At 50.3% G+C, this 122,719-nt stretch overlaps 16 protein-coding genes across 39 annotated transcripts; 10 read left to right on the forward strand and 6 right to left on the reverse strand.

The window, feature by feature from the left end:
• Nucleotides 1-2,840: 2,840 nt before the first annotated feature.
• RABGGTA (Rab geranylgeranyltransferase subunit alpha) lies at nt 2,841-8,858 on the forward strand. Of its 3 annotated transcripts, none has more exons than XM_077127093.1 (17): nt 2,841-2,988; nt 3,226-3,364; nt 3,514-3,624; nt 3,992-4,116; nt 4,304-4,491; nt 4,740-4,943; nt 5,272-5,355; nt 5,446-5,528; nt 5,616-5,717; nt 5,823-5,928; nt 6,023-6,074; nt 6,240-6,328; nt 6,481-6,569; nt 6,666-6,782; nt 7,607-7,720; nt 7,943-8,030; nt 8,646-8,858. In XM_077127093.1, the coding sequence occupies exons 2-17, from the start codon at nt 3,362-3,364 to the stop codon at nt 8,792-8,794; spliced, it is 1,704 nt and encodes a 567-aa protein (XP_076983208.1). In that variant the 5' UTR covers nt 2,841-2,988; nt 3,226-3,361; the 3' UTR covers nt 8,795-8,858. The 3 variants fall into 3 exon arrangements, with proteins under 3 accessions (XP_076983208.1, XP_076983209.1, XP_076983207.1); XM_077127094.1 differs by having other exon boundaries at nt 3,309-3,364; XM_077127092.1 differs by lacking the exon at nt 2,841-2,988 and having other exon boundaries at nt 3,021-3,364.
• Nucleotides 8,859-11,337: 2,479 nt separating this feature from the next.
• TGM1 (transglutaminase 1) lies at nt 11,338-25,213 on the forward strand. The gene is made up of 15 exons (XM_077127095.1): nt 11,338-11,439; nt 12,105-12,452; nt 12,601-12,789; nt 13,770-14,018; nt 14,371-14,489; nt 14,617-14,724; nt 15,095-15,269; nt 15,617-15,755; nt 15,855-15,958; nt 18,157-18,245; nt 18,673-18,826; nt 18,916-19,197; nt 19,319-19,479; nt 19,832-19,968; nt 24,810-25,213. Exons 2-15 carry the CDS (start codon nt 12,113-12,115, stop codon nt 25,030-25,032), a joined length of 2,469 nt encoding a protein of 822 aa, XP_076983210.1. The 5' UTR covers nt 11,338-11,439; nt 12,105-12,112; the 3' UTR covers nt 25,033-25,213.
• A 9,615-nt stretch (nt 25,214-34,828) lies between these two features.
• Nucleotides 34,829-38,107, forward strand: TINF2 (TERF1 interacting nuclear factor 2). 3 transcript variants are annotated; one of them, XM_077127118.1, is made up of 9 exons: nt 34,829-35,309; nt 35,452-35,556; nt 35,731-35,778; nt 35,865-35,972; nt 36,062-36,158; nt 36,321-36,780; nt 36,871-36,938; nt 37,039-37,130; nt 37,267-38,107. In XM_077127118.1, exons 1-9 carry the CDS (start codon nt 35,118-35,120, stop codon nt 37,399-37,401), a joined length of 1,305 nt encoding a protein of 434 aa, XP_076983233.1. In that variant the 5' UTR covers nt 34,829-35,117; the 3' UTR covers nt 37,402-38,107. The 3 variants fall into 3 exon arrangements, with proteins under 3 accessions (XP_076983233.1, XP_076983232.1, XP_076983234.1); XM_077127117.1 differs by having other exon boundaries at nt 35,677-35,778; nt 37,267-38,021; XM_077127119.1 differs by lacking the exon at nt 36,871-36,938 and having other exon boundaries at nt 35,677-35,778; nt 37,267-37,393.
• Nucleotides 37,795-44,613, reverse strand: GMPR2 (guanosine monophosphate reductase 2). 3 transcript variants are annotated; one of them, XM_077127122.1, is made up of 10 exons: nt 44,509-44,613; nt 43,900-44,020; nt 43,639-43,758; nt 40,999-41,082; nt 40,660-40,833; nt 40,015-40,096; nt 39,816-39,922; nt 39,589-39,631; nt 38,766-38,925; nt 37,802-38,583 (listed from the first exon to the last, which is right to left on the reverse strand). In XM_077127122.1, the coding sequence occupies exons 2-10, from the start codon at nt 43,984-43,986 to the stop codon at nt 38,394-38,396; spliced, it is 1,047 nt and encodes a 348-aa protein (XP_076983237.1). In that variant the 5' UTR covers nt 43,987-44,020; nt 44,509-44,613; the 3' UTR covers nt 37,802-38,393. The 3 variants fall into 3 exon arrangements, with proteins under 3 accessions (XP_076983238.1, XP_076983237.1, XP_076983236.1); XM_077127121.1 differs by having other exon boundaries at nt 37,806-38,583; nt 44,398-44,602; XM_077127123.1 differs by lacking the exons at nt 43,639-43,758; nt 43,900-44,020; nt 44,509-44,613 and adding an exon at nt 43,014-43,506 and having other exon boundaries at nt 37,795-38,583.
• Nucleotides 44,614-44,839: 226 nt separating this feature from the next.
• Nucleotides 44,840-55,035, forward strand: NEDD8 (NEDD8 ubiquitin like modifier). Of its 2 annotated transcripts, none has more exons than XM_077127140.1 (4): nt 44,840-44,969; nt 53,775-53,822; nt 53,990-54,072; nt 54,667-55,035. In XM_077127140.1, the coding sequence occupies exons 1-4, from the start codon at nt 44,958-44,960 to the stop codon at nt 54,761-54,763; spliced, it is 240 nt and encodes a 79-aa protein (XP_076983255.1). In that variant the 5' UTR covers nt 44,840-44,957; the 3' UTR covers nt 54,764-55,035. The 2 variants fall into 2 exon arrangements, with proteins under 2 accessions (XP_076983255.1, XP_076983254.1); XM_077127139.1 differs by having other exon boundaries at nt 44,841-44,975.
• Nucleotides 55,036-56,438: 1,403 nt separating this feature from the next.
• On the forward strand, nt 56,439-57,911 carry MDP1 (magnesium dependent phosphatase 1). The gene is made up of 6 exons (XM_077127138.1): nt 56,439-56,555; nt 56,660-56,720; nt 56,793-56,903; nt 57,246-57,353; nt 57,452-57,537; nt 57,701-57,911. Exons 1-6 carry the CDS (start codon nt 56,519-56,521, stop codon nt 57,790-57,792), a joined length of 495 nt encoding a protein of 164 aa, XP_076983253.1. The 5' UTR covers nt 56,439-56,518; the 3' UTR covers nt 57,793-57,911.
• A 228-nt stretch (nt 57,912-58,139) lies between these two features.
• On the forward strand, nt 58,140-61,763 carry CHMP4A (charged multivesicular body protein 4A). 2 transcript variants are annotated; one of them, XM_077127135.1, is made up of 6 exons: nt 58,140-58,508; nt 59,785-59,934; nt 60,021-60,198; nt 60,613-60,727; nt 60,899-61,034; nt 61,430-61,763. In XM_077127135.1, exons 1-6 carry the CDS (start codon nt 58,430-58,432, stop codon nt 61,483-61,485), a joined length of 714 nt encoding a protein of 237 aa, XP_076983250.1. In that variant the 5' UTR covers nt 58,140-58,429; the 3' UTR covers nt 61,486-61,763. The 2 variants fall into 2 exon arrangements, with proteins under 2 accessions (XP_076983250.1, XP_076983249.1); XM_077127134.1 differs by having other exon boundaries at nt 58,140-58,460.
• A 951-nt stretch (nt 61,764-62,714) lies between these two features.
• Nucleotides 62,715-65,571, reverse strand: TSSK4 (testis specific serine kinase 4). 5 transcript variants are annotated; one of them, XM_077127127.1, is made up of 4 exons: nt 64,806-65,571; nt 64,229-64,443; nt 63,439-63,802; nt 62,715-63,068 (listed from the first exon to the last, which is right to left on the reverse strand). In XM_077127127.1, exons 1-4 carry the CDS (start codon nt 65,025-65,027, stop codon nt 62,904-62,906), a joined length of 966 nt encoding a protein of 321 aa, XP_076983242.1. In that variant the 5' UTR covers nt 65,028-65,571; the 3' UTR covers nt 62,715-62,903. The 5 variants fall into 5 exon arrangements, with proteins under 5 accessions (XP_076983242.1, XP_076983240.1, XP_076983241.1 ...); XM_077127125.1 differs by having other exon boundaries at nt 63,439-63,832; nt 64,806-65,570; XM_077127126.1 differs by having other exon boundaries at nt 62,715-62,995; nt 64,806-65,537.
• Nucleotides 65,356-74,670, forward strand: TM9SF1 (transmembrane 9 superfamily member 1). 4 transcript variants are annotated; one of them, XM_077127103.1, is made up of 6 exons: nt 65,356-65,402; nt 70,025-70,386; nt 71,167-71,788; nt 72,066-72,251; nt 73,138-73,411; nt 74,000-74,670. In XM_077127103.1, exons 2-6 carry the CDS (start codon nt 70,042-70,044, stop codon nt 74,391-74,393), a joined length of 1,821 nt encoding a protein of 606 aa, XP_076983218.1. In that variant the 5' UTR covers nt 65,356-65,402; nt 70,025-70,041; the 3' UTR covers nt 74,394-74,670. The 4 variants fall into 4 exon arrangements, with proteins under 4 accessions (XP_076983218.1, XP_076983220.1, XP_076983219.1 ...); XM_077127105.1 differs by lacking the exon at nt 65,356-65,402 and adding an exon at nt 68,803-69,353; XM_077127104.1 differs by lacking the exon at nt 65,356-65,402 and adding an exon at nt 69,456-69,695.
• A 264-nt stretch (nt 74,671-74,934) lies between these two features.
• Nucleotides 74,935-83,626, forward strand: IPO4 (importin 4). Of its 3 annotated transcripts, XM_077127096.1 has the most exons (30): nt 74,935-75,067; nt 75,148-75,234; nt 75,369-75,448; nt 75,546-75,587; nt 75,997-76,126; nt 76,215-76,394; nt 76,653-76,718; nt 76,830-76,931; nt 77,019-77,102; nt 77,336-77,500; nt 77,600-77,653; nt 77,796-77,905; nt 78,208-78,316; nt 78,482-78,611; nt 78,813-78,926; nt 79,022-79,135; nt 79,395-79,515; nt 79,690-79,801; nt 79,917-80,032; nt 80,146-80,223; nt 80,299-80,356; nt 80,450-80,555; nt 80,658-80,851; nt 81,010-81,051; nt 81,448-81,573; nt 81,715-81,923; nt 82,028-82,160; nt 82,249-82,353; nt 83,079-83,148; nt 83,257-83,626. In XM_077127096.1, the coding sequence occupies exons 1-30, from the start codon at nt 74,999-75,001 to the stop codon at nt 83,385-83,387; spliced, it is 3,237 nt and encodes a 1,078-aa protein (XP_076983211.1). In that variant the 5' UTR covers nt 74,935-74,998; the 3' UTR covers nt 83,388-83,626. The 3 variants fall into 3 exon arrangements, with proteins under 3 accessions (XP_076983211.1, XP_076983214.1, XP_076983213.1); XM_077127099.1 differs by lacking the exon at nt 82,249-82,353; XM_077127098.1 differs by lacking the exon at nt 75,546-75,587.
• A 46-nt stretch (nt 83,627-83,672) lies between these two features.
• On the reverse strand, nt 83,673-90,019 carry REC8 (REC8 meiotic recombination protein). 3 transcript variants are annotated; one of them, XM_077127108.1, is made up of 20 exons: nt 89,866-90,019; nt 89,373-89,547; nt 89,208-89,276; nt 88,938-89,080; nt 88,765-88,840; nt 88,568-88,688; nt 87,498-87,582; nt 87,102-87,181; nt 86,752-86,851; nt 86,565-86,637; nt 86,395-86,483; nt 86,211-86,260; nt 85,750-85,893; nt 85,300-85,366; nt 85,050-85,198; nt 84,743-84,791; nt 84,410-84,476; nt 84,141-84,272; nt 83,962-84,068; nt 83,673-83,819 (listed from the first exon to the last, which is right to left on the reverse strand). In XM_077127108.1, the coding sequence occupies exons 2-20, from the start codon at nt 89,426-89,428 to the stop codon at nt 83,728-83,730; spliced, it is 1,749 nt and encodes a 582-aa protein (XP_076983223.1). In that variant the 5' UTR covers nt 89,429-89,547; nt 89,866-90,019; the 3' UTR covers nt 83,673-83,727. The 3 variants fall into 3 exon arrangements, with proteins under 3 accessions (XP_076983223.1, XP_076983221.1, XP_076983222.1); XM_077127106.1 differs by having other exon boundaries at nt 89,836-90,019; XM_077127107.1 differs by having other exon boundaries at nt 89,720-90,019.
• Nucleotides 90,020-93,720: 3,701 nt separating this feature from the next.
• IRF9 (interferon regulatory factor 9) lies at nt 93,721-100,097 on the reverse strand. The gene is made up of 9 exons (XM_077127120.1): nt 99,969-100,097; nt 98,485-98,665; nt 98,000-98,183; nt 97,604-97,734; nt 97,437-97,512; nt 97,252-97,323; nt 96,207-96,548; nt 95,223-95,338; nt 93,721-95,039 (listed from the first exon to the last, which is right to left on the reverse strand). Exons 2-9 carry the CDS (start codon nt 98,662-98,664, stop codon nt 94,911-94,913), a joined length of 1,230 nt encoding a protein of 409 aa, XP_076983235.1. The 5' UTR covers nt 98,665; nt 99,969-100,097; the 3' UTR covers nt 93,721-94,910.
• A 456-nt stretch (nt 100,098-100,553) lies between these two features.
• RNF31 (ring finger protein 31) lies at nt 100,554-109,958 on the reverse strand. 2 transcript variants are annotated; one of them, XM_077127101.1, is made up of 21 exons: nt 109,656-109,958; nt 109,420-109,566; nt 109,109-109,264; nt 108,821-108,880; nt 108,638-108,713; nt 108,243-108,420; nt 107,388-107,775; nt 106,950-107,237; nt 106,461-106,709; nt 106,163-106,348; nt 105,827-106,033; nt 104,405-104,578; nt 104,230-104,328; nt 104,053-104,142; nt 102,852-102,966; nt 102,622-102,740; nt 102,242-102,355; nt 102,030-102,087; nt 101,388-101,484; nt 100,915-101,083; nt 100,554-100,804 (listed from the first exon to the last, which is right to left on the reverse strand). In XM_077127101.1, exons 1-21 carry the CDS (start codon nt 109,845-109,847, stop codon nt 100,751-100,753), a joined length of 3,216 nt encoding a protein of 1,071 aa, XP_076983216.1. In that variant the 5' UTR covers nt 109,848-109,958; the 3' UTR covers nt 100,554-100,750. The 2 variants fall into 2 exon arrangements, with proteins under 2 accessions (XP_076983216.1, XP_076983215.1); XM_077127100.1 differs by having other exon boundaries at nt 106,950-107,240.
• Nucleotides 109,959-110,116: 158 nt separating this feature from the next.
• PSME2 (proteasome activator subunit 2) lies at nt 110,117-114,072 on the forward strand. 3 transcript variants are annotated; one of them, XM_077127131.1, is made up of 12 exons: nt 110,117-110,310; nt 110,709-110,927; nt 111,252-111,284; nt 111,703-111,765; nt 112,016-112,102; nt 112,209-112,239; nt 112,325-112,455; nt 112,984-113,052; nt 113,187-113,254; nt 113,404-113,458; nt 113,768-113,854; nt 113,947-114,072. In XM_077127131.1, exons 2-12 carry the CDS (start codon nt 110,880-110,882, stop codon nt 114,025-114,027), a joined length of 753 nt encoding a protein of 250 aa, XP_076983246.1. In that variant the 5' UTR covers nt 110,117-110,310; nt 110,709-110,879; the 3' UTR covers nt 114,028-114,072. The 3 variants fall into 3 exon arrangements, with proteins under 3 accessions (XP_076983246.1, XP_076983245.1, XP_076983247.1); XM_077127130.1 differs by having other exon boundaries at nt 110,117-110,927; XM_077127132.1 differs by having other exon boundaries at nt 110,122-110,927; nt 112,325-112,422.
• Nucleotides 114,073-115,344: 1,272 nt separating this feature from the next.
• Nucleotides 115,345-117,611, forward strand: EMC9 (ER membrane protein complex subunit 9). Its single transcript, XM_077127137.1, has 6 exons — nt 115,345-115,515; nt 115,654-115,867; nt 116,001-116,077; nt 116,960-117,029; nt 117,118-117,212; nt 117,380-117,611. The coding sequence occupies exons 2-6, from the start codon at nt 115,670-115,672 to the stop codon at nt 117,558-117,560; spliced, it is 621 nt and encodes a 206-aa protein (XP_076983252.1). The 5' UTR covers nt 115,345-115,515; nt 115,654-115,669; the 3' UTR covers nt 117,561-117,611.
• On the reverse strand, nt 117,603-120,581 carry PSME1 (proteasome activator subunit 1). Of its 2 annotated transcripts, none has more exons than XR_013162239.1 (11): nt 120,289-120,581; nt 119,553-119,585; nt 119,390-119,452; nt 119,166-119,276; nt 119,031-119,076; nt 118,801-118,898; nt 118,478-118,546; nt 118,325-118,392; nt 118,149-118,207; nt 117,985-118,071; nt 117,603-117,801 (listed from the first exon to the last, which is right to left on the reverse strand). XR_013162239.1 is itself a non-coding variant. In XM_077127133.1 (11 exons), exons 1-11 carry the CDS (start codon nt 120,325-120,327, stop codon nt 117,721-117,723), a joined length of 750 nt encoding a protein of 249 aa, XP_076983248.1. In that variant the 5' UTR covers nt 120,328-120,578; the 3' UTR covers nt 117,603-117,720. The 2 variants fall into 2 exon arrangements, 1 of the variants encoding a protein (XP_076983248.1); XM_077127133.1 differs by having other exon boundaries at nt 118,153-118,207; nt 120,289-120,578.
• Between the last annotated feature and the right edge of the window lie 2,138 nt (nt 120,582-122,719).

The following is a 122,719-nucleotide window of genomic DNA, read 5'->3' on the forward strand; positions in this document are numbered from 1 at the left end:
AGATTTTGGCCCTAAAATCTGCATAGTTCCCACTTATCCCACACAGGAGGCCAAATATAACTCCTCACAGCTTCTTTTGCCTTTATGTAAGAGGTTTGTCATCAGTTTCACTGCTGTTATCTCCAAAAACACCTGGTTCAGTTTCTGTCTGCCAGCCAAATTAGTCTGTTTGGCTTTATCTCCCACCTCTTCACGTCATATTACATGCCCGAAATACCCTTCTGAGCCCCTCTTCCTGAAACCCAGGCCTACCCTCTCAGAGACAGATTTTTCATGAGACTCACTTCCTCTCTTAAGCCTGCTTGACTCAAACTTCCCAATTTCAAGATTACTAATCATTCAACAATATTTTATACCTACTTCAGCCTTAATCCACCCCCCTTTCTTCCTCTCTTAGTGACTATGATGTAAGACTGTACCTGGCAGATCTGCACCTGGGCGTCTGTTTCCCTGTGGAAACATACATGTGGGTGTGTATAGAGCTGGTTGCACGAGCAGGTGGTAACCAAAAAAAAAAAAGAAGTGATGAGGTGGCAGAATCAGGCAGCCAAGGGTCTCATTTAGCCACCTACTACATGGGTGGCCCTCAGCAAGTTACTTAGTCTTTCTGAGCCTCAGTTTCCTTCAACGTGTGACATAAAGATTAGGAACCATCATCATCATCATTATTATCACTCTTTTCTGAGCCCTTACTCAGTGATCAGCACTATTCTAAGTGCTTTATATAGATTATATTTTATTTGTTTCCCTTCAACGCTACCAGGTAGGTCATATTATTTTTCCTGTATTAACGTCAAAGAAACTGAGACACCAGAGGCTGAGTTACTTACCCCAGACCACACAGTTAGTAAGCGGCAAAGCCAAGGTTTGCACCCAAGCGGTCTGGTTCCAGGGTCAGTGTTCTTAACCCCTCTGCTTACTTCCTCCCAGGTGGGAGCCTGTGTGTGGACACACCGCATTTCTGTGAAGCTCTTGGCACAGGGCCCAACCCAAAGCTGACAACCAATGAACTGCGCAACTGTTTCCACGCTGAGACTGCAAGTTCACAAGGCTTTCCTCTGTAACTTGTTACAGGGCCTAGGAAAAGACATAGTACATGATGGCCACTTCACACACTTTTCCACAAGCTCAGAGAGGTGTAGAGGAAATACAAATATTTAAAGCCAACTTTCTTACCCAGATGTGAGTTACAAGCATATATGTGTGATGTGGGTACACACTTCTCACAAAGACATCACAGACACACACACACACTGACAGGCATGACTCTTATGAAAGTTCCCCCCAGAAGCCTTCCTTAGCTGGTCTAGGCCATATGGATCTTTCCCATTCCTGAACACTAACAGCCAAGCCAGCCCTCATTATGTGTTGTCTGTTCATTCATTCAATAACTACTGATAACTACCAAGAACTAGGGCTAGATATTGGGGAGGCAAGACCAAAAAACTATAGTTCCTGTCCTTCAGAAATTTTCAATCTAATAGGAGATGCTGGCACACAAACCAAGGCTTACAGAGGGTTCAGGAAAAAAAAAAAAAAACACTTTCTTTAACAGCATGGGTGTAAAGCAATCAAATCAGACTGGGGTATTTTGGAGAATTTCCTGGAGGTGACTGCTGATTTAAATCTTAAAGACAAATAGGAGCTATCCTGGCAAAGGAGTGTGGAGGATGGAGAATAAGAAAAGGGAATAAGTTGACACACTTTTGGGAAACTGCAAGTAGTTCTATGGGACCCAGATGAAGGGTTTTTAACAGGGTCAGCCAAAGGGTGGGCAAGAACCAACTGACAAAAGACCTGATATGCTAAATTGAGAGATTCACACTCTCTCCTGAAAAAGCTGTCAGGAGCCACAGAAGCTTAGATGATGTGACGACTGAATTTGCATTTAAGAAAAACTGATCCAGCAGCATTTCGAAGAATACATTGATAACAGAGGGGACAGGGTGCAGATGGGGGACCACTGAGAAAACTTCCAACAATCTGGAGAAGAAATGAGGAGTCTGAACTCTTCTTAGTGGCAGAAGGAATGGAGAGGGTATATAAGAGATATTAAGGAGAAGTGGGAGAGAATAATGCTACAGCAGGGAATATAAAAGGCCAAAGTTTAGGTGGGAGGGAGGAGGCAAGATGACATCTTTTTGACCTTTGAAATTTCAGTTGTTTCTGGGAAACCCAGGTGATCACGAATTAGATACTGGGTATGTGCACATAGATTCTTTATTTTTCAAGCTTACAAGATATCTGGGTTGGAGATATAAACTTCGGTTTCCTTAGCTCAGAGGTAGTCATTAAAACCCTGAATGTGGAGGAAGTTACCCAGAGAAAGTGTGGGGCCAAACGCCCTGTGGACCAAGCACAATACCGGGGAGCTCCAAGCTGCTGTAGGCTTGGATTTGTTAACATTCCACCGGGGACATTGTGTGAAGTGAGACGGGATTGAGGAAAGAGCTCTGGAGATTACCAACACTTAGGACAAGAGGTGAAGAGATGACAAGAGAGGCAAAAATTTAAGAGGAAAAGCCAGAATAGGGGTGTCAAATAGAAGGAAGTCAGAAACGTCAAATGTGCAGAGATCAAGGAGGTACAGGAAACTCTAGCCGCTAGATTTGGCAATTAGGAAGTGGCCACTAAGGCCACAACAAGGTCAATAGAGCGGTGGGGGGCTGTGTCCCCCCGGTTGCTGGAGATTGCAGTTTGAGTAGCGGACTGAAATTGCTGCCCCTGGGACGGCTTCTACGAGGCTCCCGGATTTAACGAGCGCGCTACAGCCACGCATGCGCACTCTTACTCCCTAGAAGGGCCAAGGACTCGGCATTTGTGCGCATGCGCATGCGCCCTTCGAGCCCGCAGACTCCCCCACCGGCCTCTGAGAGCTGGAGAGGGCGCTAGCCTCAGAGGACCGTAGCGTGACGCCGCTCTAGCTCGCGCCCGGGCTCGGTGGCGGGCGCCGCAGCTCGGCGTTCCGCACGCTTCCTCTTAGCGCAGGTGGGTTCGCCCGCGGGGGCAGGGGGCGTCTGGGAGCTGCGGGGTGGGTGGGTGCTGCAGCCTCCCGGGAGCGGAGTGGTCCCCATCGCCTAAGTGCCGCGGCTCGGGCTCCGATCCCGGCGAATCATACCGAAGGCGGAGCCGCCCGGCTGGAAATTCGGCTCGGGTGGGCGCCTCCTCCTGGATGAGCTATGCCTGTCCCAGGACCCCTTTACGGGCTGGGGGGTCTCCACCCAGGCCCGCGTGCAGCTTCCGGGGACCAGCTGGAGGCGGAGCTAGTGGGGGCGGGGCTCCCGTGATTGACACGCCCTCTCCCGAAGCTTCACGGCGACCACGGGACACCTCCAAGGTCCTGAACACCTGAGCCGGCACCATGGTGAGAATCCTGAGCCCAGCCCCTGACCTCCACATGCCTGTGGCCTTGCCTCGGTCCCCTTGTATGAACCCGGGGCTCCCCAGTGGAAGACTCAGCGGGTTTGCCCCTAAAAGGGCAGCCTGCACCCTTCCAACATGTCCTTCCATTAGCACGGGCGCCTGAAGGTGAAGACGTCGGAAGAGCAGGCCGAAGCCAAAAGGCTAGAGCGGGAGCAGAAGCTGAAGCTGTACCTGTCAGCCACCCAGGCTGTCTTCCAGAAGGTGGGGCCCTGAGACATACTGCCCTTCCCCCCCCCTCCCCCAGACGCTCGCTTAGCAAAGCCCCAAGCCCAACACCTGGTCTCCAGAGTCAGAATGCCTGGATCCACCATATAGTAGCTACGTGACTTTGGACAAGTTACTAAATCTCTTTGAACCTCAGTTTGCTCTTCTGTAAAATGGGGTTAATAAGTGTACTCACTGCATAAGGCTGTTAATGAAGATTAAATGGGAGAATATGCGTAAAGCACTTTGCATATTACGTGCTGTAGAGTGCGGGCTCACAGTATATACTATAGTTCCATTTATGTTACTTTGTCCTGGAGTGGGAGAATGACATGACCCTTGAACCTACTACCTTCCTTCTCAGCGCCAGGCTGGTGAGCTGGATGAGTCAGTGCTGGAACTGACAAGCCAGATTCTGGGAGCCAACCCTGACTTTGCCACCCTCTGGAACTGCCGCCGGGAGGTGCTGCAGCAGTTGGAGGTGCAGAAGTGCGTGCTGGTTCAGGGCCACAGCAAGTCCTCCCCACCCTGACGCTGGCCCTGGCCCTGCCCTGCCCTGTCTGGGTCCAGGGATGGAGGAGGAATAGGGAACCAGGGTGGGCATAGACACTCAGGAGTGAGCTGAATTTGTTGTATGGAAAGGCTCTGACCTCCCACCCCTCTCTGCACAACGCAGGTCCCCTGAGGAGTTTGCCACTCTGGTGAAGGCAGAGCTCGGCTTTCTGGAGAGCTGCCTGCGGGTGAACCCCAAGTCTTACGGCACGTGGCACCATCGCTGCTGGCTGTTGGGCCGCCTCCCTGAGCCCAACTGGGCCCGGGAGCTGGAGCTGTGTGCCCGTTTCCTCGAGGTGGATGAGCGGAACTGTACGTGCCTACAGATTCTGTCCCTACCCTGTCACCTGCCACCCCCATCCTTGTACTGGGACCTCAGTAAGGCCCAGAGTGGGGAGGATATCCAGAATGGGCCCACTGAGCTGATGGCAAAAGGAATGAAAGAGCTTAAATGCCTCCTCCATGGAGTGTGTAGCGGTGTATCTGGGGTTGCCAGCCAGGGAATTCCTCTTGCCCTACTTCTGAGGTGTGTTTCCCTCTCCCACCCCCACCCCCACAAGTTCATTGCTGGGACTACCGGCGATTTGTGGCTGCACAGGCAACTGTGCCCCCTGCGGAGGAGCTAGCCTTCACTGACAGCCTCATTACCCGAAACTTCTCCAACTACTCCTCCTGGCACTATCGCTCCTGCCTTCTGCCTCAGCTGCACCCCCATCCAGACTCGGGGTCACGGGGGCGCCTCCCAGAGGATGTGCTGCTGAAAGGTAAGCAGGGTTTAGGGGGTTCTGGAAAGTACCACAGCAGTCTGTAGGGCCCTTCCGGCTCTGACGTCTGGCCCTGTTCTCGAACCTCTCAGTCGGGTTTATTGTTGCCCACTTCGTGCTGGGCCTGGGGTTCATAAAACTGAGCCTAAAGTATCAGATGGGCAAGATAAAACTTGAATGTAGCCCCTGTGTCAGGCCAGCATAGAATCCCAAACTGAGGGCTGGGGGTACCTAAGGAGAGGGCATGTAGGGTGGGAGCGTTGGAGCCCCGGGGATCCTGCTGGGTCCTGACAGCTCCCATGCCCCCATGTTCCCTTGGCCCCCGCAGAACTGGAGCTGGTGCAGAATGCCTTCTTTACGGACCCGAATGATCAGAGTGCCTGGTTCTATCACCGCTGGCTTCTGGGCCGAGGTGAGTCATGGAGGAAGAGGCTGGGTGTGGGGGGGGCTTGGAAGGAGTGGAACAGGATTTAAGGAGACCTGAGGCTGTGTCTGCCCCCAGCTGACCCCCAGGATGCCCTACACTGCCTGCACGTGAGCCGGGACGAGGCCTGTTTGATCGTCTCCTTCTCGCGGCCCCTCCTGGTGAGTCCTGCTGCTTGTGCGGGGGAGCGTCAGGATGGTGGGCCTGGCGCTCTTGGGACAACTGGGTCACTCTTTGTCCCCAACCAGGTGGACTCCAGGATGGAGACCTTGCTGCTCATGGTTGATGAGTCACCCCTAGCTGTGGAGTGGAGGACCCCAGATGGAAGGAACCGGCCCAGCCATGTCTGGGTATCCAAGGATTGGTGGAAGCAGAAGTGGGAGCTGGGGTGGGGCTAGGGTGGGACAACCAGAAAAGTGATGAGGCAGGACATTTCCTTGACCCATTGCTCCCAGCTCTGTGACCTGCCCACTGCCTCCCTCAACGACCAGTTACCCCAACATACGTTTCGTGTCATTTGGAGGGCAGGTGATGCCCAGAAGGAATGTGTGCTTTTAAAAGGTGATGCAACTTGCAGCTTCCACCACTTAAGCAGCCCCTCATCCCGCTCTTCCTCTCATGAGGGTCCCCTCCTGCCACTTGTACTTTCCCTCAGGCCATCAGGAGGGCTGGTGCCGGGACTCGGCCACAGATGAGCAGCTATTCAGGTAAAGATGGAAACACAGACAAGGAGAGGGGCTCTAGACTCTGGGCTCTAAGCCACTGAGGCAGGAGGGTTGGGGCTGGGAGATGGTCTCAGACTGCATACTGAGGGCTCCCAGTATTCCGAGGCTGTGGACCTCACCTCTCCCCGCAACCCCACTTGCCCTCAGGTGCGAGCTGTCAGCCGAGAAGTCCACAGTGCTCCAGTCGGAGCTCCAGTCCTGTAAGGAGCTGCAGGAGTTGGAACCTGAGAACAAATGTGAGGCCCCAATCCCTGGGAGCCTGCTCCCCAGATCCCTCGAAGGAGGTCACCTTCCAGGGTGGCCCCTTGGGTGGAGCAGGAAGGGTCTAAAGAGGTTGGGGAGCAGAGGAGGAGCCAGGAGAGAGTGTGTTCTCCCTGTCCTCTCTCAGGGTGCCTGCTCACCATCATCCTGCTGATGCGGGCCCTGGACCCCCTCTTGTATGAGAAGGAGATGCTGCAGTACTTCCAGACCCTCAGGGCAAGTTGGGCCTGGAAGAACAGGAGAGGGGGACGGCCCCGTGCGCAGGGAGGAAGGCAGCTGACACGCGTACCCTGACTGCCCACTCCCCATTAGGCCGTGGACCCCATGCGGGCGGCATACCTGGACGACCTGCGCAGCAAGTTCCTGCTGGAGAACAGCGTGCTCAGGATGGAGTACGCTGAGGTGCGCGTGCTGCATCTGGCTCACAAGGTACCGACTGCTGCCCTCGGCCCCACGGGCCAGCCCTGATACCTCCTCTCTGGGCTCCAGCGGGGACACGCTCTGCCCGGCCTCACCACGCCCCTGGCTCTGCCTTCAGTCTCAGGTGCCTTCCTGGACATTTCTTCTCAACAGAGACTGAACTCACCACATCCTCCTTCAAGCCTCTTCCTCTTCCAGGCCTTGCTGTCCGAACCTTGCCTCATCATTCTTCCTCTCACCCACTTTCAGGGCCTGAGTCATCGGGGCCTCCTCTTGCTGTCCCTTCTACCTGGCCAGTCACGGGTTCATCCCTCCTTCAGCGTGACCGCTCACCCAGGCCTCCCACTCCCCAGGCCTTTTACTCTGGAGCAGACGCCGCAACACTTAAAGCCCACATAATTCCCAGAGAGTTCTGAGATGCTTTCCGGATTTCTTTTTTCCACTGTTTCTCGTCCTTCCCTATCAGCCTCCCTGACACACTTTCTTCCATTACTGCCACCTGCCTCTGCTTCCACCAAACTGATTCCCCTGACTCACCAGGTTTTGTTTATCCCTGTGCCCTCCACTGTCCTCTGTATCTGCCCCATTCCAAGCTGCTTCCACCCTGGCCTCCTGCACACCTGGCACTCACTGTCCCACATCCGTGACACCCAGCATGTGCCACTGTGGCTTATGCGAACTTCCCACCTGCTTCCGTCTTCTCCTCAGCTGGGGTCTGTAAGAACTGGGATCTCCAGGGGCCTGTGCCAGGCACAGGGAGTAAGTGCCAAATATGCGATGACTGAGGCCCTCCCCCAGGCCTTGTGGGGTATCTCATCCCCCTCTCCTCTCAGGACCTGACAGTGCTTTGCCATCTGGAACAGCTGCTCTTGGTCACACATCTCGACCTGTCTCACAACCATCTCCGAGCCCTGCCCCCTGCCCTGGCTGCCCTGCGCTGCCTGGAGGTAAAGCACTTGTCCATTTTCCCTTCCTACAAATAGCTGTCCAGGACCTCCCAGCACCTGCAGATAACTGGTTTCCTTGATCCCTCTTCATCAGCCCACCTGACTCCATATGCCCTACCATGCCTGTAACAGATCACCTTGGGCCCTGCAGTTGCTTGTACCAGTCCCAGGCTGCCTGCTGCCTGCCCTACCTCATGTACCCTGCCCTCCCTGCCCTGACAGGTGCTGCAGGCCAGTGATAATGCCCTAGAATCCCTGGATGGCATCACTAACCTGCCCCGGCTGCAGGAGCTCTTACTGTGCAACAACCGTATCCTTCCTTCTGGGTGTCTTTCGGACCGCAATGGAGGGTGTCCCATTGGGGAAGACAGCGAGTCGAAGGCATGCCACCCTGAGACAGGCGAGGGAGTGGGGGCTCTGGTGGCCTGAGAGGTGAGACCCTGGAGGCACCATTGACTTGCACTGAGTGGGTTTTTTGCACACACTCTGCCTGGCCTCACACCAGAGTTCACAAATGGGCAGCTTGCAGATATCCTTGGAACTACTATTAATATTTTAAAAATCATGAAGTTTCATATTATAAGAATTTTAGATTTCTGATTCCTCTGTTAAAAAATGGGAAGCTAAAGCAACCTTTGGCCTGCATTTCCACCAGGCAGCTTGGCCACAGCGGAATAGTGGGTGCCTCTTTAGAGTGCTTCCATTTTTCCCTTAGTCTCCACCCCTCCTTCTTGCACCACACCCAGCTGGCTTCATGTGCTCTCTACCTGGCTCCTGCTTGGAGCCCCTCCAGGGAAGCATGCCAGGTGCCCATCACACAGGTTTCCAGGAAGCAGGCTCCCAGCTCTCGAGGGAAAACAGGGATGGAAAAACAGGAGCTGACCTGGGGGACCCTGCCACGCTTTCCTTGACTCTCCTGCCCAAGGTCTCCATCAGCCAACAGCACTTCAGCCACTTGTCTCCTGCCCCAGGCTCGTCACCCTCGACCTGCAGGGCAACCCCCTGTGCCAAACAGTGGGCATCTCAGAGCACTTGGCCGAACTGCTGCCTTCAGTGGGCAGCATCCTCACCTAGGCTCTGCCCCCACCCTTGCCCTTTAACTTACTGAGACTGAATAAAGAATGGAGAGGCCCTCTTAGCCACCAGACTGCTGCTGCCGCCGCCACCGCCACATCAACACCACCACTACCACTGCCACTATTTCCACATATCCTGGGACAGGAAAGGGAAAGAGTCTGCTAACCTCTGCTCTCATTTATGCTCTCCATGTCTCTGTGCCCTATCATGGAAAACCAAAGCCTCAGTGTTTGGGGAAAAGTTCGGGTTGGTTAGGGCTGGATTTGAGTTCACCGTCCAGCTTGGACTGGGGCTGGGTTCAGGGTTCCAGGCTGGGATTTAGATTGGGCTTAGATTCCAGTTCACCTTTGAGTTTGGGGGTGGGGTTAGACAGCAGCCATCAGTCTCTCCAACTGAAAGGGATAACAAAAGGATCTCCCATAACCCCTGCCCCTTCCAGGTGCCCCGTTGGCCCTTGCTCTCAGACTTTGAGTTTCTTTCGCCACAGTTGAGAAGAAACAGGTGTTACATGTTTCCAGGAGGTGTGGGCCAGGGCTCCCTTGCCCCTTCCTGGTAGAACACCAGCGTCAGCCCCCTTGAATAGCATTCTGCAGTTGAAGAGCCCTTGAAAGTACTTGACCTCATCTGACCCTCACAGGCTCTCAGGGATGAGAACATGATTAAGCTCATTGTACTGATGAGAAAACTACTGTGAAGACTCACTCAAGGTTGCTGAACTATCAAGTGCTTGGGCCAAAGTCATCTTTACATCTTGTCTAGGAATTCGAGTCCCATGTTCTTGCTTTTGTATTCCTATGGAAGGGCTGGGCCAGAGGGCTGGCCTCAGCTCCCCTGGTAGTGAGCCAGGTTTCTGCTCCTGTGCCCCACTTGCCCCATCTCCTGGGATACACACACGTGAAGTCCTGACTTTGAAAGCCCAGGAAGTCCCACGGCCTCCTGGAGGAAGGACGGTGAAGAGCAGGGGTCAGGTCACGGAGCCACACCTGTCTGGGTGAGGGAAGAGAAAGCCTGAGTGAAACACAAGGATGAGAGAATGACAAAGGCATTTTCCTAGTTCTTTGGGAATGTCTAGACCCATGTAGCTCATGCACATTCTGCCCCTTCTATATCCATAGTGATGTACAAATACCTAGCCCCTCAAGGAAGTCCTTTGGCTGACCTGCCTCACATCTGCCCAGAACTTTTATTTCCACAGGTGTGTCCTCTGAGAGTACTGGGAGAATGGGCAGACCTCTTCCAGGTTCTGGAGCTTGGGTCTGGGCAGGAAAATGTAAGTGTGGTTATGGAGGGCTTCTTTCCAGGTGCTAGAGCCTCTCTTGTCCCCACTCCCTAAGACGCCACCCTGCCTTGATGCATCACCAAATCCAGCCTCTCCTTGGGTTGCTTCCTTGTCTCTTGCAACTCCTGTTTTCACTGACTCCTGTTCAGTGGCCCATCTAGGACACCAGTGGGGTGACAGGAAGAGGCCCTCGGCTCATGGGCCCAAGAACAGACCCCCAGCCTCCCTGAAGAACCCTCAGCAAAGCCTACTGAAAGATGCCTGCTTCCTCTCTGCCTCAGGGTTCTCTTGAAAGTTTCTCCCAATGCCAGGGGTGGAGTTGGGATGCTTACAAGGCAGGTGCCTGAAGCCTGTTGGACAGGATTTCCAGGAAGAATTCCAGAGTGAAGAAGAACTCCAGTGGGGCAGATACCTCTCAGTAAGGGAGGAGATACTCTGCAGCCTGGGGAGGGAGCCTCTTTCCACCCAAGCCTAAGGACAAAGGCCTAAGCCTCCCCATATCCCTACAAGAAAAGAGATTGTACCTGCCCTGACCTCCCTAATCCAAAATATGGAGGGACCCAGGCAGCCAGGGGTCGGCCCACCCATGCCAGGGGCTGTGGAGCAGCTGGAGGAAGAGGGTGGGGCAGACAGGCAGGAATCAGAGCATCTGGTAGAGCCGGCAGGTCAGGGGCCAGCTGGTGGAGCCAGTCTGAGGGCTCAGCTGCTGATGTCACCGCCTGCAGCTTGGGATCCTAGGACCTCCCTGGGTCAGATGAGTCCCAGGACCAGACCCATGGGTCAGTTTCACTGAGCTGAGCCTGGCCTGGCTGCAGGGGAGCTCAGCAGCTGGGGCCTGTGAAAGCAAAAGCAGGCAGGCTGAGATGGGAATACAGGGTCTGCTGGACAGGGGTGTAGGTGGAAGGGGGCTCCCTGCCCTGTTGTATTCAGGGTTTCCCCTCTGGCTCCCCACGTGTCCACTCTGCAAGCATCAGCCTGTGACAGGGTCCCTCAGGCAGGGACGTCCTACCCGTGCCTTAGGCTTTCACCCCAGCCTCCGTCAGAACAGACCCTCCCCTCCCTAACCCCGGCCTCACTCCTGCATCCTCTGGTTCCTCGAAAGGGAAAGGAGGTGGGCCAGGGCCCCATCTCCCCGCCCCTATCTCCAGGCCCAGCCCCAGGAAGCTTGGGGTGGGGGTGAGTTGGGAGGAAGATGGGATGGAGCAACCATACCGGGCTTCCCCTTCCCAGCAACACGGCCCCGCCCTCCCCCCCTCATAAACCACTCACGACCCGCCCTACACCTTCCACTCGCACGACGGCGTCCAGCACGTCGGTCCTGACCTGTCACACGCCGGCCGGCCCCTGTCGCCAACACCGCCAGGTGAGGGACTCCGACTGGCCCTGTGGTCAGGCCCCAGCAAAGTGGGGCTCTGGCAGCTGCCGCGGGGAGTGCGCGCGCCAGGATGGGCGCAGGTTCCCACACCTGCTGTGCCTGCCGCGCACCGCAGCCCCGCCGCCCCGCCGCCGGCTCTGACCCGATGTGGGGAACACTAAGGACTCCACGTCGCCCACATGTCTTGTGGGAAGCCTTGCGGGGAAGAGGCGGGGAAGTCTGCTGAGAAACGGGCGGTCCCAGAGGCCTCGTGGACCACCAGACGAAAGGGCTGGTTAGGACCCCCTAAAAGGAGTCAGCTGGGGCTGAGGGGGCAGGGCTGTGACCAATGCCCACGTAGGGAACTCTGAGCTTTTTCTATGATGGGCCCTTGAGTGGATTTCTGCACTAGGGTATCTGGTTTTCTGCCTTTGGTTTGTGGGTGTCTGTGAGGCTCTCCTCTGCAGTGTGAGAAGTTTCTCTCTCTGGGTGACTCCCCATAGAGTCTTTGGGGAGGGGGTCCTCTGAATTGGCGCTTGGGAAATCTCTGAGTCTAGATCATTTTCTCTTGATCAGGGATTGAATTAGCTGTCTGGATGGAGGGTCTCGGGTGGGCTGTCGCGGGGGTTGCTCTCTGACTGTGTGATGGCGCCTCCCCTGCCTCTTCCACACAGGCCCCGTGATGGACAGTCCTCGTTCCGACGTTGGCCGCTGGGGCGGGAGCCCTTGGCAGCCCCCTGCCACCCCTTCTCCAGAGCCAGAGCCGGGGCCGGAGGCAGACACGCGCTCCCGCCGTTCTTTCTGGGCTCGCTGCTGCAGCTGCTGCTCGTGCCGCAGCGGGGCAGATGATGACTGGGGGCCCGAGGCCCGCAGTGACCGAGGCCGAGGGACTGGCTCCGGGGGTCGAAGACCTGACTCCCGGGACTCGGACTCCCGCCGGCCTGGCTCCAGGAGCTCAGACTCCCGCCGGCCTGGCTCCCGGGCCAGCGGTGTGAATGCAGCGGGAGATGGCACTATCCGAGGTGAGGCTGGGCATATCCACCTTAGCTGAGAGCCAAAGAGCCTCAGTGGGGCTGAGACACACCCTAGCATTCCCAGGGAGCTAGACAGCGAAGGATGGGGCCTGGGCTCCAAGTGGGGGCTTCACTGACTGGAGCCCTGGCCTTGCAGAGGGCATGCTGGTGGTGACTGGCGTCGATTTGCTGAGTTCGCGTTCAGACCAGAATCGCCGAGAGCACCACACGGACGAATTCGAGTACAACGAGCTGATTGTGCGCCGTGGGCAGCCCTTCTGCCTAGTCCTCTTCCTGTCCCGGCCCTATTCGTCCTCCGATAGTGTCAACCTCGAGCTGATCATCGGTCAGTAGAGCCTGGAGGGGGCTTGGGGCCAGGGAAGGGTGAAGATCCCAGATCCTGTGGTGCCTCACCCTGCATTAAGGTCGGCGAGACATCATTTGTCTCCTCCCCTACCCCACTCCACACCTCCGCCAGATAAGACAGGTGCAGGTGGGAGTTTGTGTTCCTGGGTGTTTATCTCAGTTTGTGGAATGTAAGCTCTCCTGTCTCAAGCCTCCAGGGAGCATCTGTCTCAAAGAATTTCCTCTAAAGGTGCCTGCCTTGGCATCTTCTCCAGCACTGCTGCACCTGCGTCTCTCTTTCTAGATCTGCTCTTTCTCCAGGGTGTGGCTGGTTCTCTCTCGACTCTCTCTCTGTCTCTCTCTTTCTCTGTAGTTCTAGCCCCTGGCCCAGGGCAGGTACCTCCCTCACCGCATTGCTTGGTGGCCGTTGACTGCCCAGGCTGGTGATTATGCAGCTGCTGGAGGCAGGTGACTCCTCACACCCTTTGATTAGGGCCTAACCTTGCCCACCCCCGCCTCTCATGTCCCAGGTACCCCCACCACCTCCACCAGTATTGGCCCTGGGCTCTGGACACTGCAGCCTCAGGGAGCGGTCGGGGTTGGCCTTTGGGATCTGGACAGCCCTTTCATGCTGGGTGGCAGTATCTGGACCCAGCCAGAGTGGCTCTGCTCCTCCAGCCCCAGCACTGGGACAGTCAGGCAGGGAAGAGGGTGGCAGTGGCCCTGGTAACTTCCCCGTCCACCTCCAGGCTGTGTCAGGGGAACAGGTTTGGGATGTTGGATGAGGTCTCTGCCCCAGTGCATGGGCAAGTATCGGGTGGGGACAGAGCTGCTCTCAGAGAGAATGCAACAGGGCAGACTAAGGTGGTGGCTCAACTCAGGACACACACACATGCTGGGTGGGGCTGGGAGGGGTCCAGGCTCCGTGCCGTCTCCTCCTGGAAGCTTCACCAGCTAATCACCCACCTCTCCCCATTCTAGGCAACAACCCTGAGGTGGGCAAAGGCACTCGCGTGATCATCCCGGTGGGCAAGGGGGGCAGCGGCGGCTGGAAGGCCCAGGTAACCAAGGCTGATGAGCAGAATCTCCACCTGCGGGTGTACACCTCCCCCAACTCCATCATTGGCAAGTTCCAGTTCACAGTCCGCACGCACTCAGAGGCCGGCGAGTTCCAGTTGCCCTTTGACGCCCACAACGAAATCTACATCCTCTTCAACCCCTGGTGCTCAGGTGAGCCTGCTGGAGGGCAGGACAAGTGGAGGCAGCCTTTCCCAGGACCAAGCTGGGGGCCTGGCCACAGGAGAAACCAGCCTCACCCGGTCTGGCTGAGGGGACGTAGGTCCAGCTTAGGAAGCTGCCCAGCCCACACTCCCAGCGCCTGGCCTTTCCCGGTGTGGGGCCCTGGTCACCGCCGTGTCCTCCATGTGTTCCACTGTCTCTGTCCCTCCTGGGGGCATGCCTACTGGGCCAGGGGCTGCCCCTCTGTCCCTGTGTGGGTGTGGTCCTGCAGAACTGGCCCAGGGGGTGGGGGGCCTGGGGAGAGGGCCAGAAGGACTCGGACATGAGTGTTCTGGGGCTGCAGAGGACATCGTGTACGTGGAGCACGAGGACTGGCGGCAGGAGTATGTGCTCAATGAGTCTGGGAGAATATACTATGGGACCGAAGCACAGATCGGCGAGCGGACCTGGAACTACGGCCAGGTACGATGGCTGGGCCCCGGCACGTGAGAGAGCTAGAGGCCGGGGCGTGGGGTGGGGGTGGGGGTGCCGGCCTAGGGCTGTGCTTGGCCATGGCGGGCTGCAGCCCCTGTGCCCTCCCCCTGTTCAGTTTGACCACGGGGTGCTGGATGCCTGCCTGTACATCCTGGACCGGCGCGGGATGCCCTACGGAGGCCGCGGGGACCCGGTCAGCGTCTCCCGAGTGGTCTCTGCTATGGTGAGTCCTCTCTTGCCTCTGAGTTCTACTCTGCATCTGCCTGCGGCAACCCCTGCCGCCTGCTCCTGCCCTTTCTGGAGTCCTCCGGACCCCCCAGCCCTGTCCCTCACCCGCCTCCTACCCCACCTGCCCTGGCTCCTTTCCCAGCTCGTATGGAATGTACGGCCAAACCCCAAACTTGGCACACCCAGGAATCACATTCCTGTATCAGATCTGGGGGGGTGGGCAGGGCCTAGCGTGAGATCTAGATCCTGAGGCATTTGGGGGTGAGGGGTGGTGGCAGGGTCAAGGGCTGGGCTGAGGACCACATGACACATCCCAAGAGTCTCCCTCCGCCTCCCCCTCACCCCGTGTGTCCCGCCCTGGCCAGGTGAACTCCTTGGATGACAACGGGGTCCTGATTGGGAACTGGTCTGGTGATTACTCCCGGGGCACCAACCCGTCGGCGTGGGTTGGCAGCGTGGAAATCCTACTCAGCTACCTACGCACCGGCTATTCCGTCCCCTATGGCCAGTGCTGGGTCTTTGCTGGAGTGACCACCACAGGTAGTGGAGGGGCTGGGCGAGGCGCAGCTGCGGCCACAGTGCAGGGCACAGGCGGGGGCGGATGGCAGGCTGGCCTTCATTATCGTTAATTAGCGTTAACTACAGAGAGAGGCCTGGGGGAGAGGAGGGGGAGGGACAGGCCAGCACCGAGCCAGGCAGGCCGCCTGACTTCCCCTAACCCCCGGTGCTCCCTGACCTGCAAGGCTTCCTGACCCCAGCGACCCCCGACCCTGACATGCCAGGCTCGGCTCAGCTTTTTCCCTGCTATTCCTGACCCCATTGCCTCTGGCTCCTGCCCGGGTCCCCGGGTGCCCAGGCTCTGAACCCCAGCCCCGGTTCCTTTGCAGTTCTGCGCTGCCTGGGTCTGGCCACCCGCACAGTCACCAACTTCAACTCCGCACACGACACAGACACGTCCCTCACCATGGACATCTACTTTGATGAGAACATGAAGCCGCTCGAGCACCTGAACCATGACTCCGTCTGGTGAGGCCGGGGCGGGAGCTGGGCGGGGAGGGCTGGGCAGGGCCGGGGTGGGCCTTTGGCGGCGTGCTCAGACCCACCCTCCCTCGGTGTCCACCCCAGGAATTTTCATGTGTGGAATGACTGTTGGATGAAGAGGCCAGATTTACCGAAGGGCTTCAATGGGTGGCAGGTTGTGGATGCCACGCCCCAGGAGACCAGCAGTGGTGAGCCGGCCTCTTCCCAGCCCCTGGCCCCCAGCCTGGGCCCCTCCCCAGACCCCCTGCCTGAATAACAGGCTCTGGACTGCCAGCGTGGCTCTGGGCCTTAGCACCAAATTCTTCACACCCCATCTGGTTCCTAAAGCTGGCTTATCAACGGAATCACTGCACACCCGTTAGTTTATTTTCTCTATGTAACTATTTGCCTAAGTTTTATTGTATTTATAGTAGTTTTAAGATATTCAGATCAAAAAGCTCAAGAATGCTCAGTGAATGGTGTCCTCCCAACCACAAATCCACTCTTCCACTTTCTTTTTCACTTCTGTTATCTGGAGACAAGTAGCTGAAGGACCATTTATTTATATGTATTCTTTAAAGTTAAAGCAAATCCTTGTTAGAAGAAATAGATGCTTGGAAGAAGGGAGAAAGTGCACATTGAATAGCCTAAGTTATAAAATGTCCTGTTCTTTCTCGCTCAGGTGCTTTTTTTTCTGATTTTTTCAAAGTCAATTTCTAGGCCCCACCCCAATCCTGGCACATCACAGTTTCTAGGGACAGATTCTAAGAATCTACATTTTTTAATGTTTCCGCTGGTGATTCTGGAGATCAGCCAGGTTTGAGACCCACTCTAAGCCCCTCCCGGGACACATGGGAAACCAAGTCCACAGAGATAAATGGACTTTCTGTGGTGCCCAGAGCAGTAGGTCAGCAACAGAGAAAATCTGGCTCCTGACTCCCTCCCTCCCTTTTCCCCACTCTCTCCCGCTTTCACCATGTTCCTCTCTGGTCTGTCCCAGCACTCACCATGAGTCATATGTGCAGCATAGAAAAATCACAGGCTCAGATGGGTTTGAAGAAGAAAATAGCCCCTTTCACTCAACCCTAAGATGTGATCATTGTTGACATAACCTCCCGGTCTCCGTTCTGTGTTCACACAGGCATGTTTCTGCCTGCAGAACTGAATTCTCATGTACATCCTGTTCTCAAACAGTTCCCCAGCCCCCTCCCACCTCAGTACTCCAACTGCAAGCAGCCGGGCCTGCCCTCCTGCTACCTTCCTTCCCGGCTCTTCCTTCCCCACCAGGGTCACTTCGCCCTCACCGAGCCAACGTTCCTGCTCTGGTCTGCAGCCAGACCCCTCCTCATGATCATTTATGGGTGCAGTCACCCCTAAGTTGTGTAATTCTGTGGTGCTGAAACACCCTGGCCCAGGACCCTGGAGGGCAGGGGACTCCAGGGTCAGCCAGACCCAGGCTATGCCCTCCTTTTAGAGAGGGGGAAACTGAGGCTCAGTGAGGCAAAGCCCTGGAGGGCAGGGGACTCCAGGGAAAGACCCATTTGGTGGTGTTGTGTGTAATCTGGGGATAATATATATCTACCGGATGGTCAGGAGAATCACATGAGAAGTATCTCAGAGGGCCTTAGCAGCGTGCCTGGAGTATGCCAGCTACTCAGTAAACATCAGCTCCTTCCATTCTCTCTATATCCAGCTGTGCAGTGCTGAGATCCTGGCATCTACTTGGCCTTCCTGAGCCTGTTTCCCCCCCTCCCTCAAAGGAGGGTATAGCATTATGTGATGCCTAAGATTCTTTCCTATGGAAAGTTCTCACTTCCTGCTCTGTCCTCCTGTTGCCAGCCCATCTCCTCTAGGGAGGCCTCCAGAGCAGGGGAAGGACAGGACCTATTTCCCACCAGCTCCTCTCCCACCTACCTGTAGAGAGGACACGCAGTTGCTGCAGAGCAGAGGGATTGTAGGAGATCTCTCTGGAGTAGTGGTGGAGGTGTCATCGCCTGCCCGTGGGCCCTGGGTTGGTCCAGATAAGGAGTGGGGTCCTATCTTCTGGGATTCACAGACCCACAGGCAGTGGACATCCAGCCTCACTCAGCCTGTCAAGGCAGAACGTGCTGGTGACATGTCAAGGCAGGCTTGTTCACACACTTGTCGCCACCCCTACCCCGGGCTGAGGACGGCTGACTGAGAGCCAAATGGAGCTGCTCTCTTCTTTGTTTTCCCCATCTGGGTTGGACTGGCTGGCAGCGTTTGGCTGAGAGCTGGTGGCCTTGTTTCGCAGGCCACTGGGCAGTGGGCGCTGGGCCTGTCTGGGCGGGAGGTGGGGGACCGGGCCCCAAGTGGGCCTCTCCCCAGAACCTGAGGGTCCCATGTGCCTCTGTGGCTCTCAGCTCTGCCTGCCCCCACTGCCCAGGCATCTTCTGCTGTGGCCCCTGCTCCGTGGAGTCCATCAAGAATGGCCTGGTCTATATGAAGTACGACACGCCCTTCATTTTTGCTGAGGTGAGGGTGGGGCTCCCCTCTGGCCCTGCCTTCCCCACTGCCTGCTTAGCTCTGTGACTATGGGCCAGTCACTCATTCTATGAGTCTTAGTTTCCCCAGCGTGAAAAGGGGATAATAATGGCTGCCTCGCTCCTTGTACTCAGGATCAAAAGAGATAATGGGTATGAGACTGCTTTATACATCGTAAACCCAGCGAGCGAGCATGAAAGATTACAGTTATTAAAGCCCAAATCTGCTGCAGGGAGCCTCCCAGACCAGCTTCTTGCCCGCTCTCTGGCCTTGCCTGGCTCATCTTGGAAGGTCTCCCAGTCGGCCTTTGCTGGGAGGCCCCCCACCCCGTGGCCCCTGGGATTGTGGGGGGGCCCAGCCCCAGCCCCTCTGGCTTGCCTACCCCTGGCTCACACCCACCCCGCCGATCCCCCACCAGGTGAACAGCGACAAGGTATACTGGCAGCGGCAGGACGACGGCAGCTTCAAGATCGTGTATGTAGAGGAGAAGGCCATAGGCTCGCTCATCATCACGAAGGCCATCGGCTCCAACAGACGTGAGGACATCACCCACGTGTACAAGCACCCTGAAGGTACCCGCCCCTGCCGACCGCACGCTGCCCCCGTGCACTGCCCACGCCTGGCAGCAGCCATCACCTCACCCTCAACCCTCACCCCCCAGGCTCAGAGGCAGAGAGGAAGGCGGTGGAGACAGCCGCTGCCCATGGCAGCAAACCCAACGTGTACGCCACCCGGGACGCGGCTGAGGACGTGACCGTGCAGGTGGAGGCCCAGGACGCGGTGACAGGGCAGGACCTGATGGTCTCCGTGGTGCTGTCCAACCGCAGCAGCAGCAGCCGCACCGTGAAGCTGCACCTCTACCTCTCGGTGACCTTCTACACCGGCGTCACCGGGCCGGTCTTCAAGGAGAGCAAGAAGGAGGTGGCACTGGCTGCAGGCGCCTGTGAGTGCTCCAGCCCCGGGCCTGCCCCCTGGGTGGCCGGGAGCCCCGGGGCTGTGCCCAGGGAGAGCCCCCAGGAGCAGGGGCAGGGAAGCATCCTCGGTGACACCACATCTCTCCTCAGCGGAGCGCGTGACCATGCCCGTGACCTACAAGGAATACCAGCCCCACCTCGTGGACCAGGGGGCCATGCTGCTCAACGTCTCAGGCCACGTCAAGGAGAACGGGCAGGTGCTGGCCAAGCAGCATACCTTCCGTCTGCGCACTCCAGACCTCTCCCTCACTGTGAGCGCTGCTCGCTGGGGTGGTGAGGGTGGTCGGGGCCACGGGAAACCAAAGGAGAGAGGGAGCCGAACCAGGAGAGGCAAGGAAAGTCACCAACTGGTTCCAGGCTCCTGGGCCTGTTTCCTCATCTATAAAGTGGGGTCTTTATCCTTGATCCCATGGTGGCCTTGCTTGGGGACTGGGTTGGAGTTTTCTCCCTGGCTCTGGGGAGCAGATCAAACCTTCTCTCAGTAGCAGAAACCTCAGGGGAAGGTTTTGAGTCCTAAGAGTTTTCCCCGCCTGGTGCGGTCAGGGCCCCACGTATTAGGCCAGGGTCTCTGACATGGGGGGCGGGTCTCTTCTTCTCTCCCAGTTATTGGGAGCGGCAGTCGTTGGCCAAGAGTGTGAAGTACAGATCGTGTTCAAGAACCCCCTGCCTGTCACCCTCACCAATGTCGTCTTCCGGCTCGAGGGCTCCGGCTTGCAGAGACCCAAGATCCTCAATGTTGGGTGAGTCTGGCCTCTCGCCCATCTCCGCTGCCTGTCCAAGCTGCTCCTGGCCCCAGCTTGTCTTCCTTTCTGGCTCAGAACAGGTTTGTTCTGTGTGGACCCAACAAGGGAGCTTGGGATCAGCCCTCAATGCCTCCTTCCTGACTGAGTCCATTCTGACCAGAGTTCAAGGAGAACTGCTGTGTCTAGTGCCGGGCTCGCCGTCCCCGCCCTGCCGCACCATCCCGTTAGGGAGCTCAGACTTTTACGTAGGATCTCGTCACTAACACTCACCCAGCACTCAAGAGTTGACAAGGCGCTTCCAGGAACATTATCTCATTTGGAGATCACAAATGCCCCTTAAAGCATCAAGCATCGCCAACTTCATAGCAAAGCCAGGGAACCAAAAAGGCTTGGGTTTGAGTCCCAGCTCCATCATTCACGGCTGGGTTCCCGTGGGCAAGTGACTTTTCTTCTGTAAGGCTGAGTTTCTCTCCTGTGAAGTGGGGGTGAGCAGAACGCCTGCCTCCTGGAGCTGTGCTGAGCACTTGTGAGGTGGAAGCCTTTAGTAGTGCTTGGCACAGGTGAGCGGGACCTCGGTAGTTGTTATGTGCATCACCACCCCCACTCTAAGATGGGGGTGCTGTGCCCAGGGTCTCCCAGAGTCTCACAGCGTGAGGGGCAGGCTCTGATCTCCTCATTGTGGATGTCCCATGCACAGACTCCTGAGTTCTTTGTTTGCTTTGTGCCATATCATTGCGCTGTCGGTTGTGTAGAGGACAGGTTGTGTACTCTCCTGGGTAGAGAAGAGCATGGTGTGAAGGAGTTGGATCCCAGGGAAGGGGAAACTAAGTGAAGAGATGCTTCTGTCTGTGCAATATAAGACAGGTCCTCAGGGCCCAGGGACAAGCCTCTGTGCCTCGGGCCACCACCCAGCCTGCCTGTGCCTGAAGCTCAGCCCAGGAGGCGCTGTGCCCAATGGCCTGTGATTATCCTCTCTGACAGACTCACATAAACCACCATGACCCTCTGCAAGAAAAAGCACAGAGAGAAAGTAGAGAAGGCCAGAGGCTGACCATTTAGATCAGCTTTCTGAGGCCAGGAGTAGGTGTTTTCCTCTTTGGACAGAAAGTCCTGGAGGGAAAGCTCTAGCCTGAGTGGAGGGTATGGGTGGGGAGAAACAGAGGATCCCTGCCCACCCTCCCCATTTCCTCTGTCCACCCCACACACATACACACACCTGCACATATGCACACGCCAACAGTCTCCAGCTGGTGGTAGCTGCTTCCTTCCCCATCAGGCCAAAGCTGAGAAAGTGGCTATCGTGGTCCTTTGGCATTATCTATCACAAAGGAGCCATTTTTCTCTTGCCACTCTGCAAGGGTCTCTAGCAGCTTAGAGTGGAGCTCGAGACTCCCAGATAACCCACCCTGCTAGATGATGGAAGGAGGATTCCCCCATTCTAGGACCCCCTTGTTCTAGGAGCCCCGGATTCTCGCCCTCACTTGGGGGTAAGGAAAGGACACTGAGCTGTGCTTTGGGAGTCCCAGCCCCTCTCTCCAGCCATGGGGTTGCATGAGTCTTTTTCCATTTGAGATTCCCAAAGCAGCTAGCTCCTCCTTGGACTTTCTATGGCTCCTCAGTTGGTCCTCCAGGATGGTTTACTCTTGTTTGGAATATTCGGTTCCAAGATGGGTGTTTCTTTGCCTCTCGTTTGTACATCAAAGGCTGTGGAATGGAATCCCATTATACCACAAGAGGTGCCACCCAAGCAGGTACCTGGCCACTTAATAAACCTTCCAGAACTTCCTCCTCCCAACAGCTGTTGTCACCACCAAGGCAGCCACTATGGGAGGCCGGAAGTCTCTTCCAGACCCTGCCTGGGAATCTCCTCCGGGGCCTGAATCATACTCTGTAGAATGTCCTTACAGTGGCCAACCTCCCTTCTTGAGGGGTGGCTTTGCCTTTAGGGAAACAGCCTGTGGTCATTTATAACTGAGACCAATTGAGGTTAAGTGAGGACATCAGGCAATGATGACCTTTTCAATGAAAACTGAAGCGACTGTAAAGAAGGAACGGGCTGACTGACTGTGCAGGTGACTGTGTATGTGTTCTAGTTTGCAAGCTGCAGGAATGCAATATACCAGAAACGGAATGGCTTTTAAAAGGGGGGAATTTAGTAAGTTGCTAGTTTACCGTTCTAAGGCTGAGAAAATGATTGAATTAAAGCAAGTCTGTAGAAATGTCCAATCTAAGGCTTCCAGGGAAAGATACCTTGGTTTAAGAAGGCTGATGAAGTTCAGGGTTTCTCTCTCAAGTGAGAAGGCACGTGGCCAACACAGTCACGGTTTCTCTCTCAAGTGGGAGGGCACATGGCGAACATGGCATTACCTGCTAGCTTTCTCTCCTGGCTTCCGGTTTCATGAAGCTCCCCAGGAGGTGTTTTCCTTCCTCATCTCCAAAGGTCGCTGGCTAGTGGACTCTGCTTCATGGTGCTGCAGCATTCTCTGCTCTCTCCGAATCTCTCTTTCTCCAAAATGTTTCCTGTTTTATAGGATTCCAGTAAACTAATCAAGACCCACCCAAATGGGTGGAGACACGCCTCCACCTAATCCATTTTAACAACCACTCTTGATTAAATCACATCTCCAGGGAGATGATCTAAATACAGCTTCAAACATACAATACTGAATAGGGATTAGAAGAAACGGCTGCTTTTACAAAATGGGATTAGGATAAAAACATGGCTTTTCTAGGGTACATACATCATTTCAAACCAGCGCAGTGTGTGTGTGGTTTTCACAGGGGGTCTGAAAGAAAAATCCAAGAGGAATTTATTTTTTAAAGTTTCAAACACTGGCAGCACAGTTCAAACAAATTCATGACTGAGGAACAGCACTCATTTGAATGTCTAAATTCTGGTGTCATTTGTCAGAGAATTGGTTTCATGACTTCAGTTTCAGGCAGACTTGGGCCATCACAGCTGAATTGTACTCGGCTCACTGTCACAAACGGTGTGGCAAAGGTCTCCCCTGGTACTAAGACAGTGGCAGGGAAAGATCTTGCCATTCCTGTTTGGAACCTGGAAAGCAATTCTCTTGGCAGTAATATTATATATAAAGGTTAGGTTCTAAAATATGACGGTTCAATTATAATATGGGTTAAATACTTAAGTAACTTAACGTCAATGCTTAACTAACTTGACTTAACTGGTTAGACCCAAACCACCATTAATTTATCTTAAATAGGTTAAATGACTTTTGAAGGCTGGTTTGGGCCTAAACAACATTTAACATTATATCTATGGAAAAGTGCACACAAATTAAAAACTCAAATTTATGAGTTTATAACTTAACAGAGTATCTGTTAAGTTATAATCTTTATGTATAAACTTCCTATCATAACATAGCATTTTATTTTAGTGCAAAGGCTCTCATCTACCCCTGCTTCCCTCCTTCATGGTGCTCAAGGGTCTGATCCCACCCTTCATTTTACATTTTTGGGGACGAGAAAGTGAGGCTCAAAGAGGTTAGGTAACTTGTCCTCAACCACACAGCAAACAGGTAGTAGAAGGAGCCTGGAGCGGTCCAGGGAAGCAGTTCAAAAACAGACTCTGAGCCAGATGCCACGTTCCAAGAAGAGCCTGTCTCCGAAATTAGGGGTGTTGGCCTGTTCCCTTGGAGAACTGCAGGGTCTGCCCAGGGTCTGATGGCTCCAGACAGGGTTCCCAAGGCAGGCTTGGGTTGAGTTGGGGGCTGGAGGTAAGGATTTGGGCAGAGACAAGAAAGGACAGATGATAACAGGAGATGGGGGCATGAGCAGGTGAGAGAGAAATGCAATCCTGTTCGGGGTTTTTAAGTGCAATGTGCAGGTTGCTGGAGGAGCTCAGAGAAGGATGAGATCTGTTTTCTTGAGGTCAGGCAGTACTCACAGGTCTTACTGAGGGGATGGACGAGTAGGCCCTGGATGCTTTTACCAGGCAGCCCAGGGTAAGGAGGGAATGCTGGGAGCATAATCCGCACAAGGCAAGATTGCAGAGCATGAGAATGGAGGCGAGCTGGAGGAGGGGAAGAGAGTTTATGGGGCTGGTCGGTGAGAGCAGTGGGAGGGGATGATGAGTGCAGGCAGGGGCTGAGTCACTCGTGAGCCAGTATCAGGTTGGGGAGCTGGGATCTCATTCCTTTAGCACCAAGGACTCCAAGCTCTTGTAGCATTTAGTTCTCTTGTTGAGTGGTTAGGAGAACAGATTGGAAAATGAGATGGCAGGCAAGGAGGACAGTTAGAAGGGTAGTGGAATCGTGATTCCCAGATGAATGGTCTGGGAAGAGATTTTCAGAGATCCACAAGAAGGGGGATAATAAAGACCCTGTGTGTGTGTGTGTGTGTGTGTGTGTGTGTGTGTGTGTGTGTGTGTGTGTCTGCAGGCAAGTGTATGTCAATTTAAAATTGCTAACTGTCCATTCTTGGGAAGGATTTTTTTTTCTTTTTCTGAGATAGCATCCTTCCAATATTTGGGTGTACTTAAACGCTCTCTTCCATCACAATATGCTTGTAATAGAAGATAATTGAATGTCTTAAGCTTTCTTTGTTAGCAAAATGGAAAGTATTTGGCAATACTATGTTACCCAGGCAGATGTAGGAGGAGTTCCGGATGCCAAGGAGACTCCCAGCTCAGGCGGCTGATCTGGATATTTAGAGGCAGCCCTGGGTTCAGACTTTGCCTGGGCGTGGAGGTTCCAACTGAGCCTCAAAATGCCTGAATGGCTCCACCTCCTGCTCCCTCCCTCCTGGGTACCTCCCAGGTCGGATCCTGTGCCCTCCCCCAAGTCACTCCATGCCCAAGCTCCTGTCTCTGCTTACAGGGACATCGGCGGCCACGAGACGGTGACGCTGCGCCAGACGTTCCTGCCTGTGCGGCCCGGCCCCCGCCAGCTCATCGCCAGCTTGGACAGCCCCCAGCTTTCCCAGGTGCACGGCGTCATCCAGGTGGATGTGGCCCCAGCTGCCGGGGGTGTCTTCTCAGACCCTGGAGGTGACAGTCGCTCAGGGGAGACCATCCCTATGACATCTCGAGGTGGGGCTTAGCTCTGGGCCTGGAGCAATGGGACTGCAGTCAGATGAATGAGGACACTGCCCTGAGGCAGGGCCCACCGCAGCGTGGCTCCCCTGGGGCTCCAGGTAGGGGGAGGCCAGACCAGCCGGGAAGGGAACCAACCTTCACTTGCACTTGGTGACACAGATGCTAATAAACTGGTTTTTTTTTTAATGAAGTTGTTCTTCTGTCCATCTGTCAGGCCATGCCAAGGAGTGTGGGCTCATAGTCTGTCCTGGGGATGGACGTGGCATTTTTGACACCCCTGGTTCTGAGACACATGGCTGGCAGGTCCTGAAATAGGCCAGTCTCCAGCACGCCTGGGTCTGGTGCTGCCCAAAGCACCCCTGCACCCGTCCCCCTTCTGTGGCACCCACCGTGGAAGGGAACTACCCAAATTCCCTTTGTAGGCTTGTGCCCATGGCAGAAATAAGCTGGAGTAGCCAAGCCATCTTCCAGTGTTTATTTGCAAATATCCTTGCCTAAGAATTTTTACAAAAGTAATACTATATGTTCAATGGTGAAAATGAAAATACAGAAAATTGTAAAGAAGAAAAGAAAAATAACCCTTAACCAGTGCCATTAGAGAAAATACTTGTTAGCCTTGTGTTTCACACGCTGCTGTCTTCCCCACCCCACCCCACCCTGCCCTTAACCTGTGGTGAGCATTTTCCTACAGCATTAAATATGTCTTTGAAAGCATCATTTTTACTTTTATTTTTTGGCATGGGCGGCTCCGGGAATCGAACCCTGGTCTCCAGCATGGCAGGCAAGAATTCCGCCACCGCACCACCATTGCCTGCCCTAAAAGCATCATTTTTAAATGACTGGCTAGTGTCTAGACTTCCTGGCCACTGCTCTCCTGGTCCTCCTGAATCTCATTGTCCGTGGCTGTCACCTCCTTTCCTGTTCAAACTTGGGGTGTTGGAGCACCATACGGCTTGATCTTCATCTCTCTCTTATCCAGCCGCAGTCTGCCTAGGTGAGCTCATCTGGTTCCATGGTTGAAAGGACCACTGACTCCCAAAATTATATGTCCAGCCCAGTCCATTGCCTTGTGTATCTAACTTGAATATCCACTGCCTTCTCCACATCTCTACTGGATGTCTCATTGACCCCCAAGTGTAACAGGTCCAAAATCAAACTCTTGTAACCTCCCCCATCTCAGTCAGTGGCAACTCCATTTCTCCATTTCTAGGTCCCCACAACTTGGAGGCATTTCTCATATCCAATCTGCTGGCTCCATCTTCCATCCATATCTGTCCAGAATCTGACCACTACTCATTGCCTCAACCACTCCCACCCTGCCAGAGCTGCTGCCATTTCCCACCTGGATTATTCTTCCTGCTTCCACCCTTGTCCTTTTAGAGTCTACTCTTCATGTAGCATCTAGAGCCGTCAGCCCTCATGTTCCCTGGACCTCCCGCTTCACAACTATGGTCAGCTGTGTCCTCCACAGGCAAGTCCCTCCCCCAGCAGTGTCTGTGGCTCCGTTCCTACCTCCTCTAAAGTCTCTCCTTAAGTATCACTTTCCCATCTACTTTAAATTGCAACACCCCACACATTTCTTATCCCTCTTCTGTGCTTTATTTTCCTCCATAACACACATTGCCACTTGATATTCTTTTAAAAAAAATTTTTTTAAACATAACAAACACAAATATTCTTACCATATGATCATTCCATTCTACATATATAATCAGTAATTCAAAATATCATCACATAGTTGTATATTCGTCATCATGATCATTTCTTTGAACATTTGCATCAATTCAGAAAAAGAAATAAAAAGAAAACAGAAAAAAATTCATACATACCATACCCCTTACCCCTCCCTTGCATTGATCACTAGCATTTCAATCTACTAAATTTAACATTTGTTCCCCCTATTATTTATTTTTATTCCATATGTTTTACTCATCTGTCGAGAAGGTAGATAAAAGGAGCATCAGATAGAAGGTTTCAAAATCACACAGTCACACTGCGAAAGCTATATCATTCTACAATCATCTTCAAGAAACATGGCTACTGGAATACAGCTCTACATTTTCAGGCAGTTCCCTCCAGTCTCTCTGTTACACCTTAACTAAAAAGATGTTATCTATTTAATGTGTAAGAATAACCTCCAGGATAATCTCTTGACTCTGTTTGAAATCTGTCAGCCATTAACACTTTATTTTGTCTCATTTCGCTCTTGCCCCTTTTGGTCGAGAAGGTTTTCTCAATCCCTTGATACTGAGTCCCAGCTCATTCTAGGATTTCTGTCCCACATTGCCAGAAAGGTCCACACCCCTGGGAGTCATGTCCCAAGTAGAGAGAGGGAGGGCAGTGGGTTTGGTTGTCGTATTGGCTGAGAGAGGCCACATCTGAGCAATAAAAGAGGTTCTCTTGGGGGTGATCTTAGGCCTAATTTTAAGTAGGCTTAGCCTATCCTTTGCAGGGTTAAGTTTCATATGAATCATATGAATAAACCCCAAGACTGGGGGCTCAGCCTATTGCTTTGGTTGTCCCCACTGCTTATGAGAATATCAAGAATTCTCCACTTGGGGAAGTTGAATTTTCCCCCTTTCACACCATTCCCCCAAGGGGACTTTGCAAATCCTTTTTATTCACTGTTCAAATCCTTAAGGAATTTATCAGGGCATCACTCTGGACAAACCTACAAAATCTCATGTCCTATTTAAGGTTCCATGTACTTATGGTGTTCAATTAAGCTGTCCACATAAGTTATATTAGGAAATGCACTAGATAAAATATAAATTTTGTACCAAATAAATATTTTTTGCTTTAGTCTCACCCATAAGTTAAAATTTTAAAATATGTAATTACCATCTATTTTCAACACCCTGCAGTATTGACATTCCTTTGTTCTTCCTCATGCAAAAACATTTTTAAATTTGTACATTTAGTCACAACTCAATATTCCTTATAATTCTTCATGTCATTTGTTTATTATCAAATTCTCTCTACTTGCAACTGCCCCCACCTACTCCCAGCCAACATCCTCTCAATTGGATTAAAGCTCCAGCCTTCTCACCATCCTTCCTCCTTCCCAGTCTACTGTCAGTTTGGCAGTTAGCATAGCACTTTGAAGCATCAGATCATGTCACTTGAGTTTCCTAGGACTATGGTAACAAAATACCACAAATGGGGAGGCTCAATGCAATGCACACCTATTGTCTCTTGGTTCTGGAGGCCAGAAGTCTAAAATCAAGGTATCACCAGGCCATGTTTCCTCTGAAACCTGGAAAAGGAGTGTGATGGTTAGGTTCTGATGTCAGCTTAGCCAGGCGATGATGCCCCGTTGTCTGGACAGGCAAGAACTGGCCTAACCATTGCTGCAAGGATATATAAACCAGAAGGCTGGTTTATTAAATCATCAGTCAGCTGATTGCAGCTGTGGCTGATTACATCTATGCTCAGCTAAGGGCGTGTCTCCTACAACTGAGATAATCTAATCAGTTGAAACTTTTTAAGGGAGAGAGAAGACTTTTTCACTGCTTCTGCAGCGAGCAAGCCTCTCCTGTGGAGTTTGTCAAGACCCTTCATCGAGCTGCCAGCTTCACAGCCTGCCCTAGGCTTTTGGACTTTTCCATTCCCACGATTGCATGAGACACCTTTATAAATTTCACATTTACAGATATCACCTGTTGGTTCTATTTCTCTAGAGAACCCTGACTAATGCAGGGATGATCCTTCCTTACCGCTTCCTAGCTTCTGATGGTTTGTTGGCAATCATCTTGGTACCTTCTCTTGTGGCTGTCTAACTCTGAATCTCTGCTTCCATTGTTACTTGGTGTTCCCATGCATATGTGTCTTTTCTCCCTTCTTATAAGACACCAGTCATGTTGGATTAAGGCCCACCCTAATTCAATTTGGCCTCATCTTAATGAATAACATCTTCAAAAGTCCTATTTCCAAATAGGTCACATTCACAGGACTGGGGTTAAGACTGAACATTCCCTTTTGGGGGAAACAATTCAATCCATAACGTCACTGATTCACTCAAAACCCCAATGGTTCCTCAATCCCTGCAAAATAAAAGACGTAGTCCTCCCCTGGGCCAATGGGTCCAGTTCCATCTCAGGGCTTTTGCACTCACTGTCCCCCCATGTGGCACACTCTTCCCCAGGCAGCCACATGCCTGGCTTCTTCCCCTCCTTGGAAGTCTTTCCTCAAATATCATTATCTTAATTAGGCATCTTCTGGCCATTCTATTTTAAATTGCAACCTACTTCCCTCCTCACCACCACTTTTCCCAACTTTATTTTTCTGCATAACACTTATCTCTCTCTAACGTACCATATACTTTAACTATGCATTTGTTTATTGCCTCCTCTCCCCCATCTAGAATATAAACTCCATGAGAGCAGTGACTTTTTTTTCTGTTTTCTTCTCTGCTTTATTCTCAGAATTTGATACCTAGAAATGGTCAGTAAATAATTGTTGAATGAATAAGAATATAAGTGCTAGTCTACTTAAATACAATAATCATTTAATCTTCACAACAAACTTATTAGGCTGGCTGAATTATTATACCTGCTTGACAGATGAAGACACTGAAGTAAAGGGGCTGGTTAGGTAACGTGCCCCAGATCATACAGCAATCTAGAATAGAACTGGAGCTCAGGTAGTCTGGTTCCACAGCTGATAACCTATCTCAAATTGAATGTGGGCCCATGGAGCTCTTAATTCCACTCAAATTGCTCTTTCCCTAGTTTTTCCCATCTCAGTGTTACCCCAATGACCCTAGTGCTCACGCCAAAAACCTGTGGCACCCCTGATTCCTGACCCCTCCCAATATTCAATCTATCAGAAAGTCTTATCTACTTTATCTCCAACATATATCTGAATCTGTCACTTTGTCCCTTTACACTGCCACCACAGTCTCTCCCTGCAGAACTGTATAGCCTCCTGAGTGGTTTCTTCTCCCGTCCCCGAATAATCTACTTGTCACATAGCCAATGATCTCTTAAAATTATAAATCAAATCCTGGGACTCTCCTGCTTAAAATATCCTAGTCTTTTCCATCATCCTTAGGATAATCCAGTCCTTCCCTGACCTACCTAGCTGCTCCCCTACCCGGCCCCTGCAGGACTCTCTGACCTCATCTCCGTCTGGCCCACTGGATCCCTCCACTTCAAACTCACCAACCTGCTACTGGGCTTCAGATTTCATCCCAGTTGTTCCTTCTGCTGTGTACACTCTTCCCCTAGGCTGCATGGCCAGTCTCTGCTGGAATGTCACCTCCTCAGGGACACCTTCCCTGACCATCTAATCTGATTAGTTTCTCTGTCCCCCAATCTCTTTTTTATCATACTGCCCCATTTTATTTTGTGTTCTACATAGCATGTGTTAAATGAAATCAGAAAGAAAGATAGATGATAAAGACTGAGCTGGTATACTCTAGGAATGCCTAGCGTGTATAATGATAGTGACTAAATGTACACATTTAAAACATGTTTTTGCGTGAGGAAGAACATAGGAATGTCATTACTGCAGGGTGCTGAAAATAGATGGTAATTAATATTTTAAAATTTTAACTTCTGTGTGGGACTAAAGCAAAAAAATGTTTATTTGGTACAATATGTATATTTTGACTAGTGCATTTCCTAATATAATTTATGTAGACAGCTTAATAAGTACATGGAACCTTGAGTAGGACGTGAGATTTTGTTGGTTTGTCCAGAGTGATGCCCCGATAAATCCCAGAGTGATTTGAACAGTGAATAAAAAAGTATTTGCAAAGTCCCCTTCGGGGAATGATGAGAAAGGGGGGAAATTCAACTTCCCCAAGCTGAATTCTTGATATTCTCACAAGCAGTGTGGACAACCAAAGCAATAGGCTGAGTCCCCCAATATTGGGGTTTGTTCACATGAAACTTAACCCCACAAAGGAGAGGTCAAGCCTACTTAAAATTAGGCCTAAGAGTCACCCCCAAGAGAACCTCTTTTGTTGCTCAGATGTGGCCTCTGTCCAGAGGACAAAACAAGCAAACTCACCACCCTGCCCCTGTCTACATGGGACATGACTCCCAGGGGTGTGGACCTTCCTGGCAACGTGGGGCAGAAATCCTGGAATGAGCTGAGACTCAGCATCAAGGGATTGAGAAAACCTTCTCGACCAAAAGGGGGAAGAGTGAAATGAGAGTTGTGTCAGTGGCTGAGAGATTTCAAACAGAGTCCAGAGGTTATCCTGGAGGTTATTCTTATGCATTAAGTAGATATCACCTTGTTATTCAAGATGTAATGGAGAGGCTGGAGGGAACTGCCTGAAAATGTAGAGCTGTGTTCCAGTAGCCATGTTTCTTGACAATTATCATTGTCTAATGATATAGCTTTCACAATGTGACTGTGTGATTGTGAAAACCTTGTGTCTGGTGCTCCTTTTATCTATCTTATCAACAGATGAGTAAAACATATGGAATAACAGACAAGTAAAACATATGGAATAAAGATGAATAATAGAGGGAAAATGTTAAAGTAAATTTGGAGTGATTTGCTAGTGATCAGTGACAGGGAGGGGTGGGGGGTATGGTATGTATGAATTTTTTTCTGTTTTCTTTTTATTTCTTTTTCTGAATAGATACAAATGTTCCAAGAAATGATCATGATGATGAATATGCAACTATGTGATGATATTGTGAATTACTGATTATATATGTAGAACAGAATGATCAAAAGTTACAAATGTTTGCATTTGTTTGGTGTTTAAAAAATTTTTTAATTAATTTAAAAAATGATCATGGTGATGAGTATGCAGCTATGTCATGATATGGTGGGCCATTAATTGTACACCTTGTATGGACTGTATATGTGTGAAGATTTCACAATAAAAATATTTTTAAAAAAAGATTCGTGTGTTCATTTTTTATTAAATTTGTCTCCTCCCTAGAAAACATAAGCTTCATAAGCACTGAGATCTTGTTTTTTTTTCAAATGAACAGACTCTTGTTTGTTTTGTTTGCACCTATGTGAACAGTGCCTAGCACATAGGTGCACAATAAATGTTTATCGATTACACATTTAAAGGTAATGATTTACAAAGTCTAACTGATCCTCACATGTATGGAGCAGACTCCAGTGGGTTGCATTTCATTTTTAATAACAAATGAGCAAATTGTCTCACAGATGTGACATGATTTATTTGTCTCACATTCTTGGAAATGTAAGTTTTCTCAGTTTCCTGCTAGTACAAATAAAGCTGTTATAAACATCCTTAAAGAAGCACATAAATCTTTGGGTTCATTTTTTGTTTGTTTTTTATTCTTATAAAGGTTTTTTTTTCGCACGGACTAGCACTGGGAATTGACCCCGGGTCTCCAGCATGGCAGGCGAGAACTCTGCCTACTGAGCCAGGGTGGCCCACTGGTGTTCTTTTTTGTTTGTTTATTTAACGTAACCCCCTAAAGTTACAAGCTTGGGTAAAGGAAATGAGCGTTAAAGGCTCTTGATACATTTGTAAAATAGTTTCCAATAAGACTGAACAGCAATGCAACATTCTCTCTTCCTTGAGCACCTGGGAGAAAACTGCTTTGTGAGAGCTTAAGGTTTCTAAAAACTTTGTAACTTTCTTCACATTTTTCATTTTACTCTGTTCCTCTAAATTTATTAGAGCTTACAAATTGTTGAAAACTTCAAAAAGAAAAGAACTGGAAGGCAATGTTGTACTCCAAACAGCTGTAAGGAAAGAAACAAACCATGTTGAGCCCCTATTATAGCTCAAGCTGTATATGGATCATCACCTTCGCTTCTCTTGGAGTGGACATTATAATCCCTGCTCTTCCAGGGTTAACCTTTTATGATTTTAGGCCTCTAGTTCTTCCACTATAATGAAAGGTCCTTGAGGGCAGGAACCTTATCTCGCTTATGGCTGGCCCAGACTGTGGCTTGTGCTAGGTACTCAATTATATTTGTTGAATGGAAGATGAACTGAATTGGAGGGTGATAAGGAGTTTGGAAGTTTGGGGAAGTAGTGGGTAGAATGCAAGACAAGACTCTACCTCAGAAAACTACTAGAGAAACCTATTTTCTGTGCCATTTATGTTTAATTGTCTAATTATTTCTTTTACATCATCCCTTATACAATAAAGTTATTTTTTATTCAAGGGATGTTCTTAATCTCGATTTTAAGAAAATTCACTGAAGTTGCCCTCTCAGTTGATGCTAATATGTAGTTACTGTCATTGTGTCCGAATTTTGGTGAGCTGTTTTTGTTCTTCTGAGACCCCTGGTATACAAAGCTGGTCATGAGGGAGGAAATAAGTGGAACCTTTGCATCAAAAGCCAGGATTCCTCGAGTGTGAAGAACCTTTATTCCCCTTCATTTCTTCTGCCCCGAATTAGGTGCTGCATTGGGTGCTGGTGATAAGGGGCAAAACAAGCCCTTCCCTCAAGGGGCTTCCATGTAATGGGGGTGACAGTCATGCAAACATTTAAAGTATGTAAGTGCTTATATAACACTTACTATGAGCCAGGCACTGTTCCAAGTGTTCTATATTTACTAACTTATTTAACCTCTACAACATGATCTATTTGGAAAAAGCAAATAGATAAGGACTGGCAGATAGGGCCATAATGAGGGCAAAGGAGCAAGAAATGTGGCTGAAGACCTAAGTTTGTTGTATTTAGGAGGTGGGACTTCCTTCCCAGCTTTCTGCTGGGAATTATGTGATCAGTTTTTCATCTCACAAGATTAGTAATGAGGGTGACCTGGAAAATAAATTAGAGAAGGGCTGAGTGGAGGTGGAGACTTCTCAAGACAAGAGACAGGAGGATCTGAAATAAGACAGAGGCAGTAGGAATGAAGAAAAAGGGGGTGGGCTTGAAGGTCATAAAGGAAATAGAACTGATTAGACTTGATGATGGGTTAGAGTTGGAGAGTCTAGAAGGGAGAGTTAGGGTGATGTCCTGGGTTTCTCACTCATGGATGGACAAGGGCGCCATGCAGAGAAACAGAATCCAGGAGGAGGGGCAGAACATAGAAAGGAAGCTCATTAGACTTTCACGCATGCCTAATTTGAGGTGCCTTTGGGACCTTCAACAAATGTCCTGTGGGCAGCTATGAGTGTGCATCAGCTCAAAAGGTCGATCTGGGGTAGACACAGAGATCTTGGAACTTATCTCTGGGAATGGAGGAGTTAGCCAAAAGAAAGGGTAGTCTCACTGAAGTCCTGTGAGGTCGGCGGGGCTGGTAATTAAGGCACAGTTACAGAACGTATCGTGCGCCAGGTCCTATGCTTGCTAATGGAGACGAGAGACACCAGGAAGGGTGACAAGGAGACAGGCAAGTAAACAGTCCATCACATTACGGGAAGGCGCGAGAAATCGCACAACAGAAATTTGAAAAAGATAACCATTTCACTTTACATTTATTTTAAACCCACACGATACAGAGAAGACATAAAATACAGAAAGGCACAAAAAACGTACCCACAGTGCCACATCCAGAGCCATCCAGAGCTAACAGTCTCAAACTTCGTACTTCATTTTTTAAAGGCGGACGCCCTCTTCTGTTTTGTCAAAGGAACAGCCGAATTCTTTAGACGCGGGTTTGAGGCCGGGATTTAGGGAAGCGGAAGTAGACCGAGCCTCGCTTTACAGACCAGGCAGTCGACCCCAGCGGCCGCCCGAGGTAGCGGGGAGCGAGGCCCGGGGGCGGCGAGCCGACGGCCGGGCGGGGGCGTGCTCTTGCGGCGGAACGTCACGTTCCCTCGGCCTGGCGGCCCATTGGTTCTCTGTTACTGCCTTTTCCGGGGCAAGGGAACCAGGAGCAAAGCCGGAAGTGACGTAACCTCAGGCTTCAAGAGTGCGGCGGCGTTAAAGGAAGAGCGGCCTAGTGCCATTAGAGCCGGCCGGCTTCTCCTTTCAGGCTCCAGCCCGAGCGAGAAGACCCCCGCCCCCCGCCCCCACCCCATCCCGAGTTCTGGATGTCTGCGGAAGGGGGCTGGGTCGGCTCGCGAAGCATCCGGCTCAGGCCTAAATATCGCAGTCACTGAGCGCCGCCTGGGAGGAGTCGGGCAGGCCCCCCTTGTGGGGGAAACGCGGAGGGACCGTCCCGGGGCGGAGACCGCTGGCCATGGCCACGCCCCCGGGAGCCGGTCCCGCCGCTCTGCGCTTCGCGGCTGCAGCCAGCTGGCAAGTCATGTGCCGACGTCGCGTGGAGTTTTTCCCGCGCGTACTGGAGTTTCTGCTATCCCTTCGCGCGGCTGCTCCCGGTCTGGTTCGCTTCCGGCACCATGAACGCCTATGTATGGGCCTAAAGGCCAAGGTATTGGAGCCAGTAGGACCTGGATGAGGAGCCGGGTGAGGGTCTGACGACGGGCGACAGCTTAGGAGTGGGACAGGTTGGAAAAGGGCAGCTTGCCCCCCGAGTAGGGATTCTGAACTCATTACCACACATATTTTCACAGTTGGTGGTGGAGCTGATTCTGCAGGGCCAGCCTTGGGCCCAGGTCCTGGATGCCCTGAATCATCACTTCCCGGAATCTGGACCTCTACTGCGGGATCCCAAAGCTGTGAGTAAACCCTCGACCTAGAAACCTAATCCCAGTTACACTTGGTGCAAAAAATTGCCACTCTTCTCAGCCATTGAACCCTGGGGCCCTAACTTGTTTGCCTTCCTTATCAATGAGCAGACAAAGCAGGATCTGATGAAGATCTTAGAGGCACAGGAAACCTTTTGCCAGCAGGTGAAGCAGCTGGCAGAGGCTCCTGTGGATCTGGCCTTGAAGCAACAGGTGAGACTGGCTGATTTGGAGGCAATTATGTGGCTCCTATCTTCTCTGGTCCTCTTCTGACCTGCTTCACTCATTCCTTCCTGCAGGAACTTGAACAAGAATATGGGGAACCCTTTATGGCTGCCATGGAAAAGCTGTTTTTTGAATACTTGTGTCAGCTGGAAAAAGCACTGCCTACACTGCAGGCACAGCAGGTTTTGTTGGGGCAAAACACTTTTAAGTGCAGAGTATGGGTTGGTTGTGTCAAGAACTGTGGTCTTTATACCTCTTTCTCTGCTCACAGCTTCAAGATATGCTGAGTTGGATGCAGCCTGGAGTTTCTATCACATCTTCTTTTGCCTTGAGCCAATATGTGGTGGACATGGGCTGGCCACTTGCAGGTACTAGGACCATCTGGGAAAACTAGGACTTGAGGGGTGGGGGTATAGTTTTGGGACAGCCTGTTATTAGAATAGTTGCCTAGGCTGGAGACAAAAGAAACCAGACTGTGTTGATTTGTTGCTATCTGTTCTCTTTATAAAGAGCCTCATTTTCTCTTCCAGAGTGCTCTATTAGTGATACAGTGAACATGACAGAGCCTACAGAGCAGAATCCTCCTCAGCAACCAAGCCTAAAGGAAACTCTTCTGCCAAAAGCCAAGCCTGATCCTTACTTTCCTCAGCAACCAGCCTCAAGGAAACTCCCAGAACCCTTGGCCGGCCACCACTTCAATCTGGCTCCTTTAGGCCAACGAAGAACCCAGTCCCAATGGATGTCCACTCGCGGAGGTCATAAAGAACGCCCCACAGTTATGCTGTTCCCCTTTAGAAACCTGGGCTCACCTGCCCAGGTCACATCTAACCCTGAGATCAGGGGGAAACATAGGACACACCCAGCAGATTCAACAAGTGCTGTGGACACAAGGACAGCCTACACTGGAAAGCCCAAGAGTCCATCCCAGACCCTGGGGGGAAAAGCTCTGAAGGAGAACCCAGTTGACTTATCTGCCTCAGAGCAAAAGGAGTGAGTGGAACAGAGTTGCTTCTCACTACCTGGCATATGTTCCTTGCCTGCTTTCTCTTACCCTTTCTTCTTTGCTTGCTCCCACTTCAGGAATTGCTTGGATTGCCCCCTAGACCCCCTGAGACTGTCATTGTCTCCTCCTAGGGCCAGGAATCCAGGTATATTTCCTGAATTAGGGTTGGCTCAAGCTGCCTCTTGGGGACTCTGAGGGCCTGTATTTACTAAAGGAATAGTTTGATTCTGATTTTCCTCCTACAGTCTGTCTTCCATCTCTGTGCAGCCCTGTCATTACCATAGGGGACTTGGTTTTGGATTCTGATGATGAAGAGAATGGCCAGAGGGATGGGAAGGTAAGTAGGAAGGAGCAGAAAGTTGGGGGAAGGGATGGGCAGAACATGATGAGAAATCCATATGCCCTAGAATATGGAGGACTTAGGAAATAATTTAGGATGATGATAGGACTTTCCTGCTCTCCCTTCTCTACAGGAGACTCTGGAAAACTACCAGAAGACGAAGTTTGACACTCTGATCCCCACTTTCTGTGAATACTTTTCCCATTCTGGCCCCAGTGCCATGCCTGTCCCTTCACACAACCATACGGACAGCCCTAGACCCATATAATAGGACTAAGAGTTGGTCTATGCTCTGCCTTTCTCCTTCCTCCTCAGCTCTACAAGCAGTTTAGTGGGAATGAAGTGGAAGCCCAGCTTGGGTTGCCTGACTACACTGCTACACTTGCTTTGTAATGCTTGCTAATTAAACTTTGGATTTATTAAAACATCATCTTGGTGTGAGGAAAGGGAATTAAAGCTACCATACGGTCAATGCAGGTCATTCCTTAGAGACAGAACTGGTCTCTCTCAAGGATTGGAAGAATCCCTTTGCCATTTTCCCTCCCTTGGAAAGTGTTATCCAGATGTGCCCAGAACGGTTACTGGGTTTGAAAGCTGGAAAGAGAAATGTTCTTTTGCTGTTCTGCAAATACGTATGTGTGTATGCGGGTCCTATTGCCAGAATATACTTTGTAAGTATATTTTGTAAGTTGTATGCTTTGTAAGTTGCCACGGGAAAAAATACACATTGTCCATAACCCCCAGGGCAGATGGCCAGTGCCCACTCTACCTCCCCTCACCAGCACCCAGATGCCAGCCTTGTACAGTGAGCCCTGGGGTCTTTTTAGTCATTGGGATTTCTCTCAAATACATTAACACTGTTTCTGTGCTTTTAAGATTCAGAGGTCTCATTTAATGGAGCTGATTAAGAAAACATGATTCTAAAAGCCTGCCTCTTCCAGGCCAAGACTATATAAGACACCTATGTATGAATCAGTGCCTCTTCCTTTGAATAATCTTCAGGATACTGATCCCCAGATTCCATTTGATTGCTTTACTTCATTTTCTCAGTCTGTCTTCCTTGCTTCTGCCCCAGCGAGTGTTGTGGGCATTTTATGTGTGAAGAGAATGGCGAGATACTGCAGAAGCCCTCGGAGTGAGATGACAGGAAATAACCAAAAAGTAAATAGCCACAGTAGCTGGAATCAGCAAGGGACCCACTTGAGGGGGCGGATTCTGTAGCGGGGTGCTCATGCCTTGGAAAGGCAGAACTGCTCAGGTCTAGTTGTCATCACTGAAGATTGGGTTCACCTGCTGGGTGACACGGATGAAGGTAGTTCTCCGGCTCAGCTCCTTCAGCTTAGCTGCTCCGACATAGGTACAAGTGGAGCGGATCCCTCCAAGGATGTCTCGGATGGTGTGTTCCACATTCCCTTTAAAGGGGACTTCCACTGTCTTTCCCTCTGAGGCCCTTGGTGTGTGGAAAAAATGTATTACCTTCTCCTGGATTCTTTAAACCCAATAACTCTTCCCAGTCTCTGGCATTTAGCCCCTGTTCCCCACCCTCTCCCACCCCAAGAACTCTACCATTCATCTCCCAATTTCCCAGCAAACATGAGTTCTCTCACCACCCTGCTTAGGTTCCACACGTACCTGTACTCAGCCACACCGCCAGCATACTTCTTCATGGCCATTTCAGAACTCATTCCGTAAAAGAGCTTGTACTTCTTGCCATCCCTCTCAATGAGCTCACCACCTGACTCACTGTGCCCAGCCAGCATGCCACCCAGCATCACAAAGTCAGCCCCTGCCCCTGTTAGCATCAAGGAGAGGGGAAAGTGTGAAACAGGCCCAGGTACCCACGTGCCCACCCTCAGAAGCAACTCACTAAATTCTCAGCCCTCACAATGATTGAAGCATCTTCCTGGGTCTGTTTCCTTGACTGGTCTAGAACCCACACAAACCTGCTTTCCTAAGTGGGTCTGATTTCCCCAAGAATTTAAAAAGAGCTGGAGATTTTCTAGCTAACCTCTGTTCTCTCTTTTATACTGCTTTCACCATCGTCTGGCCATTTTCTTTTTTACTGTGCCCAGCAGAACAAGACTCACTTTAAGTGCTCCAAGAGCCAGTCTCCAACTTTACTGAGTAAGGATCACCTGGGAAACCGTGAAACAATGCAGATTTGCAGGACCACTCCCCTGAGCCTGATTTTGTAGGTCTGGGGTGGGGCTCAGGAATCTACATTGTCCAACAATCCAGGAGGTGGATGGTCCTTGATACATACAGTACATATCAGGTGTCAGGGTTTGCCCTGCTGGCTTGCTTCAGGTGACCCCAAAGGTTTCTGCAATACCAATTCATATTATGAAGAAATCTGAAAGGCTTTCTGAAGCTCCTCCTAGCCTGATCCTGGACCCTTATTTGTGACTCATCCTCATTACAAAATCATCCTTTTGGGCCCTCCCAGCCCCCTTACCGAAAGCCTTGGCCACATCCCCAGGACAGCTGCAGCCTCCATCCTGCAAAGTGAGGAACGCTATAAGGGGACGTGGGTGATCCAAACATTCTCAGCAGTGTCTCAGTGGCCCACCTCAAAATTGGCAGAACCCAGGAGTTCTGATCCATCTCTTCCAGAACTTCTATAACCAGCAGAAAACCCCGATGTCTGACAACCTCACCCCCCACCCTGCCCGTGGGCCTTACTGAAATGATGTGGCCTTTGAGACCATGAGCAGCATCTGCACACTCCATTACTGCACTGAGCTGTGGATACCCCACTCCAGTTTTCTTCCGGGTGGTACACACAGAGCCTGGGAAGAATGTGACAAGGATGAGACTGAAGTGTGCCACAGGTGCTTTGCCACCAAAAGGGCAACAAATGGCCCCCGGTGAAGTAGATTACCTGGTCCAATTCCCACTTTGATGATGTCAGCCCCTGAGAGAATCAGTTCTTCCACCATCTCACCTGTTACCACATTCCCTGCCTGAAACAGAGTGACAGCATCCTTAAGAATCAGAAATAGAGAAGAGATTCTCTGGCTTCAGGGAAGGGGGAAGGCATGGTAATGTAAGCTAAATACCCATCTGTCCAGCTGTAATTACTTTTTGATCGGCAATACAAGGAGAGACCCCTCAATGCTTGAAGAAAATGAAGACTTTTCATCACTCCCCTAAGCTTGTAAAAAAAAAATTATTTCATGAGACCTCTTCTATACGATTGTAGTACATGTCCACTTCAGTGGTCAGATGTGTATCACAAGTATGTACAATGTGAAAACGTTCTATAACTTGGTGAATGATACCTGGAAACTGAACTTACAAAGGCTGTATGAGTCAAGGGGTCAGAAATATTGCATTGATCCATAAATACATATTTTTAAGCATAGAACCATGGATAAGTCACCCACTGACATGATTAGATGGAGTGGGAATACCATAATGTAGCAAGGGAGAAATTATCCAGTGTAACAAAATGGAGTACAGAGAAAACGCAGGAAGAATGGGAAAAGGTCAGGTATGTACCAATTACAGGGTAACAGAAACGTACCATGATGGTGTGTTGGGGGAAACGCTTCCGCACATCCTTTACACATTCAACAAAGTGTTCAGAGTAGCCATTTGCCACATCCAGGCATATATATTTCACCTGGGGAACAGCTTCCAGGATCTGCTCCAGCTGCTCAAAGTCAGAAGAACCTGTCCCTGAGCTGGCTGCCAAATGCTGTGAGAGAAATGGCCATTGGCACAGAAGACATTAAACTAGCCTGTAACATCAGATCTGGTAAGCATCAGCAGGGATGGGCAGGTGAGGGTTGGTCCCCAGGAAACCAAAAGAGACTCCTGGAAAACTGGGAAAAGGAAAGAAGCAGGGTAGGCCCAATGTTACCTCAAGACAGTCAGTATTCTGAACAGCAAACTCTTTCCATTGTTCAAGGCTGTAGTGCTTATGGACAGCAGTGAAGAGGGAGAACTGGGGAAAAGAAAGAATGCCATCAAAAAGAAGTGAATTTCATTATGGTCCCTTTTTTTCTAGAAACAGAACTTTATGCTATTTAATCTAAGGGAGGAGAGGACTGAAGTTTGGAAAGACACTTGATGAAGACAAGCTGGGATTTTAGTTCAACCATTATTCTTCCTACAAATCCCAATAGAACATTTCCCACCACAAAGTACAAGTCACCTGGATAGGAGTCACTTGCTGACACACACTTGGCTTCCAACTTAAAAGGTGACAAGGATAAGCTTATGGTGTACTAGAACAAACAGCAGACATGGAAGAAGCATGAAGAGGCTGAAGGAGCCAGTATCTACCTGTACTGATAAGCCTCTACACCTGCGGTAACCTAGAAGTAAACTAACCTATTTTTGGTATCTTCTGGTCCATTTATCAGCAGTAATTCCCTGAGTCTAGATATCCACAAAAGGTAAGGTCTTTTTTAAAAAATTTTTTTATTAATTAAAAAAACAACAAACAAACAAAAACATTAACATATCATTCCATTCTACATATATAATCAGTAATTCTTAATATCATCACATAGTTGCATATTCATCATTTCTTAGAACATTTGCATCGATTTAGAAAAAGAAATAAAAAGACAACAGAAAAAGAAATAAAACCATAACAGAAAAAAAAGATTATACATACCATACCCCTTACTCCTTGCTTTCATTTACCACTAGCATTTCAAACTAAATTTATTTTAACATTTGTTCCCCCTATTATTTATTTTTATTCCATATGTTCTACTCGTCTGTTGATATGGTAGATAAAAGGAGCATCAGACACAAGGTTTTCACAATCACAGAGTCACATTGTGAAAGCTATATCATTGTTCAATCATCCTCAAGAAACATGGCTACTGGAACACAGCTCTACATTTAAAAGGTAAAGTCTTAATTAACAGAGCTGATAAGGTGCTACCCAGTTGTTTCTCCATTTCCACTGCTGTAAAGGACAAATTTTGTTGGGACATGGACCAAACTGATAAGTCTCTCATCAGACTAATATTCCCTAGCTCAATAAATTGCAAACAATATTCCAGTACTTTGAGAAAGGCTCTCAGGCCTCTCTAAATGCCACTGTTTGTGCTTTAAAAGCACACAAATGCAAATAGACAACAGACAGTAGTTAGGTAAGAAAAATCTTGCAACTAACAAGGAACCTAAAGAAGTCATGCATCAGCCAACAACAGGAAGTGCTCTCTCTCCTCACTCAGAGATCATTAAGTAGCTAAAGCTGGTCTTGAATTCAGCTTTCTCAGCAACACTCTGCCCTCAACATGCTGACAGACTAAGAAAAATCACTCTAGGATGTCAGCAGACCTTCTTGGAGATACAGTGGCATAGTGTGGCATGATCACATCCAATTACATAGCAAGCTAGAGGTTTAGAAAAAGATGCTTACTGGCACCCAGCCAGTAGAACCATAGACTTGCTTCTATGTCTAAAATCTGATTTCCTTAGCACCCATTAGCAATACTGATTGCTAAAAAAATAAAACTTAATTTTTGTTGTTGTTGTTGTTGTTGAAAAGCCAATCTCAAAGCATCAAGACAGAGTTCCCATCAAGGTCCAGGTATTAGAGCATGCTGGCACTGAAGTCAGATTCCCCATTCCCCAACTCCACTGGATAAGGCAGGCAGATCACAGGCAACAACAGGATTTTTAAGCAATTAGTGAATCACAACAGGAATAAAGTCTATTAAAACTGCATAACTGTCAATCTTGGAGAAATGACAGCAGACATTCCACAAAGACTTACGCAATCAAAACAAAGAAATGTAGATGAAGTCCTTAAGGCTAACAGAGCCATAAATGGCAACACAATCCACCAACCAGGGCTACACAGATTAACCAGCCAAAGACAAGTGTTCTCAGAGTGCCCAGGTAACTATCTACCTTCTCAGCTACAAGAATAGAACCAGGTAATGATACTGAGAGGAGCAGCATCTTCCATTTTGAAAGTGAATAACAACCTGTATATGAGAAAAAACATTCCATTTTTGGCAAATCCCAGTAATACCCAGGAACCTAGGACTTAAAAAGAAAAAAAGAGTAAGGAAAAGTGGATAGTAGGCATACAAGGAAATGAATAAGCTTCTTCACTCTAGGATCTTCTAATGAGGATTTTTTTGAGTCCTCAAACAGTATGTAATTTCTAGACTAAAAGAGTGAATGCTCAGTGGTCTAACTGGAGGAATGCATGTGACTGGGAGGGCATGGCCTTGGAACTAGGGAAAATTGGCAGGGTATATAAACCATTGGATAGGAGAAAAGAGAACGTTCTGTTCATTTATCAGAAAAATGGGGGCAAAACAGCTTTAAACTCCCTAATTCAGATGGCCCTTTGAACTTGTCAGGTGAAGGGGCCTTAGCATTGGAGAAAGTAGTAAATAAGAGCATCCTGACTGCTAGTTGCCAGAGAGAGCTAACTTGGGGGAGGGTGGGGTGGGGATACAGACACCTCTGCAGTCAACTGGGGCAAGTGGACACCACTGAGGAAGGGTTATGAAGGAAATCCTACCTTACAGAGAACCTTCGCCATTTCAAAGGTGCCCACAGTATCCATATTGGCAGCAATGATAGGGATCCCTGAGTACTCTTGTTTTGAGTTCCGAAATGAAAAGTATCTTGTGAGATCCACCTGCAAGTATCAATAGGAAACTGAGCATTTCCTTCATCCAAGAAACGTGTATTACATGAGGACAAGAGCCAGGCACCTTTCTCCGTTCTAGCTCACTAGGGATTTGAAGTCCAGAAAGAACAACTAGAGAAGGAGGCTCACCTCACTTCGGGACTTAAGGGTGCTGCGTTTGGGCCTTAGCAAGACATCCTTGAAGTCCAATTTCACGTCATTGTCAATGTGAGGCATGGCGGGAGCCTCCGGGTAGCGACGAATCTGAGAGCTGTAAGGTAGGAAAAGTCAAGAGAGAGTTACCCAATCTTCCCCTTGCCCCTAAATGCCCTGTGAAGGCCGGAGTCAACAGCGTTCGTGTCCTAGCTTAAAGTTTAAGAAGGTCCGGGTAGAGGTCAAGAAGAGGTCCCTGAAGCCTGCCGCCTCTGATCTGTCCGCTGCTTGCGATTATCTTGGTATCTCCATCCCAGGTACTATTTGTTGGGGAGAATTGGTAAGGGATCAGCAGTGACCGTAAGGGTACATTCCCTGCCTGTTACTCTTCCTCTCCCGCCTCTGCAAAGAGTATCTTGGGGTAAGAGGCTGATTTGGGGGCGCGAAGGAATTGGGTCGGGGGACATAACCAGCTTCCGGAGTAGGGGTACCCACTTCCTGTTGCAGTGGCTGAGGTGGCAGTTGACCGCTGAGTCTCTGCCCTAGCAACCTGGCCTCGTGGGCTATGCCGTCAGGTTTCGCTAATAGCGGGCGAGAACTACTAACAGAGGAATTCCAGCTTCGGCAGCGGCTGGGCGAGGCCTTCTGGGTAACAGAGTCCGCACTCGGGGGTTGCTGTTGGACCTGAAGGGTGAGAGACTACAACTCCCAGCGTGGGGCGGGCGGAATTGCCTCTTGGCATGATGGGAGGTGTAGTTCACCCCGCCCCCACTTTCCGCTAGCGCGGGCTTGCGAAGGACTCTCAGAATCGCGGAGGCGTTTTCTGTTCTGTAACTAAGCTTTAAATATTTCAAATTTACCACGGCACTGAACGAAAGTCGGGAGAATTCCTGATCCTTTCGAGAACCTAGTGGAAAAGGGCGGGGGTGGGTGGGTGGAGCTAAGGGTGACCCGGAAGCAGAAGTGATTCCCACAGGCGGAGTGCTTAGGGCCGCGGTGATCGCAGCGGTGGAAGCAGCAAATTGTCCGTGTGCCTCCCCCAGACTGGGAAGAAGATGCTAATTAAAGTGAAGGTGGGAGCATCTCCAGCCTTGCAAAGTCAGAGGGAGTCTGGGTTGGTCGCTGTGCTTTACGGGAGAATCGGGGAAGGGAAACCACGCCTTTCCCGAGCGTGGAGGGCGCTGACAGCCTCAGGGTTCCCCGCGAGAGGTGATGGGAAACAGGGGGACCCTGGAGGGCTCTGAGAGCTGGGGCCGGTCCGGACATATGATTCCCGGGTCACTGACATCCTTGCTTTCATGCCAGGACGGTGCTATGTCCCAGAAGGTGGCTGCCTTTGTACGGGGTGATGGAGAAGGCCGAAGGGGCATCTCGGCTTCCATCTCTGTCGGATTCTTGGAATAAGCTTTGTTCTCCATTCTTCATTCCCAGGTTACCGGCTTCTCGCCTCTAACATAGGCTGCTTCCGAGCACAGCACAAAAACGTTAGCCTGGGGGAACCAGGGACCTCCCAGGTGCTAGACTGTGATCCTTCGCTGGTGGTGGTTTAGTATCTCAGTCATCCTTTCAGAAACCAAAGCTGGGAGTGTGTTCAGTCAGCACCTCTCTTTCTGAGCCGAGTACCCTGGACCAGCCTAAACTTCCTTGACTGAGGCAGGTTAGTCACAGGTGCCCTAATTTTTGGTACTGGTAGCTAACTTCAGTGTTTCTTTCACCTCCATCTCTTAATCTCTCCTGGTTCTTCATTTCCTTGTTCACCAATTCCTAACGCTCATTAATCCTGTCTGTTGTTTCCACTTTCGTACCTTCAGAGAGAGACAGAGACCAAAAACACGACTGATGCATTTTGGCCTGCGTCAGTATCAGTATGGCAATAAAAAAAGGCGATATTAGTATGGCCTTTTTATTGCTAAGTAAGTCCATCCTTATTATTTCATCGGTTTTTTAGTACATTTCCCATACATAATAGCTATTCTTAGCCTTCTCATTTTCGGTCGGTCCAAACCACCACTTAAGTAAGGATGTAGGCCAAGCAGCATGTTAAAGATCATTGTTTTTCAAATTTTGAATTGTGACCTATGAAAGGATCATGAAATCAATTTAATGGGTCGCTGGGTCCCAAGTAACATTTTAAAAATAATGGTAAAATAAAAAGTATCAGGGTTTACTGCTGGTAGTTTTACTGTTTTTAAAACATTTTTGTTTTCATTTTATATGTATATTACACACATATGTATGTGTTAGTGGATCATGTATTTCTCAGTGGGGGTTGCTGTCAAAAAAAGTTTGAGAATCACAGATGAATATTTTTATCTTCTCTTCCGTTCATATGGTTTCTCATGTCTTCATAGTCCTCTCTTACTCCAAAGGAGGGGTTATTACTGTACTTGCAGTCAGAATTTTTAAAATAATTTTTTTGCTCTCAACCCACACTAAGACATTTTACCTCATGACCCATATTATACAAAAAACTTATCCTTACTATGTGTGATATGCGCTAATATTTTCTAAGTTGATTTCATAACCCAGTAATGGGTTGAGACTGGGAAAATACTGTGTTCTAGAAGGTCTTCTCAGACTTTAAAGTTCATGAAAATCTTGGTAAAATTCTGATTCTGATCGTTGAATTTGAAATGGAGTCTGAAACTGTACATTTCTAACAAGCTTCTAGGTGATGCTCATGTTTTTTGTCCAGGGACTACAGCTTGAGTAGCAAAGTTCTGCACCTTGTCTCCGATCATAGAAACATTGAGTCTATTACTTTAAAATTGTCAGTTTTCTTTCTTGCAACACTCTGCCTTCACATGGGTCTCTCTGCCCACCTCCCATTTCTCTCTCTCTTTAGTTTGCTGCATTTGCTGTTGATTACTGTACCAATGATAGATTTTATTAGCACTGTTCCTTTGTAAATTATTCGTTCTTTGACTGTTGTCTCCTGTACCTTAGCCCTTCTGTATTTTTTTCTGTAATCCTTTACAACCAAATCCTTGCTGATTTAAATCTTCTCCTGCCACCTCAGTCTCTGTGGTTCTAAAATTAAATGCATCATATTCTATCTTAAGCCATCATCCCAATATCCACCTCACAGAGTGGCCCCATCAATCAGTTTACCATATATCTGGAACCCAGTTCTTCTGAGTCATCACTCTTTTATAGAACCTAATTTTTCCTTTCTTTTGTCTTTCTTCTTTATTTTTCTTTCCATTAACCTCATTCTCGTCCATTGTTCATCATTTTATTTCTCTGGCTACCTCCTACCGGATTTCCCTACCTTTGTATCCCCTCTAAACTTTAGGGTCTAAACCAAGACATAGTGTACAAAATTAGACAGATCTTCCTTAAACATCCTTTCATCGTATCACTCCCTTGTTTCCAGATCCTATATTGATTTCCTCACTGCAGATTACTTTTCTTAGTTGTTTTTTGTTTATGCTTTTTTAATGTACAATAAAATGCACTGTTCTTAAGGGTTTGATGGATTTTTAACAATAGCATGCACGCATGTAACCACCACAAAAATGAGATATAGCGCATTTCCACTGCTCCAGAAAGTTCCATTGGTTAATTTTGCTTGTTTTAGAACTTCATATAAATGGAATCATACAATATATGGTTTTTTGTGCCTGGCTTCTTTCACTCAGCATGTCTGTTGTTGTGTGTATCAGTAGTTTGTTCCTACTTATTTCTGAGAAGTATTCCATTGGATGACTTGCAGAATTTGTTTATCCATTCTCCTGTGATGACATCTGGGTTTTTCTATTTCTGGCTTGTATGAATAAGGCTGTTATGAACATTCTTATATAAGTCTTTCTGAGGAGATACATTATAATTTCTCTTGTATAAATACCAAGGAATAGAATTACTGGTCATGTGGTAGATAAAGTTTTAACTTTAAAAGAATGTGCCAAATGATTCTCCATGTACCACTCTACATTCTCACTAGCAGTTTAGGAGCATTTCAGTTGCCCTGTGCCCTGGCCAACTTTTGGTGGTATCTGTTGTTTTGATTTTAGCTATTCAAGTGGGTGTGCCATATTATCTCATTCAGTTTTGAATTAACATTGATTTTTCATTCACCTAAGCACTTTATTGTTGCGTCTTGTATTTTGACAACAGTGTTCAGTATGGCACTTCCTTATATAATGTTTCTATTAATTTTGTCTAATTGTTTCTTGGTTATAAACCTTTACTTGAAGTAAGATTGTTGGTATTGACAAAGACTGGGTCACTTATTTTTTTTATATCCCATCTAGTCCTTAGAGCAGTGTTCAGCCCAAGTTCATTAGATACTTGTTAAGTAGCATTGAGTGTATTGCCAGGTCACAATTGACAAATGTGAAGGGGAAACTCAGGTAGATATACTATATCAAGAATATCTTTTTAAATTGTTCAATTAACTTAAAACAACTTTAATTGTGGGAAATTTCATACAACTGCAGAGAGAAGGAAATAATGTACTCTTTTTTTTTTTTTTTTTTAAGGTTTCAAGGTTTATTAAAGTATTAGCAAGCAATATGCAAAAACAGAGTTAAGAGTTATGGCTTTCAACAGCACATTATAGCAAAAACTAATTTTTTCCCTAAGTATCAAAAAGACAACAGAATTGAAGTATGTTGCTATAATTTCACTTTCTACAACATAAATGGGCAGAACAAGTACAAATAAGCAGACTTATAGTGCAGCCATTGGTTTGGTCCTTATCATCTATGTATGAAATATCAGTATAATGTACTCTTAACTTCATAAATTACCTCATGGTCAATCTTAACTTTATTTATACCCACCAGTTCCCTCTACCTGGATTTTCTGAAGCAAATCCTGGATAACATAGCACGTTATTCATCTCTAAAAGAGAAGAATTTTCCTGGCATAACCTATAATTCTTACATCCTAAAAAGTTAACAGTGTTTTCCTACTATTATCAAATTTACCCTGTCTCAATTTGTGTTGTCTTTGTTTTTTACAGTTTCTTTGAATCTGAATCAAACAAAGATCCATACATTGCAATCGGTTGATATATATTTTAGGTCTCTTTTATAGTTTCCCCTTCTTCCCCATTTTCTTTTGTTGAGTACACTAGATTGTTTGTCCCACATAGAGTTTTCTACAGTTTGAATTTTGCAGATTACATCCCCCTGTGTTCTTCTTTCCTCTCTATTTTCTGTCAACTAGTAATAAGATCTAAAGATATGAATAGTCTTTTTGTGTGTTTTTGTGAGGATAGGTGGTGGTGTGATATCTACTGTCAGGTGTTTTTTTTTTTTCTTTGTAATATGAGTCATTGCCCAGATCCATTATTTCATTAGAGGTTACAAACTGGTGATGTTCCAGTTTTATCATTCCTTAATATGCTAGCTGGAATGCTTGAGAGGTACGTTGTCCAATATAGTAGCCACTAGCCACATGTGGGTATTGAATACTTGAAATGTGGTTAGTGTCTGAGGAATTAAAGTTTTAATTTTATTTAATTTTTATTAAAAACTGAAACTTGATTCAATCATTAGAAAACTTTTAAGTATGTTTGGAACAAGTTGAGTGTGTAAATCTTTTCTCAATTATAAATTTTATGAAATCTACAGATTAAGTATTTCAGATGAAAATTTAGCATCTGCGTTGAGATAAAATATACAAGTATAAAATATACAGAGGATTTTGAAGATTTAGTTCCCCCAAAAAGAAGTAAAATATATTAATTTTTATATTCATTACATGTTGAATTGATAATATTTTGGATATATTTGGGTTCAAAAATATTAAAATTAATTCCACCTTTAAAAATGTGATTATTAGTAAATTTTAAATTGTATAGTAACTTGCATTGTATTTCTATTAGACAGTAACTGCTTTAGAGAATTTTTCCTTATATCCTCATCAAGGACATCATTTAAAAAATATTTTTTTCTCATTACAACATATTCGTGGCATAAAAGTTAAAATACAGAAAATCCCAAATATGTTCACCACAACTCAAGATAAAAGCCTGGAATATGTATATAATTCCAAGCTTCTTTGAAAGGATATAAATGCACATGGTGGTGGTTTTGTTTTTTTTTTACAAAATTGAAATCATATTTTATATACTGTAGCTTACTTTCTTTTAAATATACTAGTATACTGTTAATATTTTCCAAGTAACTAGTTGTTCTAAACACATAGAATTGTGCAATTTTCCTTCTGTGGTTGCACCAGAATTTATTTAACTGTCAGTTGTTCGATCTTTAGATGACTGTTGTTGTAAGTATATTTTTGAACATATTCATGATTATTTTCCTAGAAGTATTGTTACTGGGACAACATATTGCCAGATTGCTCTCTAGGTATATTTATGGAACCCCGTGGTCAATTTCAGAAACAAAGGACTAGCCCCAGGGCCATCTAGACTTAGATTTTACAAACCAATAATTTTTTTTCCCCAATAATTTTTTAATGTCATAAAGCCCAAGCATCTTACTCTGAAGAGAGCAGCTGTAGGAATTCTCCTAGTCATTAAAAAATATTGTTAAATTTAAATGAATATTTGTTTATTAATATTCACGTAATAAAAGATATATATTTTGTTAAAGAGTGAGCTACTTTTTATCTATCCTTCCCTCAGTCCTACTCTGCTTCTCACAGGTGGTTACTGTGCCAAGAGGTCTGCATGCTTTTAATCCTTTTTTCTAGGCATGTATATATACATATGTACAGATCTTGATATAGGAAATGGAATGTAATTGTGTATTTTCTAAAGAATTATACAATTTTTAGATCTTTCCATGTTAGTGTATAAACTGTTTCATAACATACCACTCTATAGATGTATCACTGTTTAATAATTTATCAATGGCATTTAAGCTATTTTTAGCTTTTTTGCTTTTACCAACACTGCTGCATGTGCTAATTTGGATACATACCCCATTTTTTTCTCCCAAGTTGGTTACCTAAAAATGGAATACCTGGTTGAAAAGTCTTTTTATATTTAAAATATGAAGATCAAGAAAGTGAAATAATTTGTGGACAGTACAGAATTGCAAACGTTTTACTGTTTCAGGTGAAAAGCCTTAAAAATGACCATATTATTTAAAAAATTACCATATATTGTCACTGTCATTTCATAAAAGGACATTTTATTTGTTTAGCATTCTTTTTATTATAAAATATAACATTTATACAAAGCAATAATAGTCAAAGCACACATCAACAAGTGATTATAGAACAGATCCCAGAGTTTGTCATGGGCTACCATTCCACCATCTCAGATTTTTCCTTTTAGCTACTCCAAAACACTGGAGGCTAGAAAGAATATTAATATAGGGATTCAGTAGCCATTCTCGTTAGTTAAATCACATTTTCTCTGTTATACCCCCTCCTTTGCCTTTAATCCTTCTCCCAGTCTATAGGGATGATCTTTGGACAATGCCCGTTCTGACTTTTTCATGTTGAGAAGGAGTGTCCACGCTAAAGGATAGGAGAATGAAATTAATTGATAATTTTGGAGAGGGTGGGCCCTCTGAGTTTCAAGATTTATCTGACGTAGGAACCCTCCAGGAATTATGTGTTCCAGGAAGGCAAACCTACTGCCTAAAACGTTTATAGAGTCTCAGTTCGAGCCCTAGGTGTTCTTAAGAGTCAACGGAAGTGATGTTGAGTGGGGTTTAGCAGACCCTGGCAATGAGCACTATCGAAATGAAGCTCGCATAAGAGCAGCCTCCAGAATAGCCTCTTGACTGCATTTGATCTCTCTGGGCCACTAATGCCTTATTTTATTACACTTATAAAAAGGCATTTTAACACCTGAATCTATTTAACTATTTGAAACCTCACTATCGTCAGTATTTTTCTCATTTAGCAACAGACTGTTGAAAATTTTCACACAGACCAACTTGATTTGGGTTGGAAACTTACAGTTCATTCTTCTGTATCTAGGCAGATAAATCCGAAGGAGTTACTTCTGCATTTTTTGGAACATACTTAGTGCTAAACCATTCTCATTGTCAGGAACTGTCTAAAGACTTTCTCTATTGCTGGTCTGTGTGAATACTGTAAGTAGAAACCAATGTTATTTTTGTGAGTTACTACAGGAGTATTCATTGGGTCCCAAATATTAAACCAGCCAGACTCAGACAGTACAAGAACATGTAGCTAAAAATATGGCCTGGAGCCAGAGAATCTGTGTTTGGAGCCACATTTTCTATCTTTTACTTCACATGCATGCTTTTAAAAAATATATATATTTATTAATTTTAGTCTTTATTGTGGTAACATATATATAACATTTCCTATTTTAACCATTTTTAAGTGTACAATTCAATGGTATTAATTACATTCACAATGTTGTACTATCATCTGCACCATCTATTAACAAAATTTTCCCATCACTTCAAACATTAGCTCTGAAACTGGTGAACAGTGATTCCCCATTACCCTCTCCCCTCCAGCTCCTGCTAAATTCTAATGTACTTTCTGTCTCCACACATTTGCTTATTGTAGATCATGTAAGTGGGATCATACAATATGTGTCCTTTTGTATCTGGCTAATTTCACTCAGCATGCTTTCAGGATTTATCTGTATTGTAACGTATCAAAACATCCCTTTTTACAGCTGAATGATATTCCATTGTTCTGTATATTCCATATTTTGTTTATCCATTCATCTATTGAGGGACACATGGATTGTTTATACGTTGGGGCTCTTATCATGGCCATGCTTTTTAATCCATCCAAGCCCCCATTTTCCTCACCTATGAATTGAATATAGTAATAGCACATATCTCATAGGTATTCTCAAGGTTTAAATGTGTTGATGTGTGTAAAATGTTCAGCATAGTTTCTGACGCTTGAAAGGTGGTCAGTAATTTTGGCTGTGATCACACCCTAATGTGATCAGCTGGGTATTTAACCCACAAATATTTATTGATTGCTTTTATGTCAAACAATATGTTTTATGCTTGGATTAGAAAGATGAATAAAAGACTCTATCCTTTAGAAAGTTAGATTGTTAATTGTAGCATTTGACATGTAAACAACTAGTTGTAATCACTGTTGATGGAGGTATTATCTCAATTTGCTGGGATCAAGTCTTGGCATCATACAGGAGGAAATCATATTAGTGGGTCCTTGAAAGTTTGAGGAGGAATGGGGTAGGGCATTTCAACAAATAAAGCAATATAAGCAAAGAAATCCTCCTAAATTAGACCAGGCATGGCATTTTTGTGGTCTAGATCGCTGTAGAGTGGTATAGCTGGAACTTTAAGAGCAAGAGAAGGTAGAAGATTGTATTGGATAAAGTACAACAGTTAATGACTGTACAATCAATTAAATTACTGTTTGGACAATGGCATCCCTTAGCCTATGGGAGAGGTCAAGAAGTCCAGAGCTGTAATTTAGGATTTAGGTAGGAATCTCAAGAAGATATGGGGAGATGGAATGTTGAATTCTAATATTTCTTAAAAAGCTGGTCAGAGGTGATCTCAGGTGTTCTTCAAGATTCTTCATATGATCTGAATGTTAGTTTATAGTATTGATATTTATAATAGAGCAAGATCTTTCTGACATAAGGGAATACTTTCCTTAGAATACATTTCATTGTTGTCTCATCCAAAGGAAAGCCAGTATTAGTGATTTTAGTGAGGGAGTGGGGAGAGGGGACCTATGGAATTAAGAGGGTTAGATGGTTCACAGAATCTTGCTCTACCAAATTTCTCCACAGCCTAAAAATATCTGATGAATTCAGGTATTGTCAAAGCCATCTGATTCTTCAAAGCAGCTTGCTGGGAATGTGTATTTCACAGAAAATAATAGATCCCCCAGAGACCAGAGCAGGACGTTTTACCTAGAAGGCAAATTCTAAGTATGTTGGGCTGTAGGACTCGTGCAACTCTTTTCTCTTTCAGACGCTGACTGGAAAGGAGATTGAGATTGACATTGAACCCACAGACAAGGTGATGTATGCCCCATTTCTCTTCGTCCCCTTCTCCCTACCATGAACACTTATCTGGGTGTGCTTAGGAACTGGGTCCTTTCTCTCTCTCTTGCTGTCAGCATAGCCCTTGTTCTGTTTCCTTGCTCCTATCCCTGAGCAGCAACTGACTGCTTGTCCCCACTAAAGGTGGAACGAATCAAGGAGCGTGTGGAGGAGAAAGAAGGAATCCCCCCACAGCAACAGCGGCTCATCTACAGTGGCAAACAGATGTGAGTTTGGGGTGGAAATAAGGGCATGGAAGTCTTAATGTGAAGATGATTGGGTAAGGGCTGGAGAAGATCAGGCCTGCCTCTTTTATTTGGTGTATTGTACTTTGGTAGTTTGATGAAGCCTACAGATTTCATTCTCAGAATAAAATTTTTAAAGGCATAAAATAAAATACATAGATTACAGAGGACTCTAATTATATTGAAATAGACTTATTAAAATAATACTTTAAAAATCATAACGTAGTGATAGATGTGTTTCTCTGTTAATGCATTAAATAAGATCTAGTGGTGGGACTAATTACTATAGCTTTGAAATATATTTAAGATGCCTATGACAGTTGTAATATGATATGAAAATATCTCTTTTCTATTGGTAACAGGTTACCCATATTGCTAATATTACTGTCGTTTTTTTGCCTACATCCAAAATTAAAAGAAGTATTAAAATTTCAGTTAGGGCTTAGTAAAAATACACGTGTAATTTTTTCCCATTCAAATTTATGGTGTCCCTGCAAAGGGATCCCTGAATCCAGATTAATAACGACTGTTCTAGATGGCATTTCTAATGCTCTTTTTTGCTTCCTTTTCTTGCAGGAATGATGAGAAGACAGCAGCTGATTACAAGATCCTAGGCGGTTCAGTCCTCCACTTGGTGTTGGCCCTGAGAGGAGGACATGGCCATAGGCAGTGATGGATCCTCCCTCCATTTTTCCTCTTATTCGTGTCACTTATAATGAGGCATCATATATCCTCTCACTTTCTGGGACTCCAGAGCCACTTCCCCCTTCCCTGGATGCCCAGGCTTGTGTGTCTACTGGTGGGAGACTGTGAGGACCCCAGGATGCAGTGTTCCTAGCCCAAAGGGCCCTTGCTGGGTACTGGGTTTTAGTTTGCTATGTCCCATGTTCCCCTCTCATGGCTATGTCCCTGGTTGTCAATAAAACATTTACTTGCCTTCTGGAATCTTTCTTCTGTTGCACAAATGTGACTGAAATCAAAATGGATGCAGTGTAGAGCAAAATAAACCAACACAGAAAGACAAATATTGTATGAGCTTGTTTATATGAAATACCTAGAAGAACCAAACTTCATAGAGACAGATGTTTGTAGGTTACCAGGTATGAGGTGGGGGTGGAGGACAGGAAGAGGGAATTATAGCTTGGTGGATGAGTAGTTTCTGTTAGAGAAGATGAAAAAGGATGGGTAATAGATGTGGATGATAGCACATACTGTGAATATAATTCATACTCCTGAACTGTAAACTTGAATGTGGTAAAAATGGGAAATGTGTTCTGTATTGGTTACTGCAATAAAAAGAAAAACCAAATGGATCAGTGTGGGCCTTAATCCAGTATGACTGGTATCCTTATAAGGGGCAGGCAGGTGGAATTGGACATAGTAGGAAAGCAGAGAAAAGCCTGCCATGTGACAGGAAGCGACTGAAGTTATGCCTGGATTACTGGCAAACTATTGCCAGAACCCTACAGACTTCAAAGCAAGCATGACCCTGCAATACCTTGATTCAGATTTCTAGCCTCCAGAATTGTGAGACAGTATATTTCTGTTGTATTAAGAAAAAAAAAAAAAAAGACCCGTGATCACCCAGTTATATCAGGCTGAAGGAGTAGAACAGGGAAGGTATGGTCCTCTTAGAAGAGCTGTGGGACTCTAAAAAAGCCTCTTCTTGGGGTACCAGAGCCCAGTCTTAACTGGCTTACAAGGACCAATTATTGGCATCATTTCTGAATCCTTTAGTGACTTCATGTTGGTAGCCTGAAATTTGTCGTGGTGGGAGTAATAACACTACAAAGACTGGCAAACACGTCAGTTCCTCCCTCCAAGTTGGTTTTAAACTGACCAGCATACTACTGATGTGGATGGTAAAACCAGGAGAGTGAATTCTCTCCCACTGTAGATCCACTAAGTTTACAGGCTTGGTTGGAAAAAGGCCTCCAGGGCTCTGCAAAACTATTCTTTATGGCTGGAATATTGCTGAGGGCTCTAGGTTCTCCATGTACCCAGAGGCTGATGAGAAAAGTTGGAGAAGAATGACAAGCTGTAATGGGTCACTTCTGTCTCAACTGGCAAGACAAAATGAGAGATGGGTGCAGGGAAGGCCGTCCCTTCTCTGGGTTCTCTGGTATTACCTGCCAAAGGCTTCGTGGAGTTGAAAAATGAGGGAAGACTACCCCTTTGCCCGGTGCCTTGGAGAGGAGAGGACTACTGTACTTGGCTCCCAGAGCAGCTGCGCTGGTACTCGCAGCAGTCCGCCTTCAGCATCAGATGGCGCTCTTGCGCGGTCTCCAGTCTGACCGCACCAGTTCAGCGTGGCGGCGCTCTACGAGCTGTTTCTCTATGGCCAGGCGGGGATGACATCTAGCTCGCCGGAGCGCTGCCGGGCACTCTATGACCCTGGAGAAAACTTGCTTGCGGGCGGGCTCCAGCCATGGCACAGCTCCCGAAGCTCGCAGTGTTTGATTTGGGTGAGGGAAGGGGTGGGGCGCTTCCCTTTCCTAAGCCCCAGTTGCAGCTCTCCCTAGGCTCTCAGCACTCCAAAGCTGAACCTTATCTCTCCTTTCTCTCGCAGATTATACGCTCTGGCCTTTCTGGGTCGACACGCACGTAGATCCCCCATTCCACCGGAGCAGGTGAGGCCCGGCTAGGTAGGACATAGCCAGGCGGGGCGGGGCCAGAGCTGAGCGCATTCTCGCTCTCTGCAGTGATGGAACTGTACGAGATCGCCGGGGCCAGACCATCCGACTCTACCCAGATGTACCTGAGATCATGGTACGACTACAGGGCCTTGGGGTGCCCGTCGCAGCCGCTTCTCGGTAAGAAGAGTGACTGACAAAAACTGTCAGTCTAATACTGAGGAACGCATGTATGCATGCATGGAGAGACCTCTCATTTTACCCCTTGGCTACAAAAATCAAGGAGGAACAAATTTGCAAGTATTTGCATTTTTTTTCCCTAATGGCACACTCTTCTGTACTTTATTAAACATTGGCTCAGCACCTGCTGTCAGATAGAAAAGATATGGGGTTGAATTAAGGTCCGAGGATGTGTACCCATCCTGAAAAAAAAAAAAGCAATTGATTTTCCTCAAGTTATACTTAACCTCACTGGCAGTCCTGGCTTCACTCTTCTGATCCCATCTATTGTATCTTTTGCAGGACTGGTGAGATTGAAGGGGCCAACCAGCTACTGGAGCTCTTTGACCTTGTCAGATATTTTAGTTATAGGGAAATCTATCCAGGCTGCAAGGTCACACACTTTGAGAGGTATGCAAAAATAAGGGTAGGAGCAGGGAGAAATAATACCAGTGTAGCAGGGGGAGCCAAGATGCCAGCTCGGTTACTCCCTGCTCTATCTTGCACAGGTTGCAGAAGAAGACAGGAATTTCTTTCTCCCAGATGATCTTCTTTGACGATGAGAAGCGGAATATTGTGGATGTCAGCAAACTGGGTATTGAGTCCTGAGGACAGCCATTTGGGAAATGAGAAAAGGTCCCTAGGAGGAGTTAGGTAGACTTGTAGACAGTGGATAGTATGCATGACAGGTGACACTTACAAAAGGTAAGCATAATAATCCTGAAGGCCTGGTAAAATGTGGCTTCTTTTCCTTTTAGGCGTTACCTGCATTCATGTCCAGAAAGGAATGACTCTACCAACCCTAACGCAAGGGTTAGAGACATTTACAAAGGTCCAAGCCAGGCCTTGAGATCCAGCCCTGTAGATGAGCCTCATTTGAAGCATAAAATAGAAAAGAAAGCAGGAAGGCATTTTCAGGTGTATTTGTAAATGATTAAAGTGTATTTATGTTTGACAGACAAGATCTTACCCACAGTGTGGGCTGTTGCTATTTAAGCGCATTGGGATTGGCTGTCCTGAAGGCCAAGACCAGGGTGTGAAGCATTAGACTGCATCGGCTTGTGTCCCATAAAATTGTGGCATATCCAAGGTTTCCATTCCGTTGTGTTTGCTCCATCCCCGCCCCTCTTCCCTGAGCTCTGCCATGGTAAAGTGCACAGAGAAACTTCCATTGACTGTATACAGCAGGGTACCATTATGTGCACATTTCCTTCCAGTGACAAATGCTTATTTGGGGGTGGGCAGGCAGCCTTTTTGGAGTGGAAAATGGAGAGGCCACTTTAAAAGGAACCTATCAACTTGAGAAGGGTGACTCGGGTCACGTGGTGCAAGGGGCCTTTTTTGCGCCCGTGGATGATGTCGCCGCGATGTTCCAAGGAGGGATTGGCCAAAAGCCGGTCTCTGAGTGATGAGGCTGCGCTCTCCCGGGAGCAAGGCGGAAGCGTGGAGGACGCCGTGGGGTGGAGGCGGGACGGGCGAGCGGTGCGATGAGTGGTCTCGGCCGGCTCTTCGGGAGGGGTGAGTCCCAGCGCGACTGGCCTGCCGGGCGGTGCCGCGCGGCCGGAGGTGGGTGCGGAGGGAGGGGACCGCGCGGTCTCGGGCGCGCGGGGCGGCGGGAAACGGGCTACAGAGCCCGCCCCGCGCGGGGAAGGCGGAGGTACGCGGAGACCCGCTGCCCCAACATTCCCGGCTGACGGCGGTGTGAAGGGATCTGCGGTGCCAGGGCCCCCCGCCCCGCCCGGGAGCCGTGCCAGCGACCGCCCGCGGTCCCTCACTCCCTAAGGGAAGAGCTCGGGGTCGGGCAGGGAGCTGTAACTGGCTCCTCCTATACAGACGTGGGTAACAAGTCTCCGGCTGTCTTCATCCAGTCCTTTCCAAAACTTTGGATACTTATCCAAAGACCAGTTACTGTACTGGGCATTAAGGAGTCTGAGCTGAAGGAGCAAGACTCGTTTCTTGAAGCATATCTGATGGGGAAAGGCAGGCAAAACCAGGCATTTACTGTATGGTGTAGCAACTCCGTGGTTCCTGTAAAACCAAGTGAGTGCAGAAGCAGGCATGGGGGATGGTGATCCACAGAGATTCCCAGAAGGCTAGAAGTTTGTAGAAAATTGAGGTGTTCCAGGAAGAGTAACAGGTCCAAGACACAGGAGTAGGAGAGTATGGTATGTTCAGGGAAAAGAGTAGCCACCTGGCTGCAGTGTGTCCGATGAAGGGGAAAGCAGAGGACAGTGTGGATAGAGAGGTAAACAAAAGACAGATAAAAAGGACCTTGTATGTCTCACTAAAGGGTTTTGGATTTTATCTCAGAGGCAGTAGAGAGTATGGGAGGACTTTAAGCACACAAAGGACATCAGATTTTTATTTGACAAAATACTCTGTAAAGGTTTAGAAGATGAAGGGAAAAATTGAGATCAGATTTTTTTCCCTCTAGTCCCCCATACTTCATTTAGTTTAATCCTGTGGAGTCAGGATATTGGGCATCTCCTAAGACAGCAAGTGGAACAGTGATTATACAAAGTGACTGGAAATTACTTGAAAGGCAGCTTGGAATAGTGAAAAGAACACTCGCTTTGAAAGTCATACTGCCACATTTTTATTCCTGCCCAATCTCTTACTAGTTGTGATTTTGGACAAAAATAAAATTTGTTTTTTTGACATCTCTGAGGCTGTTTTCCCATTTGTAAAGTGAGGATAGTATATTCATGGTAGAGGGTCATCTAGGGATGAGCAGAAATCGTAAAGTGCCTCATGTAGTGCCTGGCACAGATCATGCACTCCCGGGTTGGTGGTACGAGCCTTTCCTTCACACACTGTGGGCCTGCTCCATTGGACTCCTCAGGGAAGAAGGAGAAGGGGCCAACCCCTGAAGAGGCAATACAGAAACTAAAGGAGACAGAGAAAATACTGATCAAGAAACAGGAGTTTCTGGAGCAGAAGATTCAACAGGAGCTACAAATAGCCAAGAAACATGGGACAAAGAATAAGAGAGGTAATGGGGGAAAGGAGTGGATGGGGAGGGGCCAGGAGGGAAGCAGGTGCCTCTGACTCAGATGTTCAGGGTCTGGGCTGGGTCAGCCGCCCTGCAGGCTTTGCGGAGGAAGAAAAGATTGGAACAGCAGCTGGCACAAACCGATGGGACGTTGTCTACCCTGGAATTTCAGCGTGAAGCCATTGAGAATGCCACCACCAATGCAGAAGTGCTTCGTACCATGGAGCTTGCTGCCCGAGGCATGAAGAAGGCCTACCAGGACATGTGGGTACAGGGGAGGGGAGGAAGGGGCTTAGGCACTGGGGAAAGTGGCTTGGTATTAAACCTTGAACCTTAAAGACACTCAGAATTTGAATTTACAGTATGTCAGGCTAGAAGCTTATGATGACTAGACCTCTGACTGCTTCTTTGCTTCCTGCAAGAAGATCCCTCTGCTGGCTAGGGCATCTAGAGAGGAAAGAAGGACCCTTAAATATCCTTCAGGGAAAAGAGTGTAACATAGCCTCCCCAATGTGGCCTTTTGCCATTTCTCAGCCCAGACTTGCTCTTTACAGTTTCCAAAGGTCTCTTCTACCTGGTAGCCATGGGCTCACCAGAGTCAAAGTCCGCAAAGGAGGAGGGGCTTTATCCGTGTGAGATGAGAGTGTCAGGGGTTGTTGCCTGATTTCTTGTTTTCAGGGACATTGACAAGGTAGATGAACTGATGGCTGACATCACGGAACAACAGGAGGTGGCCCAGCAGATCTCAGATGCCATATCTCGGCCTGTGGGCTTTGGAGATGATGTGGATGAGGTGATTAGGGGTGAGGGGTCAAGGAATCTTTGAGAAAGCCTTGGGACCAGTCAGAAAGAATGCCCGAGAGGTGCTTGGGGAATATTTGGGGGGAAACTCCAAAAGTGGTATGTTTTAAGAGGTAGAAATTTCCTTTCTTCAGGTTGAACAGTCTTATCTTTCCATACCCAGGATGAACTGTTGGAGGAGCTAGAGGAGCTGGAGCAGGAGGAATTAGCCCGAGAGTTGTTAAATATGGACGACAAGAAGGAAGAACCCTCAGTGGAACTGCCTAGTGTACCCTCTACCCGTCTGCCTGCAGAGCCAGGTACCTAGGGCTGTTCTGTTGTCTGGAGGACTTGAAGAGGGTAGGAGAGATACAGGGAAAGTCTTCCTCATCCATTCTGTCTCAAAGGAGCCAGACCATGAGGGCTGTACTACAGTTGTGCAGGTTTTTGACTGAAAAAGGTGTCTGGCTGACAGGAGAATGGAGACTGAAATCTGGCCTGTGCGCCACTCACCAAGTTATGCACCATGGTTTAGGGCTGGGAACACTGGGAAAAAGAGGCACCTTTTTCTGATTTGCACAAAGATGTTCTGGGGATAGCATCACATCTTTAAGTTCTCTGCTGGGGGTGAGGTTATTCAGCAGGCTCTGAGTGGTATTGCAGGGGATGACTGGAAGTTGCTGGGCCCTTACTCTGCGTGTCTTTGTCCCTACAGCTCCCAAAGCAGATGAAGATGAAGCACTAAAGCAGTTAACTGAGTGGGTATCATGATGAGTCTGGGCTTATCTTCTTAATGCTGTCTTCGTCGGTCCCTTTTCCTAAGTGCCAAGCGCTGAGCTAAAGGATATAGCTTTTTTAGGAGGTCCTGCTGACCCTGCCTGAGAAAGGGGTCTGTTGCCCACATCCCCTTCCCTGGCTCAACTCTGAAGGATCTTGGTGTGGGAAGAGCCCCTGGGCTCCCTTCTCTTTGACAGTAGTTACAGTGCTCTCATTCCCAATAAAATTGGGCAGATGGAACCCTAGTGTCTATACTGCCTTGTCTACTTGAACCTCTTCCTCTGGGCCTTTCAAGCAACAAATAATAATGGGTGGAATGAAGGGGGATTAGAAGGTAGAACAAATAGGCTTTCCCAATTTCTTAACCTACTATGTTCCAGGCAGGCACTGTTTCAAGTTGGTTTGTCCTGTAGGTGCCTAGTGCTAAGATTGAGAAAACTGCCATCTGTTAATGTATCTCAGAACCATGTGGCGTGCTCTGTGAGTCTTCCCTCCTCACTTCCTCAGTCATGTCTCTGCCAAAGCAGCCCTATGATTTACCACCCATTTTACTTTTGCAAACACATTTTTAAAGACAGAGAGAGAATATAGGGATGGAAGGGGCAAGTAGCTTTCCTTTATCCAGAACCTATAGTTTATAGCTTTACCACTAGAAGGCTTGGTTTGAACACTGCCACTCTGTGTCTGGGTAACCACTAGGGTGTAGATTGAACACTGCCACTCTGTGTCTGGGTAACCACTAGGGTGTAGATTGAACACTGCCACTCTGTGTCTGGGTAACCACTAGGGTGTAGATGGTGACACCCATGCCCAAGGTGTATTCACCAGCATTGTTTCAGGAGTAGTTAAAGTGACATTTGGAGAAGGGAGAAGGAGCCAAAGTACTTTTCATATCCTGATACCCATTTCTAAAAGAAAAAAATGCTGTCCTTTGGATTAGAATCAGAGGCAGAGCCATCGTCAAACCAGAACAACGAAGGCCTTTGCCCCACTGCTTGAACATTTGAAGAGCACAAATATATCTTAGGTGGCATGATAAAGCTTTCCCAAAATGAGTGTTAATCTGAACATCCCCTCCCCCATGAGACACATGAACCTGTAAGTGTTGACTTTCGGATGCCAAGATTACTGGCTACAGGATCTGGGAAGAAATACACCTCTTACCCACAGCAGTGTTCCCTGTAAGGTTCCCTTGAGGAAAGAATGTCCTTGCCCTTGTCTGATGAAACTAAATGAGAATTAGATTTATTTTTGGTATAAAAGATATTAGCTCCAGACCCTCCTGCTTTGCTCCTCTCTCCGCCCCCTCCCTCAGCCATTCTCAGGTCTTGATTTCCAAAGACTGGTGTCGAGTAGTGTTGGCAGGGGGCTGGCACATAGCCTCCAGCAGTCTGATCTCATGTGTGGGTTGCTCAGGCTGGAACTTGAGCACCCAGGGATCCTTGATGATGTCCAGGATGGTGGCACGCTTGGTGGCTTGGCATAACATCTGGAGAACCAGGTTCTAGGGCAGGGGAGAGAGAGATCTTGGCTGAGCTTGCCCGCCATTGTGCCACACAGACAATGAGTAGCTGGACCTAAGAAAGAAGGAGGATAGCCCTCACACCACTCTGGTGAAAGGGGGAATAGCCCTTATTTCATCCCGGAGAGCCAGGCTTCTGTACAATTAATACCCTGGAGGGGAAAAAGGAAAGAGTTCCTTGCAGTCCCTTGTATAATCCTCTGGCCTAAAGGGATAAAGACTAGAGCCAGCTAAGATTTGGAGCCCAGTGGTTGGTCCTTTAAGCCCTCCCCATTGTTAAAGGCAGGGACTATACTGTATGACGGCTCTGGTTTGGGAAAAGCCTTTCCCCAGGGTTGCACCCACATTTGTGAGGCCTAGATTAGGTATTCAGCCCTCCCTGTGGGTCATCCCTGAGGCCTCAGCCCTCCTGGGGAAGCCAGCACCTTGCACTCCTGGGAGATGGTGTAGTTAGATGGAAAAGTGACCTCCTTCTGAGTCTCTCTCAGTAGCTTCTTGAGATTGGTGTCATCAAAGGGCAGGCGGGCGACCACTAGGGTGTAGAGGATGACGCCCATACTCCAGGTGTCAGACAGGAAAGGATTGTAAGGCAAGCCTAGCAAGATCTCCGGGCAGGCATAAGCAAAACTGCCACAGTAGGTCTGGCTGAGGTGGGAAAAGCAGTTCATGTTGCGGTAAGAAGGACTATTACGCACAGGCTGGCTAGAAGGCACCATCTTGGCGAAGCCAAAGTCCGATATCTTCACGTTCTCCCCCTTGTCCAGCAACAGGTTCTCCAACTTTAAGTCCCTACCAGCAGCAGAAAGGCTGGGGGTCAGGCTGGGGAGAGGGCTTAGTATTAGACCGGGAGATGAAGGGCCAGGGGTCAAAGGATAGAGATGAGGCAAGTCAACATGGGAGAGAAATACCATTATGAGGGTATAGGTAGAAAGGAAGAAAAGCCCCAGAGTTGTGAGTAGAGTCCAAAGAGGAGAGGGAGACAAAGAATGGTCCCCAAGGACCACTGAGAGCTCACCATTGTATTTCACAAAGTGCTCTGCATAAGTGCGCACTTAGTAAATGTTCTCGAGCAGATGATTAAAATAGAGTGGATGAATGCACCTAGATACTGAGGAAGGGGGTCAAGGGAGGAAGAAAGAGGGCAGAAAATGGGAGATATGCATAAAACCCCCTTGAGAGCCCAAAGGCCCCGGGTCTGGGTGGCAGCGCCCTCACCGGTGCACGATGCCCTTGCTGTGCAGGTAGGCGATCCCCAGGGCCATCTGGGAGAACCACTTGCCAGCAAGGGGCTCAGAACAGGCCCCATAGCGCTGGATCCATTCCAGGACATCACCACCCTGAGCCAGCTCCAAAATGATGTACACTCGGGATGTGGTCTCAATGGCCTGATAGAAGTTGATGAGGTACTTGTGCCGCAGGACCTTCATTACCTGGCTCCGGAAGAAGGACCCATCAAACCAGGGAAGGGAGAACCCTAGCATTGCTCTCAGACCTCCCCTACTCTCCCACTCTACTTGCTTAGGACTTTGGGGACAGGATCAACCCATCTACCAGTGGCCTGTGAGCAAACCCTGTGTTAGTTATACTCACTCTTTAAAGTCCAGAAGTAAGTGGGTAGATGGGAAAGAAGTTAAATTTTGACATCAAGGAATTTTCCTAGCTACTCAGAGAAGGATTTAGTTCTGTTTCGGGCATTTTTGGTCCCACTCCTTCCTAGCCATACCTGTCCTGAGAGAAGCCTCAAGCGGCTTAGTACCAAACTCCAGTTCCCTGTTCCAGCCCCCTTTCTGACCTGTATTTCACGGGGCAGGAACTTGTTCAGATAGTCCTCAGAGGCCTTCTTCTTTGAGATGATCTTGACAGCCACCATGACCTTCTGTTTTGTGTAGTAAGCCTCATACACTGTCCCATAGGAGCCATTGCCAATGACCTTGCCCACCTCGTAACCATACTCCTCCATGACAGAGCGATAGGCAGAGTTTGGTGGTGCTTCCGAGGTGTCTCCCTTCCCCATGGCGTTGGACTTGCTGAGAACAGGGAGCTCTGCCAGTTGGAAGTCTTCTCTCTGCTCAGAGGCCAATATGTTAAGTCGTTGAGGGCTAAGGCACTGAAGTGAAATTAGTCTCCAAATGCTTGCCAATAGTCAAACAAGTCTGGGATGCTGGGCTCAGCTCTCCTCTAGGAACTTGGAGGGGGAAGGAAAGGAGAAGCAGCTCTTTTGTCTCCACTGGCTGTTGTTACTTCTTCTTCCTCCTGGTTACGGAACCCCCCGAAGACCCCACATTCTGCACACATCACAATCCACCTTCTAGACACCGTTAGCCACAAAGCTGGGGAATGAAGTGTGGTTTGGTACATACTCATTCCTCGAGGCACTATCTGCAATCTGGTGAGACTCCCCCAGTAGATCCGGTCTCTTCATTCATTCTTGTTTATTGAACACCTACTGTTGTACCAGGCAGTGTGCTGAGTACTGGGATGAAACAATCAATAAGGTCAATAGAAACCCCATGCTTCTAGAGTTTACAGTCCAGCATAAGAGACAGAACAGAGAGGTACAGAGAATTGCCAGATGTTATGGAAGCATGTTCTAAGGAATCTGATCTTGAAATGCATTCTTATCTTGGCTTCTATTACTCTGAAACATCTAGTTTTCATCCTTCTGGACCTTCCTCAGCCTCCACTGAAGGCTCATCATCCATCTATCCCTTAATCATATCCATAAGGGTTCAATCCCAGGTCTTTTCTCAGACCTTCACATCCTCTCTTAAGATCTCATCCTCTCTCAAGTCTTCAATTACCACATTTATATTCTCCATCTCTGTCCAGATAGCTCTAGAGTTTCAGATCCTGCATCCAGTTGCTCACTGGACATCATATGGACATGTCTCTCCTGGGCATCTTATACTCACCAAGTCTAAAACTAACTCCTATTTTCTTCCCCTTTCTGTAAATTCTATATTAGTTGCCCTCAATTTATTTAAACGTTCCCTCTACCTCGGACTCCAATTCCAATCTATCACCAAATTCTGGCTTGTCTACCTTCTAAGTATCTGCTTAATCATACATTCATGTTTCTCTAAGCTCACTGCCACTAACTTTGTTCAAGCCTCCATCATTTAACTGATTGCAAGCCTACTGCTTCCCTGTAGTCAGTTCACCCTGAAATCCAAGGGATAAATCTAATTTTATTACCATTTAAAACAATTCAACATCTCCCCACTTCCTCAGGATCAAGTCCAAATTCTTTGATTTGGTTTTAACATCTGATCCTGCCTACGTCTCTAATTTTATCTTTTATCACACATACAGTGCCCCAGCAAAACTGAATTGCTTTTCCTTTCGTTCGCTCTGACTGGTTTAGTCCCTCAGTTTTCCTGTCATACTCCTACTCATCCTTCAGGACTTAGCTTAGGTGCTGTTTCAAGGAAGACTTTTCTAAATGGTCATGCCCAAGTTAGGTGCTCCTCCCTCCTGGATACTCCCACAAGCCCCACTACTTTCTCTATTTTGGCACCTGACATAGTGTCTGTAATTGCTTTTCTTGGTTACATCACTCACCAGGCTATTAGGGGAGGTCAGCTGCCAGCAGAGGAGGGAGGGGGAGTCCAAGGTTTGAGAAGAACAGGTGAAGCATAGATAGGATTTAGAAAATGAGCGGGTTCACTGGGCAGCATTGTGAGGGCTCAACCGAGGTCAGAGAACACAGTTTATAATCACATACCATTATAGTGTTGGGATTCTTCTAGCACCCTGGTTATAGTGCTTGAATATTGATGGCTGAATTGACCCAAGATTAGAGTTTTGCCTGGCAGCAGCAGTGAATAACCAATAGGACAGAGGCATTAAGAACACAGGCAAGAAGGTGGTTGAAATGATGGAATGCAGAATCTAAGCTGCATAGATAAGAAGACAAGCTAGAAAGAAGTCAAAAATGGGAAGGAGTTTCAGGTTTTATTGGAAAAAAAAAAGACAAGTTTGGTGGGAATGACAGAGTGAGAAGGACAGGAGGTTGTAGTTAGAAATGGTTTGAATTTAAGTTTTTTTGTGGACAGAGGAAAATCCAAGAATCTGTATCCTTATTTGTATATGCCCATCCTCCATTCTCTGCCCCCAAACAACACAAAACTCCAAGGATAGATTACGCCATAGGCTACTGGAAAATTCCCATTTACTGACAGTTCAACTGCTGACAGAATGGTCCCAAAGTCTTAAATGTGGAAGCCGGATGTATATCGTCAATTAGCAGTTGCTCAGGGCATTGCTGAGGAGGCCCACTCAGTCCCACCCATCTTCTACTCACACAAGCTGATCCCTACTTGCAGATAGGTACCTTGGTGGCAACTCTACTCTCTCATGATGTATGGTGGAGGGGTGGAGGTAGTAATGTGAGGTTAATTCAGTTCTCTCAAGGAACATGTATTAAGTGGTCTAGTACATACAGAAACACTGCTAGGTCCTAAGATTATAAAGATGAATAAACTGCAGGAATTGCATTCAGCAAGTGAAGACAGACACACAAGAAGTAAGATAAAAGTATACTGAGATAAAGTGCTATAAACAAAACTCAGAAGGAAATATAAGGGATGGCTTTACAGAGGTGGCATTTACACAGTTCAAGAGAAGGCATTACAGCAGTCAGGTAAGTAGGGAATGGTAGACTGGGCAATCTAGGCAGAAGGAACAATATAAGGCTAGCAGGCTTAAAGGAACATAATATTCTGGGAACTTAAAGATTTCAACTTGACTACAGGATAGGGTACCAGAAGTTAATTAGGATCCTGATCTGAATGGCTTCATATACCAAGCTATTTTCCTTTATCCTATATATTTGTGGTTTTAAGTTTTGATGCGCCTCAAAATCAGAGCTTGTTAAAACAACAGTGATGCCCAGGCACCCCCACCCCTGAGATTCTGATCTGGTGGGACCCATGTATCTGTGTTTTTAATAAGCTTCTAGCTGAATCTGATGCACACCAAAGTTTGAAAACCACTGCTGCAGGCAACAGAAATCTTTTAAGATTATATATATACAAAAATCCTTCCAGCAGCAGTGTGGAAAATAGACCCAAGGGGGAAATGACCAGGAAACTAACAAGGTGGATGACATGGTAATTTAGGTAAAAGAGGTTGGGGTCTGAACCAAGGTAATGGTGGAGGGCAAGCACTTGGAAGAAATTGAGGAAATAAATGGATGGGGTGTTGATGACACTGGGGAGATGGTGAGAAAGAGGCCCAGATTGCTAGCTTCAAGAACCAGGTGGTTGTCAGTTGAAGATTATCACAAAGCCGCAGTAAGTTATTTTTCTAATTGCAAAATTCGTTGATTGCCTAAAAAACTCTTCACATCCCCTACTTATTGTAACCTTACTATGCAGAAGGAATGGGTCAGAAAGGGCAAGAATTATAGGAGTGGGCAAAGCGAAAGGCTTTTCAGACCAGAAGCCACCTGTGATTTCCCTGTACTTCATCCCTTGGTGTGAGAAAACCTAAGTCTCTCCTAACGTTGCTCCCACGTGGCCACAGAGAAGTCACTGCCTTGGAGTCTGATCTCCAGAGAAACTCTCCCTTGACAGCACGTTCCCTTTAAATTACCTTAGACAGACAAGGATACAAATTTTCAAAGTGGTCTGCAATATAAAATAAGTCCGCAATACATACACACCCAGATAAATAAGAACAAAAGTATTAGAGACGAATGGACAATTAACCTACAATTAACAATGATGCTGTCAGGCCGCCCAACTCACAGGGTAAACAAGTAGGGTGGCACCCTATCTCTCCGCGAGCCTCAGCGCCAGACCCGGCTCAGGCTGGCTTATCGTCGGGCACCAAACGCTGACAGTACGGACCGGAGGACTCCAGGCCAACCTCGTGAAGGAAGTGTTATTTATGTATACATCTTTGGGGCGTGGGCCATCCCTGACGAGTGAAAGAAGTGAGGTGGGACTGGGACTCAAGGAGCCCTGGAGGGCGCTGCGCCCTCACAGTCCTGGCAGGGCGCCTCTCAACGCCTAGTCCCCGCCCAGACGGGGGTCGCGAGCCGCCTCTCAGGGCTCGGCCTCAGCGGCCAGTGATGAGCCTCCTAAGTCTGGCTGGCAAAAGCTTCAGGGGCGTCCATTACGTGCGGGCCCAGTGGCCGCCTGCGCTCCGTCCACCCCGGCAGTCGCTGGGCTAGCGCTCCCGGCCTGGTCGCCAATTTTAACCCAAAAAGGCATCCGCATCCTCCTAGCCAAGCTTCGGGGAAACCGTCGGCAAAGGGGCGAGCGGCCACGGCGACGGAGGCGTGGTCCTCCCCAGGCTCCAGGACGCGAGCCTACCGCCGACGAGGGCGGAAGTGGTAAGACTGACGTGTCTTGGGCTGCTCTCCTGATCGCCGGGAGGGACCCGCCGCCGGGGACGGGCTGGCCGAGGCGTGCAGGGCCCCGGATCTGGGCCGGGCCTCCGGCGCTACAAAGCCTCATCCCGGAGCGCTCGGCTGAGCTGAGCGCGGTGACCCGCGTGGGGCTGCCCGCCGCGGCGATCAGGCTCAGCGGCGGGCAACCCCGTGGCGGTCGGGCGTCAGGTCCTCTCCAACTCGCCGCTGCCGCCCCGCTCTGGGGGAGAGCCTGACGAGAAGCCCAAGGGCAGCTACGGGGCTGCGGAGGCCACTGGCGCCGCCTCGGCCAGCCCTTCCCGCGCGGTGAGGACCCCGCAGCTGCGGCGCGGAGGGACCAGAGCGCCAGGCCGCGTGGCGTTGCCATGGGAACCGGCCCCGCGCGCCGTACAAGTGGGGTGGGCGGGCTGCGGGAGCAGGGAAACCCGGGGTTGAGAGGACGAGAGAAGGCAGAGGCGGAGCCCAATCTTCGAGAAAGACTCGGTGTGGTGTGGAGGTCGGGAGGTGGCTTCTTGAGGGAGGGTTGCAATGGCCAGTGGAAGGAAGTGGAGACAGTGGGCATAATTCGATGGACTTGTCCTGGGGTGTCATGAGTTGATTCCCAGTTTCCATAACCGCAGGACTCTCCCAAACAGGTCCCGCTGCCATAAAGATGACAGCCCTAGGGCACCCTCGAAGTTGGAGCTGCCTGTGGTTGCCAGTCCTGCTGCTGCTCTTGGGCACAGGCCGTGGGCCAGAGGTGGAAGGCGTGACACACTACAAGGCCGGCGACCCCGTAATTCTCTATGTCAACAAAGTGGGCCCGTACCATAACCCGCAGGAGACGTACCACTACTATCAGCTTCCAGTCTGCTGTCCCGAGAAAATACGTCACAAAAGCCTTAGCCTGGGTGAAGTGCTGGATGGGGATCGCATGGCCGAGTCTTTGTACGAGATCCGTTTTCGGGAGAATGTGGAGAAGCGAATTCTGTGCCACATGCAGCTCAGTTCTGCTCAGGTCAGCCTCTCTGCGTTGGCTGTCACCCAGCCCCTTCTCCAGCGGACTCGTAACAGTGCCTTACGTTTATGGTCTACAAAGCACTTTTCTGGAAGCAATCTGACTTGATTCAAATCCTGTGTGGCAGGCAGGATAGATGGTATTTAGGGTCAGTTGATGAGAAAACTGAGGGGCAGGACCTTGGAGGTGACTTTTTCCAGGACTGTATGAACAGTGAGTTGTTGGACGGATACAGCCAGGGCTCCTGACTCCAAACTTCTCTGTTAGTAATAAGATCTCAACTGGCATTCCTACATAATTCCATTTCCTTCCATAGTCAACTCTCAGCTGTTTAACTGGCTACCTTTCCTCACTATCTATTCTTCCCGTCAAGCTTTTTTCTTTAGCAGAACTATCTCAGAGCAGTTTCCCTTAACACCTTGCCTTTCTCCATTTCCTAGGCCTTAACTCTGTCAAGTCATATATATTTTTTGAGAACCCCCAATACACTGGAACAGGTATGAGATGACAGAGTCTAATCCAGTGGTCCTCAACTGGGACAGTTTTATTGTCCAAGGCACATTTGGCAATGCCTGGAGACATTTTGATTGTCACACTGAGGGGTATGCTAGTTTCTAGGGGAAGAGGCTAGGGATGCTGCATCCTGCAATATACAGGACAGCTCTCCACAACAAAGCATTATCTGGTCCAGAATGTCGACAGTGCTAAGGTTGAGAAACCTTTCTCTAACCCTATGCCTAGTGAGTCTTTGTCGATTGATTCCTGACTTACTCTTTATAGGTGGAGCAGCTGCGTCAGGCCATTGAGGAACTGTACTACTTTGAATTTGTGTTAGACGACTTGCCAATTCGTGGCTTTGTGGGCTACATGGAGGAGAGTGGCTTCCTACCACACAGCCACAAGATAGGACTCTGGACCCATTTGGACTTCCACCTGGAATTCCATGGAGATCGAATTATATTTGCCAATGTCTCCGTGCGGGATGTGAAGCCCCACAGTCTGGATGGCTTACGGCCTGACGAGTTCCTAGGCCTCACGCACACTTACAGCGTGCGCTGGTCAGAGACATCAGTGGAACGCCGGAGTGACAGGCGCCGGGGTGATGACGGTGGTTTCTTTCCCCGAACACTGGAAATCCACTGGTTGTCTATCATCAACTCCATGGTGCTTGTGTTTTTACTGGTGGGTTTTGTGGCTGTCATTCTCATGCGTGTGCTTCGTAATGACCTGGCTCGGTACAACTTGGATGAGGAGACGACTCCTGGAGGTTCTGGTGATGATTTTGACCAGGGTGACAATGGCTGGAAAATTATCCATACAGATGTCTTCCGCTTCCCTCCCTACCGTGGTCTGCTCTGTGCTGTGCTTGGTGTGGGTGCCCAGTTCCTGGCCCTTGGCACTGGTGAGGTGATAAGAATTAACCAGGGCTTTCTCCCAAGGGGTAGAAAAGCAGGGGGCTTGTTCAGAAAGCCCTGCAGATCTTCCTTCTAGCTACGGTGAGGGGCAGACCTGAGGGAAGGGGTGGCTCTAGGGAGGATGTGTATATTCCATTACGGGTTTCTGGACCACAGAGTCAGGGAAAGCTTTGCTGGAGGCGGAGAAAGGGAGCCGATTCCTGTGAGATTGCTAGAAGAGGGATAGACAATACCTAACCCGGGCTTTCCACTCCCACCTTGTAGGCATTATTGTCATGGCGCTGCTGGGCATGTTCAACGTGCACCGCCACGGGGCCATTAACTCGGCAGCCATCTTGCTGTATGCCCTGACCTGCTGCATCTCTGGCTACGTCTCCAGCCACTTCTACCGGCAGATTGGAGGCGAGCGTTGGGTGTGGAACATCATTCTCACCACCAGTCTCTTCTCTGGTGAGGACCTCCCTTTCCCTGGTAGGCCAGCCCATACTCAGAAACTCTGAACACATCATGGAACTTGAGCTAGAGACAGAGTAAGGCTTTAAGGGAATGAAGATAGGCGAGACAATAAGAAAATTGTCAAAAAGACAAAAGTGTATTTCTTTTTGAATGGTTAAACATTATTAAGCCCTTAAAATGCCCTAGACATTGTGCTAAGCACTCTCCATGCCTTCATCTCAACAAATCCTCACAATAACTGTACAAAGTAGGTAATATTGTCCCCATTTCTCAGATGAGGAATTTCAGGCGGGTCAAATTACTTGCCCAAGATTACACTGCTATATTCCCAACCACTAAGCTAACTCCCTTGAATCTTTGAATTTTCTTTTTGACCTCCCCTTTTTTTTACAGGGCACCCCACTGCAGTCTTCCAAACCAGCTCACCCTTTCAAAGGCAGTAATCATCTGCATTCTGAATCTTTCTTTTTCCCAATCCTGTGCCTGAGCTATAGCCCATTGTGTTTATAATGAACCAGGGCTTTCAAAAACCAGGACTTAATCCCAAGTATTTTTTCACGCTAGGAATTAGTGATACCATGGCAGGACAGGCTCCTGGAAGCAGGTGGACTTCGTGTCACTCTCAGATTAGTATTTAACAGCTATCTTGGTCCTTATTAATGACACTGGGTAGGGGAGGGGTGTTGGTAGGACAAGGAACAAACAGTGGGACATAAAAAGGTGGAGGCAAGGGCAGCCAACTGTGTAGACTTCCAGGAGTCAGGTCTGCCATTAGAGTAGCAGACTGCCTCACCCCATCCCCTGTAGGTCCAGCCTGAGTGAGTGTTTCCCAGGATGTAGCTCCTGTACTGACCCTCCCTCCGGGGGCCCATCCCTGCAGTGCCTTTCTTCCTGACATGGAGTGTGGTAAATTCGGTACACTGGGCCAACGGTTCCACGCAAGCTTTGCCAGCCACCACCATCCTGCTGCTTCTGACAGTTTGGCTGCTGGTGGGCTTTCCCCTCACTGTCATCGGAGGCATCTTCGGGAAGAACAACGCTAGTTCCTTTGATGCACCTTGTCGTACCAAGAACATCGCCCGCGAGATCCCGCCCCAGCCCTGGTACAAGTCTACTCTCATCCACATGACTGTCGGAGGCTTCTTGCCATTCAGGTATCCTTCCTTTATTCTGTGGCTATCACTCTCGGGTTCTTAACCTTGACTTCTCCTTTCCCCACTCACCTCATAACCTTGCCCAACTTCAGTGTTAATCCCTGGTTCATCTGTACCATTAAGAGTTTGTGACATGGTTCCATCTGTTCGCAAGCAAGACTTAGCCTGAATCACTTGAGATATGTGAGTGTCTCATTTTTAAAACTCTCCAGAGACGCTTCTCCCTTCACCATCTTTTCTAACTTTAGTGTGTACAGGCATTAGGTGGGGCTTAGCCCATTTTTCATTTTAGTACTCACTCAATTTGCCAAGTACCTCTTTATGCCAGGCACATTATATGGTGGGAAATAAGACAGACAAGAACCGTGCTCTCAATCTATCAGGGAAGATGTTCTTGAAATGAGAGAGCTAATCAAAGGCAAAAGGGTACCCAGAAAGCCAGGAAATCAGGCGCAGGGAGTAGAGTGAACCCACTCTCCACAGTGACCCAGCAGCATGGCAGGGGGTTGGGGCTGGATCTTGACCCTCCCACTGTGTGCCAGCAGTGCATAGCCCTCTAATGCCACATGTTGTCTTTTCTCTCCACAGTGCCATCTCTGTAGAGCTATACTACATCTTTGCCACAGTATGGGGTCGGGAGCAGTATACGTTATATGGCATCCTCTTCTTTGTCTTCGCCATCCTGCTGAGCGTGGGGGCTTGCATATCCATTGCGCTCACCTACTTCCAGTTGTCTGGCGAGGATTACCGCTGGTGGTGGCGATCTGTGCTGAGTGTTGGCTCCACAGGGCTCTTCATCTTCCTCTACTCAGTGTTCTACTATGCCCGGCGCTCCAACATGTCAGGGCCAGTACAGACAGTAGAGTTCTTTGGCTACTCCTTACTCACTGGTTACGTCTTCTTCCTCATGCTGGGCACCATCTCCTTTTTTTCTTCCCTAAAGTTCATCCGTTACATCTATGTTAACCTCAAGATGGACTGAGTTCTGGGTGGCAGAACTGCTCTTCTCTCCTGAGCCCTTTCTTCACACCCCATTTGATATTTTCTACCAGCTTCTCTTCTGACCGGGTGACTGAACTATGTGATGACATTGTTGCCTTCCCCTTTGCCCTTTGGGCCTTCTTCCCCCAGAGAGGGCCTGGATATTATACATCTCTATTATATAAGGAGTATATATTTGAACTTTTTAAGTTGCCTTTAGTTTTGGTCCTGATTTTTCTTTTTACGAGTATCAAAATAAAATTTATAAAGAAAATGGATCCTGTAGTTGGAGGGTTTGGTCTGGATATAGGAGCTCGAACCCTGTCCCCCGGAAAGCCAGTGAATCCAGAAGCCCTAGCTCTCTCCTGCGGGGCCGGGGAACTCTTCCCTGGGAGAACCTCCCTTGCCAGCGCCGTCGCCGCGGCTCAGCCCGCCCCCAGCCTGACGTAAGCGGTGGAGGCGGAGCTCTCTGTGGGAAGTGAGCGGAGTCACCCCGGCGACGGGAGGGGCGCGAGGCCACGCCCTTTCCTCCGGAAGTGGGTGTCAGCGCCTCCACGTGCTGTCCCTCCCCCCTCCCAGCCCGGTGGCGGTGGCTCAGCTGCTGCCATGGAGCCCGCCGGCCTGGAGCAGGTCCTACGGGAACTGCTGCTGCCGGACACCGAGCGCATCCGCCGGGTACGGGGCAGGTGGGGCCGGGCCAGGGAGGGCGGGAGGTTGACGAAAGGCCCCAACTCTGACCTCCACCATCTCCCTAGGCCACCGAGCAGCTCCAGATCGCTCTCCGAGACTCCGCCGCCCTGCCCGCGCTCTGCGACCTGCTGGCCTCCGCGGCCGACCCACAGGTGAGGCCCCTGCCCCGCCCCCTCCCACTGAACTTCCCATAGTACGCCACTGATCAGGTCCCCGGTACCCGAACTCTGCGGCCCACTCTGCAGCTTCCTGCCTGGACCCTCACACTCTTGCATCCTCGTCCTAGATCCGCCAGTTCGCAGCAGTGCTGACCCGCAGAAGACTGAGCAGCCGGTGGCGGCGGCTGGCAGCGGAACAGCGGGAGAGGTGGGCTGGGCCTAGGGCGGGGCGGGGAGGGGCGGGGCCGGGCTGAGTCTGCTCTTGGGCAAGCTGGGTACCAAACACACCGCCACCTGTGTTCCAGCCTCAAGTCCCTGGTCCTGGCGGCCCTGCAGAAAGAGACAGAGTAAGTGCCTGCCAGCCTCCTTTCTGGATCCTTACCCCAGGCTGAGACCTCTTTGGGTTTCTGCCTTCTCTTTCACTTCCACACTGGGGATTGGGGTCAGGGACTTTGGTTCTAGACCAAGGGTGAGACGAGGTCTCTAAGGCTGTGATGAAGAGTCACAGCCCAGATTTAGTCTTTGAGAATGGGCTGTGATAACCTGCCAAACCGGGAGTCAGAAGAATGGGACTGAGCCACCCGCAGAGCTGCTGGGCTCCCTCCAACCTGCTGTCTCCTATGCACCAATTCGGCAAAAACCCTGTGCCTGCACCCACCTCCTGGAGGTTTCTTTCCTGGCTTGCCCGCAGAGGCTGGGTTGGTGTGTGCAGGGGAGGATAATGAAGGGTGATGGGAAAGGATTTCCTGTTTGCAGGCACTCTGTGAGCCTCAGCCTGGCCCAACTCACAGCCACCATTTTTCGAAAGGAAGGCCTGGAGGCCTGGCCTCAGCTCATGCAGCTTCTTCAGCACAGTACCCACAGCCCCCACCTCCCTGAGAGAGAGGTACTGTCACATAGTTGGTGGGAAGGAGGGACTGAGATGCTAGATAAACCAGGTTAACTTTTCCCTCTCATCTTCTACTCCTGGACAGATGGGACTTTTGCTGCTGAGTGTGGTGGTGACCTCCCAGCCTGAGGCCTTCCGACCCCACCACCGGGAGCTGCTGCGGCTTCTGAATGAGACCCTTGGCGAGGTGGGCTCTCCCAGCCTGCTCTTCTACTCCTTGCGCACCCTGACCACCATGGCCCCCTATCTTGGCACCGAGGACATGGTAAGAAGGGGGACTTCACCTTCCCCACCTCCCCGCAAGGAGCCTTCGGGATCTCATCTTTTGTAGACTGTAGAGCTGTTTTAAATCCTTTTCCTGCGTTTTGTCTTACTGCTGAGAGGGGAGACTGGGTGGTTGAACCTCGCTGGCATACCTGGGCCCCTTCTCAGAGTCTGGGCTGTGAGAAACCCACCAGCTTCTGGGGCCCGAGGTTCAGCTGTATCAAAGTTTCTGTGATTCAGCTCCTCCCATGTTCTCCAGCCCCTCGCACGGATATTGGTGCCTAAACTCATCGTGGCTGTGCAGACTCTGATCCCCGTAGATGAGGTAAGGCCAGGTGGGCAGGAACTCTGTTGGAAGGAGAGTGGGAGGGATGCTGCATCCATCCTGGTCCTCTGAAGAAAAGCAGTGCCACCTTACAACTCGTCTTTCTGTCAGGCAAAGGCCTGTGAGGCTTTGGAGGTCCTGGATGAACTGCTAGAGTCAGAGGTGCCCATCATCACCCCTCACCTTTCTGAGGTCCTCACATTCTGCCTGCAGGTGAGACTAGCATGGGCACAGCCCCTACTATTTGCTCTGCTGGGAGCTTTCCTTGCACATCTCTGATTCCTGTTAGTCTTTGGGTAGGTGGCTGGAAACGTGGCCCTGGGCGATGCAGTGCGTGTGCGTGTTCTCTCCTGCCTTACTTTCTTGATCAAAGTCAAGAGCAAGGTGAGTGTCTTCTAACCTATATCACCCTACCCCCATCTCTACCTTCACTCTCACCCCTGGGGCTTATTGTCCATCTCAGAGTATCCAAAGCATCATACTTCAGCCTCCAGCCTGGCTTCATCCAGCTCCTGGCTGGGAAGATGGGAATCTCCTTGTGGTCTGGAAGGCTGGAATTTTTAGTGCCCATCTTGAAAACAGATCCTCAGGGACACTGTTCTGCCCTCCCTCTTAAGGCCTTATTGAAGAATCGTCTGCTGCCACCCTTGCTACAGACCCTTTTCCCCATTATGGCTGCTGAGCCTGCTCTGGGCCAGCTGGACCCCGAGGACCAGGATTTGGAAGAGGAAGAGCTGGAGATCGGGCTGGTGGGGGAGACTCCCAAGCACTTTGCTGTTCAGGTGGGATGTGGGAGAGGGCCAGCAAGTGGGCCTTGGGTGGCTGTGGGAGACAGGGGAGGCAGAGAGGGAGTCCAGCAAAGTCTCTTTGTCCCTTGTCAGGTCGTGGACATGCTGGCACTCCACCTGCCCCCTGAGAAGCTTTGTCCTCAGCTGGTAAGTGTAGCTCTGTCGTTCTGGCACCCCCACACCCAGGCCTGTCTCGTCTCCTGAGACTGAAAGTGTTTGGGCCCTAGTCGATGTGAAAGGCCTCTTGCCCCAGGAATGGAGGCTTAGGAGAGAACTGTGTGCTCCCCAGATGCCCATGCTGGAGGAGTCCTTGAGGAGTGAGAGCCCGTACCAGCGCAAGGCTGGGCTCCTGGTGCTGGCTGTGCTGTCCGATGGGGCTGGCGACCATATCCGGCAGAGGTGCCCATTCCCCCAACCTGGGGTGAGGGAGTGCCACGGGGAGGAGGCCCACCCATCCCAGGCATCCTTGGTTTATGCTTTTTGTTCTAGACTATTAATAGCTCTCGTCCTCTCTCAAAAGTGCCCTGGTTTAGAAGAGAAGCCAGATGGCCACCCCTCCTATGGGAGCCAAAGAATGGCACCCACTACCTGGCAACAGAGGAAACCTTGGTTTTCCCAGGGGAAATGAGGAGCATGGACCAGCCTAGAGCTCTTGGGCCCTGTCTCCTCACACTGAATTCTTTTGTCCTACCCCCATCTAGGCTGCTGTCCCCACTGCTGCAGATCGTGTGCAAAGGCCTGGAGGACCCGTCAGAAGTTGTGCGCAACGCTGCACTGTTTGCCCTGGGCCAGTTTTCAGAGAACCTGCAGGTGAGCCAGCCAGAACTGGGGCAGGCACCACCTGAGTACCCTGCCCATCTCAGGAACCAAGCTTCCCCACAGCTTTTGTCTCCTCTCCACACATCCCCGCTGCCATCAGCATGCAAGTGTGTGCCCTTTGGGTGAGCCTGGCTTAGTCTCCTCTTCTTCCTCCAGCCCCATATCAGCAGCTATTCAGGGGAGGTGATGCCACTGCTCCTCACCTACTTGAAGTCGGTGCCACCCGGGCATACACACCACCTAGCCAAGGCCTGCTATGCCCTGGAGAATTTCGTGGAGAACCTAGGTAATGCTGGCAGTGGGGAGCCTGGGGGTGGGGGCGGGTACTGCAACTTGACCTTAGGGAACAGGATGTACAACTCCCCAGAGTGCTGTCTGTGGTGGGGAGAAGCTGTGCTGGGGGTGACAAGAGGTCAGTCTGGAGAGCAGTAGGCACCCAGAAGGTAAGAGACTTGGTTGATTGTGAGAGGAGCATTCTTCCCCATAGGGCCCAAGGTGCAGCCCTACCTTCCGACACTTATGGAGTGTGTGCTGCAGCCTCTCAGGAACCCCAGCAAGCCCCGGGCCAAGGAGCTGGCTGTGAGCGCCCTGGGAGCCATTGGTGAGGAGGAGGAGTCAAGGGCAGGGGTTCTGTAGGGCAGGAGGTGGGGGCAGAGTTTCACCCTGCAACTCTGGTTCTCGTCCTTCATCCTGCAGCCACGGCCGCCCAGGCCTCTCTGCTGCCCTACTTCCCTGCCATCATGGAGCACCTGCGGGAATTTCTGCTGACAGGCCATGAGGACGTTCGGCCTGTGCAGATCCAGAGCCTGGGTGAGTGAGGGACTCCAGTGGGGTTCCCAGCCCTGGGGAAGGGACAGTGCCCACCTGGTGTTCACAGAGGTGACATTCCCCCCCACACACAGGGCAGCACAGGTATCTTCTCAGTGAAGAGGGCATTCTCCATGCCTACCCTGAGGAGTGGATGGAATGAGTTCCCTCCACCTGTCACTTTTGGTACTCCAGGTCTTGGCCCTGCCCTGCCTCAGCCTGATCCCATTTTTCAGTGTTAACCGACCTCTTACCCCTACAGAGACGTTGGGGGTGCTGACTCGAGCAGTGGGGGAGCCCATGAGGCCCCTGGCTGAGGAATGCTGCCAGTTGGGGCTGGGCCTGTGTGACCAGGTAGACGACCCTGATTTGCGGCGCTGCACGTGAGTGACCCCTCACCCCCGCCCCCATTCCTGCTCCACTTGCCATCCACTGGATCCATAGCCCCCACCCCAGACCCAGTCCTCTGGTTTGGGACCATAGCCAGGTTTCCCAGGGTTCCCCCATTCTGTCTGGCTACAGCAGGCAAGACTATAGCCTTCACTTGCCTCCTCCAGGTACAGCCTGTTTGCAGCCTTATCGGGGCTGATGGGTGAGGGCCTGGCCCCCTACCTGCCACAGATGACCACGCTTATGCTTTCATCGTTGCGATCCACTGAGGGCATTGTGGTGAGAGGGGTGGGGGTGGTAGTGTAGTGCGGGACGGGGAAGGGCCATTCCTAGGATGGGACTTGTCTCCTGGACCCAGCAGAGCCAAAGTCCCTGCTGTGCCTGCTCTTTATAGCCTCAGTACGATGGAAGCAGCTCCTTCCTTCTGTTTGACAACGAGAGTGAAGGCGAGGAGGAAGAGGAACTCATGGATGAAGATGTGGAAGAGGAGGATGACTCAGAGATTTCAGGGTGTGAAGGGTAGCTGTTTTGGTCAGAGGAATCCAGACTTTGATTCTGGATGAGGCCCCAGTGCCAGATCTGCTCCAGCAGGTGCCTGACCACGACTGCCTTTTTACTCCCAGATACAGCGTGGAGAACGCCTTCTTCGATGAGAAGGAGGACACCTGTGCTGCCCTAGGGGAGCTCTCTGTGAATACCAGGTGAGCAGAGCCCCTTCCCTAGCACGGGAGCCCCACCCAGGAGCCTGTTTTCCATGCCTGTGTGTCTGTCCACAGTGTGGCCTTCCTTCCCTACATTGAGAGTGTCTTTGAAGAAGTATTCAAACTGCTGGAGGTGAGCGGGCCACTGGGCAGGAGTCCACAGGCTGGGGGCCCTGGGTTTGCCCTGCGCACAGCAGGCACATCCACCATCTCCTTCATCCTGCAGTGTCCGCACCCGAGTGTGCGGAAGGCAGCCCACGAGGCCCTGGGTCAGTTCTGCTGTGCCCTGCACAAAGTCGGTCAAAGCTGCCCCTCAGAGCCCAACACTGCGGGTGAGCAGGGGAGGCGAGGCCCAGCTGAGGGCTCTGGAGGCAGTGGGTGGGGAGGCGTGATGGGGCAGTATGGGCGGGGGCTTCAGCCAATAGTGTCTCCAGCTCTGCAGGCTGCCCTGGCCCGGGTGGTGCCGTCCTACCTGCAGGCGGTGAACAGGGAGCGGGAGTCCCAGGTGGTGATGGCCGTGCTGGAGGCCCTGACGGGTGTGCTGCGCAGCTGCGGGGCCCTTGTGCTGCAGCCCCCTGGGCGCCTGGCTGAGCTCTGCAGTATGCTCAAGGCTGTGCTGCAGAGGAAGGTGAGCAGAACAGGGGCTGCAAGGGAGAGGAGGAACCCCACCACAATGGGGACAGTGAGAGGCTGCAGATCCAGCTCTCTCCACTCCCCTACCCCCACGGGAAGGAGGAGGTGCAAGAGAGCCTGGCTTGGGCTGAGCTGAGCCACCTGTTCCCACAGATCACCTGTCAGGATGCTGACGAGGAGGATGATGATGATCAGGTGAGAACTCTGGTGAAAACTGGGGACCAGTAGCCTGGATAGTCTTCCAGGGTGGGGGTGGACAGCACAGTAGAACTTTGCCTTGGGGCAGCTGGGGCCACTGAAAGAGATCAGTTAACAGCTGAGAATGACATAACCCTGACCCCACTGCCAGTGGGAATCCAGTGAAAGAAAGCAGTGTACACCGGGCTTCTGGGGAAGGTTGCCTAGAGGTAGGATCCTGGGGTGGGGGTGGAGTGATGGGTGAGAGCAGGGTGGCCAGGAGAAGAAGGAGGGCTGTGAAAAAACCCAGCCTGGGAACAGCCGGTCTTGGGAGCCCACCATGGCACAGTGTGGTAGGGAGGTGTGCAGTCAGAAGCTGGGCCCAAGCTCCAGCCCCCTGACCTGACTTCACAGGCCGAATATGATGCCATGTTGCTGGAGCATGCTGGAGAAACCATCCCCGCCTTGGCAGCTGCAGCCGGGGGAGACACCTTTGCCCCCTTCTTCGCCGCTTTCTTGCCGTTGTTGCTATGCAAGACAGTGAGTGTTCTGTCCTGTGGCTCGCAGCCCCATTCTGCCCATGTGCCCTCTGCCCTCACCCACAACCCTGCCCCAAACCCAAGTTGGTCCCAGTTCCTGGCTGATTTGTATTCTTCACTGCCCACCTTCCTCTCCCACCAGAAACAGGGCTGCACGGTGGCAGAGAAGTCCTTTGCAGTGGGGACGCTGGCAGAATCCATTCAGGGTCTAGGTGCTGCCTCAGCCCAGTTTGTCTCCCGGCTGCTGCCAGTGCTGCTGAGCGCCACCCGGGAGGCAGACCCCGAGGTGCGAAGCAACGCCATCTTTGGGCTGGGTGTGCTGGCAGAGCATGGGGGCCGCCCTGCCCAGGAGTATCCTCAGCTTGCAGGTGGTGGGCATGGGGTGGGGGAGTGCCACTGGGGCTCAGAGATGGCGTGGTCTGCCTTTGGGTGCTCATCCCTTGACTGTGACCCAGACACTTCCCCAAGCTGCTGGGGCTCCTGTTGCCCCTCCTGGCACGGGAGCGCCATGATCGTGTTCGTGACAACATCTGTGGGGCCCTTGCCCGCCTGCTGATGGCCAGCCCTACCAGGAAACCAGAGCCCCAGGTGAGGGACAGGGCATCAGGCAGGGCCTGGTTACTGAGGAGGGCAGCGGAGTGGCAGGGCAGATGGGCTGAGGCATCTGTGTGTCCAGGTGCTGGCTGCCCTGCTGCACGCTCTGCCACTCAGGGAGGACTTGGAGGAGTGGGTCACCATAGGGCACCTCTTCCGCTTCCTGTATCAGAGCAGCCCTGACCAGGTAAGCCATGCTGGGAGAGGCAGCTTCCAGTTTGTGATAGGCAAAGCTGGTGGCAGCCGTATCTGATGCAGAGTAACAATTGCTGTCATCAGACACTCCACATTCAGCTATTTTCTCATTTGTCAGTCACCTGCAAGGATTGGCAGCCAGGCCCATGATGGAAGAGGAGGGGCTGCTCCTCTCCCTAACCGTTTCTACCATCTGGTCTATGCCAGAAGTTGCACTTCCCTAGCTGATTTCCTAGAGCAGGGCTTTTTCAAACTATGCTTCCTGGAGTTCTGGGTCATTCCAGGCCACCCCACTGTACATTTCAATCAGAGAAGCTGTTTTTGAATGAGATTTTGCCCATACCAAGGGGCTAGGTTTGGACTCATGTTCCCCTGTCCATCCACCTTTTGTCTTACACCTTTAGAGACTATTTTGAAGCTACTGGTGTTAGTGCTTTTTTTGGTTTTGAGACCATGACTTCAATCATATTTGGTCACACATCACTTATCCCCCATGCCCTTCAAGAAAAATGTATCACCACCATGTTTCATTGGTCCTTCTCATGTTTCAGTTGTCTTGAGTGCCTGTGAATCAGTGTCAGGCTCAAGAAACCCTGGTAGGAGACTCCACCTCTCCTTGGTGTTCACCCACCCAGCCCCACTTGGGTGATCCCACCTCCCTCGCCATAGTCCTGCAGGCCAGCAGTGTGACTGCCTGAGTCTGCCCTTTACCTACAGGTTGTAGATGTGGCTCCTGAACTCTTGCGTATCTGCAGCCTCGTTCTGGCTGACGACAAGATCCCACCAGGTGAAGGGGCAGTCATGGGTGGGTGCAGGGAGCAGGGTTCAGAGGGGTAGCAAGGCGGCAGGAGCCCAGTGCTCCCCTGGGACCTCTCTCTTTGCACTCTCCACCCAGATACCAAGGCCGCACTGCTACTGCTCCTGACCTTCCTAGCTAAACGGCATGCTGACAACTTCCAAACGGCCTTGGGCTTGCTGCCTGGTGACAAGGCTCAAGAACTCCAGGCCATGCTGGGCCTCACCTAGACTGTGGGCTGTGGCCAAGCTAGGGAGAGCAGAGCTGGCCCAGGCCTCAAGACCACCTCTCAGCCCAGCTCCAGCTGGCACCTTACCAAAGATTCTGGGCCTCGTATCCGTTTGGAGACATCTCTGCTTGCTGCCTTAAAGGGCTATGGATCTATGGGGCTGGATCTGTTCTGCTGTGGGACAACACACATGGAGTCTTGACATCTACTGTAATAAAGGCAGTTTGTTTTCTGCTTTAACAGTAGCTCTAAGAGCACTGTAAGGAGAGAGGGGCACATTCAGAAGTGAGGCAGAGCATGGTTTAATGGAACCAGTTTCCTGGCAGCTCTTTAAATGGGCTCTAACCGCAGTGGAATCGGGGCCCCGGCTGGATCAGGAGGCGCCCGTATGGTTTCTCTTGCTCCACATGAAGGATCTGCTGCGCTGAGAGCACTGGGCAAGGAGGGAGGAAAGAGCAGGGTCAGGGGGTCCTGTCCCAGCCCCACTGTGGTCCCTATAAGGTCCTCCACTCTGTGGACACATATGCGTGCACACACACTCACACACACACATACACAGCAGTGTCCACACTCACCCAGAAGTAGGTAGAAGACCCGAGCAGCCATTCTGCGGGGGCTGAGAGGTGCCACCAGGCTGCTGAAGTCAGGCGTCCTGTTGGCTTGCAGCTCCAGTGCCACTGCCCTGTAGGGATCAAGAACTATTAGCTACAGTCCTAGCCCAGCCGCAGCCCAGTGAGCAGTCCCTTCCTGGTACCTGTGCACGGCCTCCAGCGAGAGCAGCTCGGGCTCTAGGGGCAGCTCCAAAGGCATCTCCATGGGCACCTCAGGGAGTTCCGGCACCACAGGCAACGCAGGGGGCTCTGGCTGCTCTGCCTCAGCCCAGGCCCTGGGGGACATGGGAGTCAGGGAGAGGGGAGGGAAGGTAGCAGCCGTGACAGTGACAAGGAACGTATCTATCCTCGCTACTTCCCCCAACCTGGCCACGGCTGCGGCCCCGCCCTCAGAAAGCACCTGGCTGCTTACCACCGCTCTTCTGGGGGCACGAGGCTGATGCGGGACTTCTCTTCTTCAGCTGCTTCTAGGGAGAGCTCTGTTTGGGGAGGGGGTAAGGTGCTGAGCAGGGGTCTGCTTGGATCTGAGCAGTCAGGACTTGGGGCCACCTGGTCTAACTAGATGCCAGAGCAGTGACGTGACTTGCTAAAGGATAACTGAAGAGAGCATCCAAATCTCGGTTTCCTTATCTTGCGTACACTACCTCACTCTGATCAAAACAGCTTCAGCAGTTTCCTGGGACAGGGGTCAGGGTGGTGGCCTCCACTAACCCACTCCTCCAGGTGCCCACCTCCTCAGCCTCACCTGAAGACAGCATGAGGGGACCGCTGGGCTCCTGAGCCTCCCGCAGGACCTGGCGATGGAAGGAAACATTTAGGCTCCCAGCATCCCAGGAGTATCTGGGTCTGACCAGTCAGGCTTGAAGCATTCGCAGCCCAGGCTGTGGGGACTGATGGCCACCCCTCATTCCTGCTGCTCGGGACCTGGGACTTAGGGCCTCAGGACAGAAGGTGCAAAGCTAATGAGCTTGCTTCCATGGCAGGAGAAGGCAGCCTGCTGGGGTTCAGGCAGGCCAGTGTCAGGTCACAAGCAGGAGTGAGGGTGCAGTTACCTCAATATCAGGTAAAGCTTCTATTTTCTTCCTTTCCTCCTCAGCAGCCTCCTCTTCAGGCTCCCAAGGTGGCCGACGTCTGAGGACCGTCAGGGGCCACTGAGCACAGTGGGTCCAGAAACCAAGTAGTTCTGCGGGTAGCCGGGCAGCTGGGGGCAGGGGGCAGTGGGGTCAGGGAGGGGTGAAGAGCACCGAGAATGAGGAATATGAGTTTAGAGGATCCTGCACCTCCGGCCCCCGTGACTCTTACTGTGAGTTGGGGTTTGGAGCAGCTCTGCAGGGCTGACGGTCATCCTCTCGGGAGGCTGCACCTTGGGCTGTGTGGTGGAAGAGCGTAGAAGTCCAGTTACCGGGGTGCCACTCCTCACTGCCCCAGCTCCACTTCGGCACTGGTCCAGGGCCCCTGACCTTCCACTTCATTCAGACCCAGGCCCCTGCTTGTCCCGTTCATTGCTGAAAGCAGGACTTTTTTTTTTCTTTTGCTAAACGCAGGATTTTTAACTTGTTATCCATGGAAATGCTAGACAGGGTCACAAGAAAAGCATGGAGAATTGGGTGTGTGCAAACCCAAATCATGTGTGTTTTCTGGGAAATGAAACAATGTTTTTCACCAAATTCCCAGGAGTTGAGGACTCCCAGCCTGCACCTTCCCGGGCCAGTCCTGCATCCCTCCCTCTGCAGAGTGTGGGCCAGCACTCACACATTCCCAGCAATGAGCTTTGGTTTGGAGTTGTTCCTGGAATTTCTCCCGAGAGATCTGAGTCTCCTTGTCCCAGAACAGTAATTGGCGGCGGCGGCGGCGAGCAGGAGGTCTCCCAGGAGGTGGGGAGACTGGGGGCCTCTTCTGCTTGGTGGGGAGGGGAGGTGGGGCAAGACTATGCATGACTCCTTTTCCTGCCATTCCAGTGGACTGCAGCCAGCCCTATCCAGCCCTAGAGGTGTCTTCTACACTAGTCTGCATCCCATAACCTGCATGAGGGGACCCACCTGGGAAGGGGGTGAATGAGGGCTGGCTGAAATGAAAGGGGCACCTTATATCAATTTGCCCAAAGGCCCTATGTAGACCAGCAGTGGTCCTGGGCTTGGGGAAGCTAAAGAGGAGTGGGCATCTCTGGGAGGAGGGCAAAGAGAAGGAGGAGAATTAGAAGAAAAACGACTCACCTCTGGACTGGGTGGGGCTGGTAGACGCAGCTCCGGTGGGGGCGTCACCTCTGCAACAGCATCCTAGGTCCCAGTTCTGACCCACAAGCCCCTTCCCTTTGCAACCACCCGGAATGCAGGATCTTCATCTGCACGAGCTGGGAAGGTACTCCCAGAAAACCCCCTGGACGAGGTGGGCACTCACCGGCGAGTAGCGCCTCTGGCTCCCAGGGTGCCACTTTCACCTCCTCAGGAAGGACCTGGCTTGGCAGGAGCTCTGCTGCCTCTTCCACTCTGAGGGCAAATGGACAAGAGAAGTCAATACACCCCCTCGTGGTACTGACCCCTTGCTAGCCCAGGGGATCCTGCTCTTACTGTACAGGAACTGGAGGCGAGAGTGGGGGGACTGTGATTTCAGCTTCCAGGGCCCGGGCCTCCTCCTTGAGCTCTGCAGAGAGGGGAACAGGGCTCAGGGCAGAAGGAAAGAGGTGGGAGCTGCCCAGTCCCAGACTACCCAGGCCAGGGGACTGACCATCCACTGCTGGGTAGGCCCTATGCTCACCGAGAAGCCTGGCTCGTTCCTCTAACAAGATGGCTTCGTCCTCCTCAGCAATGAGCAGGTCAAGGTCTCGGCGGCTGACTTCTGGGAGATCCCGTTCACCCTGGTAGGAGGGAAATAGCAAGGGGAGAGGACTCGATCCCATTTCTGAACAAGGCAGGTAATTCCAGAAGTGGCATGCCACAGAGCCACACCAGAAGGAGGCCCAGTGAGTGCTCCAATGCCGAGGACAAGGAGCAGGAGAATGGAGGTAGGGAAGGCAGGGTGCTGGGCACAGAGAGAAATGGTGTAAGAGAAGTTGGGCCTTCAGCATCAGGACTCAGCTTCAGGCCCTGTGTGTAGGGTCTACTCACCTCGATCTGTAGCACGCGTATGGGCTCTTCCTCCCGGAGGGTGATGGCCTCAGGCAACAGCACAGTGACCGGAACCCTGTCTGGAGGGGCAGGGGAGTCACATGAGCCCCTCTGCACCTTTTCAGTGCCCCACACCCACACGGTGAGGCCATGCCCATCACCAGCAAGCTGATCTGGAGTATACTGTTTATAACCACTGGGAGCCTCACTTTCCCCATCTGTAAAATGGGAATAAAAATGCTGACCTCCTAGGACTGTAGTGAGGCAGTGATGGGGTTACATACATAAATGGCCCCTCGTGGGGCCTGACTCCTCAGATAAGTGCAAAGATGGTAATTTCCTCGGCTCTTGAGCATTCCTATGCTTCTCACCAGAAAGATAGTTCCTTCTGCTGACCTGGCTTCCTGGGTTCTATAGGGACTTCAGGAGGGAGCTCCTCAAGAACCCTCTCTGGGGTTGCAGCCTCTAAGAGATGTCGTATCTTTGGGGAGGGAGTGGAAACAAAAGATAGGGTTCAGCTTCAGCCCTCTGCTTTTCCTTTTTCACAGCCATGGATAATCAGACAATGGGCAGAAAGACTCTAATTCCTACGGCATTAACATCAGCATGCAGTGATGTTGCCCCCTCCCTCCTCCAGTTATCTAGCCCTTGTCAGTTTGTCCATGTGACAAGCACTGCACCCTTCTGTCAAGTAGGGTGGGGGGCAGAAGTGAACAGAGAAGATCCCTTAGGTAACACGTGGTCTAGCAGGAGGACGAGTTTGTGTATGACCCCACAAGAGTCAGCACAAAGGGTAAGACAAGGCCTAAGAATGTGCTGAGTTCATGGAGCATTTGGTTGTGGCTGGGAGTTGGATAAAGGTTTCATGGAATAGGGCAGCATTTGAACCAGGTCTGTAAAGACATGTAGGACTGGTAGGGAGGGAGGGAGCATAGCGATGGGCGAGGCAAACACAGGGAGCCAGACTGAGGGCTGGGAGCCGAGGATGTCCAGAGGCGATGCTGAGAGATATATCTGGAATGGTTAGCCCCGGGGAGAGCTCAAATTGCTATTATTCTGTTTGCAGTGGGGAGCCATGAGAGGTGCCCTTGAAGGAAGGGGTGACATGATCCAGACCATAGGGTTGCGGGGAACAGATTGGAGGAGAACCCACCGGGTAAGGAAACCCAGTGCAGAGACATGACGCAGGCCTGGCCTAGAGCCTCAGTGGGGGCAGCAGTGTGGGGATGAGCGGGGACAAGAGCTGCTTCCAGCAGAGAACATCCTACACAGCTGGCCATGAGTAGGTCAATGCAGTGGGCTTTGCCTAGATGGGCCCATCATGACAGGCCCCCGCCCCTTCTCCTGAGGGGCAAAGCTGCAGTAGCCGCCTTCCCCTGACCCTGGTGCCAGGCAAGCAAAGGGACAGCGCTCCCGTTCTGCATCATCAACTCATGTTTGAGGGCTTCCAGAGACCTGAGTCCTACCTGGGGAATATCCCAGGGGCTGGGAAGTCTGGGGTCCACTGACATCATCCCAAAAAATGGGTCAGGAGCATCTTCCAGGGTCTCCATCATGGCCAGGCCATTTGGAAGCAGCAGGCTGGGTCTGGGGAAGGAAGTGGGCTGTCAAGGGCTGAGGCAGAGCTCACACACCAAAGGGCTGAGTTCCAAGGGACACTCACAGGTCAACCTCCCCCATATCGATGCGGATCTGCAGCTGGGCCCGGTGCAGGCGCTCCAGAATGTGCTGGATATCCTCTGTGGGCAGGAGGGTGAGGAGCCGCGGGTCACCATCGGGAGGGCCGAGCGGGAGGGCCCCTCAGTCTGCCCCGCCTCCGGGGCCTCCCAGCCTTACCCACGAGGTACTGGCATTGCTGAGAGTAGACCCGGATCACCCCTATCTGGAGCTGGGCCGAGAGGTAGAGAGAGAAGCGGGGCCGCGGCAGGCCGGGCAGCGGGGGCTGCACTCGCACCAGGATGTAATTGAGGATTTCCTCACTGGGAGAACAATGCGCCCTTCTCACCGCCGCGCCAAGGCCGGCACGCCACAGCCTGGCCCAGCCGGCCTGATGCACCCCTAACTCGGCCGGGCTCCAGACCCCCTCCCCGCTTCCGTGGGCCTCACCAGGTCTTGACCACGTTCACCTTCAGGTATTCGCGCTTTACCAGGCGGCTGCCACGCGTCGCCGCCAACCTGGGGGCGGAGGTGGAGTGGGGAGGGGGACGGGGCCATCAGGCTGGGATTGGGGCGCTCCCACCCCCCGGCCCCCCAGCCCCACCCCGCCCTCACCAGATGGTGGCGAAGCAGCCCGTGTGGCGCTGGAGCACGTTTGGATAGTAGAACATCTTCCCGCCGCGGTTTCAGCCCTCGTCTGCGTGCACCACGCCTGCGCCCCGATCACAAGCCAGGCCTTGAAGGTGTGGTATTTTCCCACGCGGTTGGAAAGAGGTAAGGATTTGGACAGCTGGCGTGCGGCGGGTGGACCCAGAAAGTCAAACAAATGAACCAATAAACAATTGGCGGATAAATAATTGAGAAGATAAACAGGTGCGCAAAACAGACACACAGGAGTCGGACGCCCCCCTGTCGGTCGGCGCTGAGTAGGCTTGCACGCCGCGTAAGCGCTTTGAACTTACTGGACCCTTCTGGGGAGGGTTCCAGGCTGGAGATGCAGGGCTCCTGGGTCTTTGCACTCAGCTCCCGACCTGCAGCCGGGACCACCCGCTCGCCCTCCCAGAGGACTAGATCCTACCGCAGGGAGCGCGCGTTCGGGACTTTGCACCTCGCTTAGAACAGCAATGGAGAACAGGAGTCTGGCTGGGAACGCGGTTCCAGGGCGCGATGGAGCCTGGTGCAGGCAGCAGGAGTGGAGGTGGGGGTGGGGGAGCTCCCGAGACAGGCGGCGAGCCAATCGGAAGAACCCTGCGCCCTGCGGGGGCATTGTGAGGTGTCCTGACCAATGGGCGCTCGTTCTCGCCCCTAGTAGCAAGGGTTTTTCGGAGGCTCTTCGCGACGGACCAATGAGCCTGGAGCAAGGCCCAGCCTCTCTCCCGCAGGGGGTCTGATAGCGACAGCAGTTCCACTAATTGGAGAGGTCGGGGTCATTTGGGGGGCAACCGCTCTGACCCATCTTGGGAGCCAAAATTTAAAGACCCCCTGACCTAAGGTCAGACCCACCCTTTCCTCCCAGTTCCATCAAGTCAGCTGTTGTTGGTCGGACTTTGTCCCCTGCTCGGGCGTGGCGTGTAGGGGCAGTAGATGTGAGGTGGCCTTGGAATAGCCACAGGGCAATGTGGAAAAAGCCAGCTCTCAGATGAGGGAGTGAGAAGATTTGTCAGGGTGGTTTTCTAAACCAGACCAAGTTAGGTGCGGGCAGTCCCCATCCGACTGTGATCGAGATGTGAATGTTCTCTGGGCTGAAATACACTTTGGCTCCCTTGCATGCAGGGCACAGTTCCATATTTTTGGTCTGCAAAAGCCACCACTTGTCTCAGTTCTGTGTAAAATTAAGTTGTGTGGTTACAGTTACAAACACCCCTTGTCCCCATGCCTCCAGCCATTGCACAGCCATTTGTTTTAACCTACAACACTCTTCTACCCTGACTCGAGGGCACCCTTCTTCCTCTTTTAAACTTAGCTTTTATTGCCCCTGAGCTGACCCCATTCTTGTTACAGTCCCCTTCAATCTGGGAACTCCTGAGAATCAGGGTCCTGTTTTTTCAGCTAGTTCCTGACACTGAGCTCAGTCAATATTTGTCAGACTAGTGTACAATTGCCCTAAATGTAGAACCACAGAATGTCAAAGCTGAAAGGGATTTAAAATCACTTAATTAAAAGCCCTGCCCTTTCGGATGAGTAAACAGAGGTCCAAACAGACATCTCCTCCCAGGCCACATAGCATCTTAGTCTTGAGAGCCTGGTAGGGAATTCTACTCTTGAATTCCAGTGTTTCCAAATCCCTATTCGTTTGGCTGAATTGGCCTCTATATGATACTTACAAATTGTTTCAATCACTACCCATAACTTGTCAACATTTATAAGTGCTTGTGTTGGGGGCACAAAGTTGTGAAGTGGGGACACCTGCCCTTAAGAAGCTTAGGAGATAAGCAAGGCACACAGAGATAAGCAAGGGAGATAAGCAGGGGACACAGAGGAATTTTTCATTCAGTCACGTATTTATCACATGCCTACTATATGCTGGGGATACAGCAACGAACTAAACAAGTTCCTGTTCATGGAGTAGGGAAGGAGAGAACAAGTAGACAAACAGAAATCTGTCAAGTGGTGATCAGTGTTATGAAGAAAATGCGGCAGTGTAAAAGGATAGAGGGTAATGAGGGGCTGCTTTTTAGATGGGGTGCTCAGGGAAGCCCTCTTGGAATGAAGAGATGATATTTGAACAGAGACCTCAAATTAAGTGAGAGGGCAAATCATGTGCCTACTTGGAGGAAGAATGTTTCAGGCAAAAGAACCAGCAACTGCAAATGTCCTGAGGCAGAAATGTGTTGGGTGTGCTCAAGAATCCCAGAGCAAAGTGACTGAGGGGAAGAATGGCATGTGATGAGGTTAGAGAGGCCCACTGTGGAGTTTCGGTTTTCACCAAAGGGAAGTGGGTGGCAGTGAAAGTAACATGATCAGATTTATAGGTTAAGATGATCTCTTTTGTGTTGAGAATAGGCAGAAGGCAGACAGAGGATGAAGCAGGGAGACCAGTTAGGAAATGTAAGAGAGGTGAAAGATGATGGTGCTCGTTCCATAGTGCTGGTGGTAGAAGCAGAGAGAAAAGGTCAAAGTCTGGACATATTTTGGAGGGATGTTGATGGGATTTGCTGATGGATTGGATGTGGGTTATGAGTGAAGATGGAAGTCAAGAAGATAACTTCTGGCCTGGTGCAAAGAAGATTGTGGAGATCGTTCTGCAAACTGATGGTATAACAGGGCTCTGTACCTGCGGCACTCAGTACCTTGTTTCTTCACTGGTGCTGCAAATGCCTGTTTGGATTCTTGGCTTCTTAGGAGGATAATGGAAAGGACAGAATAGAAGAAAGGTTAAAGGAGGCCAAGGTCTGTCAAGTGAGACAGCCAGAAGATCCACAGAGGATCTGAGGCATTTGGATTTGACTGGGTAGGTGTTCTAGTTTGCTAGCTGCTGGAATGCAAAATACCAGGAACAGAATGACTCTTTAAAAGGGGAATTTAATAAGTTGCTAGTTTACAGTTCTAAGGCGGAGACAATGTCCCAATTAAAGCAAGTCTATAGACATTTCCAATCAAAGGCATCCAGAGAGAGATACCTTGGTTCAAGAAGGCTGATGAAGTTCAAAGTTTCTCTCTCAAGTAAGAAGGGCACATGGCGAAGACAGAGTTTCTCTGTCACCTGCAAAGGCACATGGCAAACATGGCATCATCTGCTAGCAAGCTTCTTCTCCTGGCTTCCTGTTTCATGAAGCTCCCCAGGAGGCGTTTTCCTTCTTCATCTCCAAAGATCGCTGGCTCATGGACTCTCTGCTTCGTGGTGCTGCAGCATTCTCTGCTCTCTCCAAATCTCTTTCATACTCCAAAGTGTTTCCTCTTTTATAGGACTCCAGAAACTAATCAAGACCCACTCAAACAGGTGGAGACATGCCTCCACTTAATTCAGGTTAACAACCACTTTGATTAAATCACGTCTTCAGGGAGATGATCTAATTACAGTGTCAAACATACAATGATGAATAGGGATTAGAAGAAGTTGCCACCTTTACAAAATAGGATTAGGATTAAAACGTGGCTTTTCTATAGGCTGGGCTCCCAGTCTTGGGGTTCGTTCATATGAAACTTAACTCCACAAAGGATAGGTCAAGTCTACCTAAAATTTAGGCCTAAGAGTTACCCCCGAGAGCCTCTTTTGTTGCTCAGCTGTGGCCTTTCTCCAGCCAACACAAGCAAACTCACCACCCTCCCCCTGTCTACGTGGGACATGACTCCCAGGGGTGGGCCTTCCTGGCAACGTGGGACAGAAATCCTAGAATGAGCTGAGACTCAGCATCAAGGGATTGAGAAAACCCCTAGAATGAGCTGAGACCCAGCATCAAGGGATTGAGAAAACCTTCTCAACCAAAAGGGGGAAGAGTAAAATGAGACAAAGTGTCAATGGCTGAGAGATTCCAAACAGAGTCCAGAGGTTATCCTGGAGGTTATTCTTACACATTAAGTAGATATCACCTTGTTATTCAAGATGTAAGGAGAGGCTGGAGGGAACTGCCTGAAAATGTAGAGCTGTGTTCCAGTAACCATATTTCTTGATGATGATTGAATAATGATACAGCTTTCACAATGTGACTGTGTGATTGTGAAAACCTTGTGTCTGATGCTCCTTTTATCTACCTTGTCAACAGACGAGTAGAACATATGGAATAAAAGTAAATAATAGGGGGAACAAATGTTAAAATAAATTTAGTTTGACATGCTAGTGATCAATGAAAGCGAGGGGTAAGGCGTATTGTAGGTGTAATCTTTTTTTCCCGTTTTCGTTTTATTTCTTTTTCTGCATCGATGCAAATGTTCTAAGAAATGATGAATATGCAACTAAGTGATGATATTGTGAATTACTGATTATATATGTAGAACGAAATGATCACGTTAATGTTTTAGTTCGTTTGTTGTTAAAATAATTTTTAATTAATAAATAAATTAAAAACAAAACAAAACATGGCTTTTCTAGGGTACATACATCATTTCAAAACAGCACAGTAGCTGAGCCACTGAAGGTTTAGAACAGAGTCAGGAGGGAGTCTGGACGCCAGTCTGGTGTCATGTGCAGGAAAGGGAGGCTGCAGACTTGGAAGTCAGATAAGTGGCAACCTGACAGCCTAGATCTGGTGAAGGTGAGTGAACAGAGAGGTCAGGTGACAAGTGGCCTTGAAGAATGGCATTTGGTGACAGAATGAACACAGAGGGATAAAGGAGAGGAGTGTCAGCTGATTTGGATCCTTTGACTTGTAGTGATTAGGGTGTTGGTGAGGCAGTTGAAGCCAAATTATCTGTTGTGGGGCTTTAGGAGGGGAGTAACCCTCGGTCAGAGTGACCGTGTGCAACGTGCTGGAGGAAGATACAGCTAGGCACAAGAGGTCCAGCAACTCTTCCCTCTGGTTTTCCCTCTCCTCCCAGGATCATGGTTTCAGGTCAACCTCAAGTGTCCTCTTTTCCTGTAGCCTCCAGTGCAGAGTCCACCCTAGGCCTGTTGTTGGGGCCCTGACCAGAGGTCTCTAGCAGAGAACTATGGAGCCTAGATTTTCCCATGTGAAGTTGGTAGCCTGGCTCTCAGCTCAGTGCCTCTCCTAGTGATTGACCCCGACCCTTCTGATTCCAGTGGCCTAGAGGGGACAGAGAGTCAGGCCCAGAACCCACATAGCCCAGCCAGCACCCATGGGTAGAAGAGAAGAAACGGGCCCGGAGGTGTTGGCAGAAGAGAACCCAAGTGTCCCCCTAAGTTTACATCTAAATCAACTCCTTTTGACCCCTGCTACCTTCTCTCAGAAAATCCGATACTGATTCTTCTTTCAATAAAATTTATTTTAAATTCTTCGTAAAGATCTAGGAAGCAAATATAAAGTGCTTAACTTTAAAAGGGGGATGTGGTAGAAGAGCTCAAAATTTAAAAAATGAGAGAGAGAGAGAGAGAGAGAGAGAGAGAGAGAGAGAGAAAGAGAGAGAGAGAGAAAAGAATGACGATCACCCTTGAGCCCCCCGTGCAGGTGCAGGAGGAGTCTGAGGATGTCACCACCACAGACGACCACTGAGCGTTATCACAGCAGAGGCAGGTTAACATGACAGAGAGGCCCCTGTTTAAAGGAGGTAGTAGGAACAGAGGGACGAGGAGGTGAGTGGATCCCCAAGGCTCTGCACTAGGGACAGAGTGGCGGCCTGCTCCTCTGGTGTCTCCTCTAGTAAGTGGCGGGCAAAGGCCTGCTCCATCTGCAAGGGAAGAAGTGGGGAAGAGGGTATCAGTGCAGCAGTGGCAGACACTACCCCCAGGGGCTCCCTCACACTTTGAGGCCCCTTCCCCTCTTGGAAATCCCCCTCTCCCTGCCACCCCTCTTCCCCACCCTACCCCGCCCTGACCACAAACAGGCTATTCTGTCCCTGTCCTGAACTCACCTGCACTGTAATAAGACTCTGGGGGGTATGGCTGGGGCCAGGGCTCTCCTCCCAGAAATCCAGGGTTGCCTGGAACTTGGGTTGGGGGCCCAAGCCTCGTATGTATCTGTCAAAGTCTGAAAGAGAAAGGATCAGGGGTTGGGAGAGAGAAAAGTGAGGAGGCCTCTGGTAGACAGGGCTACAGGCAGAGGAGGAATAGGAGGACGCCATGATGGCGAAAGAGAGAGAGGAGTGGGCCGATGGGAGACCAAGGAGCTGCAGGGTCAGGAGGCTATTACCTTGGGCCAGGAGAAATGTGAGGAACTGAGCTGCTACTCACCCTTGGGCAAACAGGCAAAGGTTCCCCTTCCCCAAGGAAGAAGTGTTTCGAGTTAGCAGATGATTACATAACCTGAAAAGCTCTCCCCTGGGAGAATTTAGAGTCCCCATACCTTTGTTGCTTGCTCATACACTCCCAATACTCCAGGATATACCTGGAGACCCACATTCTGTGGGTCCCCTAAGTGCTGCCCCTAAGATCAAATTCAGAGTTAAGGAGAGGGCAGGAACTGGAATACCAAGAGTGGGTGGGAAAGAAAACTCACCTTAGGGGATGCCTGGAGTGTGACAGGAACAGGGTGCAGCCAGGGCCAGGGGGTGTGGTGGTTCTCCAGGGGAGGGGGTGGCCGTATGTGCCAGTATGTGAGCAGGAGAGGGCCAGGAGGTCCCAAATCTCTGTGCTAATTTGTCCTTACACTTACACTCTATGCCTCCACATGAAAGTGCTCGCGGAGATATGATACTCTGGTGCTAGGCTCCTCCTTGGCAGGAGAAAGAGCTGCTAGGCAACTGCCAGAGCCCAAGCTCAGGGGCGCCAAGCCCAGGCTCTGTTGGAGGATCTGCCGGCTGACAGGGTAGGACAGGGACCCAGGGCCATGTGTACCCTACTATCACCACCAGGAGGCAGGAGTAGGGGTTCAGGGGGCTTGGCTGGAGCAGTCTCACCTCGGTAGAAGCAGCCTGTTCTGAAGAGCTCCACACACTGGTTGCTGGGTAGTAGATGCAGGCCTGGACCAGGTGGGGCCTGGGGCGCCTTCCAGGAGATGGGGATGGGGCAGAGGCGCTGCACAAATAGGCCTCGGGAGTTGCTGGCTACCAGGATGCCTCTCTTGAGCTGGCTCAGCAGGCGCTGGGTGGGCTCCAGTGGGCCAGGTTTGGGGAACACCACCTGCTCCATGCTGCTCTGGAAGCACGACGGCTCAGCCACGAGGCGGCAATCCAGGCTCTGCACCTGGGCCTCCCCCACCACACGCCCGCTATAGATGAAGGTGAGTAGCAGCGAGTAGTCTGGGGACAGAGAATGGCGTGGCTACACCTGGTGTCCAGAAGTCTGCAAGCCAGCAGCAGTGCCTCTCCCTGCTTTGGCTCTGCCCCTCCCTTGGGGAATACTTGGTCAGAATGAGACTTCAGGGAAATGAAACAGAGTGCCTTGTAAATCCAACGTCCTCACTTTACTACTGAGGAGGCTGAGGCTGAGAGCTGAGAGAGAGAATCCAAGCAAAGTCAGGAGGACAAAGTGGGCTGTGGGGCTGGAGCAGCACCCATAACTTCCAAGGTTAGAAAGGGTGCCCTCCCTTTCTCATCTGCACGCCCCTACCCCCCACCCCCCAACCAGCTAGGGGCTTCCATCAGGCTTTTCTGTCATTCAGGAGAGTAGCTAAGACAATACACTGATTCACATGGAAGTCTTAGGAGCTTAAGGCCCAGGATCTTGCAGTTTGTAAGTCCCCAGAGACTGGGCCTCTGCTTAACTCAAAGAAATGAATATCTCAAAGTGGGATTTCCAAGGAACAAAGTGTATAGGGGGGTATTCTGGAGGGAGAAGCTATTTGGAATTCTCACTGTCTGGAAACCAGTGCCACCATCTTGGGAAAAGTGGGCCCAGTTTGCTATGAGCCCTGCCCAATTAGAGAACGCATGCACAGACAGAGGGAGACGACCTGGGGGGTGGGGGAGCAGGCAGCAGGGATGAGTCAAAAACTTCAAGTACCTGAGTCTGGGGGGGGCAGAAGTTCCAGGGACACTGGATCCCCTAGAAAGGGGGCCTCCATTATATCTGCACCTGGAGGTGGGGCAAAGGCACTGGTCACTCAGAGTGGGACTGGATATTTCCCAGCGCCAGAGTTGTGACACTGGTTGGGCACAAAGGGAAGACGTTAAGAGGCAGGACAGTACCTTCCTGTGGTTCAGGGCTGCCGCTGCTGCCGCCCCTGATGCCTGAATGGCCTGTTCCCCCGCTGGCCAGCTCCTCCTGAGGACACAAAGTGCCTATCACTGGCCTGCCTCTCCCTCTAGACCCTGTCCTGCCCTCAGGCCCCGCTGGTTCCCTTCCCAGCTCTCACATTATGAAGGGGATCCTGGAGCAGGGAGGGACTGAGCACGCAGCTCTTCACAATACCCTCGTCTTTCTCCCTCTCAGAGGACACGGAACTGTAGCGTCGCTTTGATGGTGATTTCTGGGTCCCTGGCTGGGCTGTGGAATGTTGGGGTTGGAGGGAGAGGAATAGAGAAAGATAAGGACCTTCAGGAGGGACAGAAGGTAGGGGAGAGGCATGAGGCCGGGAAAGGACATGCAGGACTGGGGAGGGGGACCTGGACGGCGGCTCCCCAAGCACAAGGACAGGGCCAAACTCCGAACGAGGGGCATGGAGGGTGTGTACCACCCTCCCAGGAGCTCATATCTCCCTCTTCCCTCCCAGCCTGCTGACCCTCACTGGGGCTGGGCCTGGCATACACACCTGGGAGGGTTCCGGATGGCAGCAGCCGATATACTTTGTATGGCTCAGCCCCATCCATACGGCCATTCTCAGGAACTTCCTCAAATTCCGGACTCTTGTTGAGAGCACAGCGCAGGCGTGTCTTCCAGGCAGCAGGGCCTTCCGTGTCTCCTTCCTTGTACTTTCCTTTGAACATTGCCCAAGCCTAAGAAGGAGAGGAAAACAAAGAAGAGGTAGCTTGCTGCAGACCCCAGCCGACCCTCCAACAGGTCTGGCTCCAGGTTCAATGAAGTGCAACCTGAGCACTTGCCTGGCGCCCTGGGCTTCAAAGGGGCTGCACTTGGACTATGCTCTGCTGTTGCCAACTTGAAATGTTTATGTAGTTGGTTCTACTCTCTGACCTCCCCTTATCTGAAATCTGGGGAGATCTACCCCCTTGAGGGTAACAGCAACTAGTGTTATTTGCCAACCTTTACTCGGAAGCATCAGTTTCCAGGCCCCCTCACCTTGAAGAAGGCAGCATCTTGGTCCTCCCGGAAGTCTTGCTTGCCTGCATGCTTCCAGGGAATCCGGAACATGGTCTTGGCATCATCATCCCAGCACACGCCTGGGAACAGTCCGCTCTCCACCTGCTCTACCACCCAGCTCCGGAGCTTTCGTGTGCAGCGAGCCCTGCCTGATGCCATCCTGGGAGACAAGAGCAGCAGGATGTATAAGCAAAGCTGACACTTTAGGAGGGAGCATATGCTGTGATCCTGACAACGGGGGATAGATGCTGCCAAGGTCCCCACAGACCCCATAACAATCTATCCATCTTCTTTTTTTTTTTTTTTATGAACTAAGCTTTATTTCAATAAAATAAAGGAAAACAAGAACAAAACACTGATTTTAGTTCAAAATCCAGCTATTCTTTACAGAGGCCCTTTGTTTTAATTGTGCCCATATAAACTCACATATTTTCTCCCTAGCTTATTGTCACATACTTTAAGAAGACAAATGATTTCTTTCCAATTTTTCCTCCTTCTACATGCTCTTATGTCTATATACCACAAGGCTGCGGACTGAGGTTCAGCTGGTCAGAATGTGATTTATCCTTGTCAAACAGACAGAGGGTTAAATAACAGCGAGTGAGGCTAAGTCTACCTGGTCTGTCTTTCCTAACTCTGCTTTCATATCATCTTACTTAGGAATGGAGGGAAATTTCTCCAAACTGATTTTGCCTGCACAGAAAAGGAAGAGCAGAGAGTTGAGGCCACAAAAGTAACTTGCCCCTTTCTCAGCAGTGTCCTGGGGCCAACTGGCACCAGCGTATTAGCCAATTGTACTCATCCCTTCTCAACTTTGTCTCCAGTGACATCATGTTCATCCATCTTCTTTTGACCCCAGAAACATTCTCAACCTCTGAGACAAAATTTATTTCATTTCTACCATTACTAGCAATACATTTTTAAGATCTCAAGCTGTGACACCTGGAAGAAAATCTTAGGCCTTACTTTTAGGACATTCAGGACTTTGAGAGAGAAAATTCCCATAGTGATCTCTGCTCCTGCTGAGGGGCCCCAAGTATTAGCAGAGATAGTATCTGTTTCCGAGATGTCTCACTAAGCCTCTTCACCCGGGAGTTCCACAACCTATCCTTTGGCTATCCCCCTTCTGTTTGCCCCAGGGGTAGATGGGGCAGGAACCTGGGGGACAGCTTTGGAGCTGTGGTGGAAGTGGGAAGGGCCAGAGGCAAGAAAACAAACAGGGCCAACTGAGCCTGGTGCAAAGGGCCTCCCTTGCTGAACAGTCTGGCAGCAGGTCTTCCTGTCCTTTGTCTACAGGGAGTGGGTTGCTGGCCCTTGGTAAATTTCGCCCACTCATGGCCAGACCCCTCCTCACAGGTCTTCTGTCTACCCCTCACTCTAGCACAGGGATTCCCAGGTACCCAATGTGGAGAGGACTTCCAGCCTCAGACCCCAGGCTGGGGTCCATCCATAGCTGATCTTACCTTAGCTGGCTGTCTGGGTTGTCCCTGGGCTCAGCAGACTTCAGCTCAGCTCCTCGCTCGGCGACTTCAAGATCTCTCCACCCCTTTCCATAGTCCCCACCCTGAGTTTCAGTTCTCTTCCTGTGAGGTCCTGTTCCCAGAAATCACGTGATCTCTGGGCTGCAGAGAAACAACTTGCCACCAGGCGGAAGCAGTGTCTGAAAATCTCAGAATCTCACTGAGCAGCAAGAGGGCCCTCTCTCAGCCCCTGGAGTCTGGGGGCTGGGAGGAGAGAAGGGGGATAGGTAGTCCAGTTTCATTCTCCCCTTTCTCAGGTATGTTGCTTGTGACCCTGACCTCCTGCGTGTGACACTGCTGCCTCCCCAGGGAGGCCAGTTTCCCGGGTTTTGTCCCAGGACCTCTGGGTTTCTAGGTATGCCTGGCCATCTGTGCCCCCTACAGTACCTGACTGGTTCATATTAGGTGACCTCAAATATCAGTTAAATTTGATGAAAGGAAGGGAGGCAGAGAGGAATGAAGCCCAGGCCAGGCGGCTAAATGGGGAGGGCTTCCCTTGCCCACGCACGATGTCAATTCCTTCCTGGCCCAGAGTTTAGGGACGGTTGTATAGTAGGCTAAGGGGCACCCTGCCAACAAAGCTCTGTTGCATCTAGATGGGGTGGAGTGGGGTGGTGCTGGAAGAAGGACCAAGAAGCCGGGTAAGGAGATGCCTCTTTATTGGTGCTGGAGCTATTCTTGAAGGAGTCGGGACATGGGACTCTCATCAGGGCCCTTGCCCTCAGCTACTTCCTCCTGCGGGGGATACTCTGTCCCAAGGGCACCTCTTCTGTCAGCTTCTGCAGAAGGAGAAAGAAAATGATGATACTGGGAGCCTGGAGATCAGACATGGCTGGACTTGTAACTTCTGCAGCATGGGGTCAGAGGGGAGGCTGGGGAGGGGCTGTACCTGTAGCAAGCGGGCAAGGTAAGCAGGGGCATCCTCTCCAGCCAGCAGCTGTGGGCGCACGTGCAGGTAGCGCTCAATGGCCATTTCCAGTTCTTGCACCTCATAGAGGGTGGCTGGGTCCAGTGAGTGGGCATTGATGAGGCTCACAAGATACTCTTTGTAGTGTGCCCTAGGAAGATGAGGGTGCAACATGATTTTTCTATTCGGCTTATATTTATTGAGTGTGCCTAGTACTTCATGGGGCACTGATGCACAGAACAGATAACCCACGTTTGTTGCCCTTTGCATTTGTAGGCACTGCTCACCTGGACACACTGCCTGCCACCATCTAAGCCCTTGCCCAGAGAGCTCCCTCCTCCCAATCTCTGCAGGACTTACTGTTCCCAGAGACCCACTCTGCTGCCTGGGCATATCCTCGCCACTCCTATCCTCCCCTCCCAAACACCAAGCTCCATGCCCTGCTTGGTACTCACTGGCAAAGGCCGGCATAACCAGCTGGGGTCTCCTTGCCACATGCTTCATCCCTGAAGCCATTAGGAACCTCTTTCTGCTCCATCACTCGGCAACCACCTAAAGTAAAGGAAAGAAGGCACCCCTTACTGGGAGGAGGCTAACAACCCCAAAGCCCGAGAACTGGGATATCCATAGAGGGATGGGGAGTAATTACATATTTCTCTGAGGCAGCTCTTTTGGTTATTTAGCTCTCGCAGTTAACGTATTCTGTGAGAGTCTCACCTCTATCTAGATGGTAAGAAGTAGGAAAGGTTAGAACTATATGTAACACCTTTCTGAAGCCCTCATGGAATCTAAAAAGCTAGTAAATGCCATTAAATATTGAGTTCATTAACGAATCAGTATCATTTGGGAATGGAAGAAGAGAATTAAATGCTATAGTCTTACATAAAATAACTTAGATACAGGATGGATACTGCCTCCATTTTACAGAGAAAGGAACAAAGCCTGGGGAAGTTGGTTAACACGCCAAGGACACATAAAGCAAAGGCTGGGCTTTGAGCCCAGGTCTGATACCAGACCCAAGTCTCTCCTTTACCCAGCCACTCAGTGGGAGCCCAGCACACCATCTCCCCTTCCCAAAGGCTTGTGCGGACACTCACCTCCAGGGACTGCCCGGGCCCCGGCTGGAGGCTCTGTATTAAACATGATGTTGTTATCCTAAGGAGGAGCAGAGAGACAGATGGGCGTTATATGTCCTTTGAGGCTAGCCTCCTTGATTTCCTAGCAGAGTCTTTTCTCTTCTTATCTACACTGGGCCCTGCCTCCTTCTCCGAGGCAACCTACAAACCCAGCCAGGCTGACCACCTCGGACCTGTAGCAGCTTCTGGAGCCGGAGAGCAGTCCAGTCCCGCAGGTAGAAGAGGCAGTCTCGGGGATGGTGGCCGTGCAGGGACTTTCGCACCAGGCAATTAGGGTCTGGACATTTCTGGAGGAAACCCAGATGAAGACTGTTGGGGTCCTGGTCTCTTAGGACCCCTAAGTGAGGTGCACAGGGATAGGGGCAGACGGAGACATTGGAGGGTTAGGAGCAAGCAAAGGTGAAGAAGGGACAAAAAGAACTGCTTTACATCACATGGACCACATCTTCTCTTCCCCTAGGCCACTCAATGGCCTCTACCCCTCAAACCCAGCAGCAGCGCCCCACCTGCGTCTATCCATTCTATCCCTTCTATCCTCATTCATTGGACTCACATTCTTGGCGTAAAAGGTATTATAGCAGCCACTGCAGAATTGGTGGCGGCACTGGGTGCAGTGAAAGTGCATGCAGCCTCCTCGGGCCAGGGCGTATGAGAACTTGCACTTGGGGCAGTCTGCAAGGGACAGGAGGTCAGGACTGGGGCTACCACTGCTCAAGGTCCTCAAGAAGAGAGCCACTGGCAATGGTAGACTACCAGGCAAACAGGCCAGAGGGGTAGGCCTACCGATGCCATTTTCCTGAAGATACATTGCCAGGCCCTGAGCCTGGTATTCTGGGTCATTGGTGCGTTTCCAGTTCTGGAAATCCTCACAGCTCCGGCCTCGGTGCTGCTCTTCCCACTGCCAGAAGGAAAGCAGACTTCAAGTGGACTCTCCATCCTGGACCCCAGCCTTCTTATAGCCCTCTCCCCTCACATCCGGTAGTTTCTAGCTTAGTTTGTATCATCAGCCACCATTTGCTCAAATCCAAAACTGAGGGGCCATCTGCAATTCTTTTTTCCCTCATACTGCCTTGTATTCATAAGCAAGCCCTGTTGTTTCATCCACCCAAACCTATCTCAAACCTGTCCCTTTCCTCTCCTTCCTCACAGCTCCCATCTTTAATTCCAGGCCACTGCCAATGCATGCCTCAGTTACTTGCTCAGGTTGCCAGTCTTTCCACTCCCATTCCTGCTCCCCTATGGTGCATCCTCCACATCACAGCCAAACAGCCTTTAAAAATGTAAGTCAGGCAGCCTCTAAGTGGTCTAGCACTGAGGTTTGGTCAAAGGGCTTCAGGTGTTCATTTTATTTCCATGTTTCATAATACAGATGAGGTATTTTTTTTTTTAACATTTAACTTCTGAAAAGGTAAACAAAAGGACCCCTTTCCTAGTCTTAGAATGAACGGCAAACACCTCCCTCACTTGGCCTCTAGGACTCTCCCAGCCTGGCAGCTAGCTCCGCTCTCATTTCCTGCCTTGCTCTACACACAGCACTCTTTTCTGACTTTGGTCTTTCCTTTTGTTGTTGTTCTGTCCCAATACCCTTCGCATGGCTGGCTTTTTTTTTTTTAACTTTCAGGTCTGAGCTTAAATGAAACCACAGCAGAGGAGACTCGTCTGACCTCTCCATCCTAAGTAGGTTCGTTCTATTCTTCCCCCATCAGATTCCTGTTTCATCACAGAACTTACACCCAGGTATAGTCATTGCCTAATTCTTGCCCTTTCATCTCCTTCCCTTCTTGACTTTTTTCCATCTTCCTTCCTTTACTACCTTTAATACCTCTTTTCCCTCCCTTCCTCTTCTTCTTCTTTTTTTTTTTTGCCAGTCTCCCTGACTAGTTAGTGAGCTCTCTGAACTCAAAGATCACGTCTGTTCTGTTCCCCACACACAGTATCGGACAGCAGCTCGGCAAGGATTTCTGAAAGGATGACTGTGACTCACCTGGCGCTTACAGAGCACACAGAAGGTCTGGTGACACTGGGGACAGGTTGCCTCCAGCTGCTCACGCTCATATATGAAGCCAAAGGAGCACTGTGGGTGTAACAGCACAAAGCTGAGACCTGACCTGGTACCATTCCCTGCCCCTCTGTAGTCAGCTCCCTGGGAAGGCCACTTTACCTGGGCACACCATAAGAATTTAGGGTCCCGCATGAGCACACCCTCAGTCAGCTTCTTGTGGAATAAAGCGTAGGCATCTGGCTCTAGGCTCTCCCGAAGCTGGGAACAGGATAGAGGGGTAGTAAAGGGGTAGGATTCCTGTCCAAAGCCCCAGGAGTCCTAGGAGCTGTAGTACCTGGATATCAAGGGTAGAAAAGTAGCTGAGCAACTGTGTGTCATCGGTGAGGTCGGGACGGCCACAAGCGGGACACACCATGTCCGTGATGTGCTTCTCCTTCAAGGCGATGGTGAAGTGCTGGCGGAAGCAGTCAGGGCAGATGGTACACTCACAAGAAGTCAAGGTCTGCATCTGGAGGACGGGGGTAGGAGGACACACGTGTCAGAAGCCACATCACCAGGCTGGGGAAAGGTCTACTGAGAGGATCTAACTAACAATTGGGCAGGGACAGCAACCTCAAACACAACAAGCACTAGACAGCTAACTTCAGCGTGTACAGACAGGAGGAAAACAGACAACAGTGGGACCTAAGGTAAACAGATGAGTACATAACCCCCATTCACATACAATTAAAAACATACAAATAACACCCTTGAAATGACCAAACTATGCAGATGGAGAATAGATTAGTGGTTTTCAAAGGATAGGGATAGGGCCAGAAGGGAGGGAAATATGACTACAAAGAGGTAGCACAAGGTAGTTCCTTTGTGTTGATAACAACAGTTCTGTATCTTGATTGTGGTGGTGGTTGTGTGAATCTACATACATGAGATAAAACCACACGGAATAATACACAGAGTGCATGCACAAATACACATAAAAAATGGTAAACATGGAACAAGATCTGTACTGTAGCTAACAGTGTACCAATGTCAACTTCTTGGTCTTGATATTGTTCTATAATTATATACAATATCACCATCAAGGGAAGGTAGGGGAAGGGTACATGGAACTCTTATGTGCTACTTTTGCAACTTCCTCTGAATCTACAATTATTTCAAAATAAAAAGTAAAAAACAAAGCAAAATATGCAGAACCAACCTAACTAAATAGGACTGTATTTGTCCACAGAACTACAACTTCATAATGTAACCTAGAGTGGTAAGTGGGTGCCCCCCACTTACAGAAAAGAGGGTTCTGTTTGACCAAGTGGATCATTGATGAAATTAAAGAATTACTGTTATTCTTTTTGGTCTGACAAAAGCATTGTAGCCACGTTTTCAAAAACATCACTTTAGCCTTTAGGGATGAATTTACAGATGAAGTATCTGATGCCTGGGATTTACTTTAAAATCATCCTCTGTGAACGTATCTGTACAGATGAAATGAAGATTGGTTATATACTGATAATTGTTGAAGCCTAGTGATGAATAATATACACGGGGTGGGGGGTGTGAGGGAATTTGTTACCCAATTTTCTCTACTATCATACATTTGAAGGTTTGCATAAGGGAATATTAACAAAAAAAAGAGAGGCAGCTTATTCCTGCTCTCTCCTTCCTAGAAGGCTTTAGGAGAAAAATGAGCAGTTGCAGAGCAGAAGACAGGGCCAGAAGCAGGGGCTCGAAAGGGACTAGAGAAATTGGGGGAAGGGCTTACCCGGTTGCGGGGCAGGGCCCAGCTGCACACAGCACACTCCTGGGTTAGCAAACGGCGCAGGAAGGCCCGGTCATGGCTGTGCCTCACAGCCTCTACCACATCCCCCAACTCATAGTTTCTTGGTGTCTCCTGCAGCAGTGAGAGTGCCAGCTCCGCTCGGCCCCAGCTAGGAAGTGCATAGACTGCCAAAAGCCGCCTGATTAGGCTCTGCAATACAATTGCAGGTGGAGAAGGGGAGAAGTGGCTGTCAGAACCCAGCAATCCTCCCTGTTGGTCCCCCTTCCCTATCTCTGGGTCTCTAGTTGGGCTCTTGGGCTCCTCTCCTCCTCCCAGTACCTGCTTGTCTGGCCCATCCCAGGAGGGGGTGGGCTCAGGGCCACGCTCCCAGAGGCGCTGGTGGAAGGGCTCTAGGCGCTGGCGTTGCAGCTCAGTCAGAGCCCGTGCCACGTCACCTCCGTGCTGGAACAATGCCTGCAGAGACCCCTCCTGAGGCCCAAAGCCTAAAGACTGGAGCTCGTGCACCTATAAGGTGAGTAGGGAAAGGCAGCGAGGATGGACAAGTAAGCAGAGAGTATTAAAAGACTCCGACATTCTTGACCCTCAACCCTGTCCCACCCTCTAGCACAGCTGGTACCTTCTTCCGCCGAGCCCTCACACATTCTTCCACGGCTTCATCAAGATTACCATGACGATCCAGCCAGGCTTTCCGGGCCTCCTGACAGGAAAAGGCACCCAGCTCTGGGGCCTGCTGTCCAGCTAAATCAGCCACCATCTCTAGCACATAGGGCAGCTCGGAGCGTAACCACTGCAGGGGCACCTCAGTGCCTGAGTACTGCAGAGCCGAGAAGACCTCCTCAGGAGAGACGCCTGCAGTTTCACCTTCCTAAAGCACAGACCCATTCAGACAGAGGGCCCATCAGAAGGGGTACCTTCTACCCATCTGCAGCCTGAACCGAGATGCCAACACTGGCTGTGTTCAGATGTACCTGACGTGTGGGGAGTGTTCAGTAAGAGGCAACCATTTTTAACAAAGACATGTTTTATAAGTACTCTCATGCATCAACTGCCGCCTCTCTCTTCCCCCACAAGATCAGCCCCACCTCATCCCAGGTCCAATCCTTACCCGGATCATGATCACTAGCAGGAGACCTTTCTCCCGCATATTGTCTTGGCGCTGCTTCTCAGGGTCCCCGCAGGAACTGGGCAAGGGGGCACTGAGGCGTTGTGGGGGCCCAGGCTCAGGGAGCTTCTCTTCCAAAGAGCTGGCATGAGGCTGAGGAGTATGCTGGGCTGGGCTGGGGCTACTGGTTCGGTTGCACATAGCACATACCCAGCCAGGACCCGAGTTGCAGAAGGTGCAGTGAATACAATACCAACTTTGCTTCTGAGGGGAGGAGGGCAAAGTATCCCCCTGCTGGGAAGGCAGAAAGAATTATTCCACTGAACAGCTCGCTGAGGCTCAAAATAGACATATAGGGAGTCCAGGGTGGGGGATGGGATGGGGAGGTAGAAACTGGCCTGAGGTAACAAGGGCAAATAAAGAAAGCCAGGAACAGTTTACCTGAGGAGGCACCAGACAAATACGGGCATCATGGGAATCCATCACTAAGCTGGGGGGCTGGGCAAGCCGAGGTCGCTCACATACGGCGCATAGAACAGCCACCGCCTCATTCTCAAAGGTGCAGCTCTGACAGGCCCACCGACCCCGTGCAAGCTCAGGTTCTGGGTCCCCAGCTCCTTGGGGACCCTCGATCACCAACCCCAGACCCTTACAGCCTCGAGGTCGATCACAAGCTACACAGAGCACTGCCCAAGGCTCATTCAGCATGGCACAGGCAGCACAGTGCCAAGGAAGACGGACACTTGCAGGATCAGGGGAAGGAAGAGAGCTGTCTCCCAAGGCCAACAGTGAGGTCAACTGAGGGGGTGGTAGGGCTGGAGCAGATAAGCTGTAATGAAAAAGTAGATACCATCTGCAGAGGTGGGCAATGGTGTCAGGTCCCTCAACCCTGGGTATTCTCCATCCTCTGGCCTTTGTACCTGCTGTTTTCTCTCTGTCTGCAACACCGCCACATGCACAACCTGCCCAATGCTGAAATGACAACCTAGAGCTCATTTCTTCCTGGTAGATATCCTTAACATAGAACCTGATCTAAACTAGGTACTTAAAACTGCTGATTGAGCTGACCCTTCAGATTAGGTTGTATCTTCCTACTATCTGTTTGTATACTAATAACCTGTCTTATCATGACTACTTTTGTTTGATGCTTATGTCTAAATCCCCTCGAGGGCATAACTGGTTGCTTGGCCTCTGTTATATAGTCTTCAGCACTGGCAGAACCTGGCAAAAAATCAATACTCAAGTGACCTTAAGTTCTCTCAATTTCCCTCCAATCCAGAAGAGGCAGCTCCTCACCTGCAATTCAGGGTGGCAGCCTGGGGTTCCACAGGTAGGGCCTGTCGGCGGTGATGGGCACGGGATGGGTGCCCATGGAAGAGGGAATCACAGGCTAGGCACAAGGTCTGTTTACAGGCTGGGCAATGCAGTGTGCCTGGGGCAGAACCACAGAGGAAGCAGGGACCACGAGCAGAGCCTAGAAAACATGAGAGAAAAGAACTGATCATTTTTCCGAAAAAGACCTTCTATACCTGAATCTGTTGTAGAAGGGAGACAAGTCACAACACTACTTCTGGACCCAAGGAAAGATTTTAATCTCTTTTAAAAAGAAGGTAACCAGGAAGACAAAGGAAGGCCCCAAGTTTCCATCATTGCAGTCTACTATCCCCATCTTCCTACAGGACCAATAGTACCTGCAGCTGAGGGCGTGGTGAGGGGGCCAGGAACAATCACTTTCTGTTGGGAAATGAACTCCGGGAACTGCAACATCTGAGGAAAGAGGAGCAGGGAATGGGCAAATATTTGGGGACAGAGCGTCCCACCACCTCTGTCCCCTCTGTTCACAGGCTCCAGAGTCCCGATCCTGCCTTACTTACATCATCTTCACCCTTGTCTTTCAGCAGCTGCTCCAGTGCCTGCTGTCGTGGGTGAGTATTCTGCAAACATGATAAAAGGGATTTCCTTGATAAAAGGTAGAACCCTTAAACAAGGCTTTCCCTTCAGCTCTGATCCCCAAACATTCATAGGCAGAAGAACAGTATGGGAAGCTCCCAAGCTGCTGGGGTGGGGTGGGGCATATACCCGTGGTTTAGCAGCAAGGGAGTCTGAGTTAGGCTAAGTTCCCTAGCCTGGTCCTTGAATCCTCAAACTAGAGAACGTCTCACCTGCAACAGCAAGCTGAGCTCTGTTCGAAGCAGCAGTACTTCCAGTGTGACAGCAGCAACACGATGTTCATCTGGCTCCTCCTGTGCCTCCGGGAAGCTCAGTCCGTCTGGCTGCTCTTCAGTGTAGCCATACAATCGGAGCACATCCCGGCCCCCCTGCCACACACCACACATTGACAACCAATCGTGGCCAGCAGGCCTTCTCTCCCCACAGGGCTGGACCTCATCTCATTCAGCACAGCCTCAGGCCTTTTCTAGCCAACCCCAGCCCTGGCCCAGTTCCTTTCTCCCACAAGGCCCAGGGGTTTCACCTGCACAGCATCCACCGTGCTGCGAAAAACAGGGTTATTAAACTTGACCCCGCGCCAGTACCGGGGCCGCTGAGAACTGAGGAGGTTGCGGCCATATTTCTCCAAGATGTTGAGGGCCGTGGACAAAGTGCTGAGGTAGTTTCGGGGCTGGGAAAAGGCAGAGAGCAGAGAATTGTGAGCCTTGCCCCGCCCCAGGCCTTCTCCGCTGTTCCCTCCGGAGCTGGGCCAGGCCTCACCTCCCCATGAGCGTTGCAGCGCACCAGGCGTGCAGCGTCCAGCTGCAGGTAGCGAGCAGCTAGCGGCAGAGAGGAGGCCAGGAGCGGCCGGAGCTGCTCTAGGGAAAACGTCTTCCCGGAATCCCTCCTCAGGGTGCTTGCCAGCTCCTCGCGCGCCGCCAGGAAAGTGCGCTCCTCTTCCTCCCCCGGCATCCTCACTCAGGATGCCCAGCCGCCCGCGGGGACCCCGGCGCAGGCTGCCCACGGGCCGAGAGCTGCGCCTCCCGCCTGGAATCCGGCGCGAGTCACTCCGGCCACTGTCACTCTTCGGCCACGGGCCCAAGACAGCGTTAGTAGGAAACAGGAAGTACTCGGGAAGAGGGCGGGACTTCAGGGGAAGGGGACGGGTTTAAGGGTAAACCCAGCAGGAAGCTAGGGGGCGTGCCCAAGAGGGGAAGCCAGGTCCCAACCAATGAGAAGGGCAAATGGCTTCCGGTTCCACCCCTAGACCGTGCACAGCTCTTTTCTGCCTTTTCCGAGTCCTTTCCCCGCTCTCCTCCAGACGGATTCCACTGCTCCTTGGATAGCCCCAGGGGCGCGGCTAGCCCCTTCCTTCAATTCCTTCCCTTCTCTCTCCGGACCAATCTGCCGTGCTCCGGCTCCCGGGAGCCCGAAGGTGGACGGCCCCAACCCTACTTCAGCAAGTCCCGCCCCCTTTCCGGTCGTTCCTTAAGGCGGGCGCCCTGCTAGGGAAAACCCCTCGATTGCCCTCTCCCTGTCCCACTAGCCCTTTCCCACCCCAAGCCCTCCTTCCGACTGCCCCTCCCATTCGCCTCGATCCCTCCGTGTTCTCCCCCCGCAGTTGAGCTTTTTTCCGGGAGCCCCACCACTGGACAGTCCCTTTCCCGTTTCCCCACCCCTCACGCCTCGAGAAGGCTCTTGCCTCTCGCTGAAAACCCCGCCCCCTCTCCGAGGGACTGCCAGGGTTCCAGGCTCCGCAGCCCACTCGCCCTAACCCCTCCCTCGGACAGCCCCTGCCTGGGCTTGTGACCGAGTCCGCACTGCCTCTCCTAGCTGCAAGTGGCCGGGAATGGCTGTGGGGCTCCCTCCTGTTTGCGGCTTGCACGGGGAGGCGGGAAAAGGAGGAAAGGGGCGGAGTTGAAGGGGGCGGGCCTGGACTTGGGGAGTGAAAGCGAAAGCCCAGGCGACAAGCCGGGAGACCCGAGATCAAGCAGTTGGAACAGCATGGCCAAGCCTTGTGGGGTGCGACTGAGCGGAGAGGCCCGCAAACAGGTAACGAGGGAATGGGGTGGTCAGGAAGGGGTCAGGGGGCCCGTCTAGATGGAAGCAAAGCTGGGTGCTTCGGGGACCAAGGGCTGCACCAGAGAACAGCCCCAACCCCTTTCTTTAATGCTTTCACTTCTGCCAGGGGAGTCCCAGATTTCTGCCCTTCTGGCTAATCACTTCACTGAACCAGAACCTCCCAGGGAAAGTTGGTGTGGGGTCGGAAAGGCGAGCCACAGTTGGGGGGGGCACCCTGTTTTGGGGGAGGGGGGCGGATTTTACTCTTGGCAATTGAGACCCTTAGTCAACATCCGGGTTCTGCTATCTGTGCAGGTGGATGTCTTCAGGCAGAATCTCTTCCAGGAGGTAAGTCTCTTTGGACTCAAGCAATCTGATCCGATATCTGAAACCAATACTTGAGAGTTACTCAGAGTAAACCCTAAACCCTTCACCCAGGATGAGCTGCTAATTTTTTTTTGGTGCTCCCAATTATCAGTCTCTACCTTCAGTCTGTTCCTCCTAAGACCCTTTCCTCTACTGCCACTTTCCCTCTTCTCTTTTGGTGTAAAGGGAAAAGCCCTGGTCACAATATCACAGCCCTGACATGGGTTCTGCCACTTACCAGCTTAAGCAAGTCCCTTCTCTTTTCAGGGCTTTAGTTTTCATATTTTTAAATCATGGACCCACTGATTTCGAAAGGCCTTTCCCATTCTACTTCTCAGACATCTCATTGAGCCCCTTGAGTGTCTTTTGTGACCTTCCACTCTTGCCATCTAACCCACAGGCTGAGGAATTCCTCTGCACATTCTTGCCACAGAAAGTGATATACCTAAATCAGCTCTTGAAAGTAAGTTTTGTGGGTCCCCCCATCCTGTCCATGGCCTCTCACCCCTCTACCCACCCTCTCTAGCTGACGATTGGGTTCAGCATCCAGAGAGCAGTTATGAATGGTGGATTGGGAGTGTTAGAATGGTGTGAGGCCTGAGCCTATGTGGGGAGGCCGAGGGAGGGTGGGATGAGTTGAGGGAAGGCTGTTACTTAGGGTGCAGTCCGGAGGGGAAGAGGCTGGGTAGCCCTTGATGGTGAGCTCTGTACAGGAAGATTCCTTCAATGTGGCTGACCTGAACTCCCTCCGCGCACCACTGGACATCCCCATCCCTGATCCCCCGCCTAAGGATGATGAGGTGAGGCACTCAGGGTGCACGGCTTGGACTATAAACTTGATAGAAAGCAATGGCACTGCAACCTTCATGACTTTCCTAAAGGCTGTTTTCCCCTCTTTTGTCATAGATGGAAACAGATAAGCAAGAGAAGAAAGAAGGTAAGCAAGGAAAGGGTGGCTAGGGAAGAGAAAATGACATTTTGACTATTAAGTGACAATAGCCTGAATCCCCTCTTTCTTACAGTCCCTAAGTGTGGCTTTCTCCCTGGGAATGAGAAGGTCCTGGCCCTCCTTGCTCTGGTTAAGCCAGAAGTCTGGACTCTCAAAGAGAAGTGCATTCTGGTAATCCTGGGAACTGGAAAGGAGATGAGCAAGGTCAGGCCCTGGCCTCTTTCAGAGATAGAAGTCCTTCATTCAGGAACCTAGTCCCAAAATAGGAAACTTCTTTTTGTGCCTTGGGCTTAGATCTTTGGTTTCCAATTAATTCTGCTAAATTTCTTGTATAGAGGTGCCCCTGTGTTGTAGCCACCTCTATAACCTTAGAACCTACTGCTGTCCTAGGTTACACAGTGGAGGTGGTGTAATATAGTAAGTAGTTTAAAAAGCTTGGGCCCTTGAGGGAGACTCCTGGGTTCAAATCCTGGTTCTATCACTTACCTAGCTAGTTACTTTGAATAAATCACTTATTCTCTCTGACTTAGTTTTTCATTTGTTAAATGGGTACAGTACGAGTATATACCTTGAAAGATTACTATGAAAATTAAATGAGCTAACTTATACATAGCAAAGTGCTTGGCACATAATAAATGCTCAATTAAATATACCTATTATTAGGAAGCAGCAGTAATAGGAAGCACCCAGTAAGTTTGTTGAATGATTCCTACATGTTGCCCCTTAACATAGGTGATTACATGGATCCAGCACCTGATTCCTAAGATTGAGGATGGAAATGATTTTGGGGTGGCAATCCAGGTAAGAAAAGGATGAGGGAAGACACTGAGAGTGGGAAGAGATTGGGAATTGAAGGGAAGGAGGAGGGAGTTGGTGGGTAAAGGAGGGAGGGGATGAGGTATTTTCTTTGCTTCCTGTCTCTTTTGTCACTACAGGAGAAAGTGCTGGAGAGGGTGAATGCAGTCAAGACCAAAGTAGAAGCTTTCCAGACAACCATCTCCAAGTGAGGGCAGCTGGAAGGCTAGCGCAGAGGGCTGCAGGGAAATTTCTTTGGGGGTCCTAAGGTTGGGTTGTCCCATTGGGATGTTGGGTAACTTTGGGGAGGGCTTGAAGAAGGAGGAGTCCTGTGGTTACTTCCCTTGCTTCCGGCAGGTACTTTTCAGAACGTGGGGATGCTGTGGCTAAGGCCTCCAAGGAGACCCATGTGGTGAGTCAGTAGGTCACCAGCCTTTTGGGGAGGCTGGCTGGGGGTGGGAACAGAGAATGGGGGGAAAAAAAGGTCCTCCTTGTCTTATTAATGACATTCCCAGTATGGAGCATATCAAGCCAAAAGCATTCCCTAGAAAAGCTAATTTAGGCCTCAGAAACCTAATTTTCTCTACTTATTCCTGTGGGATCTCATTTTTTGGTTCTGAGAAGGGATTCAGCCTCAAGATACCTATTCCCTACATGAGGAAACCAGAATAATGTCCCAACCTCCCATGGGGCTGACTCAGCTTTGCCTCCTACACTCCAGATGGATTACCGGGCCCTGGTGCACGAGCGAGATGAGGCAGCCTATGGGGAGCTCAGGGCCATGGTGCTGGACCTGAGGTCCTTCTATGTGAGTGTGGAGTAAGCCCCAAAGGGAGGTGATGGAGGGAACAGGACGGAAGGCCAAGAACCTGACTGCCGCCCCTGTGGTCTTTTCTGCAGGCTGAGCTTTATCATATCATCAGCAGCAATCTGGAGAAAATTGTCAACCCAAAGGGTGAGGAGAAGCCATCCATGTACTGAGCCCAGAACTAAAAGGGAAATAAATGACCTATAAGTCTGTGTGGATCACCTCTGGTGTGTGTAATTCATTCAAAAAGCATTTATTTATTGAGTGCTACCTGTGTGCAGACACTATATTTATGTGGCGGTAAGGGGGGTTGTGCTGCCAGGAAAACAAAGATGAATTATGCCTGTGCTGTTCTTCCTGAACTCCCTCAGATGCCTGTGGCTGTTCTTACTAAGTTGTCCTGAGGAACAGGTGGAAACTGTTCCATGCCATGATAGCCATGTAGAAAACCTGTATTTCACAGGATTATTTCCATCCAGGAGTCTTATGAATGCTTTATGGGAGAGGTGGCATTTGGGCGGAGCGCTTATAGGAATTATCAGGCTGAGAACAAAGGAGAACTCTGTGGATGAGTCCTGGGAATGAAGAGAGGAACTAGTCCTCATCAGAGGAGGCTCAGAGCAGACCTGGAGGGAGAATTGATGTTTCACTGGGAGAAATTATGAGTGAATAATTGAACCTCTTCTGCAAGAGCTGGGAGGAGGTAAAATGCCCCTAGGGTATTGTGGTGAAACAAGTTACACCACAGAGCATTACAAAAAGAATGGATCTGTAGGTTTTCTTTTCGTCCTCTTTTCCCCTCCTTTAGCAAATTGTGGCCTTTATCTCTGCCACAATTTTGGGATTCGGCCCTGGGCAGGTGGTGGAGGCAAGGGATCCTCTAATGGTCTTTGCTATAAACTCCAGTAATGTGCTTAGTAATTTCAGGGCCTTATTCTATTTTAAAATGTGGGATAAATTGTGCCTCATGGTACTTGACAGTTTGAAAACCCGTCCCTACTCTCGACCCTTAAAGTCCCAAGGGCAGCAGATAATACATATAAGGGGACCAAAAGCCAGATAACTTGTCGCAAAAGTAATACGGCTCCTAAGTAGGTGATAAAGCCGGTCCAGAGTACAGATCCGCCCATTCCAAAGCAGCAAGGCGGTCTCCTTGGTCCTCGTGTCCCAAGAAATACATCTACGGAACATCCAGCGCGGATCGCGCGTCCCACGGGGCTGGCTCTGCCGGGCCGGTGGGGACCACCAGTATCTTACAAAGTCACCCTGCAATCACGAGAGCAAGATGGGTCGCCTAGCCAGTAAACAAGCTGGCGTACTGCTTGGTGTACAGTTGTGGGCACTTTTCAATCCATTGGAGACAAGGGCGGGACAAGGTTTGAGCGCGACTGCTGATTGGATAAGATGAGAGCGTCTAGGCCTATCAAAGAGTATCACAGGGGCGGGACTCCAGAAGCTGGTCCAGCTTGGAGCAGCCCGCAGTGGGTGCCGGCGAAAGGCGCTGTTCCGCGGCGGTCCACTCGGGGAGAGGGGAGGCGGAGCTCGGTGCGGCGGCATGCAATCGGGACCTCCTGGGCCGGGCCGGGGCTGGGCGCCGGGACCGAGGTGTCCCGGAGCCGGCGGCTGCCTTCGAACCGAGACAACGTCACCATCTAATCTAAGTGAGGGAGTGCGGGGGCGCGGGGTCTGAAGCCACGGGTGGCAGCGAGGCGCCCGAGGGAGCTGCGCGGACGCGCGCTGGGGGAGGCTCTGCGGGGCGAGGTGGGTAAGCGGCACTGACCCGCTTGCTGCGTCCCCAGGCAGGCCCGGTTCGCCATGGGGGAGGTGGAGATCTCGGCCTTGGCCTACGTGAAGATGTGCCTGCACGCCGCCCGGTACCCGCACGCCGCGGTCAACGGTTTGTTACTGGCCCCGGCACCGCGGTCCGGGGGATGCCTGTGCCTCACCGACTGCGTGCCCCTGTTCCATAGCCACCTGGCCCTGTCCGTCATGCTGGAGGTGGCCCTCAACCAGGTGCCGCTGCTGGACACCCACTGATCATCCTTAGCACACTTAGCCCAAGGCCGCAGCCCCTCAGCCCAAGCCCGCGGCCCCTCTTCTATGAGGCGGGCTGCACGGTTTACTGTTGGCCCCTTTCTTGTGGCAGGTGGATGTGTGGGGAGCCCAGGGCGGTCTGGTGGTGGCTGGGTACTACCATGCCAATGCAGCTCTGGCTGACCAGAGGTGAGTGGGGTAGCCAAAGGCAAAGGGATTTGGGAAGGGGAGATCCGGACACCCAAGGTCATTTCTTCCATCTTTCTTTCCTCAAACACTTAGGTGCAGGGGCTGTATACTAGGTACTGTGCTAGGCAGTGGAGTGAGAAAATATAAAGATGAATATGAAAGATGCTTGTTCTGGAGGGTTTGGGGGTGGTGGGATAGAGAGGACAATTGTGTATCAGTAAGAACAGGCTGACACTTGCTTTACCTGAGGTGTCCCACCCCCAAATGCTGAAAGAACAGAGGAAGCCCAAATAGGAACTTAAAGAAAATTATTTTTAAATATCCAGAAAAAGTAGATAATTACATATATGTCATATGAATGGATCAAGTCATATGTATTGTTCTGTAATTTGCTTCCCCCCTCACTTAATAAATATTTGACATCTTTCTATCTCTGTACCAAGATCTACCTACCTCACCCTAATAGCTGTATAGTACTAATGTGAATATACCATAGTTTATTTCATGGGTTAAACATCGAGGTTGTTTCTGATTTTTTGCTATTATGGATGCTGTCCTATGTTACAGCAAATTATTTATAAGTGGAATTTTGCGTTAGCATATGTATAGTATATAGTTTTAATTTGGGTGTTATGCCAAGCTATTCTCCAAAAAGACCACCTTTCACTTCCACTCTCACAGTGCCTGAGCACGTTTTCAGCACAGCACTCAAGCATCAAGCAGACCTGACACATACCTTCCACCTGACCCCCCACCTCCCAGGCCAGCTGCAGGGAAAGGCCACAACTGCACCTACACCTATGAGACCTGGGAAGCCCATCTCAGGTGGACAGGGGTCTGCCCAGCTTGGTTCCTCGCTTATCTGATCTTACTTCTACACAGCCCTGGGCCCCTGGCCTTGAAAATCGCTGGGCGAATTGCCGAATTCTTCCCTGATACAGTGCTCATCATGGTGAGGCTTGGGATTCAAGGTGGGGAGTTGTAGAGAAAGCAGGATAGGAGACTCTTGAAACCCCACCTGTCCTTCTTTGCCCACCCAGCTGGATAATCAAAAACTGGTGCCTCAGCCTCGTGTGCCCCCAGTCATTGTCCTGGAGAATCATGGTTCCTGCTGGGCCCTCAAGGACAAGAATTTGTGAGTGCCCCACCACCCTTTGCCTGTTCTTGGAAGCCCAAGGTTCTTGGGTCTCCTCTGTCCTTAGTCATGTCCCAAGGATCTTTCTTTAGACCCAGCTTCTGCCAAGTTTTGTGTCTGGCCCTATTGCCCATTGAGTTTGACTTCCATGGGGGTTACTATTTCAGAGTGATGTGGAGGGACTGGGAAGAGTCCCGGCAGATGTTAGGAGCACTGCTGGAGGGCCGGGCCCACCAGCGCCTTGTGGACTTTGACTCCCACCTTGATGACATCCGGCAGGACTGGACCAACCAGCAGCTCAACATTCAAGTCACCCAATGGGTTGGTCCCACCAATGGAAATGCCTGAGCCAGGGCCAGGGGGACCAGGAACCAATAAAGAGACTTGGGCTGATGGGCAGCGACCGGTATGACTATATTTATTTTCCCTGGGAGGCAAAGGAGAGAGAAACCTCAACAGGATGAGGTGGGGGGAAAGTCTGGAGTCCCTGGTAAAAGGCAGGAGGCTCTCAGTAGATCATTCCCTTTGTTTCTCCTCTGGGCTTCTTGAGCTTCTCGAAGTTCTTTAGGATGATGTCATATAGCACGGCCTACAGGACCAGGGGAGGAGTGGGTATCAGCCAGAGGCCCCCAGAAGCTCTGTGCCTCATTTCCAGCCTTGTGAAGAGGCTTAGCTTTGTACCCTTCACCCACAGCCTGCACGGTCAGGGTATAGGTAGCCTGGGAAAGCTGTCTCTGCCCATCCCTGCCCGGCCCTGCCCTGCCCTCCTCACATAAGCATTGCGGATCTCCATGACCATGAGCCGGATGTCCCGGTACTCTGCCTCATCCAACTCGTGCACCAGCTGCCGATAATCCCCCTGAGGGAGAATTGAGGGTAGGGCCTGACTTCATTCCAGTGTGTCCTTCCCTCCATGCACCTTGGCCTGGGCCTCACCTACCACATGGGGCTGCTTGGCTGCCTTGGTCACGGCATCACCACGCTCCAAGAAGTACCTGTGGAAGTGGGAGAGGTGTGAGGAGAGGGAGAAGGCAGTATGAGCCCAGGCCTCTGTACCCAGACCAAAGGCAGAGGGTGCCTGTGGGTGTGGGTATGAGTGGGTGGTCACTCACTTGGAGATTTGGGTGTGGAAGCCTTCCAGCTTGGTGTGAAGGGTGGTCATCAGCTCAAACACTTTCTCCTGGGGAAAGAAAGCATTGGGGAAAGTAGAAGGAAGCAAGGACCGGAGGGAACAGGAGGACCAGGGAGTGGGGGAGCCCTCACACCTGGACAGCCACTCCAAAGTTGTTCCCGTCCTCAATCCGAGGTATCTGCAGCTGCAACCAGGTGGTGACCTGGGAGGAAGGAATTGTGTCAAACTCATAACAGCCTGTCCCACCCAATTCCCAGGCTCCTGCACGCTCCTGCTTTCCTGCCCACAGTGGGTGAGGGTGAGCCAGTCCATCCTGGGCCTCAGGGCCTGCTCTGGCTTCACTTGCTGTGCCCACTCCTACTAAGACCTGGCAGGTGCCACGTGCCCTAACTGGCGGGGACCAAGGAGGACAAAGGGTTCCATCTGCAGCCTGGGGGTAGACGTGGGAGGGCTCACGAGGTTGAGCTGTTCAATGACATCCTTGATCTCAGGCTTCAGGCGCTGCAGGAGGACCACGATCTTCTCATTACAGCTCACTGGGCCACAGGGAGGACCTGGGGAATGGGCAATGAGTCAGTCACATGATCAGGCCTGAGTGAGGGGTGGGGAAGGGAAGAGGAACTCTTAGGGAGGAGCTCCTGGGGGGTGGGAATTAAGATCCTTTCCACTGGACTGGTTTCAGGTACCTTTGTCTTCATCTTCCCCTTTCTTCTTTTCTTCTTTGTCTTCCTTCTGCAGAGAGAGAGAAGGGCTTATGGAAGTCAGGCTTAAGGATGATTTCCCTCTAGGGTGGGTCCCTCCCCCAGCTTTCCTGAGCTTGCCTCTTGCTGTTTTTTCCGTTCCTCTTTCTCTTTCTCCTTGACTGGATCAGGCACTGGGATGTCCAACGGAGCCTTTAGATTGCTCAGGTTGGCTTCATTGAGAGCTGGCTCCTGGTGCAGGGTGGGAGAAGGGCTGAAGGTAAGGGGGTCCTCTCCTTACTTTCCTAGTCCCCCAAATTCTTCCCTTGGCCCCTACTCTCTATCCCCATGCCTGGCCATAGTACCTTTAAAAATGCATCCAACTCAGAAATCTTCTTGGGGAAATAGCTCCCAAGCAGGTTTTCTGCCTGTGTGCAGGTGGGGGTGGGGGGGGATGGGGTCAAAATCAATGTCCTTCCTAAGCAGTGGAGCAGGGCTGGCAAGGGAGGGCTGATGGGCAGGTCTCACCTTGGTACACAGGTCTTCACGGAACACATCCACCTGCGGAGCACAGGCAACCCCTCAGAAACCTGACTTGAAGGCCAGTATTTGAGGACAGTTCCTTTAGGGTTATGTAGGGCCTGGACCTGGGAAGGGGTGGAGTGAATCCCTCTAAGGCCAGACTTGAAGAAAGTGAGATGGATCTCTGTGGGGTTTGATCCGGGTGGTACAGGAGTGGATCTCTGTGGGTCTAGATTTGGGGAAAGTAGTGTAGATCCCCAGAGAGAGAAGTAGATTCCCCTGCGGCTGGATTTGGAAGTTGAGAACGTTCCTGGTGGTGAAGGGTGAGTTGCTGATGTGGGAGCAGATCCCCTGGGTTGTTAGGCCATGTTCAGAGGACTTGTAGGACAGAACCCCCTGCGATTGGGGAAGGGATGGAGGGGGTCCCGGGCCCTCTGTGAGAAAGACCATCAGGTGGCACTGCTGGCCCCACACCCTGTCTGTGTGTGGCCCAGGGCCCCAGGCCAGCGGACTTCCCCTGCACGCCAGCTCTCTGCTTCACCTCACCCCACTGAACCACGGCCCCCTCGCCTCTCGGCAGGCAGCCTCTCCGGTTTCCACGTGAGCTCAGGTGCTCCAGACAGGTGGCCTTGGTGGACTGACCCCCCTCTTCATGTCCGGGGCTGGAGGGGGAGGGCAGATCAGGGAGCCTCTCCGCACCACGCCTCCCTAATGGGCCCTTGCTGGAACCCGCAGCGCTCACCTTGGCTTGGGCTTCAGGCTGGACCCTGAGCGTGGCCATGGTCGCGGCGGGCCGCCTTGCGCCGCACGAGGAGCGAGGAGTGGGCACGGAGAAGGAAAAGCGAAAGCAGCCCTCGCCACCCGCCCGGCCTTCCTGGGTAGCGGGGAGTGTAGGTACTGGAGGAGGCGGGACAGGCCGGGGATAGGAGAGGGGTGGAGGGGCGGAGGAAGGCAGCGAGGCGGGGCTCCCCCTAGAGCCCAAAAGGAGCCTTTCCAGCGACCTCCCCCGCCCAGCCGGTCTCCCACCTCCCTCCCTCCTCTCGACCGCCGGCCTCCTGTCTCCGCCCTCTTGCCCCCCTATCCCCCGCCTCTCGACGCCCCGCTTCCCGCCTCCCGGCCTCTCCGCCCTCCCTGCTTCCTCGCCTCTCGGCCTGGCATCCCCGCCTCCTCGCCGCCCTAGGCTCCCCACCTCGCCCCACCTTCTTGACTCCCTGCCGTCCTAACTTCTCAGCTCCTGGTTCCCCACTCCTCACCGGCTCTCCTCCCCTGCTCGGCCTGGCACAGTGATAAGCTTTACCTGCGGCTCAGAGGGGGAGCTCGTCCCGCCAGCGTGGGCATCCTCTAGCCGGTGAGAGACATGCAGACGCTGGCACCACCCTGATCCAAGCTCCCTGGACTCTCCTGGACTGTTGTTGCAGCCTCCATTCTTCTATAACTCACTCTCCACAAAATAGAGGGACCATGCCTTCCTCTGGCTTCAAACTCTTTCACAGCTTCCTGTTGACCTTAAAATGAAATCAAAAGGGCTTGCCTGATCCATAAGGCCCTGCCCGGCCTGCCTGGCACCTGTCCTCCCATTCAAGCTTCATTTCCCACTGTTTCCCCCTCCTTCATTACACTTGCAAACACTTGACCTTTCTGCTCACTTTTCAAACGGGTCATGTTCATCCCTGCCTCAGGACCTTTACCTCTGTTAATCCCTTTGCCTGAAACAACCTTTCCCTGGCTAGGGATGCCGCTGGGCTCTCGGCTCAAATGTCACCTCTTAGAGAGAACTCTCAGTCGTCCTTTCTAAAGTACCTCCCTCCAACTCTAAATACACAGCAGCCTGATTTAGTTCTTCACAGCACTTAACTCTCCGATATTACCTAGTTTATTTTTTGAAACAGAATATTGTAATGATTTAGACCAGAAGTTGGCAAACTTATTCTGTAAAGAGCCAGATAGTAAATATTTTAGGCTTTGTGAGTACATACAGTCCCTGCAACTAGTCAACTCTGCTGTCATAGCAGGAAAGCAGTCATAAACGATACCTAAATATTCGTATAGCATGACTGGTTTCCTGTAGAACTTTAATTTTTGAGCACTGAAATTTGAATTTCATATAATTTTCATGTCATGAAATCTTCTGATTTTTTCCAACCATTAAAAAATATAAATCCTGTCAAACTGAATGGAGATTCCTTTTTGAACTTGAAGGCAATGGTTTTTTTTTAACATGAGCAGGCACTGGGAAGGCAATGAGTTTTTAAAATGCAAAAATACAAATGATAAAAATTTAATAAATCTAGCCATATTCAAATTACTAACTTCTGCTTATCATGACATCATAAAAAATGAAATTACTAAGCAAAAACGGGGACCATCTATCTGCAACAAATATTCTTGACGAAGAGTTATTATTCAGACATAGGATTATTATCCAGAGTATAAAGCAAATCGATGAAAAAAAGACAAGCAACCAAATAGAAAAAATGGCAAAATAGGCACTTCAAAAAAGAAAGTTATAATGGTCAGCAGCTACATTAAAGATACTCACTTGCATATGCATATGGATAGACATATTTAAATTGAAATAAAATATTCTTACGCTCAGGTTAGCCCAAATTAAAGTATTGACTGTCGGCAAGAATGTAGACCAGCTAAAACTCCTGCGCTGTGTATTTAACATACATAATGGTACAATCACTTTGGAAAACAACTTGATATTTTCTAGTGAAGTAGAAGGTGTGTGTCCTAGAAATCTTATAAATCCATTCTTAGTTATACGCCAGGCATCTCTAGGAGCATTCATTTGAATGTTCATAGAATATTTGTAAAAGCCCAATTTGGAAACAATCCAAATATTTATTCGAGAATGGGTAAATAATTTATATTCAATTTATTCAACTACTAGAATATCAGAGGAAAAATGAGTGACTGCTGAAGGAACTCCTGAAAGTGATGGAAATCGTCTGTATCTTGAGTGTGGTGGTGGTTACGTGTGTGTGTAAACTCATAGAACTTTATATAATTAAAATGGATGCATTTTATTGTGTGTAAATTATGTCTCAATAAAATTAACTTTAAAAAATTAAAATATATATATATAAATCATTTTTAGCTCACAGGTCACAAGAAAGCTGGCCATGAACAGGCTATATTTTGCTAACCTCAGGTTTAGAACATAGATA

This window comes from Tamandua tetradactyla, chromosome 14, assembly GCF_023851605.1.
Source record: "Tamandua tetradactyla isolate mTamTet1 chromosome 14, mTamTet1.pri, whole genome shotgun sequence".
NCBI lineage: Eukaryota > Metazoa > Chordata > Mammalia > Pilosa > Myrmecophagidae > Tamandua > Tamandua tetradactyla.

Bases quoted from the DNA above. Each gene is read 5' to 3' on its own strand.
- RABGGTA (XM_077127093.1), top strand. The intron at 5,529-5,615 runs GTGAGTCCTGCT...GTCCCCAACCAG, and splicing joins CCTTCTCGCGGCCCCTCCTG to GTGGACTCCAGGATGGAGAC. The intron at 8,031-8,645 runs GTATCCTTCCTT...CTCCTGCCCAAG, and splicing joins GCTCTTACTGTGCAACAACC to GTCTCCATCAGCCAACAGCA.
- TGM1 (XM_077127095.1), top strand. From the start codon at position 12,113: ATGGACAGTCCTCGTTCCGACGTTGGCCGCTGGGGCGGGAGCCCTTGG. The intron at 14,725-15,094 runs GTGAGTCCTCTC...CGCCCTGGCCAG, and splicing joins CCCGAGTGGTCTCTGCTATG to GTGAACTCCTTGGATGACAA. The intron at 19,480-19,831 runs GTGAGCGCTGCT...CTTCTCTCCCAG, and splicing joins CTCCAGACCTCTCCCTCACT to TTATTGGGAGCGGCAGTCGT.
- TINF2 (XM_077127117.1), top strand. From the start codon at position 35,118: ATGGCCACGCCCCCGGGAGCCGGTCCCGCCGCTCTGCGCTTCGCGGCT. The intron at 35,973-36,061 runs GTTTTGTTGGGG...CTCTGCTCACAG, and splicing joins CTACACTGCAGGCACAGCAG to CTTCAAGATATGCTGAGTTG. The intron at 36,781-36,870 runs GTGAGTGGAACA...CTCCCACTTCAG, and splicing joins TCTGCCTCAGAGCAAAAGGA to GAATTGCTTGGATTGCCCCC.
- GMPR2 (XM_077127122.1), bottom strand. From the start codon at position 43,986: ATGCCTCACATTGACAATGACGTGAAATTGGACTTCAAGGATGTCTTG. The intron at 38,926-39,588 runs GTAAGGGGGCTG...TGATGCTAACAG, and splicing joins GGATGTGGCCAAGGCTTTCG to GGGCAGGGGCTGACTTTGTG. The intron at 38,584-38,765 runs GTACGTGTGGAA...CCACACACCAAG, and splicing joins GGCGGTGTGGCTGAGTACAG to GGCCTCAGAGGGAAAGACAG.
- NEDD8 (XM_077127139.1), top strand. The intron at 53,823-53,989 runs GTGATGTATGCC...TCCCCACTAAAG, and splicing joins ACATTGAACCCACAGACAAG to GTGGAACGAATCAAGGAGCG. The intron at 54,073-54,666 runs GTGAGTTTGGGG...CTTTTCTTGCAG, and splicing joins ATCTACAGTGGCAAACAGAT to GAATGATGAGAAGACAGCAG.
- MDP1 (XM_077127138.1), top strand. From the start codon at position 56,519: ATGGCACAGCTCCCGAAGCTCGCAGTGTTTGATTTGG. The intron at 56,721-56,792 runs GTGAGGCCCGGC...CGCTCTCTGCAG, and splicing joins CCCCCATTCCACCGGAGCAG to TGATGGAACTGTACGAGATC. The intron at 56,904-57,245 runs GTAAGAAGAGTG...TATCTTTTGCAG, and splicing joins CCCGTCGCAGCCGCTTCTCG to GACTGGTGAGATTGAAGGGG.
- CHMP4A (XM_077127135.1), top strand. From the start codon at position 58,430: ATGAGTGGTCTCGGCCGGCTCTTCGGGAGGGGTGAGTCCCAGCGCGAC. The intron at 58,509-59,784 runs GTGGGTGCGGAG...TGGACTCCTCAG, and splicing joins GCGGTGCCGCGCGGCCGGAG to GGAAGAAGGAGAAGGGGCCA. The intron at 60,728-60,898 runs GTGATTAGGGGT...TTCCATACCCAG, and splicing joins TTGGAGATGATGTGGATGAG to GATGAACTGTTGGAGGAGCT.
- TSSK4 (XM_077127124.1), bottom strand. From the start codon at position 65,027: ATGGGGAAGGGAGACACCTCGGAAGCACCACCAAACTCTGCCTATCGC. The intron at 64,444-64,805 runs GTCAGAAAGGGG...TTCCGGAGCCAG, and splicing joins TCCTGCCCCGTGAAATACAG to GTAATGAAGGTCCTGCGGCA. The intron at 63,833-64,228 runs GTGAGGGCGCTG...CCCTCTCCCCAG, and splicing joins AGCAAGGGCATCGTGCACCG to CCTGACCCCCAGCCTTTCTG.
- TM9SF1 (XM_077127102.1), top strand. From the start codon at position 69,755: ATGGGAACCGGCCCCGCGCGCCGTACAAGTGGGGTGGGCGGGCTGCGG. The intron at 70,387-71,166 runs GTCAGCCTCTCT...TACTCTTTATAG, and splicing joins TGCAGCTCAGTTCTGCTCAG to GTGGAGCAGCTGCGTCAGGC. The intron at 71,789-72,065 runs GTGAGGTGATAA...CCCACCTTGTAG, and splicing joins GTTCCTGGCCCTTGGCACTG to GCATTATTGTCATGGCGCTG.
- IPO4 (XM_077127096.1), top strand. From the start codon at position 74,999: ATGGAGCCCGCCGGCCTGGAGCAGGTCCTACGGGAACTGCTGCTGCCG. The intron at 81,574-81,714 runs GTGAGTGTTCTG...CTCTCCCACCAG, and splicing joins CGTTGTTGCTATGCAAGACA to AAACAGGGCTGCACGGTGGC. The intron at 83,149-83,256 runs GTGAAGGGGCAG...CTCTCCACCCAG, and splicing joins TGACGACAAGATCCCACCAG to ATACCAAGGCCGCACTGCTA.
- REC8 (XM_077127108.1), bottom strand. From the start codon at position 89,428: ATGTTCTACTATCCAAACGTGCTCCAGCGCCACACGGGCTGCTTCGCC. The intron at 88,689-88,764 runs GTGAGTGTCCCT...TTCCTTCCCCAG, and splicing joins GATATGGGGGAGGTTGACCT to ACCCAGCCTGCTGCTTCCAA. The intron at 84,273-84,409 runs GTAAGCAGCCAG...CATGTCCCCCAG, and splicing joins GTGCCCCCAGAAGAGCGGTG to GGCCTGGGCTGAGGCAGAGC.
- IRF9 (XM_077127120.1), bottom strand. From the start codon at position 98,664: ATGGCATCAGGCAGGGCTCGCTGCACACGAAAGCTCCGGAGCTGGGTG. The intron at 98,184-98,484 runs GTGAGGGGGCCT...TCTCCTTCTTAG, and splicing joins AAGATGCTGCCTTCTTCAAG to GCTTGGGCAATGTTCAAAGG. The intron at 97,735-97,999 runs GTGTGTATGCCA...AACATTCCACAG, and splicing joins GCCATCCGGAACCCTCCCAG to CCCAGCCAGGGACCCAGAAA.
- RNF31 (XM_077127100.1), bottom strand. From the start codon at position 109,847: ATGCCGGGGGAGGAAGAGGAGCGCACTTTCCTGGCGGCGCGCGAGGAG. The intron at 108,421-108,637 runs GTACTATTGGTC...CATGTTTTCTAG, and splicing joins CACCACGCCCTCAGCTGCAG to GCTCTGCTCGTGGTCCCTGC. The intron at 102,741-102,851 runs GTAGGCCTACCC...TGTCCCTTGCAG, and splicing joins TCTTCAGGAAAATGGCATCG to ACTGCCCCAAGTGCAAGTTC.
- PSME2 (XM_077127130.1), top strand. From the start codon at position 110,880: ATGGCCAAGCCTTGTGGGGTGCGACTGAGCGGAGAGGCCCGCAAACAG. The intron at 113,255-113,403 runs GTGAGGGCAGCT...TGCTTCCGGCAG, and splicing joins TTCCAGACAACCATCTCCAA to GTACTTTTCAGAACGTGGGG. The intron at 113,459-113,767 runs GTGAGTCAGTAG...CCTACACTCCAG, and splicing joins CCTCCAAGGAGACCCATGTG to ATGGATTACCGGGCCCTGGT.
- EMC9 (XM_077127137.1), top strand. From the start codon at position 115,670: ATGGGGGAGGTGGAGATCTCGGCCTTGGCCTACGTGAAGATGTGCCTG. The intron at 115,868-116,000 runs GTGCCGCTGCTG...TTCTTGTGGCAG, and splicing joins TGGAGGTGGCCCTCAACCAG to GTGGATGTGTGGGGAGCCCA. The intron at 116,078-116,959 runs GTGAGTGGGGTA...ACTTCTACACAG, and splicing joins GCAGCTCTGGCTGACCAGAG to CCCTGGGCCCCTGGCCTTGA.
- PSME1 (XM_077127133.1), bottom strand. From the start codon at position 120,327: ATGGCCACGCTCAGGGTCCAGCCTGAAGCCCAAGCCAAG. The intron at 119,586-120,288 runs GTGAGCGCTGCG...TGTGCTCCGCAG, and splicing joins AGCCTGAAGCCCAAGCCAAG to GTGGATGTGTTCCGTGAAGA. The intron at 118,208-118,324 runs GTGAGTGACCAC...CCACTTCCACAG, and splicing joins TTCCACACCCAAATCTCCAA to GTACTTCTTGGAGCGTGGTG.